Here is a 142,599-nt window from a genome sequence, read left to right on the forward strand (position 1 = left end):
TGGATGGCTGAAAGAAGGAACTAATAATGCATCCTGTTCCCAAGCCCCAGCCTGCACACAAGCACCAGCTGTTACAGCATTCCCAGGCACCCGCCCAGCATGGCCACCTGACACCTCCTCCAGGAAGGCTCCTGACCTCCCCTGGCCTCTGCTTTCCCTTTTGCTTACCAGGATAGTGGACTCCGGGAATGGCGGGAGGACTTGAGGTGGTACACAGGAAGCAGGGGGCCTCTGTCCATCCTGGGACTTCTTTCTGCAGAAGGCCCTGCAACCACTGTCCCCATAGAGGGAAGGACTACTACTTGGCTAAGCCCAGTTCACCCCTGCTCTAGGGAAGGAAGAATGAATGAGTGGCAGTAATGGTGGTAACAGGAGCACCGGGAATCAGGGGAGGCCAGGCTGAACTAGGCAAAATGCTCCCCTTCCTATGGGAAGCGGGACAGAAGTGTGTAGAGGGGACAGGGGCATGACCTGATGGTTCCTATGGGAAACGTGGACCTGACCATCATCCGGTGATCCTGGCCACTGGGACAATAACTGAGACTTCAGCAGAGCTCCCATGCTTCTAGCCCCTCCCTGCCACTTTTATGAGATAGGGAAATGGAGGCCCATAGAAGGGGAAGGCTGAGGGCAAGACACACGCTCCATCCATACACTCTGCCCCGCCAACCTGTCTTGAGGGCAAAGCCTCTTCCATCCCCATCCTAGTGACCCTCCCTCTCAGAAGGACCAGAGTTCCCAGAGTCAGAAGTCAGTAACGGAGGCAGTGACATCAAACTTATGTTTGGTTACCTCTGTGGATTTGGAGTGGCAGCTGGAGAATTGAGTAGGGGGACAAAGCTCTCCAAAACACACTGCTGTCAAGAACACAGGGGTGGCCAGGAAAGAACAATAGTCCTGGCCTCTGTTGACTGAATTCCTACATCGTGCTAATGCTGCTAATGCTAGATTCTCTTATTTAATCCTAATAGCACCCTCTTGGATCTGTGACCCCAGTTTTGTAAACATGGAGATGGAGGCATACAGTTGCAGCACTAGTCAGTATCAAGGCCAGCATCTGAACCCACACACCTTACCCAGGGCCCACCATCCCCCTGTCCTCTGTTCATTTCCTTTCTTTACAAATACTTACCTTGCACTTACACAGACAAAGCATCAAGGTCAAAGGGCATCAGGCAGCTCTGCATTCAGTGCCCACTGTTCAGTGGACGTGATGATCCACCCCTGGACTGGGAAATGCTCCAGTGAAGAAACATACAGCTACAACAAGCAGGCCTGTCCTTATGCCTACTCAGAGTCCTCCCAGGCTCCCCTTCTCTCATCAGCACTCTCAGCGTGACATTCAAGGCCCTTCAGGATCTGGGCCCTTGCCCCTGCTGCAGCTTCCTCCTTCCTCTTTGACCCCCTGAGCCCAGACATCCTGGACACAGTTCCTCTCTGCAGCAGGAGGGTGCGGTGGCTAAGGGGCTCACTTCTGGAGTGAGGCCATCTGCATTCCATTTCCAGCCCCATGCTCACCCCTGTTGGTCTTGGGCACTTTGCTTAGGCTCTGTGGCTCTTTCCTCATCTGCAATATAAGCAAGATAATAGCATCTACCTCATGAAGGTGCTGAAGTTGAAATTTCTGTGAAGCATATAGAACACAGCCATGTTCTCTTAGCTTTGGGCCTTTGCACCTTGTTCCCTCAGCCTGGCCCACTCTGCCTCCCACTTGCTTCCCTCTCTTCACCTCCAACTGTTCCTGCCATCATTGCTTAATGCCCATCCTTCAATCAGGTCCTCTGTCTCTTCCAGGAATCCCTTCCTGGTTCCTCACCCAGGTGTCCCCATGAAGCTGCACCATCACTACTCTTACCACACTGAATCCTGTTTACTTGATGGTTCCCCGTACCTCTCTGTAAACTGAATCAAGGTCCCTGAACCTCTTTACTGCCAGGGTCTAGCACGGCACCTGCACGGCACCTAGTAGGTGCACAAGTGATTATTGGCTGATGGCCCAGGGAAATGATTAATTCTGAACAGATCATAGGTAGAAGTGATCACACATGATGGACCTGGGCCATGAAGCTGAAGAAGGAAATCAAGGGTGCGGCAAGGGGAAAGGCCCTCAAGCAAAGGAGCCTTGAAAGGGCATAGGCTGGCCTGGCTTAGAAACAACAGCTGTTGCCTACTGAGTATCTAGACTAAGCCAGGCAGCATCCCAGGTGTTTGTGTGGACTGGCTCACTTAAATCCTCCCCACACCTCTAGGAAGCAGGGATTTTCATGCCCCTCCTGCCTTTTACTGATAGGAAGTGCCACAGAGAGGTTGAGATACCTGACCAAACTAAGCAAGCTAATGATAAACAGAGCAGGCCATGAATTCAGAACCCTCCTAAGCTCTTCAGGAGCTATCAGTATTACCAGGCCTTACTCTCCCTCTAGGAGTTCGCAATTGATCCAGGTGCCTTTGCCTTGCTCACTCAAGCTCTGATAGTTTTGGCACTCACTGTGTCATGAATGCAATGTCTCCAACCTGCCTACCTGCATAGAATAATCCACTGTCCGCAGAAATCACTGCTAGAGCCTACGGTCAAAATCCCCATAGCACCTGTCACACCATCAATAAGATTCTTATCACCCATGAACTTTCTAGGTGAACTTCAGCAGTTCTGTGCTTGCAAATGAAGCATCCTCAGTTACTGTCACTCAGTAAGTGCTTCTCTCTCTCTCTCCAGGACCTACACAGTTTCCATTAGCCAAGGGCAATTAAGCTCTAACCATGGGAGCTCATTAGCAGCCTGGAGAGTCTGGCTTGACGGGAATGGACACCATTCCTGCACCACAAAGGAGCCTAAAGTACCACCCCTTTCTGCTGGCCCACAGTGCACCACCCATCCACCTACTATTGCCAAAGTGTCACCATCACTTAAAGGCAGCTGCTGCTTACCAAGTACCAGCTGTGAGCAGGACACCATTTCCCCACTTTAAGGATGAGGAAGTTACAGTGTAGAGACTTAAGGAAGCATCTTGCAGTAACATGGTCCAGCTGATCTGATTCCAGTCTGTAATCTTACTTGATGATTCAAGTCATTGTTTTAAATTAAGTGATGTACCTTGAATTTTTAAATAAAATGTTTGTAATAACATCATGATAATTTCCTTAACTCCAAACAAAGCCTATGCCCCCCTGGATACAAACAGTCCATTCTAAAAAGCATCCTGGCATTTTAATATAGAAATGGATCATGGGAACTCTGAAGAAGCATGGCACTCAAGCAGTTAAGCAAATGGCAATTTCAGCATATTTCTGTAAATGCCTTTATTGATAGTTCAGCAGGAGTTTCTTCCACGAAAACACAGAATATTAATGGAAACCTTGACTTACATTCTAAGTTTAACCCATTTAATAATGATGGGTTTGTTATGAACCAGCCTTTGTCCCAAAGTATTAATTCTGCTATTTCCCAGCCAGTTGCCTCTAGATCTCCCCAAGGAATGAGCAATGATAATATAGCCTGTCCCTGTTATTTTTCCAGCATCTTCATTTGATCTATTTATAGCAAGAAGTAAAATCAGCAAGTTCAGAAATGGGAGAAAATAAGGTACATTGTTTGACTATTTCTGTTTTTGCTCTGAGATGAACCCACTCAGTAGGTGTTGCCTAGTCCTTATCCAAGCACTCCCCAGGAAGGCAGTAAAGCATCCTACCAAAAAAACCAAGATCCTGGTCTTGAGCTAAGAATTAACAGCAGAGCCTGAACTCCTGGTGTGTGGGGGTGTGTGTGTGGAGGGGTCCCTATGCGGTCCAGTATACGGGAAAGTTTCTTGAAGGCACACTAAGGGTTAAGTATTTCACCACAAATGAGCTCAGTCAGTCCCAGACTACCACACAAGGCAGGTGCCATTAGCTGAAGCATTTTACCGACGAAGAATCAGAGCTGCGAAAAGGATGAGTAATTTTCTCAAGTCACGTTCCCAGCAAGTGGTGAATCTAGATCATGTCTCCTCAAGGCTCTGATCCTTCCTCCAAATCTCACCGCCCCTGGCCCAACTGAAGAAACACTGGCCTAGTGGTCAGGACGCTGACCTTGGGCATATCACTGTCCTCCTCATATGTGTCTCTCTGCTGTAAAATAAAGAGGACAAGCACCAGCTTCAGCAGCCTAAGGCTTTGGTAACTCAAAGGCTGACCCAGGCCTCTTTTCTTCCAAAAGGCCTGACCCAAGGGGCTATTGTGCCTGCCCTCATATTTGCCAGTCAGATGGCATGTGGCAGTGCATTCCTGCTTCAGGCTATTTCCTCTCTGTGAACCCACAGCTGGAACAGCCAGCTTGATGTTCTCCTGTTCTCAAGTTCCAGGACTCTACCTTATCCTCAAATTATCCTAGGACTTGCACATTTATGAAAAGTTGAAAATTAATTGGCTGTTTATTCCTGGAGTCTCGGTTTTTGAAGTGCCAATAGGCTAACCTTCCATAAATAAGCACAAAGTTAAAAAGGACTATTTGAAGCATTCATTTGCATGGATTCTAATTTCTCAAATATTTGAGGCTAACCTGACTAGATAGACATAAATTCAATTTTACTTATTAAAATCTTTTTATCTAAGCAGAAGCCAAGCAATATTTGGAAGGGCATAGTTTTTGGCCACTGCCCAGATTCTAGCTCTAATCCTTAATAGCAGGGCATGTTTGAGTCATTTGCTTTAATGGAGCCTCAGGTTTCTGCACTTGTAAAATGAGACTCATGTCTACTTTGCAGACATGGAAACAGTATGTAAAAATGCCTCACAGCACAGGGACATATGGCAAGCTCTCAACAAAAAACTAGACCAATAAAAGCAGATGGCTTACATCAGTCTGATAATACCTTACTCAGAGAAATGCCCAACTACCAAGAGGGCCCCCAAGGAGGTGGCTCTTACAGCAGGATCTCTCAATCCACTGACTGTGCATGAGAATCATCTGAGAGCTTTAAACTTTTTATGCCCAGGCCACAGCCCAACCAAAACCTCTGCAGGGAATTCTGGTGATTCCAACATGCAGTAAAGCTAAGACCATTGCCTTGTGACCTGACCTTTCTAAGTTTGGTCCAAAGGGATCCAGGACTCCAAAGGGAGGCCTGGGAGCCATCAGGGCTGGGCAGATACATTCACTGGGAACACAATGTTGCCTGTGCTTGGGGTGGCATTACTCTTGCAGTAACCCCAGTGGTAGTAAGCTTTGCGCAGCAGTTTAACAGGGCCAGGGTGAGGACTCACTAAGACAAGAGCTACAGTGCACTAGGAAGCAGCTCAGGCTGGCCTCCTGCAGCTCACCATCAGCGATGAGACCACCTGGACACTGTAGAGTGACTAGGTGTGTGCACACAAGAAAGAATGTGACCAGTGCTGTGTGAGGCAGAGGGAAGAACCATTTCTAGAAGCTGTCAGGCAGGTTTTTTGGAGCTGGAGGCTTTGAGATTGGCTTTGACAGATTCTTATTAGACCCGGACGTGGGAGGGGGGACTCCAGGGGTCGAGGATGGAAACTCTGGTTATGTTCCTAATCTAGTGTGCAGGAGCAAGAAAAGCAGGCAGTGTTGCTGTGTGGCTCAAGTCCATTCCCAGTTTCCCATGGATTTTAGACAGAGAAAAGCTCTTTATAGTCATTCCATTGTGGCTCTGGGATCCAACTCTGCCCTCAAGACAAGGTCACCATGGGGCTTGAAGTCTGCTGCTCACAGATGGTTAAAACATAATTCCCAACCATGCTTTTTTCTTTTTTTTGAGTGTGAAAACAGAAGAAAAAGAATGAAAAGGAACAGTAAGGTCTTCTAAGCAGTTAAAATAGAAAATGTTATTACCATTCAAATTAACATGAAAGGCTCAGTCTAATAGTTAGATTTTATTCAATCAAGAAAATCTTATCTCAGCTACTCAGGAGGCTGAGGCAAGAGGATCACAAGTTTGAGGCCAGCCTCAGCAACTTAACAAGATAATAGTGATAGGGATGTGGCATGGGGGTAAAGCACACCTGGGTTCAAGCCTCAGTACTCAAGAACAAACAAAAAGTCAATAAAGAAAACATGATCTCAGTGCTTAGGCCATCTCAGTAGGGTTAAGTCTCTGGAGGTGGTTCTTGGGTTATCAGGCAATTCAAATTTGTAGGAAACTCAGACCATGGAGGATCAGAAGAACCAGATCCGCCTATTGTGAGCCTCTTGTGAAACCACTCAGTGACAGCTTTAAGGACTTCACAGAGTTCCAATTTCTCATGTAACAGATGGGAAAACTGCAGCCCAAGTTGGGAAGCAGACGTGTCAAGCCACCAGTGAGTTGGTGACAACAGACTCTTTCACTTACACTCTCAGCTTCTCAGGAGAGGGCTGGTGGGCCTGCTCTCTGGACTGAGTGAAGCTGAGGCCCCTGGCCTTCTGCCATTCCCATCCTACACAGGAAACTCAGCAGAGAAGGAAGTGACTTGCCCAAGGGCCAAGACTAGAACTTGGGTCTCTTTCTTGCCTCTCAGCCTTCTAATAGCAGCTTCCAAAATGGTATGTAAAAGGAATGGCACATGGTCAGATGGCCAGCCCAAAGAAGGGAATTGAGTTAACAATTTCAAATACAAATAATCTGAACAAATGACTGGGTAAACACTGGTTTCTCTAACACATTCTCACTTTCCATGAGTGGTCCTGTTCCTGTGGAGACCACCAGGAGAGGAGCATGGGCCAAGAACTGAAGTGTTAGAGTTAATACTAGGCTATGAGATGGGCACTTAGACAACTTGCACTTGGGTCAAGAATTCCATGACTCCTTCTTTGGTGAGGAAGAGCACCTCACCAGTGTTTTGACACCAAACCTCAAAATGTGCAGGGTCCTCCAGGGCCCTCTTGCCAGCAATTATCACGAAGGGGTAGCCGAGCTTGTTGGCATCTTTCAGTCTATTTCCAATGGTAAGATGGGTCCTGTCGTCCAGAAGGACCTCCCCATGGAGCTGAGGCAGAGCCTCTGTGATGTGGTCATACAGGTGCCCCATGAGCTCTGCAGCAGCCTCCTCCTTACTGGCTGCCTTAGGGGGGATGAGGCAGACTTGGTAAGGGGCCAGAAGGCGGGGCCAGCGGATACAATCTTCTGTAGAGAGAACTTCAATAGCAGCAGCCAAGATCCGTGTCACACCCAAGCCATAGCACCCCATTTCAGCCAGGGATGGTTTACCATGAGCATTGGTAAACTGGGCATTGAAAATGGAAGAATACTTGGTACCCAGGTAGAATGTATGTCCTACCTCAATGCCTTTCGTTTCAGTCAGTGGGCCCTGGCAGGCAGGGCAATTCATCTGTGACAAGCCTAGTGTCTCCACATTGGCTGAGAAGCTGCAGCTTGGACAGACTGCAAGCCGGTCCTCTCCAATATCCACTGGTAGCTGGAACTCATGAGAAATTGTGCCCCCAATACTACCCACATCTGCCTGGGCCTTGATAAATCGCAGCCCCAGCCTGTCAAATAGGCTGCAGTAGGCATTACACACCAGGCCATAGGTCTGCTGGGCAGCCTCTGGGGAAGAGTCGAAGGTGTACATATCTTTCATGTAAAACTCTCGGCTACGGAGAAGACCAAAGCGGGGCCTAGGCTCATCCCGAAACTTCCTCGTCACTTGGTACAGTAGAAATGGAAGCTGCTTGTAGGACAGTTTCTTCTGGGAGGCAATAAGGGCAGTAATGGCCTCCTCGTGAGTTGGACCTAAGCAGTATTCCTTACCATGCCTGTCTCTAAGTCTTAGCAGCTCCTTGCCCATCAGGTCCCAGCGGTTGGTGGCCTGCCAGAGTTCTGCTGGGCTGAGGCTGGGCATGCTGATTTTCTGCCCCCCAATCCCCTGCATCTCCTGGTCTATCACTCGCACAAGCTTCTCCATGGCACGAACGGTGTAGGGCAGGAGATGGTAACAGCCAGGGCTTGCTGGGAGGATCAGACCCACCTGCAGCATCAGTCGCTGGCTCTTACAAGTCAGGTCGCTAGATTTTCCCTCCACAGAAAGCACCTGGTCTTCCCGGAGGTTCTGTGGCTGAAACATGCGGGACAATATCAAGCGCTGCCCTCTCCCTGAGGCAGAGTGGTGACACCTGTGGGATATGTATCTGGAGAGCTGGTGGCTGCAGGTGGCCCAGGTGGACAATGCTCTGCATCTTGTCAGTAGCCCTTCCATGACAACCTGGCACAGGGAAGCAGGTACCTGGAGACAAATGAGTTGTGGGGAATGAGCTGTGACTGGGTTCCGAGTCACTAAGAAGCCACTCAATCTGGTCTCCAGCAAACTTCCAAGTCAGCCACTGACTCTGTAGGTGTGAATCCTTCTATTTCTGATATCCTAGCAGATAAAAGCACTACTTCTCTTACCTTTTATTTCTTTTAAAAAAAGTCAGTATTTTTTTCTGGCTATGAGAGCATGCCAACATGCTGTGGAGATGCCACCAGCAGTGACTGCACGGCCCTGAGACCAGGCAGCGTGGATTCCAGACAGTCTTTTCCCTGACCATGTGCCTTAGCCCCCAGTGCTCAGTTTCTTCATCTGGGAGATAATAATAATGGGACCTATCTTGAAGGTTTACTGTTGGAATTTAGAAGTTCTTAGAATAGTATCTGGCACAATACTATGAGCCTACTGATATTTGCTATTATTGTAGGAAACTAAGAGGGAAAAAAACTAGAAGAAAATTTACTATAATACCTCAGGCAATTGCTGTGGACACTGTGGCAATCCCTTGTCTCTTTTGCAAGCCCTGCTCTTCCCATCTCTCACCCTGTTTAAAAATCAATTTCAGGTGCCTTGGCCCTCCTTCTTGCACGCGCCCTGAGCAGTCCGAATCTCCACTCCCCCATGTGTAGCTCATCTCAAGTTTCAAACCTCCATATTGACCCCTGCCTGGAGAGCACACTGCACAGCTTACTTCAACTCTGCACCACAGAATAAACTCAACATTTTCCCCATACCTGCCTATCATACTGAATGGCACTGCAAGCTGTCCTTACCAAACAAAACAAAATCAGAAACCTGGGTATATCCACTCTGCCCCTTGCTGTGGCCACATTCACCAGCCCTCTGGAACCTGTCATTCTTGTCCCCATCTCTATCTTCTCAGCCTGTACCTCAGTCTAGGCCACTGTCATTTCATCTCCCGACTTGCATTCCTGCCCTCCTTCAATCTGTTCCCCCACTGCAGCCTTCAGGGAGGCTTCCAATACAATGCAGTCCCAGTTTTGTTGCTCAAAATGGCTTTCTGGTGACCCAAGAATAAGGTCCAAGCCTCTGACCTTCAGGGTGTATACAGCATGCCACTCCTGGACATGTCACACCAGTGCCCGCTCCCTTTTCCAGTTTCCCCATGTGCCTCTTTTTTAAAAAAATACTTGTTTTAGTTTTAGGTGAACACAATATCTTCATTTTATTTTTATGTGATGCCGAGAAAAGAATCCAGTGCCTCACAAATGCTAGGCAAGCACACTACCACTTGAGCCACATCCCCAGCCCTCCCCATGTGCCCCTTAAACACACCGATTCCTCTGGGGAACACAGCCCCTGCCCTGTGCATCCCAACACCTACTCATGCTCCAGGCCTAAGGATCACTGCCTTGTTCTCTGGGAAGCCTCTTTTGTCCCTTTCTCCAGACACCAAAAAACTGGCTTCTCCTGCATACCCACTGGTTCCCACCAAACATGAATCCGTGTGTGTGGGCTGCTCATTTGGCTGCTGATTCCTCCAGACACTCGACTCTGTGTGGGCAAGGACCCATCTGTCCTGCTCACCACTGTATCCTTGGCACATGGCAAGACTTACTATATGCTGTCCAGTGAATAAGTATGTTTCCCTGTTATAAGATATTCACATATTTCTAAGAGCAGGACCACCTTATACTGATGGACTACATCAAAAACGATTCTCCAGTCACCAGAGTTGTTGGTTTTCTCTGTTACATATAATCTACAATGAACAGATCACTTTCTTCTTTTTTGGTATATATTTGGGAAACATTTCAGGAAAGGAATTAATGAGTCAAAGAGCATAAACTCCTTTGAGGCTCTTGATTTACAGTGCCAAATTCAGCTGAGTACCTCAACTTTTCAGCACAGTCCCTGCAGCAAAGCTCTGGGCAGTATGCCAATATGTTACTGATGCCTCCCATCTTTGGAGTATTAGAATCTCAAGATTCAGGTCCACCACTTGTCGGTCCCTTTCAACAAGTAGCCTCATCAATTTCTCCTGTGCACTGTACAAATACTAAAAGGTTGTGAGGCACTACCATAGAGCCCTAGTGTGGCTTCACAGAAGTATGGCCTAGAAGAAGGCACATATGGATTCACCCGTGACTTCATCAACTTACATGAGGTCCAAACTTAGCTCAGTGGCCCAAGTAAGAAACTCCTTCACCTTTGACTCCTCCTAAAACAAGAAAGTCTCCGTAATTTATCTCAGGTCCACCCACTTTTTTCTGCATTACAATAGTCTAGTGATCCTGAAATTCAATGGAGCATCAGAATCACCTAACATTGAATATCAGCGCCTGTAATCCCACTGGCTCAGGAGGCTGAGGCAGGAGGGTCATGACTACAAAGCCAGACTCAGCAACTAAGTGTGGCCCTAAGAAACTCATCAAGACTGTCTCTAAATGAAATATAAAAAAGAGCTGTGGATTAGGTGTCCCTGGGTTCAATCCCCATACCAAACAAAACAAAACCAGAAAACCCACTGATTGCCAGGTCTCAACCTCAGAATATCTGAATCAGTAGGCATAGGCTCAGAACTCACATTCCTAACAAGCATCCAGGTGGTGCTGATGTGCTGTTTCAGGGACCACACATGGAGAAACACTATAGGGACCAAGCTGTGCACATGTGCTGACTGGGACTGTAAACTTCATGAAGACAATAACCTTGTCTATTTTATTCCAGGTAGTATCTGCAGCATCCAGCACAGTGCCTGCACACAGTGCTGAAAGTGTCTTTTTACCTGTCAGTTCAGTCTCCACATTACTGACAAAAAGGTAGCTGGTCGGAACACTCCACTGCTTATATTATATTATATTATATTATATTATATTATATTATATTATATTATATTATATTAACAACTCCCCATCATGTTTTCTCAGAATGGCATCAAAGCTTTTCATATTTTGATCTCAACACATCTTTTCCAGCTTTTTATTCTACCAATTCCTTAACATGCCCCAAATTACTAATCATTCCTGGAACAGGCCAACCTCCAACTCCCAGCAACTTCAACACACCATGCAACGTTTACTTATTTCCAGAAGCTTCCTTCAGGACAGAGAGCCATTTCCTTCTCCGAATTCCTTTGGCACATGCTTCTTTGCAGTGTATTGTACTGCAGCCACTTCTAAAAAATATTTCTAAGTGTCTTAGTATTGGGAGTGAATGTTTCATGTCCTAATCCTCCATTAAACTATGAGTTCATGAAATTTAGACACTCTTAGACTTAGGGTCTAGCACAATGCCTAATATTTGGGCAATTATTAATAACATTTCTTGATCAAATATAAAAAATGAAGAGAACAGGGATGCAATGATATAATTATTTGTGTAATTTAAATAAGAGCTTTAAGCCCTCCCCCACCAAATGTGTGCCTGTTCTCTGCTTACACAAACAGAATAATTAGTATTTTATCTTATTTTTCAAAATATTGGCCACAGACAATCTAGTAATAGAGTAACACATATGGTAACCAAATAGTAATGAATGGGACCAAAACTTCAAATCTAGCAAAGAGCCTCTGAGTCATTCACATTCAGCAAACTTTTACAGAGTACCTACTCTGTGTGGAGCTGCTGGTGCTTCCTCATCAGGTCTTTTAAAAGATTCTCAAGACTCCCAACTGCCCTGCAATTCAATCAGGAAAGTTGTACTCTAAGTGTTTACAATAGTGCTGGGTGCACAGTTAAGTGCCATAATGTTTACTGCTAGTAGTAGTAGTACCAGGATGCCTGAGAAATCCCTCGTCAAGCAGAAGCAAATGCACATGGTCAACCTTGGAAGACAAGGAACACTCCCGCTCCCAATCCAATAAAACTGCAATGGAACCCCACAGTGGGGTCTAAGAACTGGCTAGGCCTTCACTTAGGAGTGACCCTGAATCAGTCACTCCACTGTCGAGACCTGCTTTCCCATTCCTAGAACGGGAAGCTTGGCTCGACCGCCAGGTGATTCCCGAGGCCCTTCCAGGGCCTGCACTTCTAGGAACGCCGATTCTCATGACCACCCGACGCAGTCAAGGGCGGAAGTGCTGCCTTCACTTTTCCACCTAGAAATCTGAGACAAGGTGACCAGCCGGATCCATCCAAGAGTTCATGTGATTGTACCCCGCCCCAGTTCAAGGACGGGACGAACGTAAGAAAACGAACACCAGGTCCAGGGTCCCCACGCCCAGAACCCTCGCCCGCTGCTCTACTCCCGCTGTCATCCACGCTCACCACCAGCAGTCCCGGCCAGTGCCACCCGCTCGTCCACCCCGTCGAGCCAGCGCGCCTGCGCCAGCTCGCGCTAAGCCCTGCCTCCAGACCTTCTCGCCAATCGCAAGGCCACACTCACGGGAATGGGGCGGTGCTCCCTGGGCCATTCTGTGGTCGCGCGTGTGCAGTTTTCAGGAAGTTTAGTCGATGAGAGAGATCGGCTCTCCCCGAGATCATAGATTGGCCTGGATCAGTAGATCACCATTCCGGAAGTGCCCTCTAGGAATCAAGGAGGCTTAACTCTATGGTCAAAGCCAACTCCAGAAGATTTTGCCTTAGTGTTCTCTCCCACTACCCCTCCTCATTCTCCAACGGGAGTGCCGCTGGCTGCAGTGTAACTATGACAACCTGCAGGCCATCCAACCGATAATTATTCAGGATTTCAATTTAAAATTTTAAAATTGTGAAACGGTTGGAGAGAGGCACTTTTATTAGTGCCCAAGATGGTCCTTAAGACACGAATTCAAACTTTCATTTACAAAATTTTTTGGAGGATCGACCTTGTTTGATCCACTGTTGCAGACACAGGGAAGAGTGAAGTGAACAAAAACAGACAAAATTACCTACGTTCAGTGTGGCTTATATTCTAGAGAAGCAAACAGTTAACAAACTAGTCTGGTGAAATTTAAGCAGTGCGGGAAGGGGGACTACAAGGACTGCAGTACTAATGATAAATAGCATTTTAATACAATTATTATTATTATTATTATTTATTTTTTAGTTATTGGCGACACAACATCTTTGTTTGTATGTGGTGCTAGGATCGAACCTGGGCCCCACGCATGCCAGGCGAACGCGCTACCACTTGAGCCACATCCCCAGCCCTAATACAATTATTTTTTAAAATAAAAATTAACACAAAAACTATAGCGAAAAATTATCAAGATTTTAAATAATGACACAGTCTGTCAGCAGGTGTTAGTTCCTTTGGAGAAAAGCTAACTAGGGAAGGAGAATGGAGTGGGGATTTGAGAGGTGTCAATTAAAAAGGATGCTCAAAGGAAACATCAAGAAGGTGACATTTTAGCAAAGAACCCAAAGAGGTGAAAGACAGCCTTGCAGATAGATATCTGGAGGAAGAATATTCCAGACCCAGGGAGCAATGTGATGTGCTTCTGAAGTGGCACCCCCTTTCTCCACTGAAAAGTCTTAACCAGCCTCTCCAGAAATCTTCACCATGGCTGATTTTAGGACTGTCAGCAAAAGAGTCTCTGCAAAATAGTTCAATGTAGATAAACTTCCTATTTTCGTGTTGCCCTGTTTTACTTGGCCACTGGCCGAGAAGATACCAGCACTCCAGGTGCTGGATACCCCCTTACTAGTTTTTCACAAACATATCCAATATAATACTTTGAAGAAATGTGCAAACAAGGCCTCTGGCCTTGAGCTGGGCTTCACAGAGATGTCTACATTTTTAAGGTAAGTTACAAATGGACTCCATGGTAACAGCTGGCAGGGGGAGGAAAGAAAGGGAAGCAGAAGCTCTCCCCTTCTCAGGTGTTGACCTTAAAGAGTTAACTTGCCCAAAACAGTGAAAGAAAAAGCTGCTTTTTTTGTGAAGTTCTGCAGACTGTGAACTTCTGAGCCCCTGCCCTTACATGCTGGGTATGAAACTCTGAAACTCCCTGAACTGGGGGTTCAGGGGATTAATTGATTACAGCAAAAGCTGTGCCCTCTGAACCTGGCTGCAGCCAAATAAAACTGTTTCCTGCTATCTTCAATGCCTTGCCTCGTTTGTCCCTAAACACTTCAACAAGAGCTGCATGTTTTATAACTCTACCTAATAACAACTACAGTGTACATCTGCCTAAAATGTGCCAGAGCAGATGTAAGACACTGGTGACTCTGATGCTGACCCAAGCAGCTCGCTGCTCTCAGGGAGCTTCCAGGAACCATGTCATGATATCAGTGGTGGGGGGAGGGGGCACTAAGCAAAATCCTGAGGAGCCTGGAGAAGGAGGGCTTCACTGAGGGGGTGAAGATTAGCGGGACAAGAATGGCAGTGGGAGTGGAATGGAACATCCACACAGAGGGCCTAGGACACTCCAAGGCACACACTGGGAAATGATGAGCCCTGGTGAGGAGGTGTGGGATGTGGTGGAAATTACATCTTTATTTCTTTTTTTCATTTTTTTTTTTAGTTGGAGTCAGACATAATACCTTTATTTTATATATTTATTTTTATGTGATGCTGAGGATCGACCCAGCTACTGCTGAGCTACAACCCCAGCCCTCATTTTTATTTCTTTACAGCTTTTAACACCATCTTGAACCTCAGGTCAGAACAGTGGTTCTCAGCCTTGACTATACTGGAATCACCATGTGCACCCCCCCACACCCCACCCCACCCAAGGTGCTAGTAAGAAACTGATGTGACTCCATTTTGGAAAAAAGCTTCTACCTCAAAGCCTTTCCAAGGAGAGGGGAGTGACCCTTGTCCTTGGAAAAACCCACAGAGAGCTCCTAGGCACATACCCACCCTGCTGAGTTGTTTGTCTGCAAATAACAGGAGAGATCTGTGGCGCCAGGTGTCCCTGACTCAGTTAGGCTAGGTGAGGACCCATAGCAACCCCCTAGCAACCACCAATCAGCATGAGACAGGGAAAATACCTGGGATGCCAGATGATCCCCTAGTTATAGTGGTTGATAACATGTTGAGAAACCATGTAGTTTGGAGACCCCTCATGGCTTAAACCAATCAGTTCAGAGGAATCCCCTTCTTGTACAAGAGCTGCATGTTTTATAACTCGACCAAATAACAACTATGGTGTATAGGATGCCTAAAATGTGCCAGAGCAATTTGGGTAGTAATCACCCCTACCCAACTTGTTCCCACCAGTGATGTGCTAATCAATGTTAAGAGTTGTTGTTTGACTTTCCCGAAATGTGATAATGATTTACTGTGTGATGTTGTGACACATAGAGTATCCCCCAAAACCTATAAAATCTCACTGGACAAACTCACTCCCTGGGACCACTGTGTCGGGAATGGTTGTGAGTCCAGGCTCGAGCTTGCAATAAAGACTCTTGTGTGATTGCATCGGATTCGGCTCCTGGAGGTCTATTGGGGTCCCACAAATATGGCATTACACTAGCTATCAATCTGAGGTGAGCCTGGGCAGCAATATTTTATAGTCTTCCCCAGAATGAGTTCAATGCGCAGGCAGCTGGTCTACAGAAATGTCCCTAGACAGCCTAGTGAGGAGAATTCAGGGGGACGGTGGGTGCACCGTATCATTACAATCACAGATTAGCAAAATGCAGCTGGGCTGGAAAATACCAGGGCACTAGGAGGCCAGGCAGAGCTGGGTGGACCTGAGCTCTGTCTATAGGAGCCCTGCTTGTCCTCGGTAGCCCAGGACTAGGGGTGGGGCTTTCCCTAGGCTTTGAAGGGATATACTGGGGCCACATTCCCCACTCCTCCTCGGGGAATGCAAGGCCAAATCAGCTTCAGAATTTCCCATGGTTCACACTTCTAAAGTAGCCTTTTATTTCTCCATGCTCCCTTACATGTTATTACATCCCTTCCAATCCTGGAAAAGCCAGGCAGCCGTCTTCTGTACCCTGAGGTGTTAATTATTTCTCAATTAGCAGTTCCCAGGCTGTAGAGCATAGTGGTGTGGAGAGGCCTAATGACTTGCTGTGTTTATAAACCCCCACATCTTCAGAGCACTTACTAGTGGTAACTAATTAATGCTCATGACCCTCTTGGGAGGCAGGCCAAGAAAGCTGCATTTTACTGAGGGTTTGCTGGAAGCTCTCAGCCTGGAGCCGCAGAACCTGGTCAAGACAGCCATAGTCAAAGTAGATTTCCTCCCTGCCCAGAAAGTCCAGAGTGGTCGAGACCCAGCATCCGGCCCTGTCACTGCTAGCAACTTCCTGCGTGACATTTCATACACACACACACACACACACACACACACACACACACACATATATGTAAATATATATTTTTTAGTTGTTGATGGACTTTTATTTTATTTATTTATGTGCAGTGATCAGAATCAAACCCAGTGCCTCACACATGCTTGGCAACTGCTCTACCACTGAGCCCCACCCCCAGTCCCCTGCCTGAATTTCAAGCCATCAGTTGCTCAGCAATTTATTGGATGTCTTGGTTTACAGAGTTCACTCATGATTAAAGCCCCACAAGTTAAAAAAAAAAAAAAAGAAAGAAAAAAGAAAAGAAAAGAAAAAAAGAAAACTGGAAAAAATTCACTCATATATTAGTTATCAAAAAGGAAAATGAGCAGGACACCATGGCACACACCTGCAGGTGAAGGTAACAGGATTGCAAGTTTGAAGCCAGCCTGGGCAACTTGAAGAGATCCTGTCTTAAAATAAAACATAAAAAGGGAGTGAGCTGGGGATGTAGCTCAGTGATACAGCACCCCAGAGTTCAATTTCCAATACTGAAGAAAGGAAGGGAGGAAGGGAGGGACAGAAGCAGGGAAGGTCATTTGCATTGACAGAGTCCTTGCTATGTATTGTCCTTATGTACAGGAGCAATATTGAATATTTCCACCCGTATCCAATTATAACCTTACAAAACTTCATTAAGTATGAACATCATTGTGATATCCCTTTTATAGATGAAGCAACCAAAGTTCACAAGGTTGGTTAGCTTGTCCATGGCCAACAAAACTACTAAAAAGGGAAGAAAGGAGGCATACTCAGGTCCGCCAGACATACAGCCCCACGTCTGCACTCACAGCTTCCAATAGCAGCTTACTTGTATCAAGCACATCTTAACTCATAACCAATGTTGTATGAGTACAACCCAAACAGACCCTGTCATCTGAGTTGGTCCCTCTGTCTAGAAGCCTGCTCTTCAAGGCCCAGCACAGTGGTACCCTCTTTAGGACCCCTTCTGCTATAGTTTGTATCTGGAATGTCTCCGAAAGGTGCCAGTGTTAAAAACTTGGTCCCTAGCTCTGATAGGGTGAGTCTGAAGGCAGTGGAGACTTTAAGAGGTTATTGGGGGATATGCCCTTGAAGGGGTTGTGGGACTTCAGTTTTATGCTTTTGCTTTCCTGCTATGAGGTAAGCAGCTTGCTCTACCACATGCTTCCTACTATGATGTGCCGTCTTGCCATAGGCCCAAAAGCAATGACTGGAACCTCCAAAACTATGAGTCAAATAAACCTTTCCTCTTTTTAAGCTAACTGTCTCAGGTATTTTGCTACAATAATGGAAAGCTGACTAACACATCTTCCTTGAAGTCCCACTAGCAGGGACTCTCCTTCTCTGGACATCACTCATGATTTTGTTGAGTCCCTCATCTGGCCTGGGGCATATCACAGTTGCATGTGTCCTAAGTGCAAATCCTTGTTTCATAACTCACTTCCTACACACTCATGGGTGAACTACTTGACCTCCCTGAGCCTAAATTCCTCATCCTTAAAACAGTAGTGCCATCTCCCTTGTGGAGCTGTGATGAAGATGAAGTGAGCTAGGTATGTAAAGGGCTTAGCTCAGTGTCTGTCTCGTCCATAGCCTAGTTGCATCAGGGCAGTGGGGTAGGTTGCAGGAAGGTCAAAGAAAGTGTCTAGAGACAGACAGCACAGGAGACATGTGGTCTATATCCTCAGTTCCACACCGTTCCTGTTCAGAGAGGGGTTTATGTGTAAGGCTGCAAGAGCAGTGACATCATCAGCCTTAGCTTGCTTGTAAGACCAGCATCCCAAGGAGCGACTGTGCAGTGTACATGCAAGAAAGCATCTTTCTGCTGATAACACCAACTTTCTTTCGTTCCCAGTGTGTTGGAGAGAGAGCCAGTTTCCTTCAACCCAATATGTATCTGGACTTTCGGATCCAAGCTTGCCCTTATTATTCCCTTAGCTTGGCTTGGTTTTGGGGAATAAAAAAGGGACATACAGGGACATGATATTTAAATGTCCCCCTTTGCTTTAGGGACAATACACTGGCACATAATCTGGGTCAGATACTGTTTCCTATTACTCTTGTTAATGTGTTGATAGTGCCCCTGGCTGGCATGTGCCTCGCATACGGTAGGTCATGTGGCACATAACAAAAATTTTGTCTAAATCTTCAAAGTGCTTAATAAGTAGACAGTTCTTATATTCTCTCCTTAGCTAGCCAAGTTGTCCTTGAATTTGTTTTTTTTTTTAATTTTGTTGTTGTTGATGTTGTTGTAGATGGTCACAATAACTTCATTTTACTTATATGCAGTGCTGAGAATTTAACTCAGTGCCTCACGCATGCTAGGCAAGCGCTCTACCACTGAGCCACAATTCTAGCCGTTATATGGGTTTTCTACAACCTCAGAGGGTTTTTAAAAATCTTGTGTCATATTTTAAAATATTTTTTGGAATAGGTGCTAATTATATTTTAATAACAAGATTGGGAGGGTGTGGATTCTATTTTTTTTTTGGTACTGGGGATTGAACCAGGGGCTCTTAAACACTGAGCCACATCCCCAGCCCTTTTCTGTTTTTTATTTAGAGACAGATTCTAGCTGAGTTGGTAGTGCCTCGCTGTTGCTGAGGCTGGCTCCCAATCCTCCTGACTCAGCCTCCTGAGCTGCTGGGATTACAAGCATGTGGCACTGTGTGGGGGATCATAGCTCCTTTAGCATTTTATCCATCAACCCCACTCACACCTAACCCAAAGGAGTTTACAGACACACAAGGATCCAGCTCCAGCACTTACTGGCTACGTGACCTGGGGCATGTAACTAGACCTTTCTGGCCTTTGGCTACTCTATAATGGGGACAGCAGCCTCTTGAAATGTTGTGAAGTGCAACAAACATTAGAAAACTTTGTGACCTGAAAATGTTCTATAGATAATAGTGACAGAAACATATGGAGCTCATTTTTTTTTGTAAGAAGACTTGTGTAATGAGATAGTGATTTGTAAGCAATCAAGTGGGATTATTATGTGAAGCAGTTCAAGGGCGTCTTACCTAGTGTCCACTCTAGTCTGAACTATGGACTCTGCTCCAGCATGGCCCTCCCTCTCATCTGTCATTCCTCTACCTGGCAGGTCCCCAACCTCCATCCGCATGGTTTACACCTTCAGGTCATTTGATGTCCCCCGAGGGGTGCTCTCTGCTTCCAAGATGATCTCTTCTTGTTGCATTCTCCCATGGTGAAAGGAAACAAAAAGGGACAGACACTGTCCTCACACAGCAGAAGCGATGGAAGGGCATAAAAGGTCAGGCAGCTCTCTGAAGCCTCTTTTAAAGGGCACTAATTCATTTATGAGGGCAGAGCTCTCCTGATTTAATCACTTCCCCAAAGGCCCCAATTCTTTACCTTTGAGGCTTACATTATGACATATTGATTTTGGAGGGAAACACACAGCAGTGGTCAGGCCACATCGACACAGAAAGTGAACAGCACAGAGCGTAAAGTTGCTCCCCAGAGAAGCAGACACAGACTCAAGGCATCCAGGGAAAGCTATTTATTTGGCAGTAGATTCCAGGAAGCATTGGTAGGGTAGTGGGCAAGTGAGATAGGCAGGGGTGGGAAATGAAGGCAGGGTGTGCTGATGAATGGGTTGCTGTGTGGGGAACTCCATCTTACTAGGGACCTCTGGAGACAGTGCAGAACCTGCCCCAGAATTAGCCTGCTCCCAGGGCTTAGGAGGCAAGGTATTTATCCTCAGTTTCCACTCATCATTGGTTGAGAGCTGCTGGGGGGGGGGGGACTCTCCAGTGTGTCCACTCTGCCACACACTTGGGCTGAGAGTGGCAGTTGCTTGTGCATGTGCCTGGTGGATGAGGGCAGGGGGGCTATGTGCAGGAGAGGGGGGTGATACTTGAGCCCACCTTGCAGGATAAAGAAACTGCCATCTTGTTAAAGATACTGCTTTTCAGGTCTTTGAGGCCCAAGATAAACCTAATCCTAATGGGGACATATCCTAATACCTATGCCAGCAGAGAGGTAAAGGGCATTTTTTTTTCCCTCCTGATCCTGTTGGGAATTTTTAAAAAAAAAAATCTTATGGAAAGAACACTGATTGGCCAAAATTGAGTCACATGTTTGCTTTTGTGATCAAGGATATTATGATTGACAGTCTTCATCACCACTTACAGTGAGGGAAGGAGCAATTAGAAGCCCACCCAAATAGGGGGGTGCAGTGTTCCTAGCAGGGAGGGGTGCTGGGCAGTTGAGACCATAGAGCTCCATCTACCACAGTAGGAGTTCTTGTGCCTGTTTTCTTTCTTTCTTTCTTTTGTGGGTAACAAAACCCAAAGAGGAACTGCAGTTTAATGCCACAACTTACATGCCCAAAGAGAACAAGCCTCACCACAGAGCTATTGACTGGCTCGAAAACAGAAACAGAAAAATCCATCTGAATTTTATGTGTTCAGTTTGCAGAGCAACATATGTGCTAGAAGAGAAAGTAATCTAAAGCCCCCAGAGTTAAAAAGCCATTCATTAGTACTCTTTAGCTTGCCTGCCATTCTGTGCAGAGTGAAGGGACCTCAGGAAAGCTAATTAAAACTCTCTGAGTGTGTGTGTGTGTGTGTGTGTGTGTGTGTGTGTGTGTGTGTATATATATATATATATATATATATATATATATATATATATAATGCTGATGGGCATCATGGGCTTGTGAGCATTGCAGGGGCTGAGGCACAGGAGCACATGCTCACTGCCTGGCCATGGCATGTTTTCAGCAAATTGTTTTGATGGTGATGACAGCAATGATTCTCTATGACCTCCCCGGGAGACCAACCCTGCCTAGTTCAATTGTCCTTTTGTGGACAGCTGGAATTTCCCCATACTTCTACAGAAGTCTGTTTCCTACTCTGTCATCAGGATCACCTCCCTCTTCCTCATCCCTGTCATGGTTTAGATCTAGAATGTCCCCAAAGGCTCAGGTGTGGAAGACCAGGTCTCCACAGCACCAAGGTCTGGAAGTGGGGCTTTGGGGAAGTGATTGGATTATGAGGGCTCTGGCCTCACCATGGATGAGCCCATTGAGAGATTCAGAGCCGAATGGACTATTGGGAGAAGACTAGAGGTGGGGCTTAGCTGAAGGACAGAAGTCCTAGGGGGCATGCCCTCTGACTGTGTCCTGTTGGTGGCCCTTTCTTATCTCTCTCTGCTTCCTAACTACTATGAGGTGAGCAACTTCCCTTCACCATGCCTTTCCACAGTGATGTTCTGCCACATCTCAGGTGTAAAGCAATGCAGTTGGGCAACTATGAATTGAAACCTCTGAAACAGTGAGCCAAAATCAGTCTTTCCTCTGATAAAGTGTTTTTCACAGGTATTTTGTGACAGCAATGAAAAGCTAACGAACACACTTTCTCATCTAACAGAGAGATTGTGTTCCAACCAGACCTGGGATGACAAGTGCTCTAGCTGGGTTGGACAGAGCAAGCAGAGGCAAAGAAGTGTTTACCAGGGGCAGGTGTAGGGCCAGGTGTGAGGCCCGGAGCAGGAGGAATTGGGGCAGGAGGAAGAGGAGCCACTGTGATTCTATGCCCACCAGCAAGCCCGACAGGGACTTTGGCCCATGGAGCAGAGGAGGGTTTCCTGCTGGAAGCATGCCCACCGTGCAGGGGATCTGTTTCCATCTGCTCATTTTACTGCTGAGTTGTAAAGTGCTAAATGTCATTATCCTCCCCTTCCTTAAACAAGAAAAAAAGTTAACAGCCTGAGAAAAGGAGATATTTCACTTCATTTGGCATCTAGCCACCATCATCCACACGGGATGCTCCCTGGGGTCTGATTGGAGACAGGGAGAAGCCCCGCTCTGTTCTGCTTTCAGCAGCAAGCACTTGGCTGGGGCTGGAAGCTGGAGGCCAGGCCAGAGCTCAGCTGCAGAGTAGCCAGGCACCCTCTGAACAACTCCAACACCATACCAGGTGCCATGACAGAAAGCGAGAATAGGGGCCAAGGACCAAGTGTTCTGACCAAGTGCTTATTAGGGTGTGCATGGCCTCAGAAGATAAACTTGAATTGAGGAAAGAAACTGCAGAGAAGACAACTTCAACTCAATAGAGGGATGAACTCAGAAGATGTAGATCAGCTGGAAAATGAATTGATTCCTCTATAAAGTCCAGAACTGCTTCTCTTCCAAAGGCGTGCAATTGTGTAGACCCTCTTCCAGAACACTCACTGTGGGGAGGAGTTTCGTAGTAGATGGGAGGCTGAGACAGGTGATGTCTAAGGTTCTTTCCAATTCTGACACTCTGGGAACCTGTAACTGGGGGATCTCGACTATGTTCACCATCTGTAACATGCCTCGCTCGTGCCGGCTGAACCCCAGTGCTAGGCTGCCTAATGATGGCTGCTGGACCCTGAGGAAGGCTCCATTCTCATTGCTCTGATTGTGTGGCCACTAAGGCTTTCACTTTGCAGTGCTCCCTGAGAAGCCACTTCAGTTGCATGACAGCTGTCCTCCCAGCCCCATAGTGGGCAGAGGTGTCCCTTGGGCTTAAAGCTGTAAGCCGCCTCCCCAAGCAGCTGAGATCACCATTTGAGAGGACTGTCAGGCCTGGCCTGAGCAATGGCTTGCTTAAAAGGGGTAGTCAAGAACCAGGTCCTGGGCCCCAGGGACAGCCACGTTCTCCTCCCCAACCCTGCTGGACTTTGGAAAGGCTACTCACCCTAGCTGAGGATGGCTAGAATGGAGGAGGGACAGTGCTTTGCCATCTAAAACCATTGATAGCTTCCCATAGGTCTTCCAAAGTTCCTGCAATGACCCATAAGACCCCAATAACTGTTCCTCATGGTCTAAGCTGTGAACTCCCTGAAGGCAAGGACAAGCTCTGTTTTGTTCCCTACTGTAGCCCCAGAGTTTGGCATTGGCCAGCACTTGGTAAATATTTGTTGAGTAAATGAATGGAAGGGCTGTCATCCTCCTGGGTCTGAAAGAAGCCAACTGGGCAAGGAGGACAGAGAGCAGTGGACCACGAGTCTGGGGGTGGTTTTGAGCTTGACCTTAGAAAAGTCTCTGCCCACTGGGCCTCAGTTTCCCAATCACAGAACTAGGAGATTGGTGTGAGGCTGGATAGGAGGTAGGAAGAAAAGTCATTTTCTGTCTGATCTTCAGACCTTAAGGGACCTTAGGCTGCAGACCTGCCCCTAACCTGAGTCCTGTGAACCTAGCAATAGAGACACCTGTTTGGAATTGAGGTGCCAGCTCATTGCTGTGGGTTTGCTCAGTTCAACCTCAAAAACTAAGACTTTCTTATATGTAAAGCTCAGTGCAGGACTTCCTGGACAAGGTGCCTTGGAGCTGAGCACTTGGGATAGAAATGACCAGAAAAAAAAAAAAAAAGCCAGTGGAGGAACAAAATGTGGAAAGGTCCAAAGGCAAGGCAGTTTAGGAATGGAGTTGAGGGAAGAGCAACAGGTAGGGCTGGTGCTCACAGGACCCTGGAAAAGCCAACTCTGGAGGGAAGATGACACATGTCCTGCAGGGCTGTGTTCAGGAGGAGGCACAGAACAGGGTGGTTCACTTCAAGTCCTGGCTCTTCACACACTTACCTGTGGCCTTGTTTGTGTCGCAGTATCCTCATTTCTGTAAAATGCCTACCCTTCAGGTGAGTGAGAGAATTCAGTGAGGTTACACACATGAAGTGCCTAGCACATAGTAGGCAGTCTGGGGAATGGGATTTCTTACCTCTTTTTGGCTTTTGGTTAATATGCAGATAGCCCTGAGGAAACTAGAATGGGTGTTTGTTAATCATTTAAATGATCAGTGTGAATGAGGTTATCAGAAAGAAATTTTATTCAAAAGGTTACGATAGTCAGGCACTGTGGCGCACACCTGTAACCCCAGCGGCTCAGGAGGCTGAGGCAAGAGGATCTCGAGTTTAAAGCCAGCCTCAGCAATGGCAAGGCACTAAGCAACTCAGTGAGACCCTGTCTCTAAATAAAATACAAAATAGGGCTGGGGATGTGACTCAGTGGTCAAGTGCCCCTGAGTTCAATCTCTGGTTCAAAAAAAAAAAAAGGTTATGACAGGAGGCAGGGGCAATGAAGGGAGAAACGCATGAATGAACTTGGGGACAAGAAATGCAAGGAAGGAAACACTGGAGGTGGGGGCACCAACTTCAGCAACTTTTTAAATCTTGCCAGTAGGGAAGTGGAAGGAAATGCATCTCCATTTTAAGGAAGGTCATAGTCATGGTCTTGGTCGAGAAAGGATGGGAGTGGGCAGGATGAAGGGAGAAAAGGGCCACAAGTATTGCCCACTGATGAGTCACCTCCTGGCCTCTGATGCAATGAGAAGAGAAGGAGGTGGGGAGAGAATACCACAGTCCCAAATGGTGAGCCATGGTGAGCCTGAGGTGGAATTCAGCTACCTCAAAGTGGCCTCCTTGTGTGATTTCTAGGTATCTGGAAAGCATCAGTGGCGTTAAAAACATTGACTATCAGAGTGCACCATGGTACAAGTGTCACACAAACCTTTAACACATAACAATGTTTTAGCATTGATCAGCTTACTATTATTTTTCCAAACCTTAAAAATGCTGAAAGTAAGCTTCAGATTCAAGGCAAGGACACAGAAAGTGGGACTTTGGGCAAATGCTTCCCTTCTGTGACTCTCAGTTTCCCATCTGCCTAGTGAAGGGGTCAGACAGTGTTGTACTTCAGAATGGTGCCACTCTACCACTCTCACCCTCTAGTTCCTTGGTTTCAAAAAGCAATATAGAGCCCTGTCCCTGGTGGAGCCTGAGGACCATGGCCATGAACAATGCAGGGAGGATAGCTCTTCAAAGAAAGAAAAAGATGCAAAAGAAATCATAAATCTTGCTTTTCTGGTGTCTGGCAAAAACTTAATCTGGGATTTGGGGTTAAAGTAGTTCCTGTGTGTGAGACCACAGAATCTAGCTCAACCCTTGTACACTTTGGTGGCTATCAGGTCTACTAAGTCTTTGACAAAATTCCACATCAAAGATTCTGTGATGATGATTCCAGAAAGGTCCAAGTTCTCCCTCATTCTCTCATAGAAGATTCAAGATTGAGAGTAGGTGGCATGTCCTAATGGGTGGGGCCCCTAGATTTTCTCCAGAACAGAGAAGTCAAGTAAAGGTTCTATTGACAAGTTCTATTTCAAGGAATTCCAGAGGACTTTGGAACCAGGCCGACCAAGAATGACACCTGCTGGAAAACTGGTAGGAGGTGGAGAAAGGACTGAGCACCCAGGTTTAAGTTAAGGCCCTGCCTTAGCCCACTCACTGTGCCACCTTGCCCTTGATTCCACTCTGAACTTTTTCCGGCTGCAGTACCCGAGACTGCAGTCAACAGTCAACGTTAGTCTTTCGTTTTTTGAGACAGGGTCTCCCTCAATTTGTCCAGCGCGGGCTTGAAATCGCAGTCCTCCTGCCTCAGCAGTTGGGATCACAGGTGTTGCACTCTCTCATCCGGCAACCCCTTATCTTCTTATAGAGAATGGCTCATGAGAGTCCCCAAACTGGCAGTCAGGCCTTAGTGGGCAGCTCGAACTGCCTTAGTCTCAATGTTCACCTCTCAGTTTCGGAAAAGGAATCTGATTGGCTACCGCAAGCAGCCTGCGGGTGGCTGGGGCGCACAACTTCAGTGCTTAGAACAGCCTCAGAACCTGGGGCGGGGCCTCTGCGGGGCGGGGCCTGGACTCCGGCAACTCAGAAGGAGAACGCACGGCGCCTGCGCGCCTCTCCACTCTCACCCTCTACTTCCATGGTTTCGAAAAGCATTCGCACTAGCGCTGGCCGTCCCTGGGCCACCAAGGCCCCGGCCACCCCCAGCATCTCATCCGTGTGGCCGCGCCACACGCGTTGCAGCTCCTGGCGCAGACAGGCCTCCGGGTACTTGCCCCGGGCGCGGCGCAGCCAGGCGTCCACCTCAAGTCCCAGCTCGCCGTCGCTCAGCTGTGCCTGGCTCCACTGCACCAGCAGCGCCTCAAGCAGGCATCCGAAGCCCTCGGTGTGGCTGGAGCCCATGTCGTCCAGCTCCACGGCGCGCTTGAAGCAGGCCGCCGCGTTGGCCTCCTCGCCCTTGATGCGCAGGCACTTGCCTCGTAGCAGCTGCAGCTCGGGCAGCGTGGCGCCCAGCTCGAATTCGCCGGCCTTGGCCAGGAAGACCAGCGCCTGGTTGAGAGCCGCCTCGTCCACCGCCAGCAGCTCCCGCATGGCGTCCACGCCCATGTAGTAGTAGACCTGGGGTGGGGGGGCCGCTGAGCCTTCCTTCCAGTAACACCGCCCTCAGGATCATACCACCCTCAAGCTGGTTCCAAAAAACTTCCTTCATTCGGTCCACCCTCCCTACCTCCCTACAGCAGCAATTCTTAAACTCTGTAGCTGCCCCCGCCCCTGGAAAAGGAGAAGCAGTATCGGGATTCCAGTTCCAGCCAAATATAACCTTGAGCAAGTCAATCTCTAGACCCAGGTTTTCTCATATGTAAAATTATGATATTATCACCTCTTGGTAACTATCCCCTGAGCATAGTAGTCACTTTTGGGTAAAGAATACTTATTGAGTGCTTAGAGAGCCAGGCTCTCTTCTAAACACGGTACACACATTATCTCATTTCATCTTCCCCATGGCTGGAAGAGATGGGTGGGAGGATGCCCCTTATTCCTATCTATGTCCTCATACTCGGGCCTAGCCTGGCAGGGAGTTAGTAGGTTATAAATGATCTTTTCGATAATCAAGCCAAGAGGCTGCCTTACCTGGCCAATGTCCAGGTATGTCCTGAGGCCTGGGCACACTTTGACTACTTCCTCAAGGTCAGCTTTGGCGCAGGCCAGGTGTTTCCTGTCCGGCATACCCCCAAGCCCCATCTTGGCCCGTGTCAGGTCGTGCAGGTAGGCTCTGATGTGGATCTGCAGGCAGAGGATTAGCTCAGGGAAGGTACTCAAGTAAGGACCTCCCTTCTTTCTGTCCTACAAGAAGACTGTCCCTTTATTAATAGCAAATAGGGATGTTCTGTGGGGTAGCAGGAAGTTCCTAAGGCTGGGACCCAGGAATCCTAGGTTCTGGTCCTGTGGCAACTTGGGCTAGCTGCTCCTCTTTCTGGGCCTGTTTCTCTGTCTGTACAATGAGAGGACTGGGTGAAGTAAGTGGCCCTCATTCATTCATTCATTCATTCAACAAACATGTATCGAGTGCCCCCCCCCCATATTAACCATGTAACCTGGAGGATGTCACACAACCTCTGTGAGCCCCATTTTCTATCTCTGAAAAGTTAGTACACTGATACCTCCCTTGGGAGTTTTCCTGATGACTGAGAGATCATATTTTAGTTAGGCCCTAGCACACGCCCAGTTCCCTTGTTCACGTCTTCAACAGATATTCATCCTGAGCCAGGCACTGTTCCAGGCCCAAGGATACAGTGCAGAGCAAAATGTCAAAAGTCCTGCCTTCCTGGAACTCATGTGTTATTACTGAGGGAGGAAGACAATAAACATAATAAATGGTTAAATAATGTGTTAGGGAGTAATTGGCGTTAAGAAAAAGCAACCCTGGGGCTGGGATTATGGCTCAGCGGTAGAGCGCTCCCCTAGCATGGGTGGGACCCGGGTTCGATCCTCAGCACCACATAAAAATAAAAGCATTGTGTTGTGTCCATCTACACCTAAAAAATAAATATTAAAAAAAGCAAACCTGAAAAGGATAGAAAGTATTGGCAGGGGGTTGACCTTTTCAATAAGGTCTCTAGAAACTGCCTTTTATCAGGCCTGCAGGAAGTGAGGGAAGAAGTCAATCACATATCTGGGAGAAGAGCATTCTAGATGGAGGCTCAGGCCAGTGGGGCTGGAAAAGAATGAGAGACATGAGTAGAGGGAGGGGTGAGGCCATCATGTCCAGGTTTGAGTTTATGGGCCACAGTGTGGTCCAAGGGTTCTACATAGATCATGTGAGTCCCTCCCTCCTGCTCCTTCCTCCTCTGGACATCTAAATAATAAGTGACCTTTGGAGCTACAGGGAAGCAGCAAGCTTAAGACACAAGGCGAGAGAGTGAGGAAAGTAAGGCTGGGGTTCTGGCTATTTTTTTAAATATATATATTTTAGTTGTTGATGGACCTTTATTTTATTCACTTATTTATATGTGGTGCTGAGAATCGAACCCAGTGCCTCACATATGTGAGACAAGAGCTGTACGTACCACTGCGTCACAGCCATAGCCCAAGGGTTCTGGCTATTTGAGAGCAGATCGCTGGGAATGTTCACTGCGCCTTGGTGGCCTCATTTGTAGACTGACATAGGTCCGGTCTTTCTCAGATTCTTATAAGGATTAAATCAGACCACAATCATGAAAGTGCTTGGTGAAATGCAGAAATGCAGAGTTTTATAGGAATGTTTTATGGTGTATTATGATTAATATTCTTATTATTCATAATATTAACCATATCAACTACAGTGAAAGAATATGCTGACCCTAGTCCCTGATGGCACTAGGAGCAGGAAATTAAGCTGTGGAGACCAAGACCAGGAGCAGATTTGCCATTAGGTCACGTGAAAGTTAGTGGAAAAAATAGGGGGAAGAGGGTTGCTTATTCGCTTGGCACATAGTAAACTTGGAGCTCCTGGGCTGTCCCCAGGCAAATGGCCTCTGTGAGGCTCCAGAGGGCAGATGTGGGCCCAGTGGGGAAAGATGGGAGGGGGCAGCTCTCACTGGAATGTGTAACTTGCAGCCCTAAAAAACTATGCAGGGGACTGTCACAAGAGACAGCTGATCAGCTAAAAATATACCTAATAATAGCCATCAGTCACCTCTGAACTCTTACAACAAGCTTGGTGCTGAGTTTTACATAGAATCTAATTCACTTTTCAGAACCACTCTGTGAGGCAGGTACTACTATCTAGGGTCAGATAAAGAAACCAAGGTTTAGGAATTGGGCCCCAGTATTTTGTCAGAGGTCCCATGGCATGTCAGTGGTGACACGGGATTTGAATCAAGACTTTCTGTGTCCAGGACCAAAGCTCTGAGCCACCAGACGAATCTACCTCCACTTAAAGTGGAATCTCCCACTTTCCAAAAGAACCTGCCATGCCCAGGTGCTGTGCTTCAGCCTCTGAGAGCTTTTTAAGATGGGTGTTATTAGCTTATCTTACAGATTTGGGAACTGAGGTTTGAAGGGGTAGGTGGCTTGCCACAGGTTCCACAATCATAGCTGGAGAGACCAGATTTCAATGGTCTGATTCCACTGGAGTCTGGAGGCTCCAGACCAGGTGCTGCAGAAGGGTAGGAAGAGGCTCCTCTATTCTTGACCTCAGCAACCTTACTGACCACAACGGCGTGCCCTGATGACCCCTAAGTGGCCCTTTGGGCTTTGGCAATAGGGTCATGGCCCCTGGTCTTTGGTCCCTGATTCCCAATGGGAGGCGCTGTGGGTGACCCACCTTGGCCCTTGTGCAGTATGCTTGCCAGTTGAGCTCTGGATCTCGTAGGACATCCAGGGCCATGTTACAGGTTCCAATGGCCATATCCTGCTTTCCTAGGAAGTGGAAGATTTTGGCCAGGTGATTCAGGATAGGAGGTTGGTCCTTGGCAATCTCGATAGCCTAGATAAGAGAGGAGGGTAGAGACAAACCATGTATTGTCTGCTTGTCTGCCAGCCTGGATAAATGGCGCCTAAACCATAGGGACCCCACCTCTGCACAGAGTCCTGTCACACGTGTGCTAACTCCACACCTACCTGCTGTATGTCAGTCATATCATGGAACCCAACACCTTTGGGGTACATCCACTGATACTCAGCTCCCAGAGCCCAGCTCATTGCCCTGTTCCCTGGTCATGGCCAGCAAACCCTTCTAGACCCCAGGTAAACCCTCCTTCCCATGTGTGCTCTGCCATATTCCCAGGGTGAGAGGAGGAGCCAGAGTCAGCCCCTTCCCATATTTATGATGTTTCTAGCTGGGCCTCAGCACTTCCCCCTATGTTGGAATTGACTGCTGCTTGACCTAAGTGGCTTGCCCTAGGGCCACACAGCTTGTGAGCAGAACTGGTAAGAAAACTCCAGCTAGAGATCTTCTTTCCACTGTGCCACTGTGGTTGGGGAGGGAGGGAACCCTGCAGAGGAACAATGTGGACACTGGCCTCAGGGGAGAAGTCTGAGGGTCTATGTCAAGGCTGGAGAAATGAGCTTGGACCAGCTTGAATGTGGGGAAGGACTTAGTCTTAGGCAGAGGAAAAGAGCCACAAAGGAGCCCTTTTTGTTTAGAACTAGGGGAAGGGTGGAGAGGGGTGTGGAGTAAGTGCCTTCTTGTAGGACACATGGTGGAGGAATGACATCTAGAGAACCCATGGGTCCTCGAGGAGAGCCCCCCCGCCCCAGTTTGCAGAGGGGTTGCACGGTTTGGGGACATACCTTGCCGAAGCAGTCCAAGGGGTCAGTCCCGGAGTACCCACAGTCGTGGATGCCCATAGGGGTGGTGGAGAAGGTATCCTTCCTCTCCAGCAGCATCCCAAGATAGCACCAGGCCAGCGCTAGGGTGGGGGGTGGGAGAGGGACTCTAGGAAGCAGCGATGGGGGAGGAAGGGAAGGGGAGCCAGGGGTGGGGCGGAGACAGCTCCACTCAAGGCACCCATGATGACAAAAGAAGGGACAGTGGCAGAGAGAAACAAAAGCGGAACAAGGGGACATGGGAGGGAGTGAATGAACAGGTTTTGGTGCCCATTCTGAGTCTAATGTGTCACCTAGGGAACCTCACTTCAGGGTCATAGCTCTCTTCTGACTTCTCTGGGTGGGTGCAGCGCCTGTTCTGGCTTCTGGCCTTAGAGAAGATGGCTCCCTCACACACACACACACACACACACACACACACACACACTCTCACGCACACCCGGTCAAGCAGACTTTCATCTCCCACCATAGAGTGAGGGTGGTGGGCTGGAGCAGGACAAGATCTCCCTCCAGGTCCTGAGACCATCTGGGAACTTTGGGAGCGTGTCACTGTAGTGATTTGTAATTTGGGTGTTCCCTGGGGCCAGGTGGGAGGGCTCCTGAGGTAAAGAAATGAGCATGTGACACAAACAGGGAGGGAGAAAGAAAAGGGACACAGTGCCAGACGTGGGGACAGTGCCCCAGGCCAGCAGTGCCAGTGACAGGTGCAAGGACGGTGGGGGCAGAGGCTGCCACTCCGCCCACCCCTGGGGTCCCTACCTCGGTGTCGGGGGTCCGAGGACTTGAGGACCTGCCGCAGCAGGGTCAGCGTGCGGTTGAAGGCAGGCAGCCTCTTCTGCTCCTGGCTGCCCTGCTCCAGGAAGATGCCATCCAGCCTGTGGCCGAGAAGGGGCTGTGGCTGGTCGGCGCCCCCTCCCCGCCACCCCCAGGTGAGCAGCCCTCCAGAAGCCCTCACCTGGAATGGGCTCCACCACCTCTGCCCCCACCCGCTGCCTGGTTCCAGGCCCAGCCAACGGAGCCACACCTCCCCAGTCCTGCACCCCCTTCCACCCCTGGCCTGACCTGATGAGGAGGGTTGCCATGGTGAAGTACCAGCCCCTTTTCTCCTCCATCGGGATCTGGGAAAGCAGAGAATGCCATGCTGCTGTTATGGAGGCCATTGTCCACCTTGAACCCCAAGAGGCAGGAGGCACAATCGAAGGGCCTTAGCCTAACACACCTTTGATGATCATCTTGGCTCTGCCAGTGTCTGGCTGGGTGTCCTTGGACAAGTTGCTTCACCTCCCTGACCACATAGGATTTGACAAGATAAGCTGTGTGACCCCTACTGAGGTGCCTGTCACAGAGTAGGTGTGGAATCCCTTTCCTTCCTGGCCCTGGCTCCTCCACCAGGCTCTGGCTGCCCACTGGGGGCTCACACCCCATGGGTTGCCTTCTCTCTCCTCTGCTCTTGTTACTTCTCCTGTGCTGCTTTCCCTCAGCCCCCACTTTCCTGAGAAAGCCCCTCAGGCATGTTAAGTGAGTCCGCCTCAGCCCAAGCCCAGGACGCCCCTGGACTGTTTCCCATTATTATTCTTGCCAACCTTGCTGTGCATTTAGACCAACTTGGGCACCAGATAAAATATTTATGCCGTTATTTATGGGAGTAGCTGCTCCTGCCTCGAGAAGGAATTTTAATGAAAACCAATAAAACCCCCAGTGCATATCCGCAGCTCTGCCTCAGAGTCCAGCCCCTCCTTCCACATTCATCGCCCACGGTTGATCTTCTGCACTCCCTGCCCCCACTGTGGCCTCCTCAGCTCAAGACCCCCATCATCCATGCACCCAGCAGCATTCCGAACACCTCCAGCACGGGGTGCTGGGCGGGTGCTCTGGGGACGTGACAGTGAACAGCAGCTGCACCCTGACTTGAACAGGCTCCCAAGCTGGCTCGGGAAACAGACGCAGGTATCAATAACAGGCACAGGATTCGACTTTGTGTTGGCTGTGGGACAGGATCTTGATACCATCACCTCAATCCCACAATCCAGGAGGGAGGTGTTAGCCCCATTTTATGGGTGAACATATTGAGGCCTGGAGAGGTAAAGTGACTGGCCCCAGGTCACAGAATTTGAGAGCATCAGAGCTGGGCATCCAATGCCTTTTGGCTCCAAAGCCCATGCTCCCTTTGCCACATGAATTGCCAAAAAACTGTAGTAGGAAGTAAAGTCGGATCAAGGTCATGAGAGCAATATGGACCCGGATGCAGCAGGATGGACAAAGACTCCCAGTTAGAGGCTGTGGATTTTTTTTTTTTTTAAAGAGAGAGAGAATTTTTTTTTAATATTTATTTTTTAGTTTTCGGCGGACACAATATCTTTGTATGTGGTGCTGAAGATCGAACCCGGGCCGCTTGCATGCCAGGCGAACGCGCTACTGTTTGAGCCACATCCCCAGCCCAAGGCTGTGGATTTAAAGTGGGCAGTAGCACTTCAGAGGGATCCTTATGTGGGATGGAGACCAGGGCACCCCCAAACCGAGGGCCTGGCATGAACAGAGACACGGGGATGTGTGGAAACAGACACCCTGGAGCTGTATGTGTGATTGGGTGAGGGGGGGTCAACATTGGCAAGGAGACCTTGGATGAACTAGGAGCCGGGAGGAATGCAGAGAGGAGACCTCATGCGTGAGACTCACTTGAGTGGCGCCTGCCCATCGGGTTGAGACCCCTGGCCCCAGCCAGAGCACGCAGAGGAGGACCCACCGACAGCATGTCTTAGCCTACACTTCCCTGCTCTCTGTTCTGTGTGTCCCTAGGCTGAGCAATGAGGACAGGAGAGGAAAGATGAGGCCCATCCTGAGGGGCCCTTGATCTATCAGTGCCCTGGGAGCCCAGAGGAGGTATCTGCCCAATCCAGGAGTTCCCTGGGGCTTCCCAGAGGAAGCAACCTCGAGCAGGTCCTCAAGGATGAGAGGAATCACCCAGGTGATACCACGAGGAAAGGCATTCCCAGAGGCCACCCTATGCCCAAACTCAGAGGAAAACGAGTGTGAATGGCAGGATCCGCAGGCAGCCCTGAGGATAGACCCCGGTGGTAAGGCACAGGGGAAAAGTCAGCAGGAGCATATTGGGAAGGATTCCCATGCCAGGAGCTCATCTGCAGGGCAGTGGGGAGTCACAGAAGGAGTGTGAGCTGGGGAGTGCCAAGATCCAGTGTGATTTTATATTCACAGCACCTTGAAGGGTCATCTGTCACATAGATGGGAATAAGTGCACTGGGGCTTTAGCTGAGAAGAGTGCTCTCTGGAGGGGAGAGGTGCAGGCCCTGAGGGTCAGGGCCTCCTTCAGAAGTGGGGAACATTTCCCAGGGCAAAAAGAGGGGGTAGGATGCTGGATCACCTTGTCAGCTTTCCTTACAGGGGATGTGGGAAGGAAGAAGGGGCTTGGATTTATGGAGCACCCTCTGTGGGCCACACTGACCAAAGACCTGGACATAAAGTCAAGGCCTGACCACGGTTAGCGCTAAAGGTAGTGGGGCCTTGGTTACCTGGCCACTTGTTGGTGTGATCTCAGGACTCTGACCACAGCCTGCTTTGTGGCTGGCTGAATAGTCATAGCAGGAAAGAGGCCCTGACCTATCTTCAGTGCTCCTGGCAAGGGGTGAGGCCAAGTTGGAGTAGGTGCAGTGGACTTTGGCTTCTGATATTCAGGGCAGAGGCCTGGGTGTCCCACAGGCCTGGCCTGAGGTATGACCCTGGGGATGAGTTGCCTCTGAAGGCTATGCCCTCATCTGCAAAGTAGGGTGACACTATGGGCTTCCAGGAAGTTCCAAGGGCAGTGCCAGGCCCAGAAGAAATGTTTATTCCCTTTCTCCTGTTTTGGAGCCAAACTGAGTTAGTTTCTCTAGTTTCTAAGTTAGTTGCTTTGTCCACTGAGACCTGTTTTGGTGCCCTATGGGGCAATGAGGTCCCAGGATCCAGAGTCTAGAGACACCCTGCCTCATCCCATTCTCCGTACCTCATGTCTCCCAGGACTGCAGGACCCCGTGGGGTCCCAGGTAACTTTCCCAGTGTTTAAGTTGAGTGCTCTGTTGTCCCCAGGGCTCTTCCTGGTTCACAGTCACTCTCGTTTGGTATTCAAGCCAAAATAAATTAAATTTTGTGCCCAAGCCAGGCATTTTTGCATGACAGAACTAGGACTTAACCTGTGCCTCCCATAGTTCTAGCCCCAAGCTAGTCCACAACACTCAGTTGTCTTATCAATCTCATTATGTATTTGAGAACACTGAGACTAGAGTGGTGAAGTGACTTACCCAAGGTTCTACACTTGTTAGCATCAGAACTTAGAACCCAGTGGCTGCCCCTCCCTCCTGCAGAAGGGAGGAGCTGTTCACCTCTCCTGGAGAATCAAGTTGCCTGCAAGGAATGCTACTTCAGGGTTTATGACTCCCAGAGGCCAGGGACTGGAGGCAGAATGAGAGGAGGCTCAGAGGCCGGCTTCTGGGAAAAAGGTATTTCCCCAGGATTTGCCTGGTGTGGGCTCTTGGAGGACACCTCACTGGTCACTGTTGAAAATCTTCCAACAGTTCAGCTTCCTTATGGTTTTCACTAAGCAAGCAATATCACCACCTGGTGGCTGTGTGCTTGAATTGCAGGGGTAGAGCCCAGAAGTGAACGCCTTCCAAACTTCCAAGAATCTTTTGGAAAATTTGATTTTCAAAAAAGGATCTAGCTGAGTGACATCTATGTGACAAATCCCAAATTCCCTCAACAGATCCCACTTGAGAGTGCTGTTTGCAGGAGGGCTTGTGGAGTTACAGACGAGGTCAGTGGAACTGAGATGGAGTTAATGGAGTAAACAGATCTAGCTGAAGTCCTTGATATGCTGGGGCTTTCGTCTTCTACCCCTGCGATGCAGCAGTGGTGGAGGCTGTTCGCTCTGCCGTGCAACTCTGGCCTGCTTGTAAATGGGCTGTCTCTTTAAAAATTCTTCTGGTTGTTGCAGAAGCAGCAGCTGCAGCGGTTACCGGGGCAACCTGGCAAGCCACAGTGCAGTTAAATTAAATTAAACAGGCCTCTGGCTGCCCCTCCCTCCCGCAGAAGGGAGGAGTTGTTCACCTCTCCTGGAGAATAAAGTTGCCTGCAAGGAATGCTGCTACAGGGTTTATGACTCCCAGAGGCCAGGGGTTGGAGGCTGAATGAGAGGAGGCTCACAGGCTGGCTTCTGGGAAAGAGGTATTTCCCCAGGATTTGCTTGATGTGGGCTCTTGGAGGACACCTCATGATCTCCTTAGTCCCTGAGCTGGGGATTCTGTGTGAGGCCAGCATGGGAGTCGAGGCTTCAGCTGGAGGGGTCTCCGAGAAGGCGGCTGTCCTGTGGCAAATTTGTGGGAGGGAACTGGTGAGGCCCATGATGCCCCTGGAGTGAAATCTGCAACCCTGATACTGACTGAAGGTGAGAGTGAAGGGCAGACCCCAGTGAGGGGTTCTCAGGTCATTTCCCAGGTCCTCTGAGGTCCTTGTCATTATTTTCTTTATTTCAGAGATGGGAAAACCAAGATCAAAAGAAGCAGAGATCTGACTGCTTGTCCTGATATTTTAGGCTAGTTCTCTCTGACTTCAAGTTCATGTTCTTCCCACATCATCTAGCTTGCAGAGAGCTAGTGTTTGCACAGTGTTTACTATTTACAAAGTGCTTTTGCATGATTCCATGTGATTCTCAGAATGTCCTGTGTGGAGTGTTTAGTACAGATGGGAAAACTGAGGCAAGATGGTAAAAAGCCCCATGGCCCCGGTAACCATGGACCCGGGAGGATCCCCTTTCTGCTATACAAATACGAGGAAATTTTATGGAGCACGTATTATACACTAGACACACCATTATGTATATTAACCCCTTTGGCTCTCTCAAGTGTTACCTATGAGGCAGGGACTATTATTATCCTAATTTTACAGATGAAGCAGCTGAGGCACACAGTAGTCAGGTATTGTGCCCAGAGTGAGAGTGACACAGCTGGAGGCTAGGAGAACTTGAACCCAGCAACTTTAACTCCATGGTCCCTACATGTAACTACTGTAGAATAATGGTGCTGAAAGCATTGGCCCCAGACCAGCGCGTGGATGTTGCCTGGGAATTTGACAGAAATGCAAATTCTTGACCCATCACTCTGAAATTTGCTGGGGCGGTGGCCCAGCCAGCTGCTCACAGGCCCTCTACTGCATGGTGAAGAAAACCACTGTGCTAGGCTCTCTCTTTGGACAGTGGAATAAATGCAGCTAGCAGGTGCCTCATTTTTCTTGTATTTTGTATTTTTTTTTTTAGAGACAGTCTCACTGAGTTGCTTAGTGTCTCACAGTTGCTGAGGCTGGTTTCAAACTCTGGATGCTCTTGCCTCAGCCTCCTGAGCCGCTGGGATTTCAGGTGTGTGCCACAATACCCGGCAGGTGCCTCATTTTTTAAATGAATCAAAGGAATATAGTCCACAGGGAAGCCTGAAGACACCAGCTCCTATAACTGGGTGGGTAAGTGACAATGGCAGGTGACCTGACAGAAATGGTGGGAATGGGATAAGCCATTACAGGAGCAGGTTTGTGTTAACTCTGGTTCTAGGATGAATCTTAAACATTCCATTTTCTTCAAAAGATGGCCCCAAGCAGGGTGTGGTGGCGCACGCCTGTAATCCCAGTGGCTTGGGAGGCTGAGGCAGGAGGATCATGAGTTCAAAGCCAGCCTCAGCAACTTAGTGAGGCTCTAAGAAACCCAGCGAGACCCTGTCTCTAAATAAAATATAAAAAAGGGCTGGGGATGTGGCTCCATGGTTAAGCATCCCTGGGTTTAATCCCTGGTACTAAAAAATTTTTAAGAGGTTGGACTCAAAAGAAGGGAACATTTTGGGGCTTGGCTATTTTAAAGTTTTTCAATAAAAAATCTTTCCCATACCAAGGGCTTATACATCTCCATGCATCAGACAGGCAGTACAGACATCCTGTTTGTTCCTGGGGCAAGTATTTGCCTAGCAGTTTGAGCTTTGCCCTTAATGGTTACACTCCACATTCCAGAGTTGGTTCCTGGGAGCTGACTAATTCTCTCAAGGAGAGGAAATGACAAGAATGAACACTTCTCTAGGGTCACTGGGCACTTTAGTGGCACTGGATCCTCACAGCAGCCTTAGAAGGTATATAGCATTTTCTTCCCAGTACAGATGAGGAAATAGACTAAGAAAAAAAAACCACTGGCCCAGCCCCCAGCCCAGGGCATAAGTGTCTAGAGTCAAGTTCAGATCTGCCTCCCTCCACCGCCGCTGTTCTTCCCACCTCATCAGGCCGACCCTGAGAAGGCTGACACTGCACAAGTCAGAGTCACAAGGGCAGGCCTGGAATTCCGTCCTTCCTGCATGACTGGATCATCCTCTGAGATGCACACACAGCACATGAAGCCGCCTGCCTGGTGCGCCTGCCACCTGAGGGACACACAGAGCAGCCAGGAGGGAGCTCCTCCCACCCCCACTGCCATGCTCCTGCACTCCTGCTCCTGCCTGGGCAGGAGCACTGCCGATCCCCTCGCCCCTCAGGGATCTGGGAAAGGCCACTGGTTCAGCTTCTGCCCCTACAACTGTTGCTGGGGTCGGTAGGTGTGACCAGGCAGAGGGACTTCGGGGGTTGGGTGCTACTGGGTGCTAAGTAAAGTTCGGCCCTGTCTTGGGTTCCCTGTATGGTTTCTCATGAACTTACGCTGCGTAGGTGGACGGCAGCCCCCGGTTGCCACTTCTTCCTGGTCTCAGGTCTGTCTAGGACACAGTTCCTGTGGCCCATCTTTGCTTTGGCTCCCCGGCTGGCTGAGCTGCACTGAGTCACTTCTCTACCCCATTGTCCTCCTCATCAGACATCTCCTGTCTAGTTCTGGTCCAAGTCCAACTCTAGTGCTGGCCGCTGCTGGGTGGGTCTGAAGAAGTCCCCTGCCTTCTGGAGTAACAACAGTGTGACCCTACTCTGCAGTGCCACCCGGGGTCCATGCTATGCTGTGCTCAGGTAATGACCATTTTCCCCTCTCAGAGGTACTTGGGCCGAACGATGCTAAAAGCAGCTTTGGCTCTGGGATCTTGTATCCATTAGAAGGGGGAGACCCAGCATTCAGGGCTCTCAAATTTATGAGGTAAATGGGGAGAGAAGCCAGACGCAAACTCACAGCAGAAGCACTGATATGCAAAAGTGAATGGCCTTGAGGCCAAGAGAAGTCTGGAGCCAGAGCCTCAGGAATGTTGTTTCCCAGCCAGGCCTTAGATGTTCAACAGACCTGAGTTTAGTTCCTGCCAGCCATTCTTGGCTGCGTGCCCTTGGGCATGTCACTATACCTCTCTGAGCCTTTCTTTGCTCATCTGTAATATGGACCAATGATGGATCCAATTTCCCAGCATTTCTGTGATGATCAAGTGAGACAGCCTGGTGGCACTTTCACCATTCAATTAATCTACTTCCTTTGCTAGCTGAACTAAGTCAAACCACTTGGCACTGTAGTAGTGTGTGTGCATGCGTGTGCACTTGTGGTGACAAATATACACAAACCAGGGACCCTGAGGTCGCTGGCCCAGGATACTCTCAAGTCTTGCCAGTCCCCAGAGTGCTGAGTGCACTCACCTTGCAAGGCCCACACCCTCGTGTGTGAGGCTGGCCTACCAAGGCCACCTCCCTCCCCTCCTGCCTGGCTGCTGAATGAAATCTGGACAGTGTGGGGGTGGGGCTGGGTCAACCTGAGCAAGTCACTGCACCTCTGTGGGTAGGGGATCCCCAGGCCCAGATGGCAGGGAGTCTGGGAGGTCTGAACACAAATCAAAGGGGCCACGATGTCCAGCACATGGGCATGGCCCTGGGCCCATCCTTGTCATTACTGAGGACCTGCCCTGGGATAGAAGCAGGGGCGAGAGACCTGCATGCGGGCGTGTGTGCATGCACACATGTGGTTAAGTCCCCAATATTCTAGGAAAAGGGGGATGGAAAATCCAATAACTAAACTGGCTTGGGACATGTGTTTTTGTTGTTGTTGTTGTTGAGGGGAAGTAGTTCAAACTATCTTTTATTTAAAAATCGTAGAGGTCTTTAAGACTTAGAATTGAGTTATTCAACTAAATTACATTAACAATGGTCCAAACTGCTCCTGGGTGTGGGGGGCGCAGGCAACGGAGAGAGGCCCAAGACTGAGGGCTCACCTTCCAGGGGACAAGACAAAACTCACCTGAAGATAAGCCAGAGGCTGGCAATGACCCTGCTAAAGAGCAATGGCAAAGTGAAGCATAGGGCCCAGGGGGTGGGTGGAACCAGGTGTGCTCCTACCCCCACCTGCCTGGTACCCTCACATTCCCTCGATCCTCCCAGCAGCCTTGGGAGGATCCACATTACAACCCCATTTTGCAGATGAGGAAAAAAATCCTCAAGAAGTGAGGTGACCTGCCTGTAGCCACCTGGTGACAGAGGCAGAATTTTAACCTGGTCTGTCCAAGTGCAGAACTCTTGCTCTAACAGCCCCGACGCTGACTCCACCTCCTGCCTCATCCTCCCTGGCCCCCCTCACCCATGGCAACCTACCCACCTCGTCTCTCTGACACTGATCTGCCTTGGGTTTCCTGGAGGCCACGTGCGAGAGGTGTCCCCTGATCCCTTCATCCCATCCCCATTTCTTTGACCTCTTTCAAAAGAGCAAATCTTTGAAGGCAGGTGGGCGGGAGCCGAGTAATGTGCCTCAGTTCCTATGTCTGTAATGGGGACCCCAGGGTTCATGTAGGGACTCCACTCAAGGACTCAGAAGGTGTTCAGGAGGAGGCGGTGACATGTGAACTGAGTTTTCTTTCTAGGCAGAGGGAGATGACAGCCAGCGCCGTATGTTTAGGGAACCTCAAGTAGATTATAATTGCTATGAAGCAGGGTCCAATTCCTGGGACTTCCGTAAGAGGAAATGGGGGCTGAGGAAGGCGGGACCCTGCTTCACTTAGGGAGACCCATCAGCTGTTCTGCAGAGCTGCTGTGTGCTCTTCCTGTGCAGGCCTGCACTGCCTTCTTCCAGGCCTCCTCCCCTGCTCCTGATCAAGCCCTCCTGCCTCTGCACACACCAGGGCTTGCTGGGAGCCAGTGCACTTGTCTCTTCCAGAAGCTTCCCTTCAGTCTCTTTTGCTCAAGTAGAGGATTCATTGTCTGCAGTCCCTCACTGCCACTCCATCCACAGGGACTGCTGATGCCAACACTTTTGTCCCCATGTCCCTGAAGTGCATTTTCTTCGTCAGCCTCTGGGGCCCCATTTTTGGTTCAGAAAGTGCCATCTCGGGTTGTATAGTACTTAAGAGATGACTGTCACATGACACAGGCATGTGACCTCAGCCAGTTGTGGACACATCTCTGATTTGCCCCTTTGGTTTCTGTTTCCCCAAGAAGGGCTCAGGTAAGACAAGCTAATGAAGGAATGCATGCTTCCTTCACCTTTTGTCCAGAAGCTTCTTCACAGCAAGAACTTGCAAGACAGGGCCTGGCACATACTAGGTGCTCAACAAATGTAAAGAAGTTCAAGAAATGCCTCTTGGATGTCCCCAGAATTACTTATGGGCACTTTCACTTCATCATTTGGCTGAGATCAATACTGACAAATGCTTGAGAAGTAGACCCTGAGACTAGAGATGACAAGTGACTTGTCCAAAGCCACACAAGAAAATAATAACAGAGCTGGATGCCCCTGAGCCTCTTGACTGCCAAAATCACCCTCCTTGTCCTGACTGTGATGATTTTTATAGGTGTGATCTTGTGTACTCCTCAGAGGACAAATGGGGGCTCTGCATCCCCAACTCTCTCCTGGTCACAGCTGCTTTCTACAGAACTGAGGAGCAGCTGCTGGGACAGGCCCAGGAATGCAGCCCAGAGCCTGGCAGCCACACCTCCAGAAGCAACGGCTCCCTCCCTGGGGCGCTGGGTGCCCTGCTTCCTACTCCCTCTGGGTGTTCACTCACTGGGCGGTTCCTACTGTGGCTGTGCTGACTATGCAGGGGTGGGGGGCAGCTGGCCTTTGCTCACTATTCCTAAATCTCTGCCTTGCCACTCACCTCCTCCAGGAAACCTCCCCACACTGAATACCTCCAGAGAGCAGAAATGGAGCTCAGGGTCCATATGGTCCCCCACTTTCTGCACCCATTTTGCAGATGGGGAAAACACAGTGCAGAGAGGTCTTCTCTGTGGGTAGTTCGGTGGCTAAGAGGGGAGCCTGTTGGCTCTGAGACCAGAGCTCTTCAGACCCTGTTCCACTGCTGTGACCTGCAGCAACAACCACACTCAGCACCTACAGTGTGAAACTGGAGACATGGGTCCTCACTGGCCCCAGGTGATGGTCATATCAACATCCAGCTCAGGCCAGGGGACGCTTCCTAGCTGGGGAGATGGATGGGTCGCCTGTGACCCTGTCCATTTCTGCACAGGCTCCCTCTTGGAGCTTTACAAATAGAAACTCTTAATTATGACATCAACCAAATGAGAAGTACCTCCATATTACTGATGAGAAAGCTTTGGCAGACATACCATCGTTATCCCCATCTCAGAGAGGGAAAGGACCTTAGAGATGATAAGCACAGGTTAGAGGTGTCAGCATGGGGGAGCTGGGATTTGAACCTGGACTGTCTGACCTGTAGTCTCCTCTCTGAGGCTCCTTCCTGCACTGCTGTCCTTAAATCAAGTCCCTGTCCTCCAACCTGTACTCTCTGCAAATGTTAACAGCCACATTTCCCCCTAGAGAAGCTGTGAACTTTGGAGAAAAAGGCACTTGTGGGGGGATGTTCAGAGGTTTTGTGAATTGAGCTGTGCTACCCATGTGTGAAAATTTGTCATTACTTAAATTGCTGAAGTTGGCTTTGAACTCGAGATCCTCCTGCCTCAGCTTCCTGAGCTGCTGGAATTACAGGCATGCATCACCATGCCTGGCCTAATTATTTAAATATCACAAACTTAAAACTATACTGGCCTTCATGGAAAAGTCATGGTACCCCTCTGAACTAGCATGGCCTTTCTCCTAAAAGAGGAAAATGCCCTCCATACCATTTATCCATCATCTGATGCTTCATGTGGCAGGCAGCTTCTGAGATGGCCCCCAGAGATCCCCCACCTCCTGGGGTTCATGACCTTCTGTAATCCCCTCCTGTGAATGTGGGATAGACCTACTGACTAGCTTCTAAAGAACAGAATATGACAAAGGCCATGGATGTCAGCCAGTAACCAACGAAGAACTAAATCCTACTCACAATCATGTGAGCTAGCTTGGTAGCAAATGGTCCCCCAGTCCGGCAAGACTTCGGATGAGATCACAGCCTAAGGGTCCTGAGCTAAGCCAGGCCTAGAGAGCTGACAACCCCACCCAAACTGTGTGAGAATAAAATCTTATTGCTTTAAGCTGCTAAATTTGGTAGGTATTTTTTTTTCAGCAGTAGATGACTAGTATTCCTAGTATGTATTCGGTAGCAGGCCGTATGCTGTACATCCATCCACTGAAGATATGCTTATCAAATGCTACCATGTTCCAGTTACTGGGTTTACAGTAGTAAACCAGATGGATGTTGTTCCCTCTTTCAAAGCCCTCAAGATTGAGTCAGAGAGGCAGACTTGTAAACAGACAGTAAGGGGGAGTGCTATGGGAGCCCAGGGGAGATTCTGACCCTGCCTGGGGAGCCAGCAGAGGCTTTCTAGAGACAAACTCAAGACTGGAGAGGCGGAGCAGAAGAGCACCCAGGGAAGGGGCTGAGAAAACAAGGTGAGTCCTTCCCTAGAGGGGAGTGAAGGGAAGTAAAATGTGGCAAAAGCCTGACTTGCAGAGGAAGGACAGAGGGGAATCCCCAGGGGGGAGGGTGGGCATCAAAGCTCACTCAAGAGCCTAGGATTGTTTTGCCCGCCAGCGGGGAGTGGGCTGAGGGACTTGGCCAGCAAGGTGGAGCAACACTACCCTGGCAGCATAGAGGAGAAGGGTCAAGCTGGAGGGCAGAACCCCGCAGAGGAGGAAGGCAGCTACACAGGTCCAGGTGGGCAATTATGGAGGCTGGACTGGCTGAGGGCAGCTGGGGAGGAGTGGGTGGACCTTAGAGGTACAGGAGGTGGAGTGGACAAGCTTTGGGGTCTGAATGGATGGATGTGCAGGTGGCAGAGAAGAGGCAGGAATGCCTGAGTTTCTGGCAGGCTGTCTGGCTGTGCCTTTAATTAGGTGGATGTGCACAGGCACCAGGACAGGTACTTGCTGGAAGGAGCAAGGGTGAGGGTTGGATTGGCCAGGTAGGGTTTGTGGTGTTTAGGAGGGACTTAGACCAGGAGCCTTGCTAAGGTCTTCTCCCTAGCCCAAAAAGCAAAGCTTTGGATTTAGACTGGGACGGAAATGGGGGATGCACATTGGAAAGGTATTCCACAGGCCAAAGGCCAGGGTTGAGGTTGACTTTGGGGCAGGGGGCAACCCTACAGACCAAAGGACCATGACCACAGCCCTTCCAGCCGAAGGAAGGGGGTGTCACCCACCTGCTGCCCGTAGTCCAGAGCCTTGTCATAGAGCGCGATGCCAGCTGCCAGTACCCGTGCGCGTTCTTTCAGGCTGGCGCAGCCCACGTCGAAGCCGTGCGCGTAGCCCTGCTCCGCCAGGCAGCGTGCAGCCCGGAGCTGGGGGTCCGCGGGTGCCTCCGGGTCCGCCGCCAGGCCCATGAGACCAGCCAGTCGCGCGGCACAAGCCTCCTCCTCTTCCTCCTGGCCCAAGTGCCCGTACACATGTGCCAGATTGGCCCAGGCATTGAGGTTGCCCGGGTCCTCGCGGACCACCTGGAGAAAGCGCTCCCGGGCCTCGTCCAGCTCCTCCAGGTAGAAGGCGAACGCACCCAGCAGGTGACACACGGCCGACCGCTGCGGGACGGCCGCCAGCTCGAGCTCCTGCTGCACGGCCTCCCGCTGCAGTTTCAGATCCCGGGCGCGCAGCGGGGCCGGCGAACGCGGCTCGAAGTTCAGCTGCATCTCCAGGTGGAAGTGGCCCGGGAGGTAGTCCAGGTCGTCGATGAAGGCGTCCAGGTCGTCGGCTGCGACCTCGGGCTCAGACATGGCTGTCTCACTGCTCCTCTAGCCGCGCTCTGGCCCCCGAGGCTGAAGAGGGCAATGGACGGGGTCTCCCCCGAAGAGAGTGAGTCACGGTTCCCCAGCGCACGCCCGTCTCCAGGTCCCCAGCGCCTCCCGCCGGTGGGTGGGTCCCAGCGCTGGCTGGGGAACTCCCTAAAGTTGTTTCCGCTTTCGCTGCTCAGCTAGACGTCGGCATTGCACAACCAGGTGTGCCAGAAAAACAGGTGCATCGCCAAATGCGGGGCGCGCAAACCCTGGTGGGAGGCAAAAGGCAGATTCTCACTTTTTACCCAGCAGAAAAGGAAACAAGCTGAGAGGAGGAGAAGGACTTGCCCAGGTCACAGAAGTGGGGCGTGCCCAAAGAGGCCTGGAACCCAGTTTGCTCAAGGCTGGCCTAGCCTTTCTTCAGCGGGCGATGCTCCGCCCTCCCTGTGTGAGCTGAGCTATCAGGACTGGCCCTTCCAACTGCGGAAGCCACCCTGGATTCTGATGCTGTCCCATCCTTTCTGCAGTTCCTCTGTGCTCTTCCTCTCTCTAGAGCCTGCCACCTCCCTCCTCTCTGCCTTCGGCCACTATTCACCCTTGGGCTTTCTCTGCCTGCTCTCTGCTCAGCAGTGGCCCCTGTGGAAAGACTATGGCTTCCATGTGCTGGTTCTAATCCCATTTCTCCAACCCTAATAACACATCATTGGTCATTCTTTCTACTTTCCTTCTCTGTGACATGAGGATGACAGTTTCTACCCCAGGGGCAGGGAGTTACCAGAGGAGGTAAACCGGATACTTGGCTTCTCTGGATAAAACTCTGTTCTATTCTTTCCCCTTGGCCCCAATCCTGTCCTGCACCCCACCTATGGCCCTAATTTTCTTGCTCTGGCCAGTCTTCCTGTCAGAATTGGAGAGATCCCCTGACCTCTGGCCTGCAGGCCGGGCAGTGGTGCTCCCTGCTGCAGGGTGGAGTCTTCTAGAGGCTGAGTCTTACAGATTCAGGTCTGGACTTTGGATCCCTCCTCATTCCACCTGAGACTGGGCTCCCACCATCAGCTGCTGCCTCATCATCTTGAAAAATACACCAGTCTTCTCAAAAGAGGAAATATAGCCAGTTCAGTGAAGTTAGGGGAGATATTTGGCCTTGGCAATAGAAAGGTAAATCAAATCAACATTTTGGTACAATTTTTTAACCTGTTGATTTTTAGGTATTGTATTTAATACATTTAATACTTTTTAGTAAGGAGTTGTTACTATAAATTTCTGGCAATCATGAGATGAATCTTATTTCAACTGCTTGGGGTATCAGAGATGGATTCCCAGAGGGTTTAGCTTTTTTTTTTTTTTTTAAATTGTGGCAACATATACTTAACATAAAATTTATCATTTAAGGGTATAGTTCAAGGTCATTAAGTACATTCACATCATTGTGCAGCCATCATCCTTTCATCTCTGGAACTTTTTCATCTCCCCAAGTTGAAACTCCTTATCCATTAAACAATACCCCCTCATTCCCTCCTTCCCCCAGTGCCTGGGTCCCCTCATTCTATGCATTTGACCACCCTAGTACTTCATGTAGGTAGAATTATACAATATTTATTCTTTTGCGTTTGGCTTAGATCACTTAGCATAATGCATGAGTCAGAATTTCCTTCCTTTTCAAGGCTGAGTAATAGTCCATTGTCTGTATATGACACACTTTGTTGAGCCATTCATCTGTTGGTATACCCTTGAGTTGCTTCTACCTTATGGTTATTGTGGTCAATGCTGCTTTGAACAGAGGTGTATTATACAAATAGACATTTGGGTTCCTGCCTTTAATTCTTATGGGTATATACCTAGAAATGGAATTGCTGGATCATATGGTAATTCTATGTTTAATTATTTGAGAGTATCCCATGCTGGTTTTCAAAGCAGCTGCATCTTTTATTTTCTCCACCCCAGCAAAGCACAAAAGTTCCAATTTCTCAACATCCTTGCCCACATGTGTCTTGTTCTATTTCTTTTTCTAATAACCATCCTGATGGGTGGGCTCAGCTTTTGATCTGACTTTGAGATGATGAGTAGGAGTTGGGAGGAGAAGGAGGTTAGTTGTGTGTGTTTTTAAAAGCAGAAAAGGTTTGAAAATGTCACAGGTTCCTCTTGTGCCTGGTGTGTCCTAGGGACAGAACAGCCCCAGTGGCTGTACCTCATAGAACCTGGGGAAGAGGTGATAGGAAATGAGGACCAAAGGCAGCAGCCAAAGCCCACTCAGAACCCTCAGTCCTGCCTGGAAGACTGGGTTACATCCAGTGACAGGACACAGGGCTCCCAGGTCTTGGTGGTTAAGCCTTGCAGCCAGGAAGCTCTCAAATGTCCTAGAGTCCCATGTCCGCTATGTGACCTATATAATTGACCAGATATGACCAGGACAATTTATTCTCTATTTGAGCTTTAGTTTCCTTTTCTGTACAGTAAGAGTCGGGTGATATTAGAATAGTGCCTACAGGAGGGAATGAGTTAGTTGTTGGACAGGGAAGTTGCTGTGCTGGGGATGCAGGGGGTTGCCTCCGGCAGGCTGTCTTGCTGAAGAGCTGACTCAACCTGTCTGTTCCGGCTTGCCTGGCAGGGGACTCCCAGCCCAGTGCACCTTGGCTTTCCTCTTCTGTCACTACTCCATGAGTCCCTGAACCACAGGGATCAGGCCCAAAGAGAAGCTGCAGAGCCTCTGCGGGCAGGTCTGTGCCTCTGTGAGCACATGTGAACAGACCCCGGCTGGTGGAAGGTCCTCAGTGCACAGGGCTTGACAGTGTACACACCTCCTGGACACCTCCAAACAGCTCCTCCACGAAGCACCAGCCCTGTGTACCTGTCCCAGGTGAGGAAATTGAAGCTTGGTGAGGGTATTTTACCTAAAGCCACCAGCTAGGAAGCAGACAGTTGCTGAGGATTTGTGTGCTTCAGGGAAGTTGGACTACGTTCATTTATCCATTCACTTGTCACTCAACTGATATTTATTGAGCATTTACTGTGTGATGTGAACTGTGCCAGGAGTGGATGAGATAGTCTGTCTGTTAGATGGAGGTTTCTGCAAGATCTCTTTCCAAGAACTGGGAATGACCTTATTGAGCTCCTGCAGTATACTGGGAGTGTTACCTAAATTAGGTCACTTATTTTTCATAGCAGCCTATAGAGACAGATTTATCAGCTTCATTTTGCAGATAAGAATGCAGAAATACAGAGAAGGAAGTGTCTTACCTAAAGTTCTACTGCTGGGGAGGAGCAAAGGCTGAGCCCAGGTGACTCAGTTTTGGGTGTATTCCTGAGGCCTGTTGCCTCTAACTATCAGCCTAGAAGTGCAGTTCTACCAGCTGTGGCCATGTGCCCACCAGGCCTGGAGCTCAAATGTCCATCTGTGGGCTGTGCTTGAGGGCCACCTTTATTTAAATACCAGCTTGGGCCTGGAAGGAGACCCACTGTGCCTCTCGTTTAGTTTGCCAGAGACTGGATGCAGGACCTGGTGCATGCACATCCTACCTCTCTTGGGCTTTGTTTTTGTCACCCTGGAATAGGGTGTAGATTTCTGCCAAGTCCTTGCTTAAGGCCCTTGGGAGGTTCAAAGGTGATTATGGAGAAGATAATAGACAATCTCTTAACACAATCACGGGACACAGGTGGGAGGTGAGGTAGGAGAAAGGAAGAGAGGGCTAACCTGTGCCTGTTGTGGGTAGACACACCCTTAACACTTTTTGTGGACTGACAAATCAAACATGCTTCAATATTGTGAAGTTTGGAATTTTCTCCAAAAGCCTTCCCTGACCTGCCAACCCACAGGCTGGGTCTGAGGCCTTCCTCTCTCTTTGGCCTGACCATACTGGGTGGTCGTTGTTTTCCCCACTAGACTCAGGGCAGGGACCACATTTGCGTCCCGGGCACTCTGCACAGTGTCTGCCCAGAGTGGTTGTCAGGGTGTCTGGAGGTACCTTATCACCCAGCATCCCTGCATCCCTGCACTTGTCAGTCCAGCCTTACCCCTGCTCTCCCTGCTCCGCCCTCCCTGACTGTCCCCTTTCTCCTCCTTCCCTCAGCCACTTGGGGAAGACGGGGTGCACTTTGCCCTAGTCTACCCTCTGGCGGGATTCAGGGTCCTGCCGGCAGGAGGTCGACTACAGGCGGCACTCTGAACATTCGCGCCTCTCTTGGAGGAGCCCTGCAGAAATCAGAAACAGTTCCTCAGCGGGTGACTCTAAAGCCCCACCCAGGGGCGGCCACCCTCTTTCAACACCAGCTGGGTCTCCTATATCTGCAGGGGCCTAGGACGGTGCTGTGGCCAGGGGGTGTCGAAAAACTCAAAATGAAACCGCCAGGAGGCGGCACGGGCTCCTCGGCAGGGCGCCACGTGGGCACCGACGCGGCCGGGGCTCCGCGGATCACAAGGCCGGGTTGCCGTGGCAGCGGCGGTGGCCGCCAGCCCGCCCAGCAGGCGCGGGGGGGGGGGGGGGCGCTGCCAGCAGTGGAAGCCAGGCGCCCGCAGGACTCGCGGCCCGGGCCACGCCAGCGCCATGTATGCGGCCAAGTGGTTCCAAGGGGCGCCCTTTGGGGTGCAGAGCCACAGGTGGGGCCCACCCGCATACTGCGCTGGCACCTATGTCCAAGACGGCCCGAGGGGCCTGTCGCAGCCACTCTCTCTGGGAGGGAGGGGCAGAGGCCCCCCGGGTGGTCTAGAGCCCAAGAGAGGTGGGCACTGGGGGCTGGCCTTCCCCACCCCCCTGCACATCTGCAGCACCTCCTGGCCCAGGCTGTTCCCTTCCTAAGCTTCTTTCAAGCTGTCACCATCCTAAGCTTTGCTTCTTTTCCTTTCCTTTGTTCTTTCTTTTCCACTTCTTTAGTAAGTTCTTGAAAAACATGACCACTGCAACTTCTCTGCAAGGTTTAGAAAGGCCACAGGCCTGGCCTACTATGTGCCCTGCACAATCCTAGGATCTGTGGCTACAGCAGTGAGCAAAACAGTAAACTGTACACTTAAGGAGTTTGCATTCTTGTGGGAATGTGTGTGTGTGTGTGTGTGTGGTGTGGTAGGGGATAGATATGTTGGGGAGTGCTAAGGGCTTTGGAGAAACACCAAGCTGGAAGAAGGAGCAAGAGGGTGGATGTGGGTGGGATGGTTCCGGTCGAGCAGTACCCCTGATGGTCAAAGCCACTGCAACTGTTCTTCATGGACTGGTTCCAAAGTCACCTTCTCTAGGAAGCCAATTCTTCCCATCCTGAGGACCACCCAGGTCAGGGCCAGGTGCCAGGCTTTGGGCTCTTACTGGACCTCTGTCCCTCCTAGATTTGATGTGTCTGCTGTTTATCCCAACCAGAAGAAATACAGCACCTTCACAGAGACCCCGTACTCCACGCATCATTCTGTGGAAGTGGTGAGTGGGCACTGCCTCCCATGTGGTCTGGCCATTGCTCCTCTGTGAGGCCCACCTTGGTGGCAGCTGAGCTGTGTCAGCTGTGTCACATCCCCCAGCACTGAGCCTGCCTCTGAGTCAGGCTTCTGATGTGTTTGATAAATGCAGGACTGTAGGTGAAACCGCATGCTGGGGGCCACAGGTGACCTGGCTTCCTTTCCTAGCTCCTGTTCTGTCCAGCGGCAGGCTCTCAAGAACTCACTGTACCTCCCTCCATGGAAAAAGGCCAGGGACAGAGGAGGTCATGAGAGCTCCTTGAGGGCCGACCTCTGGGTGCCAGGCTTACTGCTGGGGGATAACTTACCTGTGATTGGGCCAGATTGTTACTCTGGCCCAATCCCAGGTCCAGGGCAGCTTGGGGAGGACTTGCTCTGGGGTTGGCCTGGGTGGATGTGACTATCCCACTCTGACCATACTCCCTCTCAGTCCCACATAGGACCTGGAACCTATAGCTCCAAGGAGACCTGCTTCAGCAAAAAGAAGCTGAAGAAGGAGGTGGACACAGGCTGGGCTCTGGCCCAGCAAGCCATCCGGCTGACCCAGCTGCCCCACTTCCGGTACCAGACCGTTGTGAGAGAGAGGAAGTTGCAGGTGAGGGCTTTGCACCGTGCCCGCTGGGGCATGTCTCCTGATTTCTCCTGCTCGAAGCAGGGCCAGGCAGAGCTCATTCTTGAGGGAGCAACACCATCCCTTGGGCTCCTTCCTGTGTGGACATTCCCTAGTTTATAGTTTTCCTCTCATTTCCTTCTTTTGGTGCAGGAGCAAAAGCTGGGGCCTGGCTCTTACAACTTCAAAGACTTCTTACAACAGTTGCAGCAGAAGCCATGCAGCAAGCGGGGGCTGCTTAGCTCTGGGGAGATCCGCTTCCGTGGTCTCATTGGGGTACGTGTTCTGAGCTCCTCTTGGCTGTCTGCAGAGGAGTCCTTCCACCCCACCATGCGGTCTATGGCAGACCACGCAGCCTGGGTGGTTCTGGAAATGCCCTTCCTTGTACCTGTCTCTTCCCCAGGCTTGGCCAGACTCTCCCCTGAGTCTCCACAGACCCTCTGCTTCCCTGTGCCTCAATCTTCAGCCCACTGGCTGTCACGATTTCAGCAGGGATGGGTCTGGTTCATTTTTAGGTTCCAAGAAAAGAACCCAGCATATATTAGGTGCTCAATGAATTCATCCATTTATGTATCCAGTCAGCCAACCAGGAGATCACCAGTAAGTGCCTACTAAGTGCTGTCTTAGGCCTTGGGGATCTGGAAATAACCAAGATAAGGGCTGGGGGTGTAGCTTAGCGGTAGAGCGTTCACCTAGCATGTGTGAGCCCCTGGGTTCAATCCTCAGCACCACATAAAAATAAATAAATAAAGGCATTGTGTCCAACTACACCAATAATAATAATAATAACAACAACAACAACAACAACAACAAAGACAAGGTTCCTGCCCTCGTAGAGCAAACATCCTAGTGGTAAAAACAATAGTTCAAAGAAGGAAGTACATGTTTAATCGGGGCTAAGAGGACAAATGACACAGGGAAGAGCTAGAGAGTGCCAGCAGGGCAGTTTATAGAACACAGTGAGGAAAGGCCTCTGGGAGGAAGTGCCATTTGAGCATAACTTGCAGGGCATGAGCAATAGAGACTTATGATATCTGTGTTAGAACATTCCAGATAGTGGGAACAGTAGAGGCTAAGGCCCCGGGTGCCAGCACGCTTGGCAAATTAGATCAGTGGACAGAGAGCAAATGGATACATTTCCAGGTGCAGAAGCTCCCCACCCCACCCCAGAGAGCAGAGTGCCTGGAGGCCTTTGAAGTGAGTCACTGCCTTCCAATCCAAATAATAATAGCTGATACCCGCCAGCACTTGCCATGTACTAATTAATTTAATCCTCACAACAGCCCTATGAAGGAGGCACCACTATTGTGTTCACAGGTGACAAAACTGGAGTAGAGAGGGTGAGTGATCAAACCATTCAAAGGTCACAGAGCTACTAGGTGACAGTAGCAGAATTGGAATCCAAGGTGTCCATCATATTAACAAAGCCCAGTGGCTTGGTTCCCTCAGTTCTTGGATTTTGTTCCTTTTCTGTCCAGGAGAGAGTCTCTGAGTCTCTATCAGTTCAACCCAGCTGATAGCAGAGAAGTTGGGGGGACAAGTCTGAGAGTGTCTCCAGCACTGAGAATCTGCGTTTGTTCCTTCTGCTTGAGGGAACTTCCCACCTTCTCCCATACCTTTCTTTGGGGATCCTTCTCATTCTTCAAGCTCCAGATTTTATTTTATTTATACACACACACACATACACACATAAATTTTAAAAATTTTATGTTATGTAAATACATATATAATGTAAATTACATATATTTATATATATTACATATATTTCTTATTAGTGACCATTCATTCCTCAACTCTCTTCTCCAATTAATCCTGTCTGGGTCCTAAAAGCTCTGACAGCATCACATTCTAGTTAAAAATCAGGCTTTCACACCAGCCCAATGTGATATAAAACTTCTAAACTTGAAGATCTTATGGAAGAAATGAGATTATGTTGACAAACCCAACACAGAGCTTAGCTCCATCCATGAACCTCCTGAGTCAGGACCCCCCCCCCACCAGGACTTGTAGTGCACTCTACCTCCACCCCATCCCAGTGCCAGGCAAACAGTACGGGCTCAGGAAGGACAGGGTCTTAGAGCCGGAGCCCTCATGCTGCCTGGTTCTGGATGTGGGAGGAATCTGGACATGTGGCTTGCCTCTCTGAGACTCAGGGTCCCTTTCTGTTAACTGTGGATGGTGTCGACATGATCTCATCAGGTGGCCACCAGGACAAGGCTTTCTAAGGCTTACTAAGGCTTTCGATACATCTAGCACACAATTTAGGGGCCCAGCTTCCTTCCTACCCTTAGGGATTTTCTCTAGAACACACCAGGGCACCTGCGCTTTGGAGAGAGGCAAGGTATAGTCTCATTCTTCTGTAGACAAACAATCTGATGCCCACAGTGGCTTCAGCTCCCCAAGTCCCTGATATCTCCGCCCAGCCTGGCTTCCCCAGGGCCAGCTTCCAGGACCCAGAGGTAGACAGGGCTGAACCATCTGTGGAGCAGCAGTGACCCCACGTGGCTAAAAAGTGCAGACTGGCTGCAAAAGTCCTGCCAGGTCTCTACCTAAGGATGCCCACCCATCCCCTACACTGCAGGTAGATTCTCCCCACAAAGGGCCACCCTTTGACCCTGGCAGTCCAGGCCCCATAGTCATTCCAGTCACAGTTCTTAACTCCTCCTGCCCCCTAGGACAGTCAGTCACTCTTCCCTGCTTATGTGTGAGTGGGTGCTCACTATGTGCCAGGCACTGTTCAGGGAACTTTCAGACCTTATTGAACTTGGTAGTTATTACCCTGGAGGAGGGTATTGCCATTCCCTTGTTATCAATATGCACCGTGAAGCTCAGGGAGCCTGAGCTCATTCAGCTAGGAAGCAGCTGTGCCCGGATCTGAACCAGGACTCCAGTTGTTTCTGTTCCCCGGCACTGTTCACCACACAGTGAAAAAGTCATTCACGAAGGTGTGGGTGCCAAGGACGAAACTGCTGAGACCACGAAGCAGGCAACTCCCTGACAGGGGACAGAAGCCTTCATTCTCCGGAGAGATGATGTTCCAGCTGGCTTTGCAGGATTAGTAGAATTTCCCAAGGTGAAGAGAGCAGGACAGGCATTTGAGGTGGCGTGAGGCACAAGCGAGCCAGGGCAGGGAGGTTTGGCAGAATGTCATGTGCTCAGGCTGCAGCAAGGAGCGGCGCTGGCTGCAGCATGGCATGTAGAAAGCAAATGGTAAGGCAGGCCTTGGACAGGACAGCGGGTCCTCGTGACGAAGACAGACTTAGAGGTGAAGGCGTGAGCTGTGGAGGCTCATGGGTGGTGTGGTGTGCGTTGGGGGTGGGGACACTCGGGCAGCCTGAAAATCCTGTTCCCCATGTGGGGGTGGAGATCTCACAAGCCTTTTCCTCAGATGCACCAACCATGAGAGCAGGACTGGTGGCCTGTATGTCCCCACTTTGTGCCCCACAGAACTATTATCCAGGCCCCGGGAATTATGGGGAGAAGGGCAACCCATACACGCGGCTGGAGGAGAATGCCTGGAACCGGTCCCATTCCGAGGGCCTCATGTGCAGGATGTCAAACAAGTCACCACCTGAGGCTCCTCAGGTACCCCCAGCCTGGACAGGCTCTTTCACTTGGTTCTGGAGGGGGTTCCCAGGGTTGATGGGGAAACTGAGGGCCTGAGAGGGCCTACCCCCATGACTCCCCACCAGACACTGTCACAATGCTGTGCTCTAGGGGAGTGGTTTAGGACCTGGCACCTACTCCTTCAAAACTGGCATCGAGACCTACCTGGCACGATCTACTGGCACCCGCGGCCCCTATGACATTTTCTCTGGTGACCGAAGCAAGCCCCTGCCTTTTGGACATTACTCTGTGCAGGTGTGTACCTGGGTAGCTCATAGGGTTCCTTCCCCAGCAGATGACAGCCCTTACTCGCCTTTCCTAGGACTGCTGCCCAGTGCCCTTCCCACACCCTGCTCCCTTCACCCCCAGAGCCAGGGAGGGACATGGCTCCTGTATTGAATGAGGAGACTAAGGCTGGCCACACAGCAGAGCTGGAGTTGGACTCCCGGTAGACTGTCTGATCCTGTGGCCAGTTCTCTTCTCTGCACCAGCAGGTGCTGCATTGGGGCTCAGGTGACCCATGATGTCAGGGTTGTGTGGGTGACTAGCTGTGGGGCCTGCAGGGCTCTTGAAGACGCAAGTGTGGGTGTCCCACTATTTCAGAAGCGCTTCCCAGGCTTCACAGACCCAGCACAGGGGCTGGGCTAGTGCCAGTGCTCTGCTAATGAGGCGGAGAACTGACAGGCGGGAAGGGGAAGCTGGGGTAGGATTCCAGCTTGCTGCTACCTTTCCTGCCCCCATCACGCTCCTGTCACGGGATTCCACAGCTCACCGGGCTCTGCTTTCCTGGTGCTCACAGCAGTTGGGACTGAGTCATTGTCCACCTACCTGTTCACACAGCCTCCACTGCATGTTCACCCCCTGTCTACTATCAGTCTAGGTGCGGGAGGCCAGCCCTGGGGAGTCCATATCCTAATGAAAGAGAAACAATCATCCATGACTAGGAAAGAAATTTTGGAGTGTTAGCACATAAAAAGGGTGTCAGAGCTAGAAGAGTGGTGGTTAATGTGGAAATACGTCTGGGCCCCTTGGTTAAGAGTCTCTGCCCTGAGACCTGCTGCTCCCCTGGAATCCCTCAGACCTTCACTGACCAGTCATGGAAACCACCATCCTGCCACAGGGGCTTCCGGGACCCTCTGCTGATGCTGCCAGCCAGTTGACTCTGATTGGCAGGTGCCAGGCCACACTGCCTGTGCTTGTTTGTTCTGTCCTCATAGACTTTACTTTATAGAGCAATTTTAGGTTCACAGCAAAATTGAGTGGCAAGTAGAGTTCCTATGGATCTTCTGCCTCTCCCACCCCTGTCAAGATCCTGCGCCAGAGTGGTCCATTTGTTATGATCAGTGGACCTACAGTGATACACCTTTGTCAACCAAGCCTAAAGTTTGCAAGATGGCTCTCTCTTGGTGGTGTTCTTTTTGTGGGTTTTGACACACATGAGTGTATCCACTGTTTTCATATCCTACAGCATAGTTTTGTGGCCCTAAAAATTCTCTGCTCTGTGCCAGTTACACTGGTTTTTATATATTCAAAATATCGTTCCTGCTTAGGCCAGTGCCTGCCTCAATATACGTCCAATAAATCAGGGAAAGAAAGAATGGATAAAGGCAAGCTGGGTCTCAGGGTGTAACCCAGAGGTGGAGGGTGCAAAAGACTGACCCCACCCCAACCTGGGGCCATAGTGGGCCTTGGGGCTGGCCTGGCCTTTGCATAGCTTGACCCAGGGATGTCCCAGTGGGGTAGTGAATGACACCTTGGATTACTGGTGAGTGAGGGTCAAGAAGAGGGTGAGCTCTTGACTTTTCTGCAATAACATCTCTCTCTCTCTCTCTCTCTCTCAGAAAAAAAGGCCCAGGGAACTGATGAATTACAAGAGCTTCGTGGATGAACTTAACTCACGTCACAATAAGAAGCATGGAGTTTTTTCAGAAATTCCCCGCGACCCGAAAACCCCTCCAGAGAGGATTTACTGGTCCACCCTTAGCCAGTGCCCCCGAAAACTAGTCAGTGTCCAAAGGCAGTATGGGCTGGGGAGGTGGGGTGAGGTGGCTTGTTTGTGGCGGGGAGAAGCTCATTTTTTAAAAAAAATATTTTTATATTTTTTTGTAGTTGTACACAATAACTTTTTTTTTAAATTTATTTTTATGTGGTGCTCAGGATCGAACCCAGGGCCTTGCACATGCAAAGCAAGTGCTCTACCGCTGAGCCATAACCCCAGCCCCCGAGAAGCTCATTTTTAGGGACAGACCCACTGGTTTCCAATCCTGGCCTTACACTTTTCTTCTTCTGCCAGCCTCATTATATACCTGCCCTCTGAGGACAGAGAGGTGGCTGTGAGCATTAGATTTTTCTAGAAGCTTGGAGCCTGCAGTGCCTGGTTCCCTGGTCATGCTCAGCCAGTGTTGATATCCACCCTGCCCTCCCCGACTGGCCCTCCAGAGCTGGAGAGAGGGCAAGGGGAGACTGGATCCGGCAGATTGTAAGGGATCCACCTTCAGAGGTCTGCCCACCTGCTCCATCCAGGGACTAGCAGTTTCAGCCTAGTTCAAGGCAGTGTTCTCTGGGGTAGGGGACTTGAAGGGGGGGACAGTCAGTGCTCTGCATAGGCCCTGGGCTTTCTTCAGGCCCCCCAAGCTGGGTCTGTCTAGAAGGGCATGGACCTGGAGTGGAATGGGCAGAGGAAAACAAGGCACAGGCAGCTTCTGAAGGCCTGCTGGCCATTTTCCACCACACCCCCAGGGGTCAGCATTTGTGTTTCATAAAAGGAAACCGAGGCCCAGACCTGGGAAGGGATTTGCTGGAAGGGATTTGCCGGATTCCCTCAGTAGGGTGGGAATGAGCTGGACTGGCACTCCGCTCCAGGGCCTGTGTGCTGTCTCTTCCCAGGCTGCTGTCTGGAGTATCTCTCTGGACCCTGCCCAACCATGAGGTCTCTCAGGAACCTGAGAAGAGATGTCAGGCTGGGGGTGGTTAAAGTGGGATGCATGGGTCATGAGGGCACTACAGGGTCCCCTCGTGTCCCCTGTCCTTGACTCAAGGCCCAGCATTGCTGAGCAGGTAAGACTGCTGCCAGGAACCCCCACCTGCCCTGGATGGGTACTGCCAGGACCTCTTCAATGCTTGGCCTTCATTTCTTCCTCCTAGAACACATCTGGCCCTGGTTCATGGCTTCCTCAAGAGACGGAGATCAAACACGTCAACCGGCCGCCATTCCTCGTGGCCTCTAAGCGTTCAGGTGTAAAGACCAACCAGATAGTTTTGGGAAGCTGGGTGAGTAGGCCTGGGGTGGCGGATATGTGTGACAGGCAGGGAACCCCCTGCCTCTATAGGCATCCTTGAACCCTTCTTGCCCCTGAGCACCGATCCTCAGATGGAGCTGCAAGCCATCTCTCTCTCCCTCCCTCCCACGGTCGTCCTTCTGCCCAGGCTTTGGCTAACTCCAGGTAGCAGCACCATCGCAGGCTTGTTAGGACCGAGGTGGCTGACACCGCAGGCCTGGTAGGGCCCAAGCATTGGCATTTATAACAAGTTTTCAGATGACGGTGATGAAGTTGTTCCAGGGACTACAGTTTGAGAAGCAGCTAGCTAAGCCATCTCAGACCACCCTGGCCCATTCCCAGGGAAACGATTTTTTCATTTTCTCTTTGTATTTGTCTTGTGGCCTCAGGGGCAGCTGCTGGAGTTGGCCCATTTTTCATCCCTGGGTCAGCAAGTCCCCCCATCTTGACCCTGTTCTCTTCCTTGTCCCCAGAGGCAGCCCTCCCCATGTGTGTGATGGAACCTATAAGCTTGCAGTGTTCTTGTAAAAAAGGCCAGTTCTTGGGCTTTGCACATGCCTCCTTCATGTACATGTACACACATGGCCAAAGGCCTGACCTCATTCTGTTCCTCCCTCCCTCCCTTCAGTTTTTAAGTGCACCTTTTATTGGCGACTAATGATTGCACAGAAAGACACAGGAATCCTAAGTGAACAACTCCAAAGAATGCCTTCGCCCTGTGACCAGCCTGTGGTTGGCTGGATTCCTGTCCTGTGACCAACCCCCAGAGCATTCAAGAGCACATTCTGTGCATTCCAGGGTCTCCTGTACATTCTGTCCCCTTCGGGTAGCCCTGTCCTGACTCCAGTAGCACAGGGGAGTTCTGCCTGACTTTGAACGACTGTTTTTGTTTTTTAATATTTTATTTTTCGATTGTAGTTGGACACAATACCTTTATTTTATTTATTTTTATGTGATGCTGAGAATTGGACCCAGGGTCTCCATGCTAGGCGAGCGCTCTACCAATAAGCCACATCCCCAGCCCCTGAACGACTGTTTTTAAGGTCTGTCCTAGTCTCCCTGGGCACATCTTACTTATAATTTACTCACCTTCTTATGGTTCCACCCCTCCCTACCCTGTACTCCCCAACCTGAGCTTTTGGGGTCCCCCAATTTAAATGTTTAGACTGGAGCCAAATGACCACACTGCCACCTCAAGGTCAACATCTGAAGTAGGAAGGGCTGACATGTGATGGGTTTCAGTGATGGGACAGGACCCCCAGCAGGGAGCCTGTGTTCCTGAGTAGACCTCTCCTGTGGTCCTGTGGGAGGCAGTCCATGGACACTGGTCTAGACGCTGGGTCTGCATGTCTCCCCTCAGCACTGCTGCCTGTGGATGGCTAGATTCCTGTCCTGCCTTTATTCTGCTTTGCTGTGTCACCCTGGCAAATTTCGTCTCCTGCCTGAACCTCTGCAGGCAGATATCTGGGTGGGATGGTGGATGCGCTTCCTAGGACTACAGGACAGAGCACTGCAGATATGCTTCACAACCAGAAATGAGCTCTCAGAAAGAGCAGCTGTGGAGGCTAGATGACCTAGATCAAGTGTCAGCAGGAACACGCTCCCTCTGAAACCTGTAGGGGAGGGTCCTTCTTTGCCTCTTTGTAGCTCCTGGCAGCGATCCTTGGGATCCTCAGTGTTCCCCACCTTGTGAATGCAACTCTCTAATCTCTGCCTCTGAGGGTGGCCGACACCTTGGATCAGGGTCCTACTCTATGCCAATGATCTTAGCCCATTATATCTGAAACCACTCTATTCCCATAAAGGTCACATTCCAAGGTACTGGGGTTAGGACTTCAGCATATCTTTTCTGGGGGGCGTGATCCAACTCATAACAGCTGGGGTAGGCAGGGTCAGAGGGGAGAGGAGGAGGCCTGAGATCACGTGTCTGAGGCAGGCTTGCTAATGTCCTGCCGTCTTCTCCCTGGCACAGAACCCAGTAGGGGTGGGCCGCTACCTCAATACCACGCGGTTGGAGAACAAGGACACACGGCAGCGATACCAGTCCCTGTACATGGGTGAACCCAAGCGCTACCTCTCAGATCTGAACCGGGACAGGATCATGCAGTGAGTGCAGCTGGAGCTGCAGGAGAGAGGGGCAAGGGGAGGGAGGGGAGGGGGAGGGTAGACCTTGGGATGGACTGGGGTTCCCCATGCTTGGTTCCCATGGGATCATGACTGCTTCCCTCTAAAGCCAGCCAAAACCAGAGGCAGTGCAGAGACGGTCACCTTCAGATCGTGACCACCTACGTGCCAACTACTGGCTGTGTGAGTCGGGGCGTGCTGCTTAACTCCTTTGAGCCTCGTTTCCTTCAACTGTCAAATGAGCAGGTGGCTGAGAGGCTCAAATGAGATGATGATCTAAAACTTTTGGTAAGGAAAAGGTACTTACTCAACTCTGAATCCTCTATCCCTGACCCACACAGCCCTGGATAGCTCCACCCCACGGAGTCTCAATTCCCTGGTGCTCACCAAGGGGTTGTTAAACTCATTTCAGGAAGTTGTTGTGAAACCTAAGAAAGAAAAGGTACATGAAATGACGTGGAAAATAGAAAGGAGCTTGTAAATATTAAATGTGTTGTGTTGGCCTAAGAGGCCATCTGTTGCAATATAATCTCAATTTCAGAAATGTTCAAATGTGAATAAACATGCACTTTAGAATTCAGTGTTTTGTTTTCTAGAAATTGTGAGGCTCAGGGACCAGATCCTGGGGACCAGATTGCTCAGGGGGAAAAAAAAAAAAAGAACAGCTGTTGAGTGCAATTTCAAAAAATCTTTTATTTTTATCAAAGTAGTCCTGTGCCTTCCTCTTTCTTGATTCACTCTCTTATTTCAGAGGGTTCCTGAGAAAGAACTTTGGAAGGTAGGATTTTCTTCTGACAGACTGCATGCTTGAAAGTGTTCTTTATTTTTCCCACTCCCAACAGCTGATCTATAATTTGGATGAAAATAAAATCCTAAACTGGGATTTTGAAGGCTTTCCTCCCTGATTCCTGATTTTCAGCATGGCTGTGGAGAAGGCTGATGCCATTCTGGCTTTCTGTGACTTGCATTTCTTCTCTCTAGAAGTTTCCAGGGCCTTCTCTTGAGTTCTGGAATTCCATGGTGATGTGACTCGGTGTGGTCGGCTTTCACCCACTGTGCTGTGTATTTAGTGGTGTCCTCCATCTGGAAATTCAGCACCTTCCCTTCTGGGGACTTAACCACTGAGACACATTCCCATCCCTTTTTATTTGGGACTGGGGTTTTGCTAAATTGCTGAAGCCGGCTTTGAACTTGTGATCCTTCTGCCTCAGCCTCCCGAGCTGCTGAAATTACAGGTGTGTGCCATCAGGCACGGCTTCTCATTTTCCATCTCTGCCTTTTCTGTTCTACTTCTTTCTGGTAAAATTTCCTTGTCTTTGTTTTCCAACCCTACTCTTCTTGCCTTTTAAAATTTTGACTCTCATATTTTTTTTTTAATTTCCAGGAGATCTTTTGCTCTTGCGGGTTGCTCTTTTTTTTTTTTTCTTTCAATAACACCCAGTTCTGTGTCATGTACGCAGTGTGTCCTGCTCCCTGCATTGGATCCTGTTCCTCTAAGTTCCTTTTCCTCCATCATTGGTTCAAGTGTCAGAGGACAGCACCTTAACAATACCAGGAGCCTGGCTGGGGATCTGGTCATTCACTCTAATGTTTTTAGGGCTTTTCTCTGGATCTATTTGGTTCCACTAGAAAAGACTTCTCCATCCTGGGTCGGGGTAGGTGTGGTTGCTGGTGCCTGGGAAGGGCTGGGTGGCCTCCTGCCGTCTGTGCACCTCCCCTCACCCCTCTATTCCTGCTGTGGTGCCCATCTGCCTAGTTCCACTAGGCCACAAAGCACCCCTCCACGCACTAACCCTCCAGTCCCTGAGAGGGGGCAAAGGATTGGTGGGGTCGTGTGTAGCTTGCTCTCTCTCCTATTGATCTGGTACCTGTGTTCCTCCAGTGCCTAGGCCTGCCCTGGGTTTTGTAGCAGGAGTACCAGCTTCTTGTTGTCTTCTCTGCGGCCTTCTCAGGTCTGCTGATCCTTCCCCAAAGCATGTTTATGTCCTTGTCCCCTGATATCTCCTCTCTCTTCCTCTGTCATCTATTTTATTTAAATCCCTTTGTACATCTTTTAGTGGGTTGCAAGAGGGAACGGAGATCAATGTGTACATTCACCTGCCTTGCTTGATGGTAATTCATAAGAAACACTGTTAGTGTGCAAAAGGATCTTTCCCCCTTCCCAGCCGAAGTAGTTAGCCTTATTTTATGGATGTTGAACCAACACCAGAGAAGGGAACAAGGGGAGCAACTTGCCCTGTCACACTTGGCGACAGAGAGAGCAGCGACTAGAATCCAGTCCTTCCTTTCCAGGGCAGTGTCTGTCTTTCCCACACACCAGTGCCTGTGTGAAGATTTGGGGGAGCCAGGAAGAGGCCATGCCCAGCTGTCCACAGCCACCCCTTCCCAGCCACTGTTTCAGCAAAGCTCTAGGTGACATAGCATTTGCTTTGCAAAGGACTCTAAGGAAGGGAAGGATGCTGTGTCCCACTGGGGACTCTGTCTTCTTCCCCCCTGGGGCTAAAATTCTCCATCACCACTATTCTCACACTCAGGCATCTGAGAGTCTCTCCTTTACAACCTGGCTTAGAATTCCATCTGCCACTTAACTCTGTGACCTCTCAAACAGACTTTTTTTTCTGAAAAAAGATGGTCATAACTACTCTGCAGACTCTGTTATGAGGATTAGATGAGATGATCGTGAGAATGTGCTCCGTCCCGTGGATTCTCTTTGTAGGGATGTTGCAAATGCAGCTAACTCTCCCCTTAGCAGCTGATGCTTTGGCAGAATTTCGTGTTTTATTTATTTATGTAAGGGGTAAGTTCTTCTTTAAATTTTTTAAATTTATATGTGACAGCAGAATGTATTATGATTCTTATTACACATATAAAGCACAATTTTTCATATCTCTGGTTGTATATAAAGTATATTCACACCAATTCATGTCTTCATACATGTACTTTGGATAATAATGTCCATCACATTCCTCCATCATTTCTAACCCCATGCCCCTCCCTTCCCCTTTCACCCCTCTGCCTATCTAGAGTTCATCTATTCCTCCCATGCTCCCCCTCCCCATCCCACTATGAATCAGCCTCCTTATATCAGAGAAAACATTCAGCATTTGTTTTTTTGGGATTGGCTAACTTCACTTAGCATTATCTTTTCTAACTCCATCCATTTACCTGCAAATGCCATGATTATATTCTCTTTTATTGCTGAGTAATATTCCATTGTGTTTATATATACCACATTTTTTGTATCCATTCATCTATTGAAGGGCATCTAGGTTGGTTCCACAGTTTAGCTATTGTGAATTGTGCTGCTGTAAACATTAATGTGGCTGTGTCCCTGTAGTATGCTGTTTTTAAGTCCTTTGGCTATAGACGGAGAGGGATAGCTGGGTTAAATGATGGTTCCATTCCCAATTTTCCAAGAAATCTCCATACTGCTTTCCATATTGGCTGCGCCAATTTGCAGTCCTACCAGCAGTGTATGAGTGTGCCTTTTTCTCCATGGGTAAGTTCTTTATAGATGCTGGAAATGCACATTATTCAAGGAAAGAAATTGCAGTGGTTTAACTCTTTTTTTTTTGGTACCAGGTATTGAACTCAGGGGCACTTGACCACTGGGCCACATCCCCAGCCCTATTTTGTATTTTATTTAGAGACAGAGTCTCACTGAGTTGTTAAGCACCTCGCTTTTGCTGAGGCTGGCTTTGAACTTGCAATCCTCCTGCCTCAGCCTCCCAAGTGGCTAGCATTACAGGCGTGTGCCACCGTGCCTGGCAGTTTAACTTATTCTTGTTGTCAAAGACCCGAGGAAAAGTTAGAGATTTTTTAATAGAGGGAGAAATGGAGGGGGGCATTTAAAAATCCTGAGGGAGGAGGAAGGGCTTTGAAAGAGAAGGAGGAACCCATTGAATATAACTAGACACTTCTTCCTGAAGTCATAAATAAGACATGGATTCTTGTATCACTATTATTCAGCATTGCTTTGGAGGTTCTAACAAATGCAGTAAGACAAGAAAAATAAATAAGAAATATAAATATTGGGAGGAAAGAGCAAAATCATTGCAGTTTGTAATGATATGTGTGTTTGCTAAAAAATTCTAAGACAGTTAATTTTAAAGCTGTAAATCTTAGAAGGCAAGAGCAGTGAAATGTATGAATGAATAGTTCCCTCCTATGCCACAGGCATAGTGAATAGAAAACTGAATTGAGAGAAAAAGAGAGTTCCATTCTCATTAGCAAAACTAATGATAAAATGCATTGGAATAAGCTTAAAAAGGTCCGTTTAAGGCACATATGAAGAAAAATATAAACCTTTACTAAAGGATGTTAAAGAAGCCTGGATAACTAAGGAGACTATCATTTTCATGGAAAGAAAGACTTGATATTGGGAAAATGTTATTTCCTTTGGTTTACACATTTAATGCCTTTAAAATCAAATCCCAAAGAGCTTGGCAGAGGGGAACTGGATAAATTGATTATGAACATCATCTGAAAGAGTATATAACTATGAGTAGTTAAAAAAATTATGATACTATTTAAAAATTCATCAATGGGCAGAGAAATCATAACATGGAAGATAAACTCCAAACTGTTGATCATGATTACCTCTGGGCGGGAGGGTTACCAGGTTCTTTCATATTCTACCTTGTTTATTTCTCAATTGTTGGATTTTTTTTCAGAATAAATCTTTATTATCTTTAAAATCAAGAAAAAAATGCAAACAGAAAGAGGAGGACAAGAGTTCTAGAGATAGACTCATCTCCAGCCAAGAGTCATCCTTTGTTTTTCAGTCCTCAGTTTCCCATCTGTGAAAGGGGAATAAATTGTGCCCTGCAGGGACACAGTAAAGCATAATCGAGGCTTGTGAATGCTCTGAGCAGGAGCCAATCAATAGGTTTGGAGGGTGTCAGATTGTCAGGCTGGTGAATGATGCTCCCTGGGGCTCAAGTTCCTCATTTCCACCAACCCCTGACCCCACTTGGGCTCCTGAGTTAGGATTGAGCCAAGAGGCCCAGAAGATTAAGTGGGTGGCACAGTGTGAAGGAGTCCCTTATACAGTGTTTCAAGGACTGATTCATTTGCCAAAGGTGCTCATTGCTTCATTCTTAGGCACATCTGAGCTGGTGATTGTTTTTAGGTGAATGGAAATATTCTCTTACTCACTCATTGAAATTTTCAATTCTACATTCTTAATTGCTAAGGGTTATTACTTTTCCTGAATATTCCAGTAGACCAAGTGTTCCATCTGGTCACCTCTCTGGACCTTCTGGATCTTCCAGCCAGGTCCTCTTAATACTAGCTGGCCCACTCTCTGGCCACAGGACAGGAGAGCCCGCTCCGGCCTGACCATGCTCTGCACCACTCCCTGGCTCTTCTATCTCATTGGGCCATTGGCCACACTCTGATCTGTACTTGAAACAACCTTCCTTTAGTGACTATTTAGAAAACTCTTGTTTATCCACCAGGCCTCTGCTTAAATATGAAGCTTCCCCTGGCTCTTTATTCTAAGCTCACTTTATACATCCTCAGGTTGGAGCACTTTTCCATAATTCTGGAATTATTCTTCACATGCCTTTGGTCCCTACTAAACAAAAAACTTCTTGGGGCTGGGGATGTGGCTCAAGCGGTAGCGCGCTCGCCTGGCATGCTTGCGGCCCGGGTTCGATCCTCAGCACCACATACAAACAAAGATGTTGTGTCCGCCAAGAACTAAAAAATAAATATTAAAAAAAAATTCTCTCTCTCTCTCCCTCTCTCCTCTCTCACTCTCTCTTTAAAAAAACAAACAAACAAAAAAAACTTCTCTTTTCTCCAGCTCCAGTGTCTTTCTAGCAGTCATAGAAGGAACTCAATGAATATCTGTTAGATGATGTGTCAGGCATTCGTTAATGGAGTGGGACATGGTCTGGATAACCCTGAAAGGAGCACATAAGAAACTTCCAGTTTGATTTGGCAGAAGGTTGTTTTTCCTTAAAAAAAAATCTTTGGTCTGATGTTTTATCATGAAAAATTTCAAACATAAAAGACTTGAAAGGATTATATGGTGTATATATATATATATATATGTATATACATATATATATATATATATATATATGTATATATATAACCTTTCTTAGATTATATCATTAACATTTTTCTTTCTCCCTTTCTCTCTCTCTTTCTTTCTCTCTTTTCTCCCTTTCTCTTTCTCTTTCTCTTGTACCAGTGATTGAACCCAGGGGTCCTTAACCACTGAGCTACATCTCCAGCCCCCCCTTTTTATATTTTATTTAGAGGACAGGGTCCCGCTGAACTGGTTAGGGCCTTGCTATGTTGCTGATGCTGGCTTTGAACTCACGATTCTCCTGTCTCAGACTCCAGAGCTGCTGGGATTACAGCATGCACTACCACGCCCAGCACATTTTACTCTTCCTGCTTTATGACATATCTTTCTATCTGTCCTTCTACCAATCTTTTTGTTTGTTTATTTGTTTGCAGTACTGGTGACTGAACCTGTGGCCTTGCTCCTGTTAGACAGGTACATTCCAAGCACTCTATTCATCAATTAAAGATCTTTTATTTTTTGAAAAATTTCAAAACAAATGGAAGACATCAGCACATTTCCTAAATACTTCAGCATGCAGACTGGCTTTTTAGTATTTCAATCTAAAATCCATATTCTTTATCCCAAAGTCTGAAAATGAGATCCATGTTCATTCTCTGTAATAATAATATATTCTGATATTCTTGGAGTGTATATGTAGTGATTTTTGAAAAATCATTTTTAGTCTATTTACTTTTTCAGAACCTGGGATTGAACCTAGGGCCTCACACATGCTAGGCAAGCATTCAACCACGGAGCCACATCCCCAACATGTAGTGGTTTTGTATGTATATATTCTATGCAGTAACTTTAAAGGATAGGTATTAATTTTAATGTTTCTTAGTTGGGACAACTGAAGTTTGGAGAGAGAACATCACTACCCAAGTCACTGTCAGTACGTGGCACTGGTGTGCACATTCCTCAAAATAGAATGAGCCTTTCTTATGTCAGGCACCATGCTGCCTCCTGGGACACTGTAGAGGAGACAGCAGCTCTGCCCCAGAGTGGCTCCCAACTTCATGGGGAAATACACTCCTCCCCTCCCCATAGTTACAGGAAACGCACAAGAGGAGGAATGAGGGCAAGTGGGACACAGAACTAGTCTCCTGGTGGCCACAACACCTACCCCTCTCTTTCCCCTAAGCTTTCTGGAAGATGAGACCAGGGGGAAAGGCTTTTTGAACCCAGGAAGGCTGAGGCAGAGTTGGCCTCCATCCTGACCCATCTCCCTGTCCTCGTCCCACCTGCCCTCACCGGGTCACTTTTCTTTGTCCTCCTGGACATTTGTGCATGCTGTTTTGGTGAGAAATTTGGAAGTCTGGGTAGGAAGGGGGACTCTTAGGAGGCTCCACCTGCAGAGTGCCCCTCCTCCTCCCCTCAACTCCCACTACACAATTACTATGCAGCACAGAAGCCAGGTGGTTGCCATAGAGACAACTAAAAGATAGGGCTTTAGCTTCAAGGGAGGGTGGAGTGCAGAGAAGGCCATATTTCTTCCCTTGCTTCTTTCCTCCCTCCCTCCCTCAGTTCTCCCTCCTTTCCTTTTCTTCCACCTTCCTTTTTGTATTTCTCGTGAGAGTGGGTGGAGGTGGAGATTTGAGCTGATGGGCAAGGGAGTGGGAGGTTGCATCTTGAGGTGGAGGAACACACTCCTTGCATGGGTTGGAGGGGTGGTCTCTCAGCACCAGGAGAAATGGTGGCCTCGGATGGAGGCAGGGGGAGACAGAAAGGTTGATAATTCAGTTAAATTTAGTAAACACTGCTAGGGGCAGGGGTCCTTGTCCTTCGAAGGTCACAGGCAAGTGGGGCAAAGGGAAGTGATTGATTTAGCATCAGGTGCATGATGGGAGTACAGAGAAAAAAAATGCCCGCTCTGCCTGGAAAGGAGGTGTAGAGATGGAAGATGCTGCAGGCTGCCCTTGTGGGCATGGAGGGGTGAGCAAGCTTGGCCTGTTGAGGGATGGCTGAATAGCTGGGGGTGGGCATGGGAAGGGGTGTGGAAGAATGAAGAAAGATGGATTAGTTGGGTGGGATCAGCCATCTGGATGTAGGAATCTGGACTCTTTGCCAACACATACCTGCAAATCAAACTGCAGTTGACATGAAAGGAGTCTTTGGACAGGGCCACTTGGGATATGCAACATTAGGGTATGTTAGTCAGCTTCCTGTTACTCTGACAAAAAATACCAGAGAAAATCAACTTGGGCTGGGGATATATCTCAGTTGGTAGAGTGCTTGCCTTGCATGCACAAGGCCCTGGGTTCAATCCCCAGCAGCACACAAAAAAACAACACCAAACAAAAAGCTTTGAGAAAATCAACTTAAAAGGAGGAAAGGTTTATTTTGAGTCATAGTTTCAGTCTACGATCAGTTGGCTCTGTGGCTTTTGGGCCTGTGGTGAGAGGGGTCCATTATGATGGGGAGCATGTGGCAGTGCAGAACTGCTCACCTCATGGTGGCCAGGAAGGGGGGAGAGAGAGAGAGAGAGAGAGAGAGAGAGAGAGAGAGAGAGAGAGAGAGAGAGAGAGAGAGCGCAAGGCTGAGCAAGCAGCATCTCAATATCCCCTTCAGGGTCCACTCCCGCCGTGACCTAAGGTCCTTCCACTAGGCTCCACCTCCTGAAGTTTCCACCCCACGCCTCCCCAATAGCCCCACAGACTGGTGATCAAGCATTTAGCACCTGGCCTTTGGGAGACATTTAATATTCAAACCATGACAGAGTATGACTTGCCTTTTGCCTGAGTCTGAATTACAGGTAGGGAACCCTCAGGGGATTATAAAACATAATGATAGACCCTAAAAAAAGAATTTGGGGAGTTGAATGGGGTTCTGTTGACTTCAAGCCATGTAACACTGGACAAGTCACCTGACTTCCCAAGGCACACCTGTTCCTCTGTAGAGCTCAGCATTTATACCAGGGACCCAGCAGGCAGCCTGGACTCTGCTCTATCCAGGGACGCCCACTCAGATCAGCCTGTACTTCCTACCCAGGCTGGCCTGTTAGAACTCTGACACATTCACGGGCTTCAGGTTCAAAATGCAGGTTCCAGTCCTGGCTTTGCCATCTTCTAGCGCATAATAACCCTGGGCTACTAAGTAAGTCTCTCTCTTTTCCTAGTTGTAGAATGGGAATAATAAAGCCTGCCCCCAGGCCACTGTCTGTTAAGAAATAAGACTTGCTACCAGCCCCTTCTCTCTAGCCAGCACCCCTCAGCAAGGGATAGGGAGGTCACTTCTTCCTAGTTAGCCAAACTCTGCTACCCACGGGCAGGAGGTAGGAGTTCCTGGTGCCTGCATTTTGGTGGCTTCAAGTCTTTGTGACAGTCCCAAAACTCTTACACATTTTCAATGCTCCCTAAGGAGTTTAGCTCTTTAGCTGTTTCAATTTGAGATACATTTGTTGAGTGCCAAGGATGTGCAAGGAGGCACTTTGGGTTTGCACTTGAAAGCAGAGATGTTTGTGTGGTAGAAGCAGCCACTGCGCTGGAGACAGGAAAACAGACTTTCTGTCCCACGATTGCAAAAATCATTTAATCTTTCTCTGATTGGAGTCTACGTCTGAACCAGACACCTGCGTTTCAGGCCATGTCCATGTTTCCAAAGGACTCAGAGTTGAGGACGGAATGTACTGGAGAGGAATGGAGAAAGTACTAGGGGAGTTCAGAGAGGGGATAGACTATGTGCAGTCTGGAGATTCAGGGAGGGTGGCTTAGAAGAAGCAGCATGTGAGCTGGCCCTCAAAAACTGGGTAAGAGCTGGACTTGGAAAAGCAATAATAACCACTGATCAAAGACTGACTGTGCGCCAGGCACTGAACTTGACAATATGTACATCTTCTCTTGCGGGCCTCACAAAGCGCCACGAGGTATGTGTTATTCTGTTATGTAGATGAGGAGACTGAGTGACTTTCCCAGAGCTATAGTGAGTTACTAACTGTATCAATGAGCTATTGCTGCATCATAAACCAGCCCAAAACTCAGTGGCTCAGAACAATAGCTATTTGTTATTGTTCATGGACCTATGAGTCAGTTGGGGGTCGGTTGGTCTGGGATGGTCTTGGATGGAACACCTAGACTTCCACGTGGACTCCCATCCTCTGGAGGGTAGCCCAGGCTTATTCTCATGGAGGAGGCCAGGCTTGGTAGGAAGTATGCAAGGCCTTCTGCAGCCTAGGCTCAGAATGCCACGTCATTACTTCTTCCACATTCTGTTGGCCAAAGCAAGTTACAAGGCCAGCCCAGATTCCAGGGAAAGGGAAGTGGACTCTATCTCTCAGTGAGAGCAGCTGCGAAGTCACATTGCCAAGGACACTCTGGTTCAAGGATGTGCACAGGCTGCACCATTTTTGATCTCTGTCTAGTACAATAGCAGAACAGGGTTGGTCCCTGGTCTAGTTGGCTCCAAGCTTTCTTTCTGAAAGGGTTCACTTCTTCCAGGGAGAAGGAGAACATTTAGGACATAGAGAAGAGCATGAGGAAAGGAAAGGAAGCACAAAGCTCAGGATGTGTTGGGACACACTCCCCGGTTCCTTATAAATGCTGTGTGGAGGGTGTGAAGGGCTAGAGTGGAGAGGAAGGCAGGAGAGGTTGGTTAGGTCTGACCCTGAATGTAAGGTAAGCTGCCTGGGCTTCATCCTGCATGTGGGAAGCCATGGGTCTTTTTTTTTTAATAAGTCAAATTTATAGTAGTATAACTTACATACAATAAAATTCATCCTTTTAAGGTATACAATTCTATAAATTTTGACAAATGCATAGAGCCGTGTCATACCACATGGAAGAAAGTTCCCTTGTGCGTTTGTGGTCAACCTACTCCTATCCCAGCCCCTGGCAACTACTAGCATGATTAGTATCCAGAGATTTTGCCTTTTTCAGAGTGTCATATAAGTGGAATCATCCATACATAGACATTTGTGTCTTTTCCTTTCATTTTACTCGATGCTCTTGAGATTCACCCAGGTTGTATGTGTCAGTAGCTTATATTTTCCATGCTGAGTTAGAGTCCAATGAATGGATATGCCACGGTTTATTTATATGCTCTCAAGTAGAGGGGAATTTGCAGTGTTTCCAGCTTGGGCAAATTTTAATAAAGTTGATATAATAATAAATAGCTATGTACAGGTCCTTATGTAGACATGTTTTTGTTTCTCTTTGGCAAATATCTCAGAGTAGGATTTCTAGGTCATTTGGTAAGTGTACGTTTAGCTTTGTGAGAAACTGCCAAACTGTTTTGAAACGGCTGTACTGTCTTGTATTTGTACCAGCAATGTCTGAAGGTTTTAATTGCTCTGCATCTTGTCATCACTTGGTATTGATAGTTTTTTTTTTCTAATTTTAACCATTCTAATAATGTGCTTCATTATGGTTTAAATTTGCATTTCTCCAACGACAAGATGTTGAACATCTTTTCATGCACTTCTCTGTCTCTTCTTTGTTCAAGTGTTTTAAAATCTTGTGCACATTTTAAAAATTGGGTTGCTTGATTGTATTAAGCTTTGAGAGTTCTTTATAGATTCAAGACACTTGTCCTTTCTTAGATATGTGTTTTGCAAATATTTTCTCCCATTCAGAAGGATTTTAATGAGAAGTAATACTGTGCTTTAATAAGTTTACTCTGTGGCATTATTGGGTGGAGAATGGAGTGGGGAGAAATAGAGAGAAGGGGAGATATGGGCCAGGCCAGGGGTCGTGGGGATGGGCAGGGGGGAGTGAAGAGACAAAGAGATGGAGACCCACTGGATAGCAGAAAAGGCCCCCTTTACCCCGGTGAACCCTCTTTCTCTCCTTCTCACTTCCTTCCTTTGATAAATATTTGTGAAGCGCTTACTAAGCATCAGGTGATGATCTAGGCAAAGGGGAAATACCAAGGAAGAATCCACGTCCTGCCTTCCCAGAGTTCACCTCTAGATGGGGAAGACAGATAATAAATAGGGACATAGGTGTGTAAGGCTCACTCGGGATGCTCTTTGACACACAGCCAGGGGTTCCTGTGGGAATGCCATCTTCCTATTGGCTCATGGGAAAGGGACCAGAGTCCTCAGAGGTTCACTCCCAGGACAGAATCCAAGCAGAAAAAGAAATGTGGGACTGAGGTCAGGAGCCCTGGGCCTAGATTCTGACCTTCCCTCTGATCTGCAGGTGACCTCAGGCAAATTCCCTCTTCTCTCTGGCCCTTGGTCTCCCTCTCAGGGTTGGCCTAGATGTTCTTTCAGATGCTATGGATTTTTTAATTTGAAGTTTTTTTTTGTTGTTATTTAAATTTGAAGTCGTTACAAAGAGACCTGGGTGCTCTGATAAGCCCAATAGGTGCAAAGTGGAGGGACCTCCTGAGGATCAGATCCTTTCACTGGTACAGGTTTCAAGGTCATCGATTTTGGCCCCTCATCCAGTGTGGGATCTCGGGGAAGAACAACAGACAGGGACCTATTCATTTCTTGGGGTGCCCCTCTAGGGATGGGGGGCCTACTCCCTTCCAAGGGATTACTGCATTATGTCTTTCTCTGTCTTTTTAAAGGGAAAGGATCACACCTTTTACAAAGGGCAGGTGCCCTCCAACTGTGGATTATAATTCAAATCCTACTCCTTAAAGCCACGTGGGAAGAACAGCTATGGTGACTGGAGGGCCCAAAGCCTGAAGACAGATGGTGGGTGGGGAGGATGGGAGTGGGATCGGGGGTCTTGGAGAAAGGGTACACGAGAATGCCTGGGAGAAGGGAGAGGTATGGAGGGATCTCCTTCACTGGAGCCATATCCCAATGTCTTTTGGGACAGCAAGGGCCAGTTATCTTTTGTTACAAGAGATCCATTGTCCTGAAAAATGCCAATCAACCAGTGACAGAAATATGGGAACCACACAGCAGAATGACCCCAGGAAGGGATGTGGGTGAACCCTAAAGCCCTTTCTATTCTAAAGCCAGAGTGCTGGTTCCTGCTCTTTAAAGTCTAAAAGGAGGTGGGAGAGTGTGGAATATATCTATGGCTGCCCCGGGCTCCCTCCAGAAGCACTCCATCTCCATCCCTGGATGCTTCTGAAAACTCAGCAGGGCTGCATGCCAGGAGGAGACTGCTGACCTTCAGGCAATGTCCATCCACTGGGGACGAACTGCTTCTCTCCCAGAGGTGCCCCCTGTGCGCACCCTGGTTTAGCCCAAAGCTGTGTCTGTGGGGGCTGGTGACAACATTCCGAGCTTCTTCCCTCACTGTTTTTTATCAGTGAGGGATGGATGGGATGGGGGCAGAGGTTGTTCCTAGAGGAGAGGAGGCTGGGACCCCAGACTGAGCCACAAAACTCACATAACAATAAAATATATTCCCAATGCTTCCTTCACAGGGTGTCTTACAGAGAGCAGTTGCTTTCTCAACCGTGTCAGACAGCAGTCCTGGAAGAAGTCAGACCATCTTTATTCACGAACAGCAACATCAGCTCCGTAAAGTCCTCTTGAATCTTCCAAAAAGCTATGAGGTCTGAGAAGTCATTTTTGTAACATTACAACAAATAAGATCAATCTAGCCAAACTGTTTTCATATATAGCAACACACAACAAAAAAGTTGGAAATTTAAAATACAACTTATATGGCGTGAAAAACTATGAAACACTTATTTCGAATTTTGGCAAAAGAGATAACAAAGTCTGTACACGAAAAGCAAAGCAATTATCACTGCGGGGACATTAAAGAAGACAGAAAGGGAGAGATACAACATTCATGGGCCACAATATTTGATATGGGTGTTAAGCTGTTTTCCCCAAATTAATCTATGGATTGAATGCAATGCTAATCAAAACCTCAGTGACCTTTCTGTAAAAGTTGACCAGCTGGAGCCGGGGGTGTTACCTAGGGAGGCCCTTGGTCTGATCTCCAGCACTGCCCAAAACAAATACCTGCAGACTGACAAGCTGATAGCAAAACTTATACAGAAATACAAAAGACATAAAATATCCAAAATAATTTAGAAAAAGAACAACGCTGTAGGACCAACCTTATCTTATTTCTAGACTTATCATCACAAAGCTATAGGAACAAGACAGTGGAATTGGTGCCAAGATAGATGAAAGGAACAGAGCAGAGAATCCAGGAACAGGAGATATGGACAACTGCACTTCAACAGTGGTGCAAAGTCAACTGGGGGTGGGGTGGGGATCTTCTCACCAAGTGGTGCTAGAACCATTGCATACTAATCTGCAAAAAAGTGAACTGTGATCAGCAAGTCCCCTCATGGACAGAAACTAACTCCGTCTGTGATACTCAGAAGTACAGTATATACTTGATTTTCCTCTTATTTTATGACTCACAGCTCCTAAAACCCTGGGAACCTCCAGAGTGATGTCTTTTACATGCTAGTTAGGTGACTGGTCACTGAGGACCCTTAGATAGCTTTAGGGTGGAGAATCGTCACCAGAAAGACCCAGGCCTGTTTAAAGAGTTGAAACCTTCAATCCCACACCCCTGAGGAGGGGAAAGAGGCTGAAGGTTGAGTTGATCACTAATGGCCAAGGATGCAGCAATCATGCCTAGTAATGACCCCTCATAAAACCCCAGACAGGCTAGGTGTGGGGAGCTTCTAGATAGCCGGACCCATGGAAGACACCCAGAGAGAGCAGAGAGGCTCCCCCTCTTTCCCACATGCCCTGCCCTCCTCATCTCTTCCATCTGGACTGTTGATCTGCACCCTTCATAATGTTCTTTATAATATATGGGTAAATATATGAAAAGCATTTCCCTGACGGCTGTGAGCCATCCTAGCAAGGCAACTGATCCCAGGATCCCACACATCTGGCATCAGAAGTGTTGAGTGGTGTGTGAGAGGAGGAATGAGCTGTTTTCCCCTCAGGATCACAGACCTAAATTTAAGACCTAAGCTGTGAAAATTCTAGAAGAAAACACAGGAGGAAAACCTTTGGACATTATGTGAGGCAAAAAGTTCTGAGATGCAGATTTAACTATTTTAAAAAAAAATAAATCATACATATTGTTAAATTGGACTTAATTGAAATTTTTTTTTGTTCTTTCAAAGGTGCTATTAAAAGAATGATGGGTCACAGGTTTGGAGAAAATATTTGCAAATCATATCTGATAAAGGACTTATATTATTCAGAATATGAATATATATGTATACATATACATATATATGCATATATATTTAAATATATATATATATATATTTCAAGAATAAGAAACTACAAAATAGGGGCTGGGGTTGTGGCTCAGTGATAGAGCGCTTGCCTAGCATGTGTGAGGCACGGGGTTCTATCCTCAGCACTGCATATAGATAAATGAATAAAATAAAAGTCTATCAACATCTGAAAAGAATTAAAACAAAAGAAACAACAAAATAACAATGTACAGAAGATATAATAGACACTCTACCAAGAAGATAGACGATGGCAAAGAAGCATATGGAAAGAAACCTGAGCTCTCACTAGTCATTAAGGAAATGCCAGTTAGAACCACAACGAGCTACCACTGCCCGCCCATTAGTTTGGCTAAAATGAAAAAGGCTGACTCTCCCGAGGCTGGAGGAGGACGTGGGGTTCTCATGTAGTGCTGGGGGACATGTGCAATAATACACCTCCCTTGGAAGACAGAGTAGCAAGAGAAGGAGTGAACCCTAACCCTACCATCTGACCCCGCTCTTCCTCTGCCAGGTATTTGCTCAAGAGAAAGGAAAGCCTATGTCCATGCAGACTGTTCACAGATGTCCCTGGCTGCTTGATTTCTAATAGCCCCAAACTAGAAACAAGCCAACCATCCATCAACCAGTGAATTAAGAAAAATAAGTGGTGGTTTTTACCCATACACATGTCAAGACTCAGCCAATTGTATATCTTCAGCATGTGCAATTTATCATATGCTAGTTGCACCTTGGTAAACAACTGCAATTTGAGACAAAAAAGAAAAAAAAAAAGAAAAAAGAAAGAATGGGCAGGAGCGATGTAGGATACTGGATAGGATTCTGGAAAAGAAACGATGGGGTTAAAGTTGGTGAAATTTAGATACGGTCAGTGGTTTAATTGACAATGTTATGCAATGTGAATTTGTTTTGATCATTTTGCTGTGATCATGTAGCCAGTGTAAACATTAGGAGAGAGTCGGGGAGAGGGGATGTTGGAACTCTGTACTATCATTGCAGCTTTTATGTTAAGCTTAAACTAATTCAAAATAAAAAAATATATTCAATAAAACTTTTGTTAAAAGACAGTTTACCTTATAGTATGAGTACATTTCTTGGAATGTATCTGTCAACTATCATATTACCCATAGTCACTGTCCCCATGGAGGTCAGCAGATTCAGAATACTCACTTTTGTGTAAGAGAAGACTGTGTAACAACTTGCACTTAGTTCTTTTAAGTATTTTGCTGGAGATAACCAATGAACTTGCATGTTGTTCTGAAAGTTATGTGTGCTGAGGAGGAATGCCCACCTATGAGTGCAAAGATTGGCTGGCTGCCAGGTCAGGTTTATCAGTGTGGAGGCTAGAGGCACCACACCCCCAGGCGCTGCCCTCCATGGTGGAAGTTAGTGTATCTGACACCCAGCTCCCTCAGCCCCTGAGGGGTACAATTTGAAGTGCATGTTTTACATTGCCTTCTGAAGATTTTCCCAGGGCAATTAAACTCTAGTTTAATAAGCAACTTGCCCTTGAATTCTTTTCTCAGGGTCAAACTTCTAGGGAAACCTAAACCAGGACAAGTGCTAATATTTATTCTGGCATCATTCCGGTGGATCATCTTGCACACCTCTGGATTTGGTACCTCATTTTGAAGACCATTGTTCTTCTCCCTGACAATCATTCCATCTTCCAGTCTCCTCTCTCATTCCCCAGACAGCCTCTCCCATCACAGAGAAGTGATGAGTGTAAGTGTCCTTTGATGTTGACTTGAAATCTTGCTCCTGTGACCTTTGCCCTTTTGCTTGGGCAAGGCCAGAAGAGGACATGAGATGTGAGGTTTAGTAACAGGGCCCTGCTGAGGTCTCTAGCACCCCTTGGGGAAGAGACTTCTGGCTCTACCCTGCTGGAATCAAAAGAAGTTCCATGTTGGTTATACAGTGGACTTTTCCTAAAAGCATTTGTTTGTAAAAAAAAAAAAAAAAGAGTTCCATGGCCAATAAATAATAGATGCTAATAGCCACCTATTCTAGTTTGATCTTTTAACACAGTTTTGAAGAAGACTGGGTTGAATACTTGGGCACATAAATCTAATAAAGTTAACATAGGTTCTGGCACCTCCCCAGCTGGTCAGGAAGGTAGCACTTTATTCCACTCCAGTGTGAGATTCTGCCAGGTTGTGAGAAGCTCTGAGCAGGACCAAAATTGCCTTTCCCAAGCCACCAGACCTAACATCCAGGTTCCTCACTAGGCTTGCCGCATCTTGCCACACAGACCACAGGTACTAAAACAAGGAGCGGGCATCACACTCAGACAGTCCTGCTGCAACCAGGTCCTGGTGAGCAGGTAGTGGGTGTGGCAGGTGGGCATTGGCCATGCTGTGGCAGCACCAAAAATGAATGGCATAGCTGCTCACTTGACAAGGAGAAACCGAAGCCCAGAGAAGGATCCCATTTACCTAGTTGACACAGGGCTAGTGCTTTAGTAAACATATAGAACAAGGTCTTCCTTGGCTATGTGAGGGTCTTATCAGTTTCTGAGGGCAATGGTTCTGACACCAGTGTCTTATTTGGCTTTATATTCACAATCCACAATATTCCAGCAACCAGGGTAGATGAGAGGAGTACTGTTCTAGGACCCAGGGTCACAGGCATGCTAGGCAAGTGTTCTACCTCTGAATTACATTCACAACCCTTCTTATTTTGTATTTTGAGTCAGGGTCTTGCTAAGTTATCCAGATTGGGCTCAAACTTGGGATCCTACTACCTTAGCCTCCTGGGTGGCTGGGATCTTCAAAGTTGTTGGCTGCTGGGTATGTGTCCTGGTCCCGAGTCAGTGCAGCCTCACTACTGGCCCTGCCTGCTGTGGTCCTTCGGCCCTGCAGGCAGCCTCACTCATTTAGCTTGAACCCTACAAGTCCTCCTTAGGGCCATCTGTGTACATTCTGGGTTCCATTATCCGCTCTCTTTTCCTAGATCTGCTACAGTATTGGCCAGGGAATGGGGATTCAACAAGAATGGGAATGAGTGGCTGGGGTGTGGGGAGGATCTCAGAGATGCGGAGATTCCAAAGCCTGAGAGGTGAGTGTGCTGAGGCCAGGGAGAGCTGAGGGCTGAGGCCCTTTCCTGCTGAACTTGCAGTTGGGAGGGTGTCAGGAACAGAGCTATCTAAGTGGTGTCTGACAGTTGGTCCTCAAAACGGAGCACCTGTGATAGTTAAGGTTATATGTCAGTTCACACCATAGAGTGCCCAGACCCTGGAGCAAGCACTCTTTTGGTTGTTCTATGAGGACATTTATTGCTCCTCCCTAGTGTGGGTGGGCTTTATCCAGTCAACTGAAGATCTGAATACAAAGACTGAGTGAGGGAACCCCTCCTGCCTGACTCCTGGAGCCCAGGCTTTTCCTGCCTTTGGACTTGAATGGAAATATTGGTTCTTCCTGGGTCTTGAGCCTGCTGGCCTTGGATTAGAACTACAGTATGGGCTCCTCTGGGTCTCTACCCTGATGACTGTAGACCTTGGAATGGTTTAGCCTCTGTAATCATGGGAGCCGATATCTAATAACTCTCTGTTGTGCTGGTTCTCCGGAGAACCCTGACTCTCATAACACCAGAGCAAAACAGGCTCTGATCTGTAGTGATTGCTATTTTCTGTGGTATAGACAAATGATTTCATGCTGCGGGCATCACTGAGCACAGAGGTGGGAGAAGGTACGTACAATGGCTCTTGAAGACAGTTTAAAGCAGCCCAGAACACCGCTGTCCCCTCCTCCACACACCTTCCACATTGCTCCCGCTGAGGAGTCAGACTTGGGGTTTGTGGGTGAGGCTTCTGGGAGTTTCAAGGTCATGCATGGGAGGGCTCTTCTGCCTGCAGCTCCACAAGGTTGGGGAGTGGACATGCTGCTGGCCTGACCACCTTGCTCTTCCACCCTCCTGCATGGCTGAGTTGACAGCAAGACAGGGCAGTCCCCTTGCTCCTCTCAGGTCTCAGTGCCAGGTCCCAGGCTTCAGGTCAGGAGCCCACTGCCTCTAAGATTCAGGATTGGAACTGGAGGAGGACCCAGCAGTGTGCAGACTGAAGTGCAGACCCAACCCATCAAGACCTCTGGTCTGAGCTCTTGGGCATCAGCCCAGTTAGCAAGTGGTTCAATTTAAAACAAAAAACATTCCTTGGATCTGCTCCGTAGGAGGCCTGTGGGGAGGTGGGGTGATGGGCAGAGCCAAGTTCAGCTCTTTCTGAGTCACTTGGCCCAACAAAATTAATATCATCAAAAGGTCACCTCCTGGAGCTCAGCAGGCCTGCAATCCTCCTCCACACAGCAGTTAGCTCTACCTGTGGGCCATATCAACACTGGGACACAGCAGAGAAGCATGTTGTTGAAATGCATTCCTTATAGCTTGCATAGTGGTGTGATTTTTCTTTTTTTGGTACCAGGGATTGAACCCACAAAGTCTTAATAACTGAGTCACATCCACAGCCCTTTTTGTTTTATGCCAGGGTCTCCCTAAGCTGCTTAGGGCTGGCTTTGAACTTGCAAACATCCTGCCTTAGCCTCCTAAGCTGCTGGGATTATAGGCATGTGCCACCACCCCTGGTTTGTGATTCTTTCTCTTTGGAAAGCCAGCTATTACAACTCTGGCATGAAGGTCGTTATCTGGACACTGCCCTGGGGACTGAGGGTCTGGCTCCCAACAGAAGGAATTGCTCCAGGTCAAAGCAGAACACTCCTTGTTGACCACTAGTGGCTTCCCTTCTAAGCCAAGCCCAGTGCTGTGAACTCTGACTACCTGCCACCCACAGGCTCAGACACAGGCCTCTCCCCACCTCGGATGGAGCCTCACCTCCGATGGCTTGGGCTCTAAAGTGCTTTGATGAAAGGCTAGACGATGAGTCTGCATCCTTGCCTAACCCATGAGCAGTCTCAATGTGGCTTTTTAGGCAACTCAAGCTTTCTTGAGCTTCACTTTTCTTCATTTGTAAAATGGGGATAGAAGCTGACCCTTCTAAAATTGTGAAGATTAAATAAGATATTGTGCTATTAAAATGTAAGGTGCAGGGGGAAGTGCTAGGGAGTGATACTGGTCAAATTATGATGTGACATTGTGTGCATGGACAAATACCCGACAACCCATCCCACCAATATGTACAGCTATTAAAAAAAAAAAGAGAGAGATAGAATGTATTCAAAAATCATGGAAGCTGCAGGCTGTTCTAAGGAATGCTATGGCTTGGATCTGGAATGTCCCAAGGACCATGTGTCAAAGGCTTGGCTCTATTGGTAGGTGGTGGAACCTTTGAGAGGTGGGAAGTCTTTAGGCCTCTGGGGGACTTGTGTCCTCAGGAGGAATGTGGGCCTCAGGCCCCTCCTGGCTCTTCTTTTTATTCCCTGGCTGGTGAAGTGAGGGTCGAGGTCCACCACACACTCCACCACGATGAGCTGCCTCTCCACAGGCCCACCTGACCATGGACTGAATCTTTTCAAAACTGTGAGCCAAAATAAACCCTTTTCTGATAGTCTCAAGTGTTTTGTTATAGTGCTGGAAAGCCGAGAACACAAAGAACCTTAAAATTTCTCCTTTAAAGAGAATATGCAGAACCCAGTTTGTGAAGCTGAACCACTGGAAAAGGAATTTCCTAAATGCATCTCTGGAGAGAACTTTAGAGTAAGATTCACACATCGCATATATTTTAGGAAAATGACCACTGTGTATATCCTTGTGTTTGCATAAAACTTTTTTGCATTAAATTCAACTTTTATATCTATTCACTTAGCCTACGGTATTTGAGGTGAACTACTATACAATCTTGTTGAGGTGGCTCAACTGCCATAGAAGTGTTTCTTGCTCCCATAACTCAGGATAGGGTTTGGGTTGGTGGCCAGTTCTCCATACAGTCACTCAGGGATCCAGTCTCTCTCCAACTGAGATCTTTCCTGCCTCCTCTGCTTGGAAGACTGCCTCCTTCAGGCAAGATGTCATTTTCACCAGCTTACATTCCACCGGAGAACACTCTTTTCAAGGACACACCTGACTACAAGGGAGGCTGAGAAACACCATTCAGCTGTGTATGTACAAAGGGAGGGATGTGCTCTGGTGGACTGCTAATGGTTCCTGAACTAACAGATGAGGAAAACACTCAATGGATTAACTAGCTTGTCACAACCAAGTGATAAAGCCAGGACGGTAGCTAAACTTCCTGATGGCTCTGTCTGGTGCCTTAAAAAGGACTGCCCCACCCTGACCTGCGCAGCCCTCCTCTCACTTGGACTCCGGCCTTTTCTCTGGTTTCCTCACTTCAGCCTGTTCTCTACCTGGCAGGGGACTCCAGGAGAGCCCAGTCCAGACCTCAGTGGGATGACAGAAATGCAGCTCATCCCCCCATGTTCTTGTTGTCCTGTCCCTGGGCACGCAGGTTTGGAGAAGGCATCTGAGGGGCAGAGCAGCATGGCCTGCACCTAAGCCCAGGTGTGACTGTGCATCGTGGTCCCGAGCAAGAAATGACGAAGGCTAGCTTCCAGGCCATACTTTTATTTTGACAGAAGCAGCAGCCCCACAGCCACAGGACGCGTGTTCAAGTAGGCACAGTGTCTGCAGCTGCAAGAGCCTAATAGGGGAGACTCATGCCTTTCTCTTTGGTCCCCATGACCAAAGGAAAAAAAAAAGTAAAAATCACACACCACCCAACGCCACACCCATCCCCACCCCTCTCTTCTCTGTCAGTTAACAGTCAACAATTCATCCTTCAAAAGAAACGGGATTTTACATTAAACCTCAAGCAACCAAGAAACCAGGGCTCCTCACTGCCCCATGGCACCAAGTTTAACTCTGCCCAAAGCCACCACATGGATGGACAATGACAGGGCTGGCTACAAGAAAAGCTAGAATGCAGCTCAGCATGCTTGGGAGACGGCCTCTTTCAGGCAAGATGTCACAGGGGCCAAACGTCAACCTGGTGGGATTCCAAAAACCTTCCCTTTGAAGCCCTGGGTTCTGCCTAAGGTCTGTGAAGGGCTGGACTGGGGTTATAGGACTCAGGGTGACACAGGATGCTGGCATCTCTGGCCACCAGTGGCTTTGCGATGGGGCCTCCACTGGTGAAATGATGGCACTTCAGCTGCTGGATTAACCTCTCAGGTCAACCATTCATCCACAAAAGTGGAGTCATCAGTTGACACTGAGTGGGGAAGCCCGGGGCCCACTCAGAGCTCAGGCCACAACGTGCGGCTTTGCAGACTAGAGAATGAAGGCTACTTTCTTCTGCCTCGCCCAGAGGCCAATGGGTAAGGGTGGCTCCTTTGCCTCCTGAGTGCCACAGCCAGACCTCACAGGACCACATGAAGACACGGCAGTGTGCCAAGGCCTGGATGGGAAGGTCCTTCAGTAAAAGTGTGACAAGATCTCAAGAGGATACTGGCCCTGGAAGGGACAAGACAGAAGCCAGCTGAAGATGAGCCGTTCTGAAAATGAGATGGGGACTGGCCCTGGGGCTGAAGGAAGGACCTTAAATGACGGACAATCCCTAAGGGTCACCTGCCTCATTTATTCTTCCGCTGACTTTCAACACAAATAAGGGTTGATCCTCATGGGTTTTACAACCATGGTATCGAAGACAGAAAGGCTCTAGGGAGGTCTTATCTGTTCCAATGTGACCGATGAGGAAACTGCAGCTCGGAGGGACAAATGATTTGCCCACGGTTGCACAGCTCGTTGATGGTAGAGCAGGGACTGAAAGCCAGGCCCCCTGACTCCATCATCGTGGCCGTGACTGGCTCAGCTCACAGAGTCTGGCTTCCCTTTAATTGGTCCTTCCCACATTCTGGGTTTCCAGCTGGGCCAGCAGTTCTCAAAGTGGAGCTGCGTAAACAAACAGGCTTTGATAACAAGGCAGAAGGACCTAGGAAGGTCCCTTCCCTCTGAACGGAAACTGAGCTAACTTTCTCTGAGCTTAGGATTTGTAAGGCACTGAAATTAACTACAGCTGGGGCAGGAGAAAGAAAAAGGGGATTGATGATTGGAGAAATCCAGTTGATGGTTTTTTCTTTCAGCCCCACAGCGAGACTCCTCACAGAAACACAATGATGGCGGACTCCACTTTCCCACCTGTTGCAGTCCACCTGCCCTGATGCCACAGAGCAGCGTGGACCTGCTCCCACCATGCCTAAGTGGGGTCTGCATACAAGAGGAGGCCTAGGGGGTTGGTGAGCCATGGAGAATGAGCCTGTGGTGCTCTGGATCCAATCAGAACCAAGGCCCTTCTCCCCACCTGGGCATACTGGGCCGGGCCGGACAGGATCCCAGATGTCTTCTCCAGGAACACAGTCCTCTGAGTGAACTTGGTGACGGCTGAGGTGGACCCACAGGCTTGAGCATGCAGGAGAAAGGGATAGGACATCACCAAGGATGGCGGAGAGAACTTTGGAATCGAATCTGGCTTTGGCACAGCACATCTCGGGCCTGCCCACCCTATGTGTTGCCCTCCTGAGACCCCAGGGGTGGAGAGTAGTCTTCCTTCTCCCCACGAGGAGCTCTTCTGACTGACTCAGGCAATGGCAGTACAACTCCAGGGTGTCCCCTTCATCATTCCAGCCAAACCTGTGCCCAGGGGACCTAACCCGGGTGGCCTTTTTGGACTCAGCTGCTGAATCCAAAGCACTTTAGTCAGAATGACACTGAATGGGAAGCACTAATAACAGCTCCTGCTCACACAGCCCCTTCCATGTGACAGGTGCATGACTTTGAGGACAACCTGCAGGTAGGTATTACTGCCCCTTCAACAGATGAAGAGGCTGGGACACAGAGGGATTAAGTGACTCACCCAGAGTTACACAGCTAATGAGTGGCTAATCTTGAGCCTGGATTCAGGTGTGCCTGATTCCAGATCCCATGTCCTTGCCACCTGATTGGGCTGCCCCTAGAAGCCAGTAGGAATCGGTCAGGGCTCTCTGGATGGGATTTCTGCAGGGGATTCTTTCTGAAAATGTGGATCTGGGAAAGCAGCCAAGCTGGAGTAAAGGGAAGACGCCGGTCCCTGCCACGTGTCTGTCTCTCCAGGTGGCCCCACTCAGTGCCTCGCGGCCTTGCAGATCTTGTCGTACACCTCAGGGAAGGCGTCTTGGCAACCGAGCTGCTTGCGCAACTTGTGGTACAAGGAGCCGTCAAACATCTCCCAGAACTCCTCCCGGTTCATGTAGCAGTCGGCATAGAGCATCTGGAATCTGCAGAAGGAGAGAAGCGGGTAAGGGCACAGGTTGGTGGCATCCAGAAGGGTGGGAGATAAGAGGCACGTGGGAAAAGCCACAACTCCCCTGGCACCCTGAGACACCTGCTCACCCATGCACACTCCGGACGAACTTCTCCAACTGCCTCATGCAGGATCTGGCTTCAAAGTGCTTCACCCGCGGCTCTCCATATGCCCCAATGTCGACGTACAGCTCTGCCTCGTCTCCCTTGGGGTGTACCAGGCCTGGCTGGCTGGGCAGGATGAACGGACACAGCCAGATGGGGTAGACCTAAGGAGGCCAGGGAGGAGGGTATTGGTGCTTTTTCTCTAGCAGGTGACAGTTGCATGGCTGTAGCCCGACCCCTCCAGTCCTGCCTAAGACTCCCGACTCCCCCATATGAGGCGACCCACCCGAGTGGTCCACAGAGGTGCTCATCACCAGGCCATCGCTGAGATAGGCTGAGGCCCCCATAGGCCTGGGGACGAGCCCCCCATTTTGTAGTTGAGGAAGGTGAGGCCCAGAGGGCAGGCCTGCCAAAGTGGGGCATGTGGCTTAGACAAGACTGGGGATTCAGTGGGACCCCGCCCGGCCCCTGGCTCACGTGGATGTCGTTGTGGAAGGTGAGAAGGGCCTGCCGCAGGCACTTCATGGGCACCAGCATGTCCTGCACCACGTGGTGCTGCTCGTACAGTTTGCGCAGGGTCTCGCCCTGGGTCAGCTTCAGGAGGGAGATCTTGGGAGGTACCATCCAACCAAAGAGGTAGCGGAAAATGGGGTTGTTGCCAAAGGGAATGATATCCTGCAAGATGGAGGCGGGGGTGGAGAGCAGGGTTGAGGTTCCACGTGCATGGATCAGGGCCAGGTCCTCGTTCTGTGCTCCATGTAAATACTCCATGTACAATCTCCTCACGTGGTAGGGCATGAGGGCACTTAGGACTTGATCAAGTAGGTGAGGGTTTGATTGTCAGCTCTGACATTTACCAGCTGTGATGACCTTGGGCTAGTTATTTAACTTCTCTGAGCTTAGTTTCCTTATCTGTGAAAAGGGACTTGTGAGGCTAATAAGACATCAAATGGAAGACACTCTGCCCAGTTTCTGGAGCAAAATGATAAGGTGGCTATCATCCTTGTTCTAATAATTGAGGTCAGGGTGGCTGGCACAGAACAGGCATTCCATAAATGTCTGAAAAATGAATGCTGTTGAATGAGAAGAGCAATACCCAGAGAGCTTAAGTAATTTCCTTCAGGTTACACAGCAGGGAGGGTGAAGCCTGGCTCAGGTTCCATAAGGAGTCCACTGACTGGCACTTCCCTTGCTCACAGCCTGATGCTTGCCTGCCTTTCCAGCTTAGGGCTGCTGGCCACCCTGCTGAGCAGAAGCAGCCCTTCCTCTTCCACAATGCTGACTGCCAGGAGGGATGAGCCACCTCACACAGTGCTGCTGCTTTCCAGTGATGCCCTCTGCTCCCTGCCAGCCCCTCTAGGGCTCCTATAGCTGGTGATCCTGCCAACCCCAGAGAAGACTTTGGCCCCCTGGCTTGCAATGTTCCTCAATGCTGCAAGTCCTGCCGTCTTCCTGAGAGCCTCAGTGCCCATGGCTGCTCCATTCTTTAGACAGTCACAAGGCACCTGTGAGGTCAGGAACCAGGTTCTATGCTGGGCACTCGTGCTACCTGTGGCAATGGAGACATGGGCCCTGTCTTTATGACACTTGTTCTCTCAGGTATGGAAGGAACAGGTCACTGGACTGTGGTGTGGATGAGCTGAGACAAATGGAGCAGAAGCAGCTCATCAAAGAAGCCACACATGGCAAGTACTGAAGGCATGTGACTCTTCTGCAACCCCTCAAATTAATCAGACCATTCCATAAGGGCAGGGACCTATCTGCTTCCGTCTCTGTTGAATCCCTGCGGCTCATCAACGCCTGTACACTGCAAAGGCTCAATAAATTATATATATATATGTATATCTTTTATTGTTTCTTGGGAAGCTTTAAAAAAGCAGATATCCCATTGGACAAAGGTTAAAAGGCCTCCTTTCACACCCGACTCTTCCCAAGAGCAACCGCTAGTGTGAATTCACTTGTGTGCACTGCTGGGCTACAGGGGCCACTAGGGACCCAGCCAGGCCAGGACCCCATTCCTAGAAGCAGAGCCTATGGCAATAGCTCCCCAAGAAGACCAATGACCAAGGGCCCAGCATCTGCTCTTACCTGTGCTAACTGCCTACAGGACTAGCCACTTCTCCAAAAACAAGAGGACTCCTCTCTTGGGATGCCATCTTCACCTGGTTTTTCTCTCCCAGCTGCTGGGTTCCTTGGCGGGTTTGCCCTTCCCTAACCTACAGGCCCCCCGAGGCTCTTGCACCTTTCTTTTATCCACCCTCACTCTTCTACTCCCCTGGCTTTAAATAACATTCATCTGTTACAGACACCCACATTTATTTTTATAGCCTCAATCTCTGCTGAATCTGAGGTCCTGACCCACATATAGGCTGCCTGCAGGTGTCCCATCCAGGTGTCAGAAGGCATCTCAAACTGACACGCCCCAGACTAAGCTTCTGATTGCCCTTCCAGAGCCCCCCTGCTTCTTCCCGTGGCAGCTAAGGGCACCTCTGTCCACCCAGTTCTTGGGCCCCTAACCTCAGACACACCCACTGCCGATCTGTCTGGAAAGCCTGTCAACTGGCTTGTCTCTTACAGTACATCTCAGGCCTGACACTTCTTTCCAAAGCTGTCACCTGGTCAGCAGAAATCTTTCCTTTCCTCTTCTACTTTTGTCCACCCGCCATGCCATCAAGCTGTTTAAAAGTCATTCTTTAAAACAAAAATCAGGTCATTGTCACTTCCCTGATCGGATCCCCCACTGACTTCCTGCCACACTCACAACAGCCATGGGCTCCAGCCTCTGGCTGCCATTTGACCTCATTCTGCACCAAGGCTCTAGCCCTGCGGCCTTCGTGCTGTTTTCCAAACATTCTGCCTGGACTGCACAGCTACAAGCAAAACAATGGAGGTCGACTCCTACCTCATACAGCATAGAGAAGTTGACTCAAAATGTGCAGCAACCTAAATAGAAGAGCTAAAACCTTAAATAAATCATTTATGGAAAAACGGGCAAGTTGTGATCTTGCATTTGGCAATGGATTCTTAAATATGACACTAAAAGCATAAATAACAAAGGGGGAAATAGATAAACTGGATTTTGTCTAAATTAAAAATTATTGAGTACCAAAGGGCATGACCAAGGAAGCGAAAGAACAACATACAGAATGGGAGAAAATACTTGCAAATCACATATGAAGAACATATGACGTACTATTAGAACTCATTAATAAACAGTTAAAAATGTTAAAAATGGACATAGGATCTAAATAGACACTTTCGCAAAAAAAGATTTACAAATGCTCAAGAAGCACCAAAATGATGCTCAACACGGTCAGTCAATAAGCAAATGCAAATTAAAACCAAGAGATAAACATTTCATATTGACTAGGATGGCTGTGATTAGACTAATACTTTAAAAATCATGCTGGGTGTGGTAGTGCATGCCTGTAATCCCAGAGACTTGGGAGGCTGAAGCAGGAGGATCACAAGTTTGAGACCAATCTCAGCAAGTTATCCAAGACCCTGTCCAAAATAAAAAATAAAAAGGACTGGGGATGTGGCTCAGTAGTTAAGTGCCTCTGGGTTTAATCCCTGGTACCAACAAACAACCCCCCACTCCCTGCCAAAACAACCAATCAGAAATAACAGGGAGGGAGGAAGTGCTGAGGAATGATAGTGGCCAAATCATATTGTGCATGTGAAAATATGTAATAAGAAATCCCATCATTACATGCAACTATAATGTACAAATAAAAATTGTAGAAAAATAAAACAAAATAAACTGCAATCAATAGTCAATCAATCAATAGCTATCTATCTCAGAAGTGTTGGTGAGAAGGCAGAAAAATCAGAACACTCATATGTTGTTAGTGAGAATGGTAAATGGTGTGGCATGGCGGGTGGACAAAAGTAGAACTCACTAACAACATATGAGTGTTCTGCCCACTCCTCCCAACATAAAGCACACATTCTTGCTCACCTTTCATGTGGAAAACAGGTAGCTCCTTAATTAACCAGACAGAATTACCATACAATCCAGCAAATCCACTCCTGGATCCATCCAAAAGAACCAAACACTGGCCCTTGAACAAACACTCATGCATGAATGCTTACAACAGTACTGCTGTAAGAGGGCTGAAACCCAAATGTCCCCCAACAGGTACATGGAAAAAACCAATGTGGGACAACTATCCAATGGAGCATGATTCAGCCACAAAGAGAAATACTGATACCTGACAGCATTCTGCTAAGTGAAAGAAACAAGTCTCAAAGGCACACACTTATGTCCATTTTTATGAAATTTCTAGAATAGATCAATCCACAAGGATCGAGAGCAAACTGGTGGTTGCCACAGGCTGGGGGAAGGCAGGATAGAGAGGTGCTGCTTAATGGGCACCAGGCTTCCTTATGGGACGAGGAAAGTGTTTTGGAGCCAGAAGATAGAGGTTCCTCTCCTCTGGACACAGTGAATTTTCTGTTGGTCCACCTTAGCTGTTTCAGCTGTTCCCCTGCTGGGCACTCTCCAGGAGGTTCTGCGTGGTCTGCCCTCCTCACTTCAGTTCCTGCTCATCTCCTAAGGGGCCTTTTCTGACCCCATTTAAAATGTCCCTGCTTTCCATCTGCCCACTCCTCCCAACATAAAGCACACATTCTTGCTCACCTTTCAAGGCCAAGGCCAAGGCCAAGTTTGACTGCCCCCTTCCACTCGAAGGAGAACTAGCCACTTCCTCCTCATGTTTTCCAGCCCTGTACTAAGCCAGAATCCATTGGTTCGATGAGGCTAACTGCTTCTCTAAGATAGAGCAGGTTTCTATTCCCCAAAACACCAGCCCAGAGACCCACTGCCAGACCCTTGAAGGAAGTTTACTGCTCTCACTGAAGGGATCACAACTATTGCAGCTTAAGGTGTTTGTCCCTCAGGACAAGGTGTCAGTGTAGCTACAGTCCTAACCATCCTGGTTCCTGCTGCTGGCCAGGTGGACCCAGGACTGTGCAAAGCCAAGCCTCACCTGGAGCTCCCAGAAGATGCTGCGCGTGTGGCGGTGGTAATAGTGTCTCAGGGGAATGTACTCCAGGCCCTCTCGGTTTGTCTTCAGGTAGTTCTCCACATGCTTGAAGAACCACGGCTTGTAGTAATTGCCAATGCTATTCAGCTGAAATGACAGAGGCCATTGTGATCAGCATGTAGACAAATGCCAAATGCCACCAGGGAGTGACAGCGATACGGGCTGCTGTTTGGCACTCCTGGCCCTTTCAAAGCTGTCATGTTGATCGCTGCCTTTGAAACTTTAAAGCCAGGTGAAGTGGGGCATTAACAGTGTCTGCCACCAACAGAGCTCCGTGCAGGTGGGCTCCTTCCTGCCCTCACTAGGCCAGCATGGGGCACCCATCTCATTGCAACTACTACCCACAGTTCTAATTGACCATGGCACCTCCCTGCTGCCTCTGGACCAAGCTCCACCATCCCCTGGGCACAGTACTTCCCCAGGCATCCTCATCCCCTGGAGAAGCTCAGCAGTACGAACCAGCACACTCTGTGGTCTGCAACATGCAATTCTTACAGTGAGCCATCTTCTGCAGTTATAAATGGTTCAGGACTCACAGTGCTGTGCACCCTGAGATGACTCAGCTTCTCCACACCTCAGCTCCCTCATCTATGAAACGCATTCTGGGCAGATGCTCTTGGGGATTGGTGGGGGTGGAGGGGCATCCTGGACAGAGCACAGGCTCTGGGGCTGGGTGGCTGGGGCCAGATATTGTTCAGTCATCCCCTAGCTATGTGACTCTGGCAGGTCACTCTCTGAGCCTATTTCTTCATATGTAAAAATGACAAAAATACATATTTGGGGAGGAGTTCTTTGTGCCTTATAGATAATAGACACACATACTCTCACACACACACATGCCCACACATGCATGCAGTTATAAAAATAGAACCATCCTTTACATACTGCTCCAATTTGCTTTTTCCATTTACAACCTACTTGGCCACTTCTGTGCAGGCTACTTAGCCTCTCTGAGCCTCACTTTCTGAACAGGCAAGATGGAGACACTGCTGCCCCCTGGGGTGGTTGAGGAGGCTAAAAGAGAGAACACAGGATGTGCCAAGCCTGTGCCTGGCCTGCAGCAGGGCTCACCCTTAGTTCTGGCCCCATACAGGGTAGAATCCATTTGCTTGGTGAGGCTCACCACTCCTCCAGACAGAGCAGGTCTTTGTTCCCCAAAGTATGGCCCAGTGGCCCACTCCTGGCAATGCGGCAACTTGGACCATGCCAAACAGGGTCCAGCCACACTGGCAGTGGCACCTACTTCATACTGAAGTTGAGACTTGGGGTACCTGGCTACCGGGTTCCTGGTATCTAGACACCTCAGGTACCTTATGTGCCAGAGAAGCTTAGGAGACAATAAAGAAGCTAGATAGTGTGTCTCTCCTGGAGTGCATGTCGGCTGGGGAGGCCAGGTGGCAGCACCAGCCTCACTTCATTGCTTCATTAATTACAATCATGAAAAAACTGGAAGTGACTTAAATTTCCCACTACAGGACAGTGGCATTAAGTGACAGGGCACTCTCTCAGTGCAGTGTTCTGTAGACATCAACTAAGGTGGTGTGACTCACTGTTTCATGGGCAACGCTTACCATGCCCAGTGAGATGAATTTGAAGAGGTGATCACAGATGAAGACAAGACTGGAAAACTTTGTAAAGAGATGTCCAACCCCACGAGTAACCCAAGAACTGCCAAATAAAAAGACTTACTATTTTTAGCCTTATCAGATTGGCAAAAATGAAAGAGTAACACTATCATCACTAGTGCTGGCAAAAATGTAGGGGAAAAGAAATTCTGCTACTCCACTGCCGCCAGCAGACATCTAAGTGACTTTTTTGGAGGGCTGTATGGTCCTATTTATCAGTATTTAATGTGCTCAAAGCCTTAGATTAGGAATTCCACGTATTTGACTCAACTCGACAAAAATGTCCGTAGGAAAGGCCAAGGACAGATGTGAGAGAATCTTATATCTTCAGTGCCATCTTACTTGTAGGAGCAAAACAACTTACGCAACATAAATGCTCATCAGTAAACAATGAATCAGACTATTTCTAAACAGCAATGGATGTTAAGGAATGAAATCAGAGCACACTCACGTGTGCACACACATACACATAGAAAATGGGTCTGGAAGAATGCACACCAAACCCCCCGAGTGGTTACCCTGGGGGTAAAGAGATACCCTTTAACTTTTCTCTTATATATTTCAATATCATCTATCACTTTTATAATTTAACAAGTTAAACTCTATGTATAGAGAAAGACAGGAAATAAATAAACTCCGACATAGAGTTTCTATGTCTATTGTCTTCTACCTGAAGTGGCAGCTGGCTGTGGGTCACATTTACAGATGAAGTCTTTTTTTTTTTTTTCTTTTACTTATTTCCACCTTCCAAGTCTCTTTAGGAAGGATAATTAAATTCCTTTTTTTTTTTTTTGTATTGGTTTTGGTATCAGGGATTGAACCTAGAGTTGTTTAACCACTGAGCTACAATCCCTTTTTATATTTTATTTAGAGACGGGGTCTTGCTGGGTTGCTTACGGCTTCATCAAGTTGCTGACGCTGGCTTTGAACTCATGATCCTCCTGCCTCCACCTCCCAAGCTGCTGGGATTACAGGCATACACCACCTCGCCCAGCTTGGGAGGGACAAAAACCCTTTCTAAATGGAGAAAAAATGGCTACTAATAAATGACCTGGTGTAAGTTGAAGGAGTGTGGATCTGGACTCTAAGGCATCAGATCTTGGCTTTGTCACCCTGTGGAAAGTTACATCACCTCTTGGAGTCTTGGTCTCCCCCACGGTCTATAAAATGGGGCTGCTGTGAGAAGCAAAGATCACACCTACCAAGAGGGGCCCACAACCCTGGCAGGTGGCAGGAGCAGAGAAGACAGAGGCTTTCATCACTACCTAAGCCACCTCAGGAGGTCGAGTCCAGGTGGGGTGACCCAGGGAGCAGGCTCAAAGAGGCCCGGCCCAGGCCCCCAGGCCGTCTTCTCCCCGGGTCTTGGTCTGGGGCAGAGGATGCCCTGGCCTACCTTGCTGGGTTCTGCTTCATCTGTCATGACCCCTGTCATGATGACAGCCTCATCCAGGGAGTAGAGCAGCCCCTCCACAAAGTGGTTCTCCGGCTGCTGGGACTCGCGGGTGAATTTTTCACAGATGGCCTCCAGGCCCCGCACTGGCTCAAACCGAAGCTTGACATACTTCTTGGCAGGGATGATGCGGATCTCGGCAGCCACCAGGAAGCCCAGGGTCCCGCAGGACCAGGGCACAGCGTAGAACAGGTCCGAGTTTTCAGACTAGGAGATAGAATTGACACACGTTGAGAACTTGAACCCTGGACCCCACATTGTGGCCCACAGCCACTGGGAGGACCTGGGGCTGGGGCTGCATTCCTGACCTGTCACTATCTCATATACATCTGAAGAGGAACTTCAGAAACTGTACCCAGCTTTCCCTTTCAAATTCCACATGATACTTAACCCACCGCTGCTCTCTACAGTAGGGCCGTTCACTGGAACAGCATCGTCCTCTTCCATTGAGCGAGGAAAGCCCCTGAGCCATAGGACATCCAGGAAGAAGGCCATGACAAGAAGTGTTCAGATCCCAAACAGGGACTAAGAGGCAGGGGGCCCAAGCCAGGCTAAAAAAGAGCTGAACTTTAACTAAGAGTCAAGGTAGCCGAGCGATGGGACACTGCCTCTCTTCTCAGCTGGTATGAAGAGTTACCCTGCCTTCCTGTGTCCACTAGATTGGGAGATCCTCCTTCACCCTGATACACACACGCAAAGTCCGTGGGGGGCATTGTCTCTTTTCGATAGCAAGGAAAGTGAGCCTCCAAGAGGTGGCCTACCTTGTCCAAGGCTTCCCCAAAAGCCAGCTGAAACGCTGCTAGGCTCAGGCCAGGATCCCTAACTCTGGGTCCAACATTCTTCCTGCAGGATCTCATCTGGTCCCGTCAATCTGTTTCTTACTTCACAAATTTCTTGCTTTGACATTTGTCTCAGAGACAAACTGCTGGCCTTCCCTCTGGCCATTCTAACTCAGACTCTTTGATTCTAAAACAGCTCCTTTTGCAAAAGTCCTGCTCTGGTTGCCATTACCAACAGACTAGCCCTGTGGATGCTCTCCTAGACTGGAACACCCTAGGTGGCGGACATGGGGGAGGCAGCGGAATAGGGAAGCCGGGGCAGAGACACTCGGTAGTGGGCCAGGAGAAGACTGGAACTGCAGAAATGGACCAACCCCCGATCTGGGCTGCTAGCTGATTGCACCATTCTGATGGTGGCAGCAGAAACTGGACACTCATTGCGTGCCTGTCTCAGTGCTAGGAGCTTTGAACACACCACCTACTTATCCTCCTAACTGTGCATCTGAAGCCTAGCCTCAGAAGAGAGGCCAATCCGTAGCATCTGTCTCCTTTCTCTGCTGGTAACAAGTAGGCCGAAAGTGGGGGCCCAGGCAAGTGTTCAGGAAAACATGCTGAAACTGATGGAGGTGTACCTGTCCAAGACCAGAGCTCCAAGCAGGCTGCGAATGCCTGACTCTGTTCTGTGAGGCCAACAGCTCTGGTGGCTCTCTGAAATATCCCCTTCAAAAGGATCAGAATGTCCTTCCTATCACAGGGGCCTCTGGCCTATGCCAGGACAGATCTGAGGTTATTTAAAGCTTCAATTCTGTCTCATTCCTTAGATAAAATTCTTCAAATTTGTGTCCCACAGCCCCTCTAATTGCTTTTAATTACCTCAAAACATCTGACATAGAATTTTAATGCAGAGGCCTGACTTCCTTCAGAGAGGCAATCTGGAATGATCCATGGAAGCCTCATTATCTAGGTTTGAGCCCCAACTGTGTAGGATTTACTGTCTGTGTGATGTAGGGCAAGCTTATTAACCTCTCTGTGCATTACTGTTCTATCCATAAAAATGCAGATAATATTAGAACTCACCTTATAGACTGCTGAAGGATTAAATACCTTTATATATATATATATATATAAAGCATTCGCAAGAGTGCTTAAGCACATATAAGGGGCTATATAAATTTTTGTTATTATTATTTGATAAATCAGGGAGCTACTTCCCTGACCCCAGGATCCCTAATGACCAGAGCAGGCTGGTGCAAATGTCCCCAACTCACCGGCGTGCATCGCACAAAGCTGCCATCGGCCAGGACCAGTTCGTAGGCGGTGCAGATGTGTTGGAACAGGCCATACTTGTGGGATGATGACTCGATGCCTGTGCCCATGATCAAGCCCCCTGCAGAGACACAAGCATTAGCCAGAGAGAATAGCGAGCTGCAGGTCAGGGCAGAGATGGGGACGCTGACCTAGGGGAGACTTTCCATCTGGACTTAGTTGGGAGCTTGAGGGCTTCCCCCAGACCAGAGGAGGGATGGGCAGACCCCTCCAATGTGCTCACGACCTCACCTCCAGCCCCTCTCCACCTGGACACCCGTGTGCATTCATTTTAAGAGGGACTTTATGGAAAGGGCTGTTGCTGGGTGGGCAGGAAGCCATGACTCCTGGGAATGGTTCGAGGAATGGAAGGTGCTTCCCTGGACAAGAATAGGCTCTAGGGGCCATAAATGCTGTGCAAAAAAAGAGGGATTAGACTGACTGGGTGTTCCACAGGTCGAACTGGAGCAAGGAGCACAAGTCACAGGGAAGCAGATTCAACCTTGAAATTTAGAAGTGCTGTCTGTTAACCTGAGTTGCTCAGAAATTGGGTGGTAGATAGGGAGGGCCCTGTCATTGGCTCCAGGCAAGTAAAAGACAGGGTGCTTATATGTCACTGGCAGAAAAGTGGCCATTCCTGGACCAAACGGAAGGTGGCCAAGGACCCTTGACTCGGATCCTGAGATTGTCAGACTCCTCTTGCCCTTGAACATGGACTACTTACCCACTGTGAGATCATCAAGCTCAGGTAACACAGGCAGGGTCCAGCCAATGGAGGTCAGTAGGGCAGTCACCTGACCCATGGACACCAAGGGCTCTACACGGACAATCTGTAGACACAAGAAAAGCATCCTGGGTCTCAAGAAGGTGGCCAGCCCTGACCAGGGCTCTTGCGTGTGAAAGTGTCATCCCAAACCTTCTTGAAAACACTCAACGTATGGATTCCTATGCAGTCGTTACAGGTGGTCTCTGGCTCTAGACTAACCAGGGTTGGATTGCATCCTCAGATATTTTCCAATGAATGTTTTTTTCAAGATAACAGGAAAAATATTCATTTGGAAGATACAACAAAAGTGAAAAAGAAAACAAAAATAATCTATCCTAGCTCTTCAGAGTTATCAGTATTAATGATGGAGTGATTTACATGTTTTTTTTCATATATGCCTATATATTGCTATTTTGTACATACACCCTTCTGTCTTGCCTGTTAAAAAGTTAGCACAGTATTGTGACTTATCATTAAATATCCTTGGAAAACATGCTTTTAATGAACATGTTAATATGCTGTCACGTGAACTTCTCTGCTTCTAGCTGAGATGGAGCAACAGAGAACAGATTTACACTGCTATCTGGGGGAAAAAAAAGCATGAAAAAAATATATGAAACAAGTTTTCGACATGATGGACACAGGGCCTGAGACTTAGTGATCCCTGAGATAGGAAGCAAACATGGCTAGCTCTGCGCATGTCCCAGCTGTCTGGAGTTAGGCAGTGTGGGGAGGGGAACCCAGGTGGAGCCCAGTGCACTGAGCTGTGGAGGTGGAGGTGAGAGACCTGGAAGACCAAGGGGAAAGTGTTTGCAGGACAGGGCACTAGGAGGAACACGTTGCAGAGAGAGCACCTTGAAGAACTGCAAAGGGTGCCGTTGGCTATCAACTGAGTAGGACTGGTGCATTCAGGCAGACAGTACCTGAGGCTGGGGCTGAGGATGAGGCAGGGAACAACCATCAGAAAAGATAACAAGTAAAGACAGCTCACATGGGGCAGGAAACGGTATCTGTTCCCAGAAGCCAGCCTGGGGAACCTCATGATTCCCAGGGACTTGGACAGAGGACTCAGAATGGTCTTGCCTCAGCAATGGGGAACAATGAAGCCCAGGTTAAATGCTGCTGTGGTCCCACCCAACAAAATCAAGACCCAGTGGGATCAAACTGTTTCCAAGTAACTCAGTTGCCTCCTAGAACAAAGCTTAAGACATACAGGACTACAACACCTAGCACCCAACGAGGTAAAATCAGAATGTCTTAATGTCAGAATCCACTTGACATTTACCAGGCATGCAAAGAGGCGGGAAAATTCCAGCCATAGGGAGGAGAAATATCACTCAAGCAAAACAGACCCAGAACTGAAACGTGTGTTAGAATTAGCAATCAGGAATACCAAAACAGTTATTCTATCTGTATTTTCTATATTCAAATACTTTAGTAGGAAACATTCCAAAGATATCAGAAAGACCCCAATCAAACTTCTAGAAATGAAAATCACAATGTTTGGAATGAAATGTACACTGAATGGGACTAACAGCAAATTAGATATTACAGAATAAAAGATCAATAAACTTAAATACAGAAACGATCCAAAATGAAACAGAGAAAAACATTTAAAAAAATGAACAGTTCATCAATGAGCTGCACTGTGGAACTTGAAGCAGCCTAATACACATGTGATCATCTCCAAAGGAGAGGAGAAGGAGAAGACAGAAAAAAATATTTGAAGAAATAGTGGCCATCAAGTTTCTAGATTTGATGAAAAATAATAAATTCCAAACCTAGGAATTATGAAGAAAACTACACAAAGGAACATCATCGTAAAATTGCTCAAAGCCAGTAATTTTTTTTCCATTTCTTTTTTTTTTTAATTGGTTGTTCTCAAAGCCAGTAATTAAGAAAAAAAAAATCTTAAAAGCAGGCAGATGTAAAAATAAACACAGGAGACACAGTGAAGCAAAGATGAGGGTAACAGATTTCTTGCCAGAAACAATGCAACTAAAAAAACAGTGGAGTATCTTCTTTATGGTACTGAAAGAAACACCTGTCAACCAGGGGAAATAAATGGTATGTGTATACACACCCCTGCCCCCCCCCCACAAAACATCTAGGCTGACAAGTATACAATAGAACACAGAGATGGCAAGTACAAGGGCAAATATGGTTCTTCCTTATTAAATTTCTTTAAGCTGGGTGCAATGGCGCATGTCTGTGATCCCCGTGACTCAGGAGGCTGAGGTTGGAGGATCAGGAGTTCAAGTGCAGTCCCAGCAACTTAGCAAGGTCCTAAGCAACTCAGCGAGACTATGTCTCTAAAAATATAAAAAAGGGGTAGGGATGTGGCTTGGTGGTTAAGTGCTCCTGGGTTCAATCCGTGATACAAAAAAAAAAAAAAAAAATTCTTTAATAGATAAATTGACATTTAAAATAACAATGTAGTGTGGGGTTTATAATATGTAAAAGTATGGCAACAATAGTACAAAAAGATAGGAGGAAAGAAGTGGAAGTCGATTATTGTAAGATGCTTATGTACTACATGTGAAATAAGGTAACTGCACTTGAAGGTGGACCCGAGTAAGTAAAATGTGTATCATATACCTTAAAATAGCAGCTAACATAGCAAAACAGAGAGTGAATAGCTAATGTCAATAAAGGAACTAAGATAGGATCTTAAAATTTTTTCAATAATCCAAAAGAAGATGGGAGATTAAAAAAAGAAACAGAGAATAAAAAATATATGGGATAGATAGAAAATAAATAACAAGATGTCAGATTTAAACATCATATAAATCACATCAAATGTAAATGATCTTACCACTCCCAGTTAAAAGGCAGAGGTTGTCAGATTCAATAAAAAAGCAAGACCCAGGGGCTGGGGTTATAGCTCAGTGTAGAGCACTTTCTAGCACATGTGAGGCCCTGGGTTCGATTCTCAGCACCGCATATAAATAAATGAATAAAATAAAAGTCCAGCAACATCTAAAAATATATTAAAAAAAATACATCATTTCTTTTTTAAAAAAAATAAATGACAGTGGACTGCATTTCAATTCTTATTACATGTATACAGCACAATTTTTCATGTCTCTGGTTGTATATAAAGTATGTTGACACCAATTTGTGTCTTTATACATATACTTTGGATGATGATGTCTATCACATTCCACCATCCTTGCTAATCCTCTGCCCTTTCCCTTTTCCTCCCACTCCTCTGCCCTATCTAGAATTCATCTATTCCTCCCATGCTTCTCTCCCTACCCTACTATGAGTCAACTACCTTATATCAGAGAAAACATTTGGCATTTGTTTTTTTGGGATTGGCTAACTTCACTTAGCATTATCTTCTCCAACGCCATCCATTTACCTGCAAATGCCATGATTATATTCTCTTTTATTGACGAGTAATATTCCATTGTGTATATAGGCCACATTTTTTTAATCCATTCATCCACTGAAGGGCACCTAGGTTGGCTCCACAGTGTAGCTATTGTGAATTGTGCTGCTATAAACATTGATGTGGCTGTGTTCCTGTAGTATGCTGTTTTAAAGTCTTTTGGGTATAAACCGAGGAGAGGGATAGCTGGGTCAAATGGTGATTCCATTCCCAGATTTCTAAGGAATTTCCATACTGCTTTCCAAACTGGATGCACCAATTTGCAGTCCTACCAGAAATGTATGAGTGTACATTTTCCCCTATATCCTTGCCAACACTTATTGTTGTTAAATAAATGAATAAAATAAAGGTGCAGCAACATCTAAAAAAAAAAGATATTTAAAAAATACATCATTTCTTAAAAAAAAAAAAAAAAAATCAAGGCCCAGGGCTGGGGTTGTGGCTCAGTGGTGGCGTTCTTGCCTAGCATGCATGAGGTGCTCGGTTTGATCCCCAGCACCACATATAAATGAAGAAATAAAGGTATTGTGACCACCTACAACTAAAATATATATATAAAAAAGCAAGACCCAACAACATGTTGCCTACAAGAGGAAATACCCTTTAAAGATAAGGGACATTAGTCAAATGAAAACTGGAGTGGTTTGTTTTTTTAATATCAAAGTAGATTTCAGAACAAAGAATATAGAAGGGTTTTAAAAATTAATTTCATAATGAAAAAGGGATTGATTAATCAAAGACCCAAAAAAATATTAAATATGCTTATACCCAATAACAGAACGTCCAAATACATAAAGCAGAAATTGATGGAACTATAAGAGAAATAGGTACATAGTTAAAGGTGGAGATTTCAATATCCCCTCTCAATAAATGATAGAATTTGTTAAGTTCATAGAAGACTTGAATAAAACTACTAAGCAACATGACCTAATGGACATTCATAGAACATACCATCCCCAAATATCAGAATATATTAAAAAAAATAAGTATGAAACATTTACCCAGATAGAGCATATTCTGGGTTATAAAGGTATAACCCAGGGCTGGAGGTAAAGCACGGTGGTAGAACATTTGCCAAGCAGGCATGAAGCCCCAGTTTCCATCTCCAGCAATGTAGAAAAAAAAGTTAAGTCTCAATAAATTGAAAGCATTCTAATCTGAAAGTGTTTTTGAAAACTGAATTAAATCAGATATCAGAAATATAAAGATCTCTGGAATATTTCCAAGTATTTGGAAACTAAGTAACATACTCGTATAACTCAGGGATCAAAGCACACATCAAAAGAAAAATCAAAGTATTCTGAACTAAATGAAAAGAAGATACACTGCTATTTGTGTGCTGTCTCTAAACAGTGCTTAGGAAAAAATTTATAGCATTAAACATCCCTATTAGATAAAAATAAAGGTCTAATGTATGATTTATGCTGTAACCTTAAAATATTACAAAAAGGGTCTGAAGATGTAGCTCAGTGGTAAACCGAGTGCTTTGCATGTCCTACTTTAGTCCCTAGCACTGCAAAAAGAAGAGTAAAATTTAAAAAATAATAATAATAATAATAATAATAAGGAAAGAAAGGCAATAACAAAGATCATAGCAAGAGCTCTATTTCTCAACAAATTAGAGAAAAAGAGAAAAATCAATGAAATCAAAAGCTAGTTTTTTTGAGAAGCTCAATAAAATTGAATAGCCTTTAGGGAGACTGATCAGGAAGAAAGAAGAGAACTCAAAAATTACCAATATCAAGAATGAAGGATGTCGCCGGGCATGGTAGTGCATGCCTGGAACCCCAGTGGCTTGGGAGGCTGAGGCAGGAGGATGGTGAATTCAAAGCCAGCCTCAGCAACTTAGTGAGGCCCTAAGAAACTTAGTGAAACCCTGTCTCTAAATAAAATATAAAAAAGGGCTACAGATGTGGCTCAGTGGTTAAGAGCCCCTAGGTTCAATCCCGGGTTAAAAAGAAAGAATGATGTGACAACAGCTACAGATTCTATAGATTTCAAAAGGACAATCTGGGAATATTACAAACAAGTCTGTCAATAGATCATACAATTTTGTGAAATGAATTAATGCCTTTGAGAACAAATTACCAAAGCTCCCCTAACAAGAAACAAAGAGAAGAGCCATATCTATTATGAGTTATGCTGATCATAACTCCAGGCCCAGACAGCTTCACTTAAATCAGATATCAGAAATATAAAGATAGGGGCTGGGGTGTGGCTCAGTGGTAGAGTGCTCGCCTAGCATACGTGAAGCCCTGAGTTCAAACCTCAGCACCACATAAAAATGAAATAAAGATATTGTGTCCACCTACAACTAAAAAATAAATATATTAAAAAAAGAAATATAAATATAAATATATATATATATAAAATATAAATATAAAGATCTCTCGGATATTTCCAAGTATTTGGAAACTAAGTAACATACTCGTATAACCCAGGGATCAAAGCACATATCAAAAGAAAAATCAAAGTACTCTGAACTAAATGAAAAGAAGATATACTGCTATTTGTGTGCTGGTTTCTATAAAACATAGGAGAAAACCTTTGTGACATTGGATTAGGCAAAGATTTCTTAAATAAGGCACCAAAAGCAAGATCTAGAAAAGAAGAAACTAATGAGCTAGATTTTTATCAAAATTAAAAACTTTTTGAAAGACAAGACACAGACTGGGAGAAAATATTTGCAAATTGTTGGTTTATAGAATATATAAGAAAAGAAATAACTCGATTTTAAAAAATTGGCAAAAAGTCTGAACAGGCCTCACACCAAAGATATACAAATGGCAAACAGGCACATGAAAAGACTCCCATCATTAATACAAACTAAAGCCACAATGAGATATTAGCACACATCTATTAGAATGGCTAAGATTAAGACTAACCATACTGTGCTCTGATGGTACACAGCAATGGGAACATTCACGCTGCTGTTGGGAATGCGAAATGCTACAACCCTTTTGGAAAACAATTTGGCAATTTCTTTAAAAATTAAACATACAGAGCCTGGCACAGTGGTGCACACCTGTCATCCCAGCAACTTGAGAGGCTGAGGCAGGAGAATTGCAAGTTTGAGGTCAGCCTGGGCAACTTAACTATGTGAAAAACTAAGTGGGAGTGTAGCTCCATGGTAGAATGCCCATGGGTCCAGTCCCCAGTACTGAAAAAAAGAAAAACATAAAGTTAAATATCATAAGCTTCAGCCATTCAGCTCCTAGGTATTTGTCCAGGAGAAAGTCTTTATGTGCCTATAAAGAGACTGCTCACTCAAGTTCCTAGTCATTTTATTTGTAATAGTCCCAACCTGGAAATAGCCCATGTGTTATCAACAGCTGAATGGATGAACAAACTGTATATTCAGAAAATGGAACAGTACAACAGTGAAACAGAACGTACTACAGATTTATGGTTTCACCCAAATGAATCTAGAAATAATCATTAAAGCAGCCAAACCTTTCTCCCCCAAAGAGTATATATTATATGTTTCCAATGATATCAAACTCTAAATATGAACTAATTCATAAGGAGAGAAAGCAGACCATGATTTGCCTAAGGATATGAGAGAAGAGGCAGGGAGTTTAAGCCAGGTTTCAAGAAGTAGAATTACTGGTGGGCCAAAGAGTAAGCCTTTTCCTAAGACTGTTATAAATGGGTGAGTCTCAAGGAAGCTTGTAACAAGGCCCCCTCCTTCCAATACCTTTGTAGCCATTTTTTTTTTTTTTTTACCAGCACATACCAGGTAGGGGTAAACGAATGCTCTTTTGTCTCATCTTTACTCATATTTCCCCATCCTTGATTTTCTGTAGAAATGAAGACAATCAAAGGACCCCCCCCCCGCCACCCTTGAGTTCTGAGTTTGCCTTTCTGTGGAATGGGGCTGACCAGTCCCCAAGCTGGGAGGCTTGGGAGAACAGCAATGGTAGACAGAGCCTTTCTTGATGATCATGGGCCTTGGCCCTGTCCACTCTGGGATGCTCTTGGCTAAAACCATCATCCTATGAGTCTGTCCCCCCTCCCAGAGCTAGGCACCCACAGAGCATTCTCACCTGCTTCTTGGTGTCCACCTCCAGGATGTCCATCAGATTGATCATGATGTTTTTGTGTGTCTTCTTGTACTTCCCAACGCGCAGCGAGACGGTGAGCCAGCCGGGGCGCCCGGTGCACATGAACGTCTTGCTTCCCTGCTCCTTCCATTCTCGCACCTGCAAGGTGGGACAGAAGCTGAGCTAGTCCCACCAGGGATTCCCAGAGAGCCGCAGCCTTGTTTCAGGGAGGGAGCTGGCAAAGTTGCCTCCAACCAGGAACTGATTAAGACAGTAAAAGGCCTGCTGGCCCCACCCTTTGGCATCTCCTTGGTTGGCAAGGCTGACAGAAAAACCTGATTTATTGCTGCACCACAAGATAGAATGAAGATAGAGAGAATACATAATCTTTGAAAATACTAACTGGAAAGTTCAGGAAAGGTTTTGCAACGGTAATTAGTGCAATTACAACAATGATCACCATTTACCGGGGACCATGCTACATAACTGTTGTATGCAGTCTTTCACAACAATTCTACGTGGTTGGGATGACTCCCTTTTGCATATGAGGAAACTCAGAGGCAATAAAACTTTCCCAAAGTCCCACCTGAAATAACTGGCAGGGCCTGGATTTGTAGCCAGGACTGTCTGACAACATGTCTAGGAGCACAGCTGGGCTTGTGATGGTAGTCACAGATCAACTAACACTACTGAGGCCTATTCTGCATATGCCCTGTTCTCAGCATTCACCCAGGTGAACTCATGACCATTCTGACAGAAACAAAAGGGGGAGGAAAAGACCAGAAAGCCAATGGAAGGGACAGCTTTGGCAAAGGCTTGACTATAAGTGACCAGCGCACAAAATAGGAAATGAATGACCCTGATGATGACAAGCCTTCAGGAACAGAGAAGGAGGCATCTGCTCCTGCTGAGAAGGAAAGGGCAGGGGAGGTGGACAGCTCTTGTTCTGACTGGCAAACATTGAGCCCTTGGTCAAGCTGGAGGGTAGGCCAGCCTCTACCGAAGGGTAGAAGTAAAAAGCCTGAAACACTGGTTGAATAGGATTCTAATGGGAGGTGACCAACATTTTGGGCAGGGAAGCAATGCTGAGAAAAACACTCTTCAAACTACACAGGACAAAGGTTAGGGGTAGGTCCTTGGAAAAGGGAACTGGTCAGGCAGCTATTTACAACAACCAGATTTACAGAATGGAATGCAAACGATGGGAAAGAAAACAGACCAAGGGCTCAGGCTCTGAATTCAAGCTAACCAGGATGAGCTTGTTATCCTGGGCACGTAACTCAGTTTGAACCTCCATTTTTTTCCATTAGTAAAACAGGTATAAGATCTATGACGGTTTCTGTGAGAATTATAAATAAGGGACATTAATAGCACAGGGGAGTGGGACATGGCAGGTCCAGGGCAAGAGGCTGGTTTAGCTGAGCCCTTGTTTTCGGTCCACAGTGCATCCTTCTGTTGAGTTTGAGTTCATAAGCACTCCCCAAGCTGCCTGGAGTCTGGCCCCAGGGGCCAGAGGTGAGTCAGATAACAGTCCTTGCCTTCCAGGAGCTCACCATCTGATGGGGTAGATCAGCAGGTAAATCAAGAATCCGAACTCTAGGAAAGAGCTGGGAAAAAGAATGCACCTGGAGGGAGGACAGGCAGAGCTCTTGTGCTGCAACTGCTCAGAAAAAACACTTCCAAAACATTGCAGTCTCTGCCACCAGGCCTAAGGTCTCTGCATCATCACCCTCTTGCCTGCAGCACCCAGCGCGGAACAGACAGAATATAAAGGCTGCTGCACCTGCAACGAGGGTGACAGCAGGAAACAGAAGCTCTCTGCAACCTGATGCCATAAGAGAGGAACATAAGAAGGGACCGAGGGGACCAAGAAACTGCCCAGGCCAGAATTCCAAGTCAGCCCTGAATGTGAAGAAGGTGGTTCCACCTGGAGCTGCAGCAAGGTCCCAGCAGGGTGCTGGGAGTATACGAGTATGTCCAGTTACTGGGAAATGGACTGCCTAGGTCAAAGAGTGAACCCTGGGTCACCAGAGGATGTGAAGCTCTTCACTAGGGGTCGTGGGCTGGACTCTACCTTTATGCTTTAGTCTTCTACTCTAAATGCGTCAAACCACCTTGTTGCTACAAGATAAACTTTAACCTCTAACCTGGCATCAAGGACCCTCTCCAAGGTAGCTCCAAACTGACTGTCCAACCTTATTCTGTCAGCACTTTTCTTTCCCTGCCTTTGCTCACACCAGTTTCTCCACCTAACATAACTTCCCCAATTATTTCCCTTCCTTCCCAGCCCCACCTCCCGGAAGCCTTTCCTCCTCTGAAATGCTTGGGCCTGGTGAGAGTTACCTGACTGTTGCGCACCTTCCGCTCATCTGAGTGTTCTTTATATCCGTCCAGGTACCGCACATGCCTTGCACCTAGTGGGCACTCCATAAACATCGGGGCAATGTTTTGTTGCCCCCAAACCTTTCCTTATTCTCTTCCCTCTCCAGAAAGCCCCTATCACAGGTTTGCTTCGTCCAATCCATCCCCCCTCCCCCGCCCCAGCTCCTCCTCCGCCAGATCTAGGGTGCCTCCTGCACCGTTCTAGCCTTCGCTGCCTCGCGGACCGCTATCCCCGAAGCCCCTGGTGCTGGGCCCTGGTCAGGCCGGTGTCGCTCACCTGCTTTTGGATGTCCCGCACGCGCTGCTCGTGCAGGCGCGGCGCGCTGCTGAGCTTGAATACCACCCAGGCGCGCACGGAGTAGTAGATGTCGAAAATGAGTGAGAGTGGTAGAAGGAAGAGGCACACGAACACCCAGCGCTGGTGGATGAGCACGAACTCCAGCCCCTTCACGCGCACCCACAGCAGGAAGAGCAGCGCGCACACGGCCAGCGACACGGCGGGCTCCATGGTGCAGCGGCGCGCCGCGCGGGGAGCGTGCGGGCTCGCGCCGCCTGTCACCGCCACCCGCGCAGCGCCTGGCCGGCTCAGCGCCCGCCGCCGCCGCCGCCCCGGGAGCCGGTAGGTCGCCCGCCGCCTTGTGATTGGCTTAGACATCCAAGGTTCGGTGGGCCGAGACCCAGAAGGCGACCAATGGTGAACCGCGCTGGGGATCGGACCAGGAACCCGCTTTTATGATTGGCTGCGGGAGCCGGACCGCTCCACCCTCTTCCCCCCGACGCCCGAGGAGGGGTTGACCTGGGCAGGGGACGCTGGTGGGGTTGGCTGCGTTTAGTCGCGCAGGGGGCGGCGGGGACTCTGGTATCCCAGCCTTGGGGTCTGCAGAGCCGTCCCTCCATTTCCCCTTAGGTGGCGCCTCCTGGAGACGCGCGTCGAACGGTCACGCGTTGGGTTGCCTCCCGAGAGTGGGAGGCGCACCAGGCCACGAGTCAGGCACCCCGCCATCCACAGCTTCTTGGCAGGTCTTGTCACTCAGCGCGAGCTAGGCCAGTAGGGGCACCTTTTCATTTTTCGAAGTGCTTTCTCCATACATTCATTTGAACTACCCAGCAGTACTAGGCAACGAGTAGTTTGTGAGACCCTTTTTTTATGCGGGGACCCAGCAGGTAGAGGGTGAAGACCCCGACATGAACTCCAAAGCACTTTTTGAAGTATAGAGGCCACTGCTGACCCCCTTCCACTTTTCCCACCCTTGAGGCTCTTGGGGAGGCCTGAGAAGAAAAAAGGAAGGAAGGAATTCCATCCAGTGTAAATAAATCCTCCAGGGCCCAGGCCCCTTTGCAGGCCCTGGGGTAAGGTGGTGAACAAAGCAGAAGGCCCCGCCCTCCCAGAGCAACCAGGAGCAGCCCCTGTGCCCAGCTGAAACCTGTCTGGTGTGATTTGCATTTCATCTTGAATTATAGGAAGTTTTTGAGGTGTTTTATTTTAGAAGCCAAACGTGACCTACCCGGCCTTCTCTGTCTGGCCCTCCTATCTTTACAGTTGCCTCTCCTTTTACCCTTGCCCTGACACACATTTCTAGGAGGTTCCCTTGGCTGGCTTTCCGGGGCCCCTCATTTCAGCCTCCTTGGTTAAGGAACCACTTCAGGGATAGTTTTCCCATTTCCTTCACAGAGCTAACATTCCACAGCTCAGATCCACCTTAAGCTACATTTATGGCACTGGTCTACCCTTTCAGGTGCCCATAAAATAATGTGCATTATTCTGCCACATTATTTTATAGTTGTCTCTTTATGTGTCTCAACCCCCATAGACTGAGCTGTAGGGCAATCATCTTGTTTGCTTTTGTATTTAAGTTTCTAGCACAGTGCTTGGAGCATAGTAGACATGTCAGGATGTGTTGACCAATGGCTGAATAAAGAATACAGGCAAAGGCTCAAGTATTCAACAGTAATTGAAGTCCAAAGAGTGAGAGGTTGTTTACACTGGACTTGAAAAGGGAATAGTCTAGACTTGTCTTAAACATAACCGCTATGTATGGCTACAAGTATGTGGGAAACTCAAATTGAGAAGCCTTAAGAATAAAACACACTAAGTTTCAAAGACTTAGGAAAAAAAAAAAAGGTGGTGCAAAATACTTCATTAATATTTCTCATTAATTATATATTGAGATATACATTTGATATATTGGATTGAGTAAAGTAATAAAGTCATTGTCACCTGCTTTATTTACTTAAAAAAATTTTTGTTGTTGTTGTATATATATATATATTTATTTATTTATTTTTATGTGGGGCTGAGGATTGAACCCAGTGCCTCATATGTGCTAGGCAAGCGCTCTACCACTGAGCTAAAACCCCAACCCCTTTATTTACATTTCTAAGGTGGCGACTAGAAATTTTAAAATTTAATATTTGTCTTGCATTATATCTCTAGAAGCTGCAGTCCTGAGGAGGCATCTTCAGTATGCAAAGGGTACAAAATAGTTCTATCACCTCCAAACCTCTCTCCTGTTGCCTGTTTGAAATCCCACCCAAGCCCCAGGCATCTGCTGCTCTGTTCTTGGCCATAGTAGTTTTGTTTTTTCCAGAAGGTCAAATAAATGATTATATGATAGCCAACCGGAGGCCATTAATTTTTGCTAGAGTCAAAGCTTCTCTCTTTCATAGGGAATCTACACAAAATTGTACCTTATTTACGGACTTGGTAACTCATGAAAATAGAATGTGTAGGAATAGGATGTTCTGAGCAATAACTCCTCAGGTTAACTGGGAATTAAGCAAAATCCTTTTCTAGTTTTGTCATATTATAATCTTTATGAAATGTGAGTCTCTATTTTTTTCAATATAGACCCTAATGAACACAATTTTTTTTTAATTAAGGAGCTTGCAGAGTCCTAGAAACAGCATTTTCTTATATTTGTACAGTACAGTTACTGAGATCATTTGGTCTTTACAACCAGCGTGAGGGGTGGCAATGCAGAGAACTATTGATCTGTTATTATTAACAAATGGAGACATTAGGACTAAGACGCAGAGGTTAAATGATGTCTTGTTGTAAATAATGAAGCTGAGATATAGCTCCCATCTTCTGGATATTTGCATCAGATGAATCTATTCCCTTGATTATGGTGTGAGTTTCCATTCCGTAAATAAAAATCAAAGTGTTATAATAGAAGTTCTTGTGTAGTTTGCAGACCAGTTACCTCAGAATGCTTACTGAAATGTAGATCCTGGACTCCACAGTATCCCACTGAATCTAACCCTCCAGCAGTGGGGCCCAAGTACCTGCTTTTAAAAAATGGTCTCAAGTTATTCTTATATGTGCTAAATTAGGAGATGGGACTGATTATATATTGATCCTGGAATGTCTCCAAGGATTTTACTCTTGTTTTAAATAAAGCCCCATTTGGGGGATTTCTTTTCCCTTACAAAGTGAGGTTTCTACCAAAAAGCCAAATTTATCTAGAAAACTATAATAAGCTAACTTCCAGATAATCAAGGCTTTTACCCTTATTGCCTTGAGTTTCTCAAGTACTCTTAGAAGTTTTTGAAGTCTCCAAGGCAAGACTTGAATGGATCTAGGGGAGTTGGCTTTCTTATGCTAGTGAATGTCCAGTTATCATTGGACATTCATTCACTCATGTTCTGATGATTTTGGCTGCATGTATCAGAAAACCCTGATTCCAGCAGCTCCAAAAGCAGAGGTACTTGTTAGTCCGCATAACAAATCTGAATGTAGATGGGCCCAGAGTGGTTTAAATTTGTTAGGGGCAGTGTGAAAGACCCAGTTCTTCCTATCTTTTGCCCACTCCTTCTCAGGTTACCTCCCCTGGCAGTAGTGAAAAACAGCCATAATTCTAGGTGCTGTAGCTTATAGATCAGTATCCAGCAAAAGAAGGGGAATGGATTTGGAGAAGTCAACCATGTTTGCAGCACATTCATTCTGGGATTAATGATGTGTAGGAATTGTGCAAAGTGCTCAGGATACAGTAGTGAATTAGAAATCTTGCCCTAACAGATTTTTGTGGAGGATTCAGAGAGATCAACAAGCAATTATAAACCAGTGTGATAAGTGCTATGATAAGGAATTATAGGATGCTATAGAAGCACATGAAAGTGTGTGTGTGGGTGTGTATGCAGACTACGCAGAGATGTCATGGGGTGAGTAGGAGTTAGGCAGGTGAAACAATGCATTGGGTTTAAAGGGATAAGATCATTCCAGGAGAGTAATGCCACATACAAAAGCTCAGAAGAGGGCTAGGGATATAGCTCAGTTGGTAGAGTGTTTGCCTTGATTTCACAAGGTCCTGGGTTCAATCCCCAGCACCACAAAAGCCCAGAAGAGAACAAGAGGATGTGGTATTTGGATAATCAAAAGGAGAGCAACTGGCAGACTTTTAGAAGAGTCATCCCCATGTTTGAAATGATCATTCTGGCTGCAGGAAGAGGAGTGAATCAGGAAAGGTGGCAAGCAGGTGGGAGGCTAGGTAGGAGGACATGATGAAAATCCATGTAAGAAGTGATGGGCTTATAAAGCTCAAGTGGTACTGGTAGATATGGAGAGGATATGGACATTAGAGATACTGAAGGGGAAGACAGGAAAAAGGAGGTGGAGCCCAAGATGCTTTCTGGGTGTCTTGCCTGGATGAGAAGGTAGATGGGAATGTTTACCAGCAAATCAGAGAATAGGTTTAGGGCCAGACTTGTAGGTAGAGTGGGAGGCTGGATGAGTCAGAGGTCTTCTGGTCTGATGCAAAGAAATGACAACTGGACATCATCAGGGTGTCCCACAAACCTTTGTGGTGTCCCACAAAGCTGTGGGAGCTCATCTCCTATATCCCTTCCATTTGGGCACTGTTGTTGTCTTTCCAGAAAGTCAGTGAATCATACTGAGGAATTAGCCTAACTACACAGCACAGTCATATCAGAAGGCATCATAGATTTTGAAAGGAGATAATAACAGCTATAACATATTTTACATAAAAATAGTTTTATTGCTTTCTTTATCATGGGATATACTCTTCTAAGCAAAGCAAGTTATACAGGAAAGGACTGAGAAGAAAATAAAATTCATCTCCAATTTCCTCATGCAGAGAGAGATAACTAAGGTTTTCATTTTCATGACATTGCACCCATATGCATGCATGTACGGTCGTGTGTGTATGTAATGCATATATGGGTATATCTATCTATATATTTATATGACTTTACAAAATGCTAACTCTACATGAGTTTTACAATTTGCTTTTGAAAAACTTGACAGTATGTAACAGCCATTTCAAATGCTTTCTTTTATTCCAATGAGTGTGATTGTGTGTTGTATATGTAGGTATGTGAGTGTTTGTGTGAGTACTTGTATGTGGCTTTTTAAATCAATCATCCTATTATTGAAGGGCATTTGTTTCCAAAGTTTTGTTATGATGAGCAAAGTTTCATTGTATTTTCCTTATCATTCATGTTTCCCATCTTATGAAATTATCTTAAAATACACATAGAGAAGAGAGATATTCCCTCTTCCCCCTTTAATTCTTACGTGAGCTTTTTGGCTGGATCTAGGAATACAATAAATGCAAGAGCTAACAGCAAGAGAAAAGCATATTAGGTTTTTAAAAATTTAATATGCATAAGGGGTCTTCATAAGAAAGTAAAGCTGGAAGAAATGACCAAAGTATGATGTTTTTATAATTTTTTTGAGACAAGGAACAATAAATTGGTGAAGGAAAGACAGGTATCTGGACTGGAGTAGTAAATTTTAGGGATCTTACTAAGAGTTATATGGGGGAACGAGGGAGGCAGTGCAGAAGCCAGTAGAACATAAGGGTCACTTCAAAGAGTTGGTTTATTCAGATTCACTGCAGCCCCAGGTGCTAGTCTCTGATGATCAAAGCTACCTTCTGTATAATGATGAGGTTCTCCTTCCACCATCTATGCTATTCCCCCTCTCCCTCCTTTTCCCTCCCACCCCTATTCCCTATCTAGAGATAATCTTCCTCTTGCTCTCCCTCCCTACTCCACTTTGAGTCACCCTCCTTATATCAGAGAAGACATTAGGCATTTGTTTTTTGGGATTGGCTAACTTCATTTAGCATAATCTTTTCTAATGCCATTGATTTCCCTCAAATGCCATGATCTTATTGTGTTTTTTAGTGCTGAGTAATATTCCAGTGTGTAGAAATCAACATACCTTATATACAAACACAGATATGATAAACTGTGGTATAAAGGTGTATTAAGAATTGTAATGCAAAAAAGAAAAGAGTGCTCATGTATAATGGCATAATTTGGCATGAACATACTTTATATACAGAGTTACGAAAAATTGTGCTGTGAATGGATAATTATGAATATAACACATTCCACTATGGTCATGTATGTAAGAAATAAGAAAAAACAAACAAAAAAAAGCTACCTTCTGGCCTTGGTATGTGAAGTAAATCAATCCCTCCCAAAAGAATCATGACGGCTTGTTCACACAGGACAAGGGAAGTCAAATGGCCCTTTCTGACATTACAGTTCCTCCAGTGATTGCAACTTAACAGCACCTTCCACCTTCATCAAACTTTTTAAAAAAATCTTAAACCTATTGCCAAATTGCTTTCCAAGAGTGCTCCCACAGGATATAAAAATACCAGTTTCTCCTTCACCTTACCACTGTGTGGGAGTAGCAGGTTGCTCTGTTTGGTCTTTCAGTATCTCTCCCATCACACAAGTAAGTAGTTTGCTTAATACCAGCAAAGACCAAAGAAAACTTGGCCACCCACCTCCTTTCCCAGCCTGCCATCATGTCCACATTTTAGATAAGGAAGACCGAAACAAACATCCCAAGCTGACCGGTCTTCTGCAGTCAGCAGAAGCCCTTGGTGCTGTGGCAGCCCAGACTGTGTCATTTCCAAGCGCAGTTCTTACAGTTGCTTTGTGGCTACAACCTTCTGTGCTTAGGTCAGTGACAAACTTTCTGATTACTGTTAGTGAATGTCACTCAGCCATTTAAGGAATCTTATCAATAAATCATTAAATGTTTATTAAACATCTACAGAATAGTCATAAAACCCCTATATATTGGCTCATGTCTCTGTTTTTTAATTCATTTTCATTTTTTTTGTGTGTGTAGAACTTTATGATGTCAGGAAGTTTCTTCATACCCTCTAGCTGTCACTATGAGAGGAAATGTACAGAACACAGATGCAGCTAGAATCAGGATGGAGAGTGGTAAAAAGCATGCTTACGACCTTTGTGGCCATGCTGAACTATAAGCGGGCACTCTGCCAGACTCTGGAGATTAAGCAGGTAGGTAGTTCCTACCCTCAGGGACTCAGCAGGCTACTCAACCTTGGAATCATTGACACTTTGGGCCAAATAATTCTTGGTTATGATGCTATCTTGTGTATTTTAGGATTTCAGTAGATAGATGCCAGTATCACCCTTTCCCAGGTTGTGTGAACCCAAAGATGTCTTCAGGTGTGCTGAGTGTCCCCTGGGAAGTGAACTCTGCCCTGGTTGAGAATTACCAGTGTGAGGAGAAGACAGACTGAATGAGCAATCACGAGTGAAACTCTTCTCAGGTGGCAGAGTGAGATCAGTAGGGAGAAGCAAAGGGCCTGATGATGCTACTCAAAATGATGCCTGGCTACTCAAAATGCAGGCTTTTTAGACAGCAGCGTCCATATCACCTGTGTCTTAGTCCATTTGAGCTGCTATGATAGAATACCTAGATTGAGTGGCTTGACGTTCTGGAAGATGAGAAGTCCAATGTCAGAGTGCTGCCAGATTTGATGTCTAGAGAGGGCTTTCTTCTGGGCTTCTTTCTGGGTCCTTAGTGAGATGAAGGCACTCTCCTGTTTGTTTGTTTGTTTTTTAAATAATAATAGTAGCATTGATCCCATTCATAAAGTCTCTACCCTTATGACCTCATCACCTCCCAGAGTCCTCACTTCTACAACCATCACATTAGGGGTTAAGATTTCAACATGTGCATTTTGGGGTGGAGACACGTATTCAATCTTCACTTTAACATGATCTTGTCTAGAAGAGGAGGGACAGTTTGCCTGAGAAAATAGAAAAGAGTATTTAATCTAAAACCTGAGAAGCAAATAAGCATTATCCAGCAAGAACTAGGGATAATAATTGGTCAAGACGGAAGAAATAGCCTCCCTGAAGGAAGGCCTTGGACCTGGGAGGAACCGTGGAAAAAGTTCTATGTGGCTGGAGCTTAATGTGATTTAATCAGATTTTTATTTTTTAAAAAATCAGCCAATATCAATGAGGCTATTTCCAATTTCATGAAGCCTAAGGTATATACAATTTGGGATGCCCTTCTTAAGGAAAATTATGAAACCTAAATTTGATTATTTATTTATAATTTTAAAAAGCACAACACATTACAGTTTTCTAAAAGCTGACAAATGGTACAAATATAAAAACCTAGAAAAGTAGCATAGTATTTTTATCAAGTTGCCAGATAACAGTTTTCTAATACTTTCCCCCTATATGTTGGGGGCTATATTCTCTTTTAACATTTCTGCATGTGACAACAATTTTAAAACACCATTTTATATGCAGAGAATAAAGTGATAATTCAGTCCTCCTTCCTGCATGGTGAATTAAAATTTCCTTTTTATCATTGATAGTTTGGGAAAGTTTTAGGTACACAAATACTTGTTGTTAAAGTCATGCCAATCTTTTTAGGGTTGTTGTCCAATTTTGGTAAATCTTTATTAAGTTTCTTTCAATTATGAACTGTGAGGTTTTCAGATGTTTCAGATTTTCTCACGTAGTAGATAATCTCTGCTTTCTGAAGTGAGTGTGTTCATTAACCAGAGCTTTGGGAAGTGTTCCATCAAGTGAGGATCTCGGAAGCCTAATCTTCACTAATTGCGTACTTTTCTGTGTATCCAGCTCCAACTACGTATGGCATACTGAGCTGGGTCTTAGTTGGTAGAAACTCCATCTTTACCCCGTAGACCAGTCCTGGACCAATGGAGCAGACATGACTGGACTAAAACCTCTAAGACCATGAGCCAAAACAACGCTTTTCTCTTTATAAGTTATTATCTCAGCTATTTTGTTATAGTGATATAGTTTCCACCAAGATTTCAAAGGAAAGTCTGGGAAACCAGTGTGCTACCGGGTCAGGGTCCTGAAAACACCTCCTGCAGGGTGATTTTGGAACTTTCGGAGTGAGGCTGCTGCTGCAATGGAGACCCCAGGAAGGAAGATGTGCCAGCAACATGCAAAGCCTGTGAAGGGAAGAAGCAGGCAGTGAGCGGAGCCCCTGAAGAGTGGCCATGTGGGCTGCAACCAGCAAAACCATGGGTCAGAGCTGCCCAGGCTCTTGGGAGCCCACATCCTACCATAGTGTGCCCAGGCTGCTGGACGTACAGATTTAGGATTTAATGTTTGCCCTGCTAGGTTTTGGACTCGCTTTGGTCTATCCCTTCATACTGTTTTCCTATCCTTCCCTTTTGAAATGGGAATGCTTACCCTCTCCCTGCCCCACCACGGTATCTTGGAAGTATGTAACATTCTTTTTTATTTTTTAGCAGGGGCTCATGGCTGACTTTGCCTTGAGTCTTGGAGGAGACTTTGGACTTGGATTTTGGAGTAATGATGGAACAGTTAAGACTAGAGAATCCTTGAGGACATACTAAGTGGATTTCACAATGTGAAACAAATAGGAATCTTTGGGGGCCAGGCATTAAAAGTAATAGTCTGGATATTGAATGGCCCCCAGAGGCCTGTGTGTTAAAGGCTTGGTCCCCAGGACAGCACTATTGAGAGGTGGTAGAGCCTTTGAGATGTGGAGCCTTGTGAGAGGTCATTGGTGGCATTCTCCCAAAGGAGATTGTGGGACTCTGGCCCCCTGTTTCTCTCTCTCTCTCTCTCTCTCTCTCTCTCTCTCTCTCTCTCTCTCTCTTTCCTAGCTTATAAGGTGAGTAGTTTTACTCCACCATATGTTCCCACCATCATGTGTTGTCTTGGTACAGTACTAAAGCAATAGGGCCAACTGATCATGGACTAGAACCTCTAAAACAACCCTTTTCTATTTATAAGTTAACTGGCTCAGGAATTTTATTACAGTAACAGAAAACTGACTAACGTACATACCCTCAATATATAAGTGTTCAATGAAATTAGGGAGCTAATTCAAGGTATTAGAAGTAGTAGAATCAAGTTCTAGACATTTATTTTCCTGGAGAAGTTGAAACCACAAACCAGTCACAGATAGCCAGCATGGGTTTTGGCTTTGATCAACTTTAATAAAGGTTTAAGACAATTAAATAAATTCCCAGTTCTGCAAAAATTAAATTAAATTTAAAAATGAAATAAAATAAGATTCCTGAGAATCCTGAGTGTGCCTTTGGAAGAGCCTTCTGAGAGGAATCAATCACTATAAATGCTTTTACTATCATGTAAATCCAACTGGCCAAAGCAGTCTCTCCTGCTTCTCCCTGTACCCGGACCTGTTTTCTTCTCTTGTAGCTGGTTCATTGGGCAAAGATCCCCTTGAGGGCAAGCACTATTTCCTAATCTCTGTGGGCCCAGTTCCCTCAAGGCCAATGCCCTTAAGTCAACAGCTTCTCAGCTTGGTTCTTGAATCAGAATAATATCAACTTTTTCTATCAGAGTTTCTTTAAAAAAAGGCTATTATCATATAAGCCTAACATATGTAGAGTAATATATACGTATCTTCACTTATTTAGTGTTCAGACTTTAGCAACTTACTGTTGAAAACACTAACACGATTTAGCCAGAGAAACGTAAAACGTCATTCAAGGATTCCTAGTTTGAATCCTAACTTTTCCACCTGTTAACCTTGCGCAAGTTACTCAGCTACTCTAGATAAGGTCTGTCTTAAGTTATGGATGATTCTGTCATTACCATGTCTTAGCAGAAGGGGCAAATCTCTTTGGTGACTTATTGAGCCCATGCCCTCATTCCTAGACAGAGATAAATCATCTTATTAGAGTCACAGACTATTGAATTAAATTGATGTGCATAAAGAAAGCACCGATTTAATAAGTTTGGTGGCCTGACACTCTGCGGCATGGGGACAGGAAAAAGCTGACATGAAGAAGAGATGGCTAATGGGGCGAGTAAACTGCAGAGGTACTGAGATCGCCGTGCAAAATTAGAAGCACACCCAGGGTGGCTTAATGAGGGACAAGCAGTCCTCCTGACTTAAGTAGACTCCTAGAGGACACGGCTGTGGGTTTGACAGCTCTTTCTAGTAATAGATGTATATAATGAACACCTTAAGCATTCATAAAAGGTCAAATATGTTTGGAGGAAGCATTCAGCTGAGCAGAAAGGTGTATAATGCTTTCTTAAAAGACACCTGAAAGCCGGGCACAGTGGTGCATGCTTATAATCCCAGTAGCTTGGAAGGCTAAGGCAGGAGGATTGTGAGTTCAAAGCCAGCCTCAGCAACTTAGCAAGACCTTGTTTCAAAATAAAAATAAAAAAGGACTGGGGATGTGGTTTAGTGGTTGAGTATGCTGGGTTCAATTACTGGTTCCAAAATAAAAAATAATAAAGAACTTAGCAAACCCTGCACATAGTTCTGACACACCCTGTTTGAGAACAACCGCTACTGCGCCTCCCTTCTAGACAGATCACACAGGCCTTTTGTAGTGTGGTGGATATGACATGGACTTTGGAGTCAGACAATCTTCAGAAACAGGATCCCACTGGCAGCTTGGAAGAAAACTGGTTTGTCTCCTAGTCCCACTTCTGCCCTCCTGATCCACATGGAATGGATCTTCTCAGTCTCTACTCCTTGACAACACTGTGTATTCTTGGACACGACCATTCCCTCTCCCCTTTCCAGTCAGCACAGCCATACCTCTTAGCTGGTCCTCACCTTGTTTGATCTCTAGTCTTCTCATCAGCCTGGTCGGGATGCCCATTGTTTATGAACAACTACCACTTACCGTGTGCCAGTCACTACGACCTAGAAATGTTCCATAGGGCTTGACTTTAATCGTTCATGACAACTTTATGAAGTAGGTCTGCGATGTCCAATGTACAGAAAGAAAATAAGCTTGCACCCAACATACTTAGCTTGTAAGCGGGCCAGGGTTCAATACTTAGGTCTGTGGTACTCTGGAGCTCATGCTAGTTACACTACACCAGGCTGTCCTGAAATTTCTATCAAAAGATGAGGTCTCGAAGTGTGGGAGGCCAACATATATGTGACAGTGTTTGCCTTCCCTTTTGATGGGTGTGGCACTGTCAGACACCCTGTGACCTGGTTGCTTAGATAACCAAAGATAGTAGCCCTGATCTTTAGGGTTGAGAAAACCCAAATGTGTCTTCATGCATGGGTGTGCCTTCCTATATCCCCAGGGGTTGAGCTATGCTCACCTATTACTTTGTGATATTACCCTTTGCCCTGTTTGGGATAGAATGTTCCATGGAAACGCCCTTTGTGTGTTCCCTTCTCTTACTATGCCCTTGGGTGTGGCCTATCTAGATGTCAGTCAACCTGCTTACAGCAGACATCACGAAGCTAGACTCAGCCCCTTGAAACCTGACCCTTTGCCTCATTTGAATAGCTTCTCCTCAATAAAAGGGGTCAGCATGCGTGTGGACTCTCTCTCTTTCTGCGGACCCTTAAGGTCGGAGGAGCTGTTACAGCACCCCCAAAGAACAAAGGTATCTCTGTCTCTTGTGTGGTTATTTCGTGCAGCCCAGTTCACCTGGAGTGACCCCTGAGTGTTTAAATACTTCAATGCGACATTGAAGAATTTCCAAAAGGTCAACTATGTTCAGGGTAAGCATTCATCCAGGCAGATTAAGTAGAGCCTGAGCCAGGAAGAGGTGGCCACAGGACAGAGTGTGTAGTGTGGTGGATATGACATGGACTTTGGAGTCAAACAGATCTACACAGGGTTAATTCCTGTCTATAATTACTGATTATAAGGACTTACTTGTTTCTACTCTCTCTCAGCCTCAATTTCCTCATCCATACAATAGAGATAATAATAGCATCCACCTCATAAAACCGCTATGAGTAGCAAATGGGTTAGTGCTTAAAAAGCACTATACCAAGTTCCTGGTAGACAACAAGTGTTCAGTAAATAGCTCTATTATTGCTACTGAATGTAAGTACTCAACAATCATGTAAGTATCATATAGATCATATAGATGGGGTGTGTCCAGACACATGCAAGTTACAGTGACATAAATCAGGGTCCTCTGCACTGCCGCCCCCACAATACCTCCTGCTTCTGATCCTGGTTAGCAACCTCATAACTGATTGTCTGCCCACAATTTCTCTCTCTTTTGCAAACCAATCTCTATGAATTGACAAGTTAATTTTTCTAAAACCCAGCTCTGATTATGTGCATCATCCTCCGGTTGAAACACCATCTTCAACTTAAGTCCAAGTGTCCCTTCTTGGCTTTCAAAGTTTTTTTTTTTTATACACAGTTCCAAATTCTCCCTCTCACCTTGTTCCCACTGTCGCCCTGTGTGGACTCTGGTTCTAGCTGGACCGAGTTTTAGCCTTTCTTCATACATAGAGTCCTGCATTTTCTTCATTCAAAAATGGCACCCTCTTCACCTCCTCCCACTCCCTATGCCTCTGGGCTTTTTGTGGAAAAAATTTCAATGAGTAGGAAGATCATTACTTTGCCAAAAAAGAGAATTTGGAGGGAGGAAAACAGGGGATTGCTGAAATAATCTAGAACCAGAACTAGGTGGGTGTTCTGTGGGATGGGAAGGACACTGATTTATGTCATTTTAATGTCCATGCGTCTGGATATGCCCCATCTATATGGGGCATAATTGTTGAGTACATATGTTCAGTAGTGGCAACAGCTATTTATCAAGTGTTTGGGTGTGCTGGGTACATTGCTAAGTGCTTTATAAGCACTAACTCATTTTCTACTTGTAGCAGCCTTATGAGATGGGTGCTATCATTATTTCTATTGCACAAGAAGAAATGAGGCCTCTTAAGGCTATATAATTAGAAATTGCTTGAACAGGACTCAACCTAGATTTGCTTGTCTTAAGTCATGTTCATACCAGCTAAAATACATACTTGTCCCACTACCTCCAAGGAAATGTGGGCAATTAACTTTCTTTCAACTCATTTGACTTTTGCTTCTTGACTTATAATGGTGTTATAAATAGCTTGAATAGCTTCTCCTCAATAAAAGTTGAATAGCTTCTCCTATATTTTGCCACCAGAGCATACCAAATTCTATGTATGTATGACTTTGTCAAAATGAATCAACTACTGTGTCTAACTATAATGCCCTGATTTTAAAAAGTAAATAATAATGAAAAGAAAAAGATTTTGCCACCAGGTAGACCTGAGTTCAAATGCTAAGTCTTCTTGTGTATCATGTCTCTGAGTTTAAATTTCCTTATCTGTAAATTTGGGATAATAAAATCTCCTTCATATGGTGTCTGTGAAGATGAAACGAGATGGAGGAATGCAAGGCCCCCTGCTCAGAGCCTCATTCAAGGCAAGTTTCTGACTTTCTGTCTCTTACCCCTCCCCTGCATAACACGATTTGTTCTCCCTATTCATTGAGACATCGACTTCCCCTTAATCACCGTTCTATCCTTCTCGGTGCTTAGAATACTACTTTTTACTCAGAGCTCAATAAACACACACTGAGCCTGTCACAGAGGTGCACACCTGTAATCCCAGCGATTTGAGTGGCTAAGGCAGGAGGATTGAAATTTTGAGGCCAGACTCAATGAGACTCAGTGAGACCCTGTCTCAACAAATCAAAAGGTCTGGAGATTAGCTCCGTGGTAGAGCACCCCCGGGTTCAGCCCTCAGTGCCACAAAACAACGACAACAAAAATAACAAATCAAAATAAATACGTGCTAAACTGAATCAACTGCCCTTCCCTAACAGAGTGTCTCCGTTTGCTTATCCTCAACAAATCTTTCTGTTCCTTTAGCTATGACCTTCTTTCATTCACCGGACAGACCTCTCCTGGGCATCTCCCGTATATTAGGCTGTGTCCTGGGTGCTGGGGATACAATTGCTCAGAAGTTGGACCTTCTATAGCTTGAACTTTGCTCCATATAATGGGAATTCAGCCTAGTCCTAGTCCCCAAGCCCTGGTCCCTGACTGCAGGGCTATCATAAATGTGTCAGGAGAAAAACAGGAGGAGGCGGCTTGGCTGGGCAGGTGCCTGGTAATTCAATTGAGTTCTCTTTTCGCATCAAGATTTCTCAACACTATCCTTTCACAACTCCCTGGGCAACGTGACAGTGAGGTGAGGGAAGATGGAAATCTATCATCACCCTCGGGTAAAAAAGGTGGTTTTTTTTTTTTTAATTATTTTAGCAGATTTATTGAGATAGAATTTACATGTTACATTCACCCATGCACCCAGTGTATAATTCAATGATTTTTGAGCGCATTTACAGAGTTGTGCAACCATTACTCTAATTTTAAGACATTTTTATCCCCAAATAAATCAGCACCTTTATGAGACAGGCTGAGTTAGTACCTTCTCCCCAGCCAAGCCCCAGCTTTACTGGCATGAGTGCGACTGGGCTCACTGTGAAGATGCCAGGTTTGAGGAGCAGGGCACGAGAGCCTATGTGGTCATTTGGCTTCAAACAACCAGACACCCCCCCTGGAGAGACTTGGTAAAAAGCAAACATGTCAGCCACATTCATCTCCCAGTGCTCAGCACAGCGTTAACAGCCCCTGGCCCCCAGCGCCAGCTGCCGGGCTATGTCAGGATGGATTCCTACTCCCATATCCACAGGGTGCCCTAAGCCTGGCTCCACCCATGCTTCCTGTTTTTTTTTTTTTTTTCCTCTCTTCCCTCCCTCACTCAGGGCAATGATTTCTCCTCTGTCCTGTCTTCCAAAGTGCTCCTGCAACAACGGAGCCCTCTCTTGATCCTCTCTCCTGCCCCACCCAGCGCTTGTCCTCACCTCTCCCCTCTTTGCACAGACAAGCTGCTGGACACCCTGGCCACACTTCTGCCCATTTCCACCCCTATACCCACCCGGCCTCCCTTCCCTCCTGGGCCCTCTCCTAACCACCCATCTGGATAACTGTGGAGGGATCCAGTGGTCCCTGGTCAGTTTTCCTAAATGCCAACTTGTCCTTGAAACCTGGTGCTCCCCTGATTCTGAGACCGGTGGCCTCCTTCCACCCATCTGACACCTTGCCTCTTGCCTGGCTCTGCCCCCAGCCCCACCCCTAACTAGATGCTGCCAGGCCTTGGCTCACACCTTGGCTCAGCATCCGCAGGAGCATGCTTGAATGTCAGTGTGACTTTGCAATGGCTGATGGCTTCATCAGGTGTGGCATGCAGGTGACATGCATGAGAGGAAGAGGAGAGGCACTTTGTTGGCCCGCTCCAGGGCCCATTGCCCTCTGAATGCTGACCACCCCACCCCACATGGACCTGCTCACCACCCAGGTGCAGAGGCTCCCAAGCCTTCCCGGGCAGCGGCAGTCTGACAGACAGAGACTTTCAGGCAAAGTTGCCCTGACGGCTGACCTCAGTGTGGCCAGGGTCTCTGAGCATGGTCACATGACCTGAGAGAAGAGGGCCTCAGCCCATGCTCCTCTGCCCTTGGTGTGTGGGGGATCTGAGGATCTGAGGGAGCATGAAGCAGTTTATATAAGACGACACCTCCCCCACCCTTCTCCCTATGAGCTGAAGTGAGTGATCATCATGACCTTGTTTGTGGTCCCAGATTTTTTTTTTTTTTTGTATAAAGTTGTCTTTATTTATAAACATCAGTTTGGACAGTCATCCAGTGTGGGGAGGTAGGGAGCCCCAGAACACAGCCCCTAGCAGGGGAAGTGGGGTTGGAAGGTAGACTGGGGGTCAAGGGTAGGAATGAGGCCTGATGGCAGCAAGGCCAGCCCCCAGCCAGGCCTCAGACTAGGGGGGTCGGGTAATAGCCACCAAGGTGAGACACAGCTGCCACCCAGCAAATCAGTGGGTGACAATCACTGTGTGTCTGAATCAGCCAGGGAGGACATGAAGTCTAGGGGCAAGCCAGGCTCCAAGGCAGATTGCTGTGGCTAGGGAGGTCTGGGAAGGATGCTGACCCCAGGGGCCCCTCATGGGGGGACAACAGGGAGGCAAGTTTCACTATTCCTGGGGAATCTCTGGGTAGACAAGGACTTTAACTGAGAAAGCTCCTGTGGCTCCTGGGTTCCCCAGCTATAAGGGGGATTTGAAGGTGGTGGCACTGGGGGATGGTCTTTGAATCCACCAACAGATCACAGATGGAGGTCAGCACCAAGACACCAAAGAGGGCTGGGAGAAGGACCACCACGTGGGTGGTCAGTCACAGTGCTGACTGTGGCTGGTGGCAGTCCTCTGTACCTTTTTTCTTTTGAGGTCTAGGGGATTGAACCTGGAGCCTTGTGTGTACCAGGCAAGCCCTCTACCACTGAGCCAAACACCTGCAACACGTCAGAAAAAGGGGTCCACCTGGAGGGTGAGCCATGGGGACAGCCATCAGGCGGCATGGCTACCACCATGGTTTGCAGGACTGTGGACAGGCAGGAACGCCATCTCCCGTACGCAGACCAATGAGCCTTTTCTAATCAAGTCTCCCTGGAAGCCTTGGCTCGGCCCCTGCAGCAGGTGGGGGAAGGGGCTCAGCCACATCATGTAGTGACCACATTTTGAGGAGGGCCTGGTACACAGGAGATGTGATGTCCCCAGCTGGCTTTCTAGACCTCATGTTGAAGACAGGCAAGGAGTGGTCGAGACAGTCACGTTCAGCTGAACCACAGTGAGGAAGCTCAGGTGGACATACTGGCGGGCCAGGGTAGTTGGCATCTGTACCTTAGGGAATGTTGCCCAGACCGGGCTCTGCACTCACAATTTGTTCTGGAACAACAGGTATCTGAACATTGGCCAGACACCAATGAAGGAGCGAATGACTGCCCAGGTTCTGTGTTATCTGATCCTTTGAGTTGTTCTACAGGTTTGGTTTGCCCTTATTGTGATCAGGGAGCCGATCCCAGGGATCCCCAAGGTGTTGAGGAGGTTCTTGGGTGGGCTCCCAGTGCTCCAAGTTACACCTATGATTCTGATAAGGCCGGTGCTGGGTTTCTGTTCTCGGGACTAAAAGGCTCAGGGGTTACTCCAGTAGAACTGGGCTAACTGGGCTGCACTGCATGACTGAGTGTGACTCAGTCATGTGCAAGGTTGGTCTCCCACATATTCCCCCTTTCTTAAATTATATAAAAAAATGTAACTGGGAAATTCTATCTTTCAATCACTTGACTCTTGGTCCAAGGTCATCATGATCTACTATTGAAACACAAAAGGACACAAATACCTTTTTCTTTGGGGTCACTGTGATGGCTCCTCTGACCTTAAGGGTCTGCAGGAAGAGAGAGTGAGAGCACACTCTGACCCTTTTATTGAGGAGAAGCTATTCAAAATGAAGCAAGGGGTCAGGTTTCAGGGGGCTGAGTCTATCTTCATGATGTCCACTGTCAGCAGGTTGACTGACATCTGGGTAGGCCACACCCAAGGGCACAGTAAAAGAAGGGGACGCACACAAGGCACTTCCATGGAAGATTCTATCCTAAACAGGGCAAGGGATTATATTAGAAAGGAACAGGTGAGCTTAGCTCCACCCATGGGGCTGTAGCAAGACACATCCATGCACTAGACACTGACTCTCGAACCCAAGAAGAGTAGGGAAAGCTCTGCCACATTTCTGTGACTGAGCGCCTCAGCACCCAGCCGGGGAGTGTGACTCAGTCATGTGCAAGGTCAGTCTCCCACATATTCCCCCTTTCTTAATATATATAAAAAATGTAACTGGGAAATTCTACCTTTCAATCACTTGGCTCTTGGTCCAAGGTCATCACGATCTACTATTGAAACACAAAAGGAATTGTAGAAAACATATCATCTTCATAACACAATCAACTTGAAAGATCCAGGTTATTATTATTATTACTTCGCCAAACACTCATCAGAAGTTTTGTAATCTTTTCCCAATTTTATTGGGAGGGGAACTGAGTTTGGCCATAGTAACAAAAACATTTTCATTGGCATGGCATTTAGGCCTCTCCATAAACCATAGAGCAAAGGGCTCACTCACATTATTTATTACATTGTCTTCTAGAACATTATTACTTAGTTCTCATCCTTCCATCAGCACTTATCTGACCATGAAGGATTTTGGAAGTAATTTAAGTCAAACATTAAGAAAATCCATACATTGTAAGTTTTAAGAAATAGCCACAAAGGCTACAATTGAATAAACAATGGATAATATTTAAAGTAGTCACTTCAGGGATCGTGAGACCAGAAGCTTGCTTAGGTCTGGTTAATAGACATACATCTGTTTTAAAGCCTGAATATTAACTTTAGCATATTATAGCTCTGAAATATTAACGGGCAATAACTAATGATACAATAAGTTATATTTTTACAGGCTACAGGATATTTATCATCTTTTAACTCTCACATTTAAGGAGTTAATTAGGTCTGTCAGTAATATAAATACTCTTGGAAAAATCTATTTTAATAATCTTTCCAACAATTGTCCATATAGGTAAATATAGACTTAGTCGCTAAGTCCAGCATAATTGGCTGGCTTAGGTTTCTCATATGCTGTCTTGCATACGTTCCTGTCACTGGTGTGGTCCATTAGTTGCGCAGCTACTTTGGCTACCTCAGTCGTGGGGTGGGAGGTAGAGACACGGAATCAACACACAGACTCCAGGAGCTGTGAGAACTGGCGGGTGACAAACCTCAAGTCGATGTCCAGTAGCTCAGTTTCTTTTTGGAATGCACACAACTGTTATAGGGATCGAGTGGGTCGTGCCCGTCAATCACACATAAGCAAGAGAGTATCTATAAGCCAATTATCTTTTGCTTAATGAAACCACACTTGAGGAAACTCTAAATGCTCCTAGCTGCTAGTTGCAACTGAAGGCTATTCCAACATTTCCTCCCCTTTTATTAAATTTGTTGCCAAAGGAGAACCATGATGAGAAAAGAAAGGAAAAGGGCAGTGGTGAGAGGGCAGTCCCTGTTGACTAGGTCTCCGTCTGTCATTTGGGTTCCCATCTGAGCTGGACGTGGGGAGCAAAGCAGCCACGGGCCAGGAGACCTCTCTCACAAGGGGTGAAGAACTAGGCCTTTGCACAGGTGTGTGGGGGGGGTGAGGTTCTGGGCCTCACCTCTGTTGGCCCCCAAGTTTTCTCCTAATGGCCCCTCTGTGACTGTGCCTGTCTTAGGTTGTCCCTCCCTTGAGGAATCTTACCCGTCATTGACTAACCAGCCATCCTCCAGGACCAAAAAGGGTGATGTGGAGTGTGCAAGGCATTGTCCCCGAGAGGGCTCTCTGTCTCCTTGATAGATAATGTCCCCGCCCCCCCATGGCCTCCATACCAGCATTTACCTTAGGATCAGCAAACTCAGGTTTCTTCTCAGTGGAGGGCCCAGCACACAGCACTGGGCAGGTGAGGCTGCATCAGGAAAGAAGGAGAAAGGCCATAGACAGACAAGCAGTAATATTGTGACAGAGCTGAGAGACACAGATAGATGAAGAGGAGAGCAGTGCTAAGACTCAGAGCATGATCCCTCATAGAACTGGCTCTTAGTTGGTGTTACTTACATCTGGTCCATAGCCGCTATCCATACGGATGTGGAACAATCTATTATTTCAACACTGTCTTTTTCTCAAAAAATACTTCCAGACAGTCTGTTTACCATAGAATCAGTATATAGGTATAACTGACCATTACAGTCAGGACAATTAATCTAGTTTCATGGGTGGACTTTCCAGTCCACAATGCAAGACACATTAAAGGTGGATCTGGGAAATGGGTCCATATAAGTCTTTTCATAATTTTTACCTACCTGACAAGCTCGTGAAGCTGCATGGCTATAAACTCTGTAGCTGAAAGTTTACCTTCCTGTGCCAGGTTTTTCAATCATTATTATGATGACTAGTTTAAATTCTCCTTTGAAATCTGATATAATTTACTTAATCATGTTCAGTAATATTAAGACTCTTAATATTACAGTTTAAGGGAAAAAAATTAAAATATTTTGTAAAATCTAGTGTGCATCTCTGGGGTCCTGTATTCCCCTTTTTTTAATTTAATAAAATTGAGTAAAGGCTTGGCATAAGTCAGACTATCATTAGCTTAAGTTATAAATAATAGTACAAATACTTAAATGATAAGAATAGATTTACCTTTTATTGATTATTATAATTTTCCAATATAGACTAGTCGATCCATCCTAACAATTTAGAAAGAAACTTCAATCTCTTTTTGAGAGACGTCTCAAAATATCTTTACTTTTAGAATATTATCCTTTAAATATCTCTTAATTGTCTTTTAAAAAATATGTCTAAGGTCATTTCCCAGCATAGGGAGCAATATATAAATCTTACTGTAGTTTTTATGGACAATAGGTCCAGCCAGAGAACTTCTATAATATGAATAATTTTTTAAAGTTTATAACCTTTATTGCTCAAAATAACATACAACTTTAATTTGGAGAACCTCAATTCTAATAAATAAAATGTAAGAATCAAAAGTGTCTTTGAATCAATCAAATTTAGTCTCCAAGGACAATTGTCAAAATTGAGATCTAAGTCAGTAGTTCAATATATTTAATGTTTAATCAAGAATGTGAATTTAATTACCAAAATTAATCTTTATCTTAAACAATAAGAATCATTAGGCAATAAAGACCCTTTTTAAAGAAATAAACTTAACATTTTAATAGGTTTTTATCATGTCAAAATATGGACAAAAATCTTAGCTCACATCAGTAAAATTAGAAGAATAGCCTAAAATATCCTTGAATTAATTAGTTAAAATTTTAGTCAATCCAGTATATATAAATCTCTTTTATAATTGTTTTAATTTTTATGCCATCTGGTTAGATAATGATATAAAGATCTTTCTATCTAGAAAAGTATTTTTATCATTAAAATTTAGAATATAAAGACCTTATTTTACTCAAAGGTACCTCTCATGGGGCCCTGAGTTCTCTTTGAGAGTAAGTTTTTATAACAATTAGCTCAGCTGGGCTTGGTGACACATACCTGTAGTCCTACAGACTCCAGAGGCTGAGGCAGGGGGATCACAAGTTTGAGGTCAGCCTCAGCAACTCAGCAATACCCTAAGCAACTCAGCAAGACCCTGTCTCATAATAAAAAATATAAAATGGGGCTAGGGATGTAGCTCAGTGGTTAAGTGTCCCTGGAGTCAATCCCTAGCACACACACACATACACACACACACACAAAATGATCCTAGGCTGGGTATGGTGGTACACACCTGTAATCCCAGCAACTCAGGAGGCTGAGGCAGGAGGGTCACAAGTTCAAGGTCAGCCTCAGCAACTTAATGAGACCCTATTTCAAAATAAAAAGGGCTGGGGATGTAGCTCAGTGGTAAAGCACCCCTGGGTTTAATCCCCAGTACTGAAAAGGAAAAAAAAAAAAATAAGAGTGAACCCAACCTCAGAATTGCTCTCTGGTTCTCCATGTCAAGATGTGCCTCTTTCTCCAATCATGCTTCTGTTGTGACACCATTCATTGTTAAGCCCTCCCCAGGGGCCAAACCAATGGGGCAGTTAATCTTGAATTTTGGACCTTCAAAAAGATGAACTAATTAAACCTCTTTACTTTATAAAGTTAGTCTGCCTCAGGACTATGTTATAATAATGAGAAATGGACTAAGACATACACTGAGCAGGTGATGGGGACATAACCTGGCATACATATATGAATATATTTCTCATTCTGTATACAATGCCTACCAGACATTTCCACTTGGAGTCCTCTGTGAAACTTAAACTCAGCAGGGTCAAAGTTTCCACTGAAAGAAAGTTCCAACCCTGCCTACCCTGCTGGTTTTGGATATGGGGACTAATTGAATATGGGGTATGGGGACTAATTGAAGCCTAATCCCCAGGGGGGGGTATTCAGAAATAGGACCTTTGGGAGGTAGTTAGGTCACTAGGGTGAGGCTTTGTGGATGGAATTAGTGCCCTTACAAGAGACAGCAGGACTCGCCCACCCCAACCGCAGCCTGAGGTTCCCACCACCAGGGGTTCTAATGACCCCTGGTTCTTTGCCATCCTGCAGGAAAGAATTTCCAGAAGTCACTAAGAGGAAAATGAAAGCTGATTAGAGAAGTCGGAGTGTCCAGGTGGTCAGGGCAGACAGGAAGGGTCACCTTGAGGAAGTTGGCACATTCTTTACAGGATCGGGATATTTAAGGACTTAGGTTCTTTCGTCACAAAGTCTTCGTCACAGAGCTTCTCTGACCCACCCCATCTAAAGGACTTAGGACCACCAGTAATTGCTTGCTTTTACCTGTTTATGATGTGGCTCCCTGGGGTTCTAGTTCTGTGCGGCACTCATGTCTGCGACCTCCCCGGGAGTTACTGCTGCCCATTCCTTACCAGTTCATGGCTGACTTCTTACCACTGAGACAGCCGCAGCCCGGATCCAGCAGCCCCAGGGGAAATTGCTGCCACCATAGAGGTGCAGTGTCCCTATGCTCCCAGGGAGAGGTCAGGGAGCAGACAGAAAGGAGCAGCCTCATCCCTTGTCCATCTGGCAGGTGAGTCAGTCTCCCTGCCTCCTCCTGTCTCTTTAGCTCACACACAGATCCTAACATGGGGCCAGCAGGCAAAGCAGGAAAGTGAGCTTGCACAGACCCAGCCTCTCTCAGTCTGTTCCGGCTGCTAAAAACCATTCCCTGGACTGTGTGGCTCAAACAGCATTATTCCTTACAGTTCTTCAGTCTGGGAAGTTCGAGATCAAGGTGCCCTCAGATCCTGGTGTCTGGTAAAGGCCTGCATTCTGGTTTGCAGGTGGCTGCAATCATGTTCTCATGTGGCAGAGAGAAAGAGAGGGGGAGGGAGAGAGAGCACGCAAGCAAGCTCTCTCTTGTTGTTGTTTTTTTTTTTAAAGAGAGAGTGAGAGAGGAGAGAGAGAGAGAGAGAATTTTTTTTTTAATATTTATTTTTTAGTTCTCGGCGGACACAACATCTTTGTTGGTATGTGGTGCTGAGGATCGAACCCGGGCCGCACGCATGCCAGGCGAGCACGCTACCGCTTGAGCCACATCCCCAGCTCCCGCAAGCTCTCTCTTGTAAGGGCACTAATTCATCCACAAAGCCTCACCCTGGTGACCTAACTACCTCCCAGGGGTCCTACCTCTGAATACCACCCCACTGGGGATTAGCTCCAACATATGAATTTGGTGGGATTGGGAGGGTACACACATTCAATGCATAACACAGCCCTGTTCCAACACTAGTCCTTGTCTAGTGCCCTCATGGTCCTCAGCCTCAGGGACACCTGCACCAGTCCCCCTCCCTCAGGCACTGGGCCCCAGTCCCCCCTTCAATGGTGGGCTTTTAATGGCTCCCACCCCTTCCCGTGTGCAGTTCTTGTACCTGATACTTCATGATACTTAAGTGGTTTCTTCTTGAACTTTCTGCTACTGAGTCAGCAATTTAACCCACTTTCATTTCTCGATAATAAATTGTCTCTGTTGAAACCACTGGGCCTTGCCTGAGATGCTCAATGATGTGTCAATTTAAAAACAAACACCATTCCCACTGGATTCTAGTCTTTTGGAGGGCAGCTGCATGTCCACAGGAGTCTAGCGTCCATTCCTGTGAGAGCCTGGGCCAGGTGACCATGCTGCTGGCAAAGAGGGTGAAGCTGTTGTCTACATTTCCCTTCATGCTGGGCCCACAGAAAGACCTTATTATTAAACATTTGCTGGTTGGATTAAAAATGAATCTTTGGCTGGTGAGGAATGAAAAAAGTACAGGTTATAGAATAAATCAGGCTTGGGCTTCCAACCCTAGTCTTTCCACTTACTAGGTATAGAGAGCAGGCTGTGCTGTGCTCAGAGTCACTCCATGATGTATAGAACAGCAGTGTTCAGGCTGTAACTAACCCTGAGTTGCTCCGTTTTATAAGCAGTAGTTTGCCATGAGCTACTCTATTTTGGATATAAGTGCTGAGGTAGAATGAGGTAAAATGACCCTCTACCTGGTTTGTACACATGAACAACCACCATCTTCCTGGCCCATTCATAAGGCACAAATTCATAAATCATGCACCTGTGACCTGTGATAAGACCACCTGTCAATTTATTGAATTAATCAGAAGCACATGGATACATGGGTGCATCAAACTCTTATAGGAAAACCAGGCCCATGCACTTATCCAACACACCAGACCACCAAATGAATCAACCCCTTCATGTGAGACCCATAAGAAGGAGGAGCACCTGAAATTGGACACCTGGCACCCTGACCCCATCATCTGGTTGCTTGTCACAAGCCTTGCCCAGGAAAATGGCCACAGCAACTAACTTCTGAATTTCCGTTCCCGGGCTTTAGCAGAGGGGGGGTTTCTCTTGCCTGTGAGGACCCCACATGGCCCCCTCCAAGCTGACACTGAAACTACCCTCCCCTGGGACCTGGGCCTAGAATAAGTTCCTATGTGTTAAGAGCCGTGCCCTGAACAAATTCCTCAGCCTGATTCATAATCTATCTATCTAACTATAACATAATCTATCTGACTAACTATAGTGACTCTTTGCATTTGTAACCCCTTTGGCTGCCTTAACCCTTTCTGTAACACACACACACACAAATGTACTGCACACACAAATATATATATAAACATATATATAAACATATATATATACACACAGACACGCATTTGTATATAGTGTGATGTGTGACTTGAGTGTTATAGATATTAGAAATTAAAATTGAACTATAAGAGCTTATGACTACCAGGTGACCCACGAGTATTCAGTGAACTGCCACCAGTGACAGTCGGGCAGCCTGTGAGTGTACTGTTACTCAGGCAGTTCTGACATTATGGAGAGACACATGTATTTGGTCTGTATTAATGACAGCTCTCAGGAAACGAGGCAACGGCTTCCGCTTTCCTTCCTCTGGGAGATGAGGTGTGACCCCCTCCCTGTGCGGTGTTGTTAGAATTAGAGGTAACTGCTGTCGTTAGAGACTACTTTGGATCTCTGCCAGGGCAGGATATGTTAAGAGGACATAAATTGGAGATCTAATCAGTCTCCAGGGGAGGCGAACAAGAAGCACGTGGTAAACTTGGGAGGTTCAATTGCCCGTGACCATGAGACACTCAGGAGTTACTGTCTTGATGGAGTCATGATAAGGAGGGACTAAAGGCCTCTTAGAGAAGGTTTTGAGTTTATGAGGCGTTTGGGGACTTCATGAGAAACCTGGTGACCACGGAGGGGTCATTTGGCTTACGGATACGAGGACCCTCCCTAGGCCAGACTCTATGCTGGGCATTAGGAGGGCAGAACTGAATAAATCAGGGTTTTTTTGGGGGGTGGGGCGGAAGCATACAGAACATTCCATCAATTCATTAATTTTCACGCACAGAAGAACTACTGGGTACCAGGCCCTGGCTCAGGAGCTGGGGCTTCAGAGTTGATTCAAGCAGCCCCTGATGTCAGCAATTCAGAATCTAACAAGGGGTCAGCAAAACCAAGAGAACAGCAGGCACCTGGGGCCCAGAGGACACATTGCTATTTAAACAGTCTCACAGCCTCCTGTCTGTCTGTCTGCTTGTCTATCTTTCTCCCCTCCCTTCCTGTGAACCTACCGCCATCAAATTCACACCCCTAAAGCTCAGTTCTGCCCTGAACACGAACGTCGCAGTTGAGAGCAGCCAGATCTGGGTTTGAATACCATTCCTCCACTAGTTCCCCGTGAGGCCTTAACCAAGTCCACGCCAGGCTTCACCTCTAACATGGGATGATCTCCCACCTCAGGGGCTGTGGCGAGGGTGAAGGGAGATAACACAGGGCAGGTGCCAGCACGGTGCCTGGAAGTGGCAGAGAGCTCAAGATGTGCTTGATACCAGCCACTGTTGACTCAGACCAATTTCATGTGTGCTGAGTGCCTTGAACAACTTACCTCCTTTAACATACGGGTCACCATTTCATGATCATCTAGATTCTGGGAGGAATGGTATGTCCTTTTGAGAAGAGTGTTAATCTCTTTCGTTTCTGAAACTTCGTCTCCCTGCCCAGGGGAATGACTTTGATGGGCAGGTGGAGACAAGGCAGGGAGCCAGGGGGCCTCTTGTTCCTGGGTTCACTTTCTCCTGTAAACATAACCCTTGCTGCTTGGCCGCTGCAGCTTATTTTAAAACTGACACAGTTATTTGTTTTCCTTTTCCTCTGGTCCCTCTCCTGCTCCCTAACCTTGGGGAAAGCGAGATTAACTTTCTTCCACCTGAGTCTGGGTTCTTAAGCTCACACCCACAGGAATGAAGTCATTCAGACTCAGAAATGGCACCAGAAAAACCTAAGGAATGGCGGTCTTTCAAGACGACAAGTGGATTATGTCCCCCAAGGAGACACAGCTAGAAGACAGCCTTTAAAGCACCTCTCTACGAGCCCTCTGTTCCCCTGATGGTCAGAATCACAGGAGTCCCTTGTGTTTCTCCTTTGCTAGCAAAGCAATAACATTTTTTTTTTCTTAAAACTTTGTCTTCATTATTGAATTGACAATGAGGACAAGGACGGAGCTTTTGGTAACACCCTTTTGTGGAAAGGCCTGTCCGTCTTCACTACCCAGTTCCGCCCATTACCTGAAGCTGCTTCTCTCTACTCGGTGCCACCTCTCATGTCACCCAACTGCTCAAAAACCTTGTATGGCCCCGTCGCCCATGGAGAAAAGCACCAACTCCCCAACCTGGCATTCAAAGCCCTCAGATGGGGCCGCCCTATTCCTGGACTTGATTCTGATTTGCTCCACAACATGCCCCATGACCTCAGAGGCAGCCACGGGGGACTTTTCCCCTCAGCTCCATCATGGGGAGGGCAGTGGCAGGCCAGGCCCAGCTCATGGTGTCCGCCATGCCAGTGAGTCAATGCCCAGCAGCAGCAGGGTCTTGGCGAGGCTCTCGGCGGCCTCGTTTGAGACTACATAACCTCAGGGCTCAGTTCCAAGGTCCTCCCAGAGATGTGGTGAGATACCCAAGACCCTCTCAGTCATTTTACGTGGCATTGGGGTGTGCTGCTTCAGTGGCTCTCCTAGACAGAGTAGTGGACATGGTGCTGGGGACAGAGACACGAATGAGATGAGTCCCTGCTCCCAAAGACTCAGTTTGAAAGTGGTAATGAGACCATAAAGTCACCATACATTTATCCACTCAACAAACCTTTTTAGGAGTCAGCTGTGGGCAAGGCACTCTGGGGCATGAGTTGAGGTTAAAAGACAGAGAAGGGCCTGGGGTCGTGGCTCAGTGGTAGAGCTCTTGCCTAGCATGTGAGAGGCACTAGGTTTGATTTTCAGCACAGCATATAAATAAATAAATAAACAAACAAAAAAACAAACAAACAAAATAAAGGTCCATCAACAACTAAAAAAAAAAAAAAAAGTCAGAGAAGGGTCAAAAACTTGCCTGTTCTCCCATGCATCTGGTAGAGGGAAATTCTACCTTCTCCATGAAGCGCCCCCCTCCCAGCTCCACTCTGCCAGTAGCCCTGGCCCATCTACTCCAGCTTGCAGCTAAGTTCAGTCACGCCCCCTGTGGAATCCGGATTGCTCTTTGTACATAGCAAAGAAATAGGTCTCAAACCCCAGTGAGACCAGCACAGGGATCAGTGATGGAGAGGACCATATGGCAAGCCCTTTGCCAGAGTCTGGGGAGACAGAAGGAGGGTGGACACTCTGAGTCAGTAGCCATGAACCAGCCCCATTACAGGTCCTCTGGGTGCTTGCTCCCACAGTTCTGCAGGTAGATGCCATTAGTGCGATTTCATGGATGAATTGTTAGGGGCTGATTCAGAGTTATGAAGCCATTTAGAGGCAAAGCCAGGATCTGAACCCAGTCTCTGACTTCAGAGCCCACTATGGAAGACACAGCAGTGATGTGAGGGCCCATGCTGCCCAGCCACTTTCTCCCAGCATGCTCCTGATAGATGTGAAGCTCTGCCTGTTCTCCATGTCATGATCCATGTGTCCTGCCTGAAACAGCCACAGAAAGTCCTAAAGAGAAAGCACCAAGGTTGTTGGAGGTTACCAGAGGAAGGCTTACAGTGGCCAGCCTGGGGTCTTGCTGCATCAGAAAGGCTGGTTTCTCTAACTGAAGAGGAGTCCAGGGAGTGAGAGGAACTCCATTAGCACTAGAAAGTTTTTGAATATAATGATATAATGACAATGATGATCATGATGGAGGTGGTGGCAGAAGTGACGGGAGTGAGGGAAATAATGTAGGCAGCTGGGGTTGTGGTGGAGCTGGTGGTGCTGGTAATGGTGACAATGGTGGTGATGGTGGAGGATGGCGATGATGATGATGATGGAGTGGTCTGATGGGGTAGATGTTAATTGTTGTAGTTGTAATGTTGTTGATTGTTAGCAGAAACAGACCAGATCAGAGGCACACCGCATGGATCATTTCAACCTTTATTCAGGAACGGGACTACACCTATGGGAATGGATCCACTTTCCTGGTGGAAAACGAGCCCCTGAACAAAGGAGGGGGTTGGACTCATATAGGTTGTGAGGGATTTAGTGCGCACGTCAGTCTGGGCACTCAGGAATTTGAGTTTTGGGGCTAGGGGTCGGTGGCCAGCATCTGGAGAGGAGTTATCTTGGAAGAGATTAGTGTTTCCTAGAGACTCTCACTTCAGGTTTGATGGAGCGCTTTCTCCCCACCTGTAGCCAGCATCTGAAAGGGATTTACCTTGAGAAAGATGAAAGCTATCCATGTATGGCTCTCTTTTTCATTCCCTTTTCCCAAGTCTCGCTTATTTGTGGATTTTTCATTTTCCATATCCATAGTGATGATAGTACAGGAGGTGGTAATGCCTATGGTAATGGTGGTGATGGTGGGAATAGTGGAGATAATAATGATGGCAACAGATGTAGTTGAGATGGTACTGCCGGTTGTCGGTGTTTGCTGGCAGGGTTGGTAGTGATGACCGTGGTTCTGATGATGGTATGGGGGTGGTGGAGGTCTGATAGTGTTGATGGTGGTCACGATGGCAATGATGATCATGGGGAAGACATAGAAAATGATATCGCATGGGCTGCTGGATTCAGGCAGACTTGATTTCAAATTTCAGCCCTACAATTTCTTAGTTTTCTGTTTCTGTTGCTTAACAGTACCGGAGACTGGGTAAGTTACAAAGAAAGTGGCTTATGTAGCTCACTGTGGAGTCAGAGAAGTTCCAACAAGGTACCATCCTGTGTGGGCCTATCCTGTGTCATAACACATGGTTGTCATCACACGGCTTCAGCACAGAAGACTCTGGCCCTTTAGATGGGTGAGATCCGCACAGTGAAGGTTATCTTTAGCCATCTAGAACAGCATTACTCTCAGCCAGTTGAGTTTCTGATATCCTGAAGGCATAAATGCAATTTTGCCACTGAAAGTAGAGACAGAATGTCACTCACCCACTACCAGATGGCACAGATTTCCAGAAAGCTGTTGGTCAGAGGCCAGGACGTGCCCAAGGTTGATGCCCTTGTTTATCTCCACTGTGAAATTGGCTAAAGAGCAAGGTCTTTTGCCTTTTAACTGATTTGAGTTGGCTTGAGATTTTAATCACATGCATTCAACCACAAAGTAAATTCAAGCTAGGCTTGTTGAACTAGTCTTCCCTCAAGCTCAGAAACGGGTTCTGACTCATCTAAGGGAAAGGGGAATCTATTAGAAGGGTAACAAGAAGCTCCCAGACTTAATGGTTTAGGAGCAAGATTTTAGCAGAAAGTGAAAGAGGCAGACCCCGTAGATGAAGGACGTGGAGAATAATCCCCGGGGCACTCCCCTGTCTATAGCTGTTCTCCACCTGCCTTCCTGGGAGTTTAGGGAGTTGTAAATTGGAGGTTTTATCATTCAGGAGCCCAGGCCCCAGCCAGAGGAAAGGCAGGAAGGCAAAGCAGGGAGAACACAAAAGAAACTGGCACCTGACCACCACCTGCTGGAACCAACTGTCCTCAGTATAGAAGGCCCCAGGGAACCTCCCTACCTTCCCTTCTGTCCCACCCTAAATAAGCCAGCCCAAAGTAGCTGACCAACTCCTCTCATGACCTGGCTCTGCTAAGCGCTATAAAACTCACACCATTGTTGTAGCCTGTCACCATTTTCTCCTCCCTGCTTAATAAAAAACATCGTTGATCTGTCAAGATCTGTCCCCATTTTTTCTTTTTGCTTTTATTTTGTTGCCAAAACCTAGGAACAGGAGTTTTTTTTCAGTTCTTTTTACCCCTCCCTGTTCCAATGAACTTTCCTTCTCCACCACCTTTGGCCTTTCGCCCAGTGGTCATGTTCAATGGCCCATGAGACTTGGGAAGTGACCCTTGATTGTCTGGCACTCCTATAATAGCTCTCTGAGGTCGAGGGAAACCCTCAGCCACAGCTAATGAGACCATGGCTGAATTCCCAGACTGACTATCCCTGCTTCCTTCCTGCCTTATAGATGGAGACCCTTCACACTTTGGCTAAATGGCACCAGGTGCATGACCTGAAACCGGCCCCGTTCTTGGGCTAGATTTTTGCTGCCTTACTGCTACCTGGACAGAGTAAGGATTTGTATTGGGCTCTGTATTGGTGTTGGAGGCCTCCTCCTTCTAACCCTCTCCCCTCCATTCCCTCCCTCTACTTGGGCCTCTTCCCTGCACTTACGACCTCCAAATTACAGGTCACTTACTGCCATTTTGTTCCTGCCTGCAGTGCCAGCCTTCTCATTCTCTGGAGAGGTAAGATCACTTCCAAAAGGTAAGACCCTTGCCTTTTGGCTCATCTGGTCCCCGGGGCGTCCTCTACCACTGAGATTGTAGAAGGGGACACCCTCTCATTCTCTGGTGGAACTCTGTCCAGTGATGGGAGACATCAAGGGACACCTTGATCTCCACCACCACCCCAGACAAACCCCTCCCACATGGGGGCTAACCAGTCTGATCCATAGGACTCTCCCCTAGGTCGTCTAATTAAAAATCTCAAAATCCTCCACCTCCAATCTGATCTCAAAAGCAAACACCTCTTACTATTCTGATGTGGCTGTGATACAAATTAGACAATCTGCATCCATGGCCAGAATTCAAAGACCTTGGATCAAAAAATGCTCCAAGGATTTGGACAATTTTCTCCAACAAAAATGGCAAATGGTCTGAGGTGCCCTACCTCTGTGCTTTCTTTTACCTTTGCTCAAAGCCTTCATTATGCCAGTCCTGCTCTGCTCCACAGATAATTCTCCCTGAATCACAACTCTCTTCTTTATTCACTGCCCCACAAGTGTTGAGAGCCACAGCCGAAGGGGTCCCAGCAAACTTCCGGCTGCCAGCTGGTGATTGGCTCACAGCGGCCCCAGCAAACTTCTAGCTGCCAACTGATTGGCTCCTCTGCGGTGATGCTCATTGGGCTGTTTCCCCGCCCTTTCAGACCACAGAGCTGCTCATTGGGGGACTTCTTTTGGCTCCACCCACGCGACCCAGCCAATTGGCCTCAAGAGCAGGAGGAGTGGGGGAGGTTGAGAGGCTTGTGGGAAGCCTGTGGAGGCAGTTGGGCTCTGAAGGGATTCCTGAAGAGCTGTGTGGTGTGGTGTGTGTGTTCTAAAAATAAAGTTCGTTTCTTTTGACAAGTGGCTCCTGAATTGTGCCCAGCCAGACTGCGGCACACAAGTAGCAGGTAAACACTTTCCATACAGACCCCAAGATCCCACTGCTCCTTCCTCCCCCCCTCCTCCTCAAACCCCACACCCACACTCCCCTTCCCCTTTGCCGTCACTTTCTCTTACACAATCCAAAACTCTTCCAATGACACACATGTTCCCTCTCCAGGCTGTGGCAGGGGCTGAAGGGATGGCCTGAGTTTATGTTCCCTTTTTGATGATAGATATGTCCCAAATTGAGGACAGATTAAGCCAATTTGCTGAAAATCCTACTACGGAGGCTATTACCAATTATACCACCCTAGACCTCAATACTCCTGCTGATACTCTCTTGGTCCATGTCCAACTTATTGGCAGATCTGCACCTGATATCTATAAAAAACTTGGTTAGAAAAGGGTCTCAAGACTCCTCAGCAGCAACTTCTAGATGCTGCTTTCAAAGTCTTTAACAATTGGGAAGAAGAGACATAAAAGGAGCAAGAAAACCATCTTAAAGCTAAATATCAACCTCTGGCCTCAGCCATTCATAACCCTAAAAAAGCTTCTGCTGCTTATGGCCCCACCAGGCTCTCTGACACACCTCCAGGGCCTGTGTCCAAAGTGGGCAGACAGGACACTGGGCAAAAGCCTGCCCTGACCTGAGGCCCCCCATTAAGCCCTGTCCTAACTGTGGACAATGGGGACCCTGGAAGAAAGACTGTCCCCAGAGAAGGACACCCCTCCCCTCAGTAAAACCTGCTTTCCAAGCCCCATACACTGAATTAGTGGAATGAGCTCCAAACTCCACTGCCCCCATCACCTTAGATGATACATCTGTGAAGCCCCAAGTTACAGGGATGTGAATGGCCAGGTAATTTCTTTTGTGGTCAACACTAGGGCAAGGCTTTCCCTTTAATAAAATGGCATGAACTTAACACCAAAGCAAATATCCCTGTTATGGGAGTCTCCAAATTAAAAACTTCTGTCATCATTCCTCCTTGAAGATCTACTACCATTTTTTTAAAAAATACATTTCAGCCAGGACCTGGTGCCTGTTCCCCTTAAGCCTCCTGATTATTTCTTACTCGCTGGGATTGACCCCCCAGTTTAGGACACCTCTCAACCCAACATTGCCAAACACCATCCCCCTATTCAAATCCAACTAAAAGGTCCCACTCAAACCTGGCCTGATTACCAACTGGGGAATAAACATAAATGGCAGGAACACACCTTAAGATACTTGTCTTACAAAGGAAAAATGGTTAAAATGGCCTAGGCTGGAGGTGTAGCTCAAATAGCAGATTCCCTGGGGGAATCTTTTACCTAATCTCTATCTCATCAAGGCTTGAATTGAAATGTATATTGCAGAGGCCTGCCAAGCTTACAGGACTTGGGACCAGAGGGGAGAAAAATGTTCCCCCTTTAAATCCAAGCCAGTGGTGGCTGGCAATCTGACACCCTCAGGGAAGGAAAATGGCCAAATCTTGTTTACCTTGAGAATCTTTATCTAAGTATTTCAGGGATCTCTCTTATTTTTTCAATATCTGAACTCACTCTAATCTGAGCCAAAAGTAGACTTTGATCTTATAAAGATGTTCTGCATGCTTCTTTACTAATTAGGCCATGTTATTTTTTCCCCTAGGACTCTTATTTCTTAAATTATGTATTTTTAAGCTTATGGTTTTATGGTGATTTCACATTTGATCCTGTGTGCCTAAATTAACATATTTTTCTGATCAGTCTTTTTTTTAAAGTTATTTTACCATTTATTTTTAGTAGTTGATGGACCTTTATTTTATTTACTTATTTACATGTGGTGTTGAGAATCGAACCAAGTGCCTCAAACATGCTAGGCAAGTACTCTACCACTGAGCTACAACCCCAGCCCTTCTGATCAGTCTTATTTGATCTAATTAAGAGGTTTTACACTGTTTTTATTCAGAGGCCAAATTTTTCAAGGGTTAGCTCTCAATCGAATAGAGGCTTTAATAAACATCTGTAGCATTGCAGTGGAGACCTATCTACAAAGAGCTACAAGATCTTTTTTATTGTCTGTTTTGAGAATGTGTGTACACTTGTGTATTGTGTTGTCATGTCTGCATGTGCTTGTGTCCATATATCATGTACATGGTATCAAAATTGGCATATATATAAATGAGTGCTCATAAATTAAAAATTAAATGAGAAATGGATCCAAATATCTTTCAGTTTACATAATTTAGAAAGTTCAATTTAAATTAGGTAAGTATGGGCTGGGGTTCTGGCTCAGTGGTAGAGTGCTTGCCTAGCTTGTGTGAGGCACTTGGTTCAATACTCAGCACCACATAATAAATAAATAAATAAAATAAAGTTATAAAAAAGTGTTGAGGATAATTATAAATAAATAAATTAGGTAAATAAATGAGAGTGAAGATAACTCTAAAATTACTAACTCACAAGTTTTTCTAGATGGTCAGAAATTAATAGAGTCTTAATTCTATAAAATGTCTGAAATGTAATATCCATTGCTTCTAGTATTTTTCTTCAACAAGGAAGAGATGGCTAGTAGTGTTAACTACACTTGTCTGATATCTTTGGTTTACAGTTAAAAATAAGTAAACTAGATTTAAGATCAATGGGATTAATCTTCATAAATGTGTTTGAAAGAAAACAATCTTAAAGCTAAATATCAACCTCTGGCCTCAGCCATCCATAACCCTAAAAAAGCTTCTGCTGCTTATGACCTCACCAGGCCCTCTGACACACTGATTAATTTACAAAGTTAAAGTGCTAACTGATAAATATAAAATCAAGTACTCTTGACCTTTTAAATTCCATAAGGTAACATATTTAAACATTATATGTGTTTTCATAAATGGGTAAATGGAAAAGGTTTAAGATTGCCTTGTTTTTGTGTCTTCACTAAAACAACGTTACTAAGAGTTAAAGTTCTAACAGGTCTAATTCTATATGCAAAGGGTCCAAAAACTTTCAGATGTGTTTCAAGTAGAGTAATTTATAGCATAAATTATTTCATCAAATTAAAGTGGAATAATTTGTCTTAACTCAGAAATTCCATGAGGATTGTTTCAGAATGAAAAAAATGGGGGTCAACAGCTAGGAAAGAGACATAAGAAGATTCTAGGTATGGGAATGTATTTTAGAATGGAAAATAGAAGGAAAAGGAAATGTTTGGATGAGAAAGCCTTTTGTGTTATAAAGTAAAAAGTGGTAAAAATGTCTGAGGAAGTTGAAAAAGTTTTGTGGAGAGTAAATTTCAAAAAGTTTGTGTGTAACTATGTTGGTTATATATAAAATTAGCATAATCAGTTTTTTTGCCTAAGGTCAAATATTAATGTACTGGTATAAACCAAAGTTTAATCCTTTAAGGGTTAAAGTAGCAAAGATTTCTTAATCCGCTCTTATCTATCAAGATAATTTCTTGTGTCTATTAAGTTTTATTCTTTAGAGGAACTGATCTTAAAGGAATTAGGGTTTGTACAACTCTGGTTAAACAACAACTGTTATTTTAAAGTATTACACTACATTACTGAGTCAATTTTTCTCTAGAAGCTAAACTTGGTTCATATAAGAACATCAGTGTAATCATGTTACTGGCTTCTTTGTCATATCTTCCAAATATATAAGTGTTTAAAGTATAATGTTTAAAATGGCATTTTACCAAGCTTGTTGTTCTTCAAACTAAAGTTTAAAATAACAGATTGGGATTATAAAAATTATGTTTCTTATTGATAGTTATTATACAAACTCAATATGTTTTTATTATTGTTAATTTCATTTTGTATTTTTCTTGTAAATTCTGTTGTCTGTAAGTGCCTTATAGAAATACAACTTTTAATATAACAACCTGAGTTACTTTGTGATAATAGATCATCATCTACAGACAGATAGGATGTAAGGCTGACTTCCAGTACTAATACTGACCCCAATTAAATCGAAGAGGTGAATGACTGTATAGTTATAGACATTAAAGTTAAAACCCAGTACTCTAAAATTAAGACTGTGAAACTGGATTGCTGGATGTTTAAGACCAAAGCTTAGAGACAAAGTTAAGGAAGTAAAGGGTCAAGAAAGAAAATAGCCAATATTTTTCCCTTGTCCTCTGAATCAGCTTGAACCCATAGAATAAGGGAACTTCTCTAAAGACTTTGCAACTCTGGGCCATATGACCTCCAGATTAGGGGGATTTATGAGACCCTAGGGAACAGAAAGATGACCAGTGCACATGCTGCAAATGATGCTTCCAAGGGAAGCCATGTCATCAAGGAGACCCCAACCCATCCTGGCAGATGGCACTAAAAGACTAAGAGGCTGCTCTCAAGTTCCCTAAGAGTGACCGCCCCCCCCCCCAACTTGGCTGAATCAACAATATATAGGAACGAGGTCAATTTGACCAGCTTGGTCTTGAACACCTAGCAAAAATAGTTATAACAAAACTATAATCACGTCTGGGCATTTAAAAGAAAAGATAATAGCTTTTAAAATAGAACTTAAGATGTATACTTGTAAATTGTGCACCATGATCAAGTAGGATTCATCCCTGGGATGCAAGGATGGTTCAATATACGGAAATCAATAAATGTTATTCACCACATCAATAGACTTAAAGATAAGAACCATATGATCATCTCGATAGATGCAGAAAAAGCATTCGACAAAGTACAGCATCCCTTTATGTTCAAAACATTAGAAAAACTAGGGATAACAGGAACTTAC

The 142,599-nt window shown here is 46.9% G+C and overlaps 4 protein-coding genes across 11 annotated transcripts; 1 reads left to right on the top strand and 3 right to left on the bottom strand.

Moving 5' to 3' along the window:
- Positions 1–5,846: 5,846 nt before the first annotated feature.
- On the bottom strand, positions 5,847–12,671 carry Pars2 (prolyl-tRNA synthetase 2, mitochondrial). 6 transcript variants are annotated; one of them, XM_021726825.3, is made up of 3 exons: positions 12,448–12,501; positions 11,792–11,857; positions 5,847–8,193 (listed from the first exon to the last, which is right to left on the bottom strand). In XM_021726825.3, exon 3 carries the CDS (start codon positions 8,164–8,166, stop codon positions 6,739–6,741), a length of 1,428 nt encoding a protein of 475 aa, XP_021582500.1. In that variant the 5' UTR covers positions 8,167–8,193; positions 11,792–11,857; positions 12,448–12,501; the 3' UTR covers positions 5,847–6,738. The 6 variants fall into 6 exon arrangements, with proteins under 6 accessions (XP_021582500.1, XP_040144665.1, XP_040144668.1 ...); XM_040288731.2 differs by lacking the exon at positions 12,448–12,501 and adding an exon at positions 11,247–11,356; XM_040288734.2 differs by lacking the exons at positions 11,792–11,857; positions 12,448–12,501 and adding an exon at positions 12,566–12,671.
- An 11,511-nt stretch (positions 12,672–24,182) lies between these two features.
- Ttc22 (tetratricopeptide repeat domain 22) lies at positions 24,183–45,275 on the bottom strand. Its single transcript, XM_005326026.4, has 7 exons — positions 44,307–45,275; positions 31,872–31,927; positions 31,569–31,684; positions 30,774–30,892; positions 29,806–29,967; positions 27,132–27,284; positions 24,183–26,618 (listed from the first exon to the last, which is right to left on the bottom strand). The coding sequence occupies exons 1-7, from the start codon at positions 44,871–44,873 to the stop codon at positions 26,085–26,087; spliced, it is 1,707 nt and encodes a 568-aa protein (XP_005326083.2). The 5' UTR covers positions 44,874–45,275; the 3' UTR covers positions 24,183–26,084.
- Positions 45,276–49,188: 3,913 nt separating this feature from the next.
- Positions 49,189–76,200, top strand: Cimap2 (ciliary microtubule associated protein 2). Of its 3 annotated transcripts, none has more exons than XM_005326109.3 (11): positions 49,211–49,467; positions 50,185–50,272; positions 50,738–50,902; positions 51,071–51,193; positions 54,365–54,502; positions 54,635–54,778; positions 56,365–56,526; positions 57,668–57,793; positions 59,774–59,907; positions 72,518–72,614; positions 73,334–76,200. In XM_005326109.3, the coding sequence occupies exons 1-10, from the start codon at positions 49,415–49,417 to the stop codon at positions 72,588–72,590; spliced, it is 1,206 nt and encodes a 401-aa protein (XP_005326166.2). In that variant the 5' UTR covers positions 49,211–49,414; the 3' UTR covers positions 72,591–72,614; positions 73,334–76,200. The 3 variants fall into 3 exon arrangements, 1 of the variants encoding a protein (XP_005326166.2); XR_005735196.2 differs by having other exon boundaries at positions 49,236–49,467; positions 72,518–72,647; XR_013427800.1 differs by lacking the exons at positions 59,774–59,907; positions 72,518–72,614; positions 73,334–76,200 and having other exon boundaries at positions 49,189–49,467; positions 56,365–57,580.
- A 5,424-nt stretch (positions 76,201–81,624) lies between these two features.
- Positions 81,625–105,858, bottom strand: Dhcr24 (24-dehydrocholesterol reductase). The gene is made up of 9 exons (XM_078026330.1): positions 105,527–105,858; positions 102,871–103,026; positions 95,389–95,494; positions 94,628–94,746; positions 92,524–92,787; positions 89,449–89,592; positions 84,935–85,132; positions 84,443–84,621; positions 81,625–84,327 (listed from the first exon to the last, which is right to left on the bottom strand). Exons 1-9 carry the CDS (start codon positions 105,755–105,757, stop codon positions 84,174–84,176), a joined length of 1,551 nt encoding a protein of 516 aa, XP_077882456.1. The 5' UTR covers positions 105,758–105,858; the 3' UTR covers positions 81,625–84,173.
- Between the last annotated feature and the right edge of the window lie 36,741 nt (positions 105,859–142,599).

This window comes from Ictidomys tridecemlineatus, chromosome 11, assembly GCF_052094955.1.
Source record: "Ictidomys tridecemlineatus isolate mIctTri1 chromosome 11, mIctTri1.hap1, whole genome shotgun sequence".
Taxonomy (NCBI): Eukaryota; Metazoa; Chordata; class Mammalia; order Rodentia; family Sciuridae; genus Ictidomys; species Ictidomys tridecemlineatus.

Excerpts from the sequence above, each read along its gene's own strand:
- Ttc22 (XM_005326026.4), bottom strand. The coding sequence starts at position 44,873 with ATGTCTGAGCCCGAGGTCGCAGCCGACGACCTGGACGCCTTCATCGAC. Across the intron at positions 30,893-31,568 it reads CTCGGACCCCCGACACCGAG|CGCTGGCCTGGTGCTATCTT; the intron begins GTAGGGACCCCA and ends CCCCCACCCTAG. Across the intron at positions 26,619-27,131 it reads CATACCTGGACATTGGCCAG|GTCTACTACTACATGGGCGT; the intron begins GTAAGGCAGCCT and ends CCCCCACCCCAG.
- Dhcr24 (XM_078026330.1), bottom strand. The coding sequence starts at position 105,757 with ATGGAGCCCGCCGTGTCGCTGGCCGTGTGCGCGCTGCTCTTCCTGCTG. Across the intron at positions 103,027-105,526 it reads TGCGGGACATCCAAAAGCAG|GTGCGAGAATGGAAGGAGCA; the intron begins GTGAGCGACACC and ends CCCACCTTGCAG. Across the intron at positions 84,328-84,442 it reads TTCGTCCGGAGTGTGCATGG|ATTCCAGATGCTCTATGCCG; the intron begins GTGAGCAGGTGT and ends CTCCTTCTGCAG.
- Cimap2 (XM_005326109.3), top strand. The coding sequence starts at position 49,415 with ATGTATGCGGCCAAGTGGTTCCAAGGGGCGCCCTTTGGGGTGCAGAGC. Across the intron at positions 54,503-54,634 it reads CACCACCTGAGGCTCCTCAG|GGGAGTGGTTTAGGACCTGG; the intron begins GTACCCCCAGCC and ends GCTGTGCTCTAG. Across the intron at positions 54,779-56,364 it reads TTGGACATTACTCTGTGCAG|AAAAAAAGGCCCAGGGAACT; the intron begins GTGTGTACCTGG and ends TCTCTCTCTCAG.